Here is a 120,547-nt window from a genome sequence, read left to right on the forward strand (position 1 = left end):
AGAGGAAGGCCTCTTGAAGTTGAGATAAGAGGAAGGCCTCTGTCTCCTGCCTGCCCCTGAAACTGAACGTCTCGGTATAAAACCCGATTGTACATTTGTTCAATTCTGAGACAGGAGAAAAACCGCGCCGAGGCGGGAGGCGAGACATGTTGGCAGCAATGCTGCTTTGTTATTCTTTTCTCCACTGAGATGTTTGGGTGGAAAGAAGCATAAATCTGGCCTGCGTGCACATCCAGGCATAGTACCTTCCCTTGAACTTATTTGTGACTCAGATTCCTTTGCTCACGTTTTCTTGCTGACCTTCTCCTCACTATCAGCCCGCTCTCCTACCGCATTCCTCTTGCTGAGATAGTGAAAATAGTAATCAATAAATACCGAGGGAACTCAGAGACCAGTGCCGGTGCAGGTCCTCCGTATGCTGAGCGCCGGTCTCCTGGGCCCACTGTTCTTTCTCCATACTTTGTCTCGGTGTCTTATTTCTTTTCTCAGTCTCTCGTCCCACCTGATGAGAAATACCCACAGGTGTGGAGGGGCAGGCCACCCCTTCACATGTAGAAACAGGATTGCACAAAATGCTAATAGACTGAATAGAGAAACCCACCAAGACCCATCTGTGTAGATTCTTCTTGGCCTCTCTGTGCAGTGTTCCTTCCTCCAGGGTATGGGGCAAGACCCTCTCAAAGGGGCCTGAGTGGTGGGGGCTGTCTTATGACCTGTCTTGCCTGAGGTCATAGTGCAAAGTGATGAGACTAAAGATGAACAGAGCACAGGCACAGAAGTATCTCAAAGCTTCCCCTCTGGTACCTCCCCAGCCTCTTTGGCCCAAACCCCCTGGCTAGCAACATTCCTGTAGTTCCTCAGTGTCTCTGGTTCGGAAAAAAAACTTTCTTGCCTGGAGGCCTTTGCATCAGGGCGTCCCTTAACCATCACTCAGATCCTTCCCCTCTGCATGGCCAACTCTCATATGTTTGTATTTTTTAAAGTTTTTTGAGACTAACATGCATTACATGCATACCTTATTTATTTTATTTTTATTTTTTTATTTTTTTGAGATGGAGTTTTGCTCTTGTTATCCAGGCTGGAATACAGTAGCCTGATCTTGGCTCACTGCAACCTCCACCTCCCCGGTTCAAGCGATTCTCCTTCCTCAGCCTCCCAAGTAGCTGGGATTACAGGCATGAACCACCACACCTAATTTTGTATTTTTAGTAGAGACGGGGTTTCACCGTGTTGGCCAGGCTAGTCTTGAACTCCTGACCTCGGGTGATCCACCCACCTCGGCCTCCCAAAGTGCTGGGATTACAGGCGTGAGCCACCGCGCCCAGCCAACATACATTACTTTTGCAAACAAAAATAAAACTCTTTTTTTATTCTTCAAAAGAATAAAAAAGCTCCCTGGTGGTCTAGTGGTTAGGATTCCAGGCTCTTACCACAGGGTTCTTTTTTTTTTTTTTTTTGGGGGGGGACACAGTCTCGCTCTTCGCCCAGGCAAAGATTGTGCAGTGGCACAATCTTGGCTCACTGTAAGCTCCGCCTCCCGGGTTCATGCCATTCTCCTGCCTCAGCCTCCCGAGTAGCTGGGACTACAGGCACCTGCCACCATGCCCAGCTAATTTTTTGTATTTTTAGCAGAGACAGGGTTTCACCGTGTTAGCCAGGATGGTACCACAGGGTTCTTAAAAACAAAAAGAGGCCAGGTGCGGTGGCTCATGTCTGTAATCCCAGCACTTTGGGAGGCTGAGGTGGGCGGATCACCTGAGGTCAGTACAAGACTAGCCTGGCCAACACGGCGAAACCCTGTCTCTACTAAAAATACAAAAATTAGTTGGGTGTGGTGGCACACACCTGTAATCCCAGCTACTTGGGAGGCTAAGGCAGGAGAATTGCTTGAACCCAGGAGGTAGAGGTTGCAGTGAGCCGAGATCGCGCCATTACACTCCAGCCTGTGCAACAAGAGTGAAACTCTGTCTCAAAAAAATTAAAAAAAAAACAAAAAGAATAGGCCGGGCGCAGTGACTCAGGCCTGTATCCCAGCACTTTGGGAGGCCGAGGCGGGTGAATCAGTTGAGGTCAGGAGTTTGAGACCACTCTGGCCAACATGGTGAAGCCCCGTCTCTACAAAAAATACAAAAATTAGCTGGGTGTGGTGGCACACGCCTATAATCCCAGCTACTGGGGAGTCTGAGGCAGGAGAATCGCACGAAACTGGGAGGCGGGGGTTGCAGTGGGCTGAGATCGCGCCACTGCACTCCAGCCTGAGCGACAGAGGGAGACTCCGTCTCAAAAAAAAAAAGAGAAAGAATAAAAAAGCAGGTTACTGCAGCGGACTCTACCCTCACCAAGTTATCTTGGATTTAACAAGTTTCCAACTGAAAGCAATTCCCTCCAATACCAACTGGGGACCCTGAGACCAGAGAGGGGCAGGGCCTTGCCCAGGTTCACACAACACTAAGCAAGCCAGGCTGGGTCCCAACTCCCCTCCTCCCAGTCAACCTGGGTACTTCTCGGGGGTATCCCGATCCAAAGGAGGCCAGGAGCCGGGGTTGGGGATGGGGAGCGGAGAGAGCGGTGAGGAGCGGCGGTGTGGCGGGCAGGGGGTGCGCAGACAGGGCGGAGAAGGTGCTGGTAACGGGGGCTGGGGAGCGGAAGGGTGCGGGCTGGGGAACCTCAGAGGGTGCGGGGAGGGAATAAGGGGCGTAGATGGTGCAGGGTAACGGAGGCGCGCAGTGAAGGCGGGTGACAGGGGCGCAGAGAGGTGCACAGTGAGACGGAGGGAGAGGGGACCGCGAGGGCGACGGGAGATGGGGCGGGAGAGGGCGAAGGTGAAGGGGATAAGGGCGGGGACGGGGCGGGGACAGAGGCGGGTCGGGATGGGAGGGAGGGGCGGCCCGCGTGATCCCCGCCCCGCCGCCCGGCGCTTGCGCACCTCCGCCCGAGCTCGCGGGCCTTGCAGCTGCGTTTTCAATCTGCTTCCTTGTGAGTCAGGTGGGTCCTGGGCCCAGGAACCGGCCCGGAGCCGTGGACGCGCTACAGCTGAGAAGGGGACCCAAGGGGTCGGCCGCGGCCAAGGCCCCTAGGACCGCCGCCCCAGCTCACGCTGCCGACGGCAGCTATAGACATTCTGCGTGAGGTCCGGGCTCCTGGACTTCGCCTTTCCCGAGCCCTGGAGGTGGGGAGAAAAGGTGAGCAGTTCGTGCCTGCAGCGCAGAGCCCCAAACCCGCGCTTTTAGAAATCGAAAAAGCCCTGCCGGGCGCGGTGGCTCACGCCTTTACCGTAAAACCAGCACTTTGGGAGGCCGGGGGGCGGGGCGGGGCGGGGTGGGGTGGGGGGCAGGATCACGAGTTCGGGAGTTCGAGACCAGCCTGGCTAACATAGTGAAACCCCGTCTCTACTAAAAATACAAAAATTAGCCAGGTGTGGTGGCGCGCACCTGTAGTCCCAGCTACTCTGGAGGCTGAGGAAGGAGAATCGCTTGAATTCGGGAGGCGGAAGTTGCAGTGAGCCGAGATCGCACCACTGTACACCTGGGTGACAGAGTGAGACTCTGTCTCAAAAAAAAAGAAAAAAAAGAAAAGAAAAAGCCGGCCGGGTATAGTGGCTCACGCCTGTAATCCTAGCACTTTGGGAGGCTGAGGTCGGGAGTTCGAGACCAGCCTGGCCAACATGGAGAAACCCCGTCTCTACTAAAAGTACAAAAAAAAAAGTAGCCGGGGATGGTGGCGCATGCCTGTAATCCCAGCTACTTGGGAGGCTGAGGCAGGAGAATCGCTTGAACCTGGGAGGCGGAGGTTGCAGTGAGCCGAGATCGCACCATTGCACTTCAGCCTGGGCAACAAGAAGGAAACTCTGCCTCAAAAAAAAAAAAAAAAAAAAAAAAAAAAAAAAAAAAAAAAAAGCCGTGGGTCAGGAGCCAGAGCCCTCTGCTCTAGTCTTAGCTCTGCCAATGTGACTCCCTGTGTGATTTGGGGGTAAATTACTGCCCCTCACTGGGTCTCTGTCTACCCACCTGCAAAATGAGAGGATCTTTGGATTAGTCTCCTTAATTCATTTCCTGGACAAACTTCCTCCAAGGCTCCCCCAGATTTACCAGTGACGCCCTTCCCTAAGTATCAACTTAGCCGTACTTTGAACTCTGGCCCCTCAGGTTTCAAGGGGACGGCCTTGTCTGGGATCAGCTCTGTCTGGGGAAAGAAGCTGCACAAGCCTCTGGATAGCAGCCTGAGTCATTTGTTTCTTGTGCCTTGAGTCAGTTCTCTCATCAGCTCTCCTCCTAGGCCAGTGTTATTACCTCCAGTAAAGATGGAAAAGTTGGGGTTCAGAGAGGGCTAGAGACAGACAGCCTGCTGTGTCCTGTCTTTTCTCCTGTGCTGTACAGGTTCACCAATTTTTAAAATCCAAATATATCTCATGGTACAGTGGAAGAACTGGCCAGAGAGTCTGGAAGTTTGGGTTCTGGTCCTGGCTGTGCCACTGACTCACTGTGACCTTAGGTAAGTACCTGCCCCTTTCTGGCTCAGTCTACTCTGCCCAGCAGCCAGGATATTGTTCAGATGCTCTGCAAGGCCCCTTCTGTCTTTGACATCCCTAATAATGATAATAGCAATCATAATAATTGTGTCCTCTGTGCCAGACAGCTGGCCTCTGTCTACTTGCCCTGCCTCAGGGCCTTTGCACTTGCTATTTCCACTGACGGGAGCACTCACCTACCTCTGCTTCTTGCACATTCATTCTTCTGATCTCCATTGAAACTTGACTTGCAGGGCTGGGAGTGATGACTCACGCCTGTAATCCCAGTACTTTGGGTGGCCAAGGCTGGGGGATCACTTGAGTCCAGGGGTTGGAGAGCAGCCTGGGCAACATAGTGAGACCCACCCCACCCCACCACCCCCCATCTCTACGAAAAGTTCAAAAATTAGCCGGGCATGGTGGCACGTGCCTGTAGCCCCAGCTACTAGGGAGGCTAAAGCAGGAGGATTGACTGAGCCTGGGAGATCGAGGCTGCAATGAGCCATGCACTTCAGCCTGGGAGACAGAGAGAGACCCTGTCTCAAAAAAAAATTAAAAACTTTAAATAAAAAGAAACTTCACTTGCTTATGACATTCCCTAACTACACAGACTAGATGCGGTCCCTGGACTTATATCCTTACGGTATCTATTGACTTCATTGTATTTAAGTGTTTGTATAGTTCTTTGCCTAATATCCGTATCCCTGTTCTTCAGGGCCTGTAAATGCCCTAAGGGCTGGAAATCTGTCCCATATGCTAGCAGCTAGCTCAAAAAGGTGCTCAGAAATTTGTTGTGGATTCAGAGTGACTTTCCTAGGGTCACACCATTGGCAGCACCAGAATTTGAACCCAGTCTGTCTGATGTCAGGGCCTGAGCTTCAACCTTACCTGCTATTTTTCATTCTAGGATCTTGTGCTGTGAAGACATTTCCCAAGTGCTTCATGTTAGCCAGCAAATCTGACCCACAAGGCCTGGAAAGAGGTGATTGTTAGGTTGTGCAGAGGTGGTCTTATCCAGCTCAGCTTCCCCTGGGACCCACTGTGGGACCTGAGGCAGAACTGGGGTGGACTTGGTCTCCTCCATGGCACACCGGCTGCAGATACGACTGCTGACATGGGATGTGAAGGACACGCTGCTCAGGCTCCGCCACCCCTTAGGGGAGGAATATGCCACCAAGGCCCGGGCCCATGGGCTGGAGGTGGAGCCCTCAGCCCTGGAACAAGGCTTCAGGCAGGCATACAGGGCTCAGAGCCACAGCTTCCCCAACTACGGCCTGAGCCACGGCCTAACCTCCCGCCAGTGGTGGCTGGATGTGGTCCTGCAGACCTTCCACCTGGCGGGTGTCCAGGATGCTCAGGCTGTAGCCCCCATCGCTGAACAGCTTTATAAAGACTTCAGCCACCCCTGCACCTGGCAGGTGTTGGATGGGGCTGAGGACACCCTGAGGGAGTGCCGCACACGGGGTCTGAGACTGGCAGTGATCTCCAACTTTGACCGACGGCTAGAGGGCATCCTGGGGGGCCTTGGCCTGCGTGAACACTTCGACTTTGTGCTCACCTCCGAGGCTGCTGGCTGGCCCAAGCCGGACCCCCGCATTTTCCAGGAAGCCTTGCGGCTTGCTCATATGGAACCGGTAGTGGCAGCCCATGTTGGGGATAATTACCTCTGCGATTACCAGGGGCCTCGGGCTGTGGGCATGCACAGCTTCCTGGTGGTTGGCCCACAGGCACTGGATCCCGTGGTCAGGGATTCTGTACCTAAAGAACACATCCTCCCTTCTCTGGCCCATCTCCTGCCTGCCCTTGACTGCCTAGAGGGCTCAACTCCAGGGCTTTGAGGCCAGTGAGGGAAGTGGCTGGGCCCTAGGCCATGGAGAAAACCTTAAACAAACCCTGGAGACAGGGAGCCCCTTCTTTCTCCACAGCTCTGGACTTTTCCCCCTCTCCCTGCGGCCTTTGTCACCTACTGTGATAATAAAGCAGTGAGTGCTGAGCTCTCAGCCCTCCCCCACTAACCAGCTCCTAGCCTCTGCCCTCCCTCATTCTCATTCACACCTGTGTCCCTTTTCCACTAGGAGTCGACTTCACATCCAAAGGATTCACAGAGGGCCCCACTAGCTTCAAAACCAGGCACTTTCAAACTTGGTTTTAGCAGCAGGGGCCTTTAGTCATGGGCGATCTGAAACCCCATTATGCAAAACTAAAAACAGACCCTGAAAAACTGCTGGAGTTGAAGCAGAGGTGCTAAGGTCTCTCTTTCAGCTTCTGAAACACGCTCTGGAAGCCTGGGGTCAGTGCTTAGTTTGAAAAGCAGGATGCTAAGCCGTTCTGTAGGGACACTGTCCATTAGCACCACATAGTATGAAGGGGAGAATTTAAACAAGGAACCCCATGACAGTCATGAGAAGAAATCCTGTTGACATATGCCTGCCCCGTGTTAGGTAAGGTGCTGAGTTACTTACATGCACATATAACCCTCAAAGCTACCTTGTTGGGCCTAGGTGGTTTGACCCCCTCCACAACTTTACAAATGAGGAAACTGAAATTCAGAGGTTAAGCAGCCTGCCCGAGGTCACAGCTAGCATGCAAAGACACCAGGATTCCATTTAGGCACATCTGAATCCAAAGCCCATTGGCTTGACCGCTAGGTTGTAAGTAGATGAGGATGCTTGTCATGTGAAACGTGGTACGGTGGAGATTCTGGGAGAATAGGGGAGGTGTCCTAAAGAATATCAATCTCAAAGGGCACCCCAGTCGCAGAGACCAGTGTGGAGGTAGGAAAGTATGGGGAACAAGGACTGCAGTGTAGGGAATAGGTTTGGAGGGAGGGGGAAGAACTGGAGGTTGAAGTAGGTTGGGTTTTTCAATTCCTTTTTTCACTTTAGGAGGCTGAGGCAGGAGGATCACTTGAGCCCAGAGTTCGAGACTAGCCTGGGCAACATGGTGAAACCCCATCTCTTCAAAAAATGTAAAAACTAGCCTGGTGTGCTGGCACGCACATTTAATCCCAGCCACTCGGAAGACTGAGGCAGGAGGATCGCTTGAGCCCACAAGTTCTGTTACAGTAAGCTACGTGCCACTGCACTTCAGCCTGGGCAACAGAGTGAAACCCTGTCTCTAAAAACAAAACAACAAAAAGTTCTCCTGCCTCCCCACCTTCCCACACCTTTCTACTTGGTATTTGCTGGACATCTGTGTTCCTTGCCCAGTGCCAGGGGATACCACACATTAAAAACACAGGCTGGCAGTGTGTTCTGGTGCCAGCAGCTAGGGAGGGCTCTAGAATGGATGCTGAATTCAGTAGTGGCAGTGGGGATGGCTTTAGATGAGCAGGGGGACGAGGAGGACATTGCTGCAGCAGGCCCATGAACTGTGGAATGAAGGCTGCTGTGAGGAGCTGGGTTGGTGGATTGGGAGAAAATGGCATGGGGGCCTTCAGGTGCCAAGAAGAGCCTTGGCTTTGACCCAGATTTTTGAGCAGGGGCTGTGCCCAGGCAAAGGCAGGGAAGATCTCTTTGGGACTTGACCAAACCCCTTTTGGTCTGTTTTCCTAGGGACTGGCACCAAGGCCAGGCAACAGTAATTTTGTTTTTTTTTTGTTTTTTTTTGAGATGGAGTCTCGCTCTGTTGCCCAGGCTAGAGTGCAGTGTTGCGATCTTGGCTCACTGCAACCTCTGCCTCCCAGGTTCAAGCAATTCTCCTGCCTCAGTCTCCCGAGTGGCTGAGATCACAGGTGTGCACCATTATGCCCAGCTAATTTTTTTGTATTTTTAGTAGAGATGGGGTTTCACCACATTGGCCAGGCTGGTCTCAAACTCCTGACCTCAGGTGATCCACCTGCCTCAGCCTCCCTTTGAGACTCTGTCTCAAAAAAAAAATTAATAAACAGTGGTTTTCAAACTGCTCTGCGGCTCCCAAAGAAAGTGGGGAGGGCTCTGCCTTTCATCTTCTTTGGACGCAGGAGCCTAAAGTTGTAGGTAAGATTACTTTGGAAGAGAGTTCCTGGACAAGAGTTTGAAGACCACTGTTCTAGGGTGAACTCCTCATGGAGACAAACATAAGGGACTTGCCTTGGGTCTTGGTAATGTCTCCAGGCTCTTTCCGCTACACTGAGCTGCGACCCACTTATTTCCGAGAATGCAATAAGGGTATGAAGACAGGCCAGCGTACAGTATACACCCAATTATCAACAAAGAACATGGAATAAATCTTCAATGCTTTTAAGACCTTTAATAATGCCCACGTGCCCTAAGGTTGGCCCTCTTAACTCCCTCAGCTCTTTCTGGCTTTAAGCCATCACCCCAGGTGTGCAGTTTATGTCAGAGGGGGCCATCAGGTAGGGAAACTTATCAGCTGCTCTAAGAGAAAAGGCCGTCCCTGCTATTATCAGTGGGCACAGGCTGGAGCTCAGCCAGCAGGGGCTACAGTCGGGTTACCTGGAGACATGATCCCCTGGTCCTCTGAGGGCCTAGGCAGGACATGGGGGAGGACACGGTCCCCCAGGACACAGTCCTCTGGCCAGGAGCAGCCTTTCAGGTTGCTCTTGTGTGCTAGAAAAAAATATTTTCTCTATGTGCCATGTCATGAAAAAGAAGCACTGAATTAATGGGATGTGGAAACTTTAGCCACAGGCTTCTCTGCCTGTGAAGAGAGCATTTCTGCATGTGAAAAGCTGGAGCAGGAGGCTGAATGGCAGTGCTTCTCCAGAGACCACAACATCCACCCAGTCACCTGTCCACCTACATTCACCTATCCATCTACATTCACCTATCCATCTATCCATCCACTCACCTGCCAAATATTTATTGCATGCTTACTATGCACCAGGCACCATGCTAGATGCCAGAGACAAAGTGAAGACACCCTCAGAGGGGCAGATACATGGTGGATTTGGGAGACTAAGGCCCAGGGAGTAGTAGGTTCCCCACAGGTACCCAGCACTCAAAGCAGCAATCTCCAACCCTTTGAATGCAAGGACTTTTTTGCTTATCTGTGGTGGCAGATATCACAAAAATTATACACAGACTTTTTTTTTTTCTTTAGCTCATCAGCTATCATTAGTGTATTTTATGTGGCCCAAGAAAATTCTTCTTCAAATGTGGCCCAGGGAAGCCAAAAGTTTGGACACCTGTGATTTACAGGTTATGCCTAGATCTGAAACAGATCCCCATCCCTCCTAAAGCTGCCCACTGGTTATGGGCCCTGTTTCTCTTAGAAGCACCACACACATCATTTGGGAAAAGCACACTGAGTAGAAACATGGCCTGAAAGGGTGGTGGGCGGTGGACCTGGCTTCCTGTGGCCAGAGGTCAGCGGACGATAGAAATGGTCTGATCGGCCACAGCAAAGACTGGGAAGAGGGGCCCTGGGAAGGACCCATGATGGGCACAGAGCACTGTGCCGGAGGCTGGCTCATAGAAGAGCAGCTCCTGAGCCTGCAAGTCCAGCACTACACCCAGCTGGGCTGGGCCCCGCAGCAGCCCCAGGGGCTCGTGCTGCCCATTGTGTGAGAAACGAAACTCCTGATCATAGCGAGAGAAGACCCAGGAGAAGGCATTGTGGCCCAGACGGCAGTCACTGCCAGAACCCTTGCGGGGCAGATGGCCTGAAGCCACGCCCACCTTATAGGCACAACTGTTCTGGACATTTACCATCCAGGCATGGAGCCCATTCTGGAAGGAGGTGGCAGCCAGGGCATTGGGCCAGTGGTCGAAGCGCTCCGGGCCATCTGCACAGGCCTTTGACTTCTTGGTGCTGAAGGTCAGGGTCTTTCGATCATCTGACAGTTGCAGGAAGGGGCTGACTGTCCTCTCATCGATCCGTATGTCCTCTGTGCCTGCCAGAAAGAATTCTCAGAGTTGCCGAGGGCCCACCCCTGCCCTAACCTGGTCCTGCCAGGTAGCAAAATGTTCCTCACCACTCACTAGCATGGTGACCTCATATAAGCCATTTACTCTCTCTGAGCCTTGTCTGCAAAATGGGGGTCAAAATAGGACTTCTCACTGGGTGATCACGAGAATTAAACAGAATCATACATGTAAAGTGCCCAGCATGTAAGTGCTCTATAAACTGTAGCCTTTATAACAATAGTTACTATCAGTCAAGACCCTCAACTGTAAACTCTGATAGAAATAAGGCCCAGAGAGAAAAAGGGAGTTGCCCAAGTTTACACACTGACTTGGTGGGAGGGGCAAAATGAAGACAAAACATTTTGTTCCTATACCTAGCACTGATTATACTCTTTCTACTTGGTCATATCTGTGGCCTCCAGATTGGACTTGTCCTAGAAACACAGCCTCTGGGAGCTAGGAAGCATGAGATAAGCAATTTCTAGCAAATATCTAAACTGCTGGTAAATCAGGCATCATTTGATACCAGAATCTACAGTAGAGAAGCTACAGCTTGTACCAAAATTGTAAGGATAATACGAGGAGGGAGGATTAAAACTGAAAAAAAAAAATCAGTCTATTAACCTAACTGTTCCACGAATTGTGAAAGACTACCGTTGGGAGAATGGAAGCTTCCATCTAACTTGGAGGAGGCCTGCTCTGGAGAACCTCCGTGCTAAATGGGAATTCCTGGAGGCAGAAGACCATGTCAGTTTACCTCTGTGGCCCCAGCATGCGGCACAGGGTGGGGCCCACAGTTGGCCTGAGTCAGTGTGTGTAAAGTGAATAAGTGAGGCAAATCAGGCAGTTTGATTCTTGGTCCAGATGTTCTTCAGTTGGCCATCAATTATATCTTCTTAAAGAGAAACCCCAGGTTTCCAATAAATAATACTGGGCTGCCCTAGTAGGTCAGGATATAAGGAAGACATGACTTATAGGAATGAGATTTATCTTTGACCCAACCACAGAACATGTTAGTCCGGAAATGGGAAGGACTTGGCCCAGCTGCCCCAGGCCTGTCTGGAACCTTGACCCTACTGACCAGCCTGCATCCAGCATGACTTGTTTAAGCTATCATCTCAGAAGCACGGGTCCCCAGTGTGAACCAGGAGTGAACCCCAGACAGACAGACAGAAGCCCAGTTGTCCTAATGATCCTGGGCTCTACTGCTCCTAACCTGAGAGAGACCCAAGAACCGCCGTTGCCCAGAGTTGGGTCAGTAGTGGGCTCCGAGTGCACTTCTCATTAAAGTTTAACATTTCCGACTCCTGGGGATCCAAAATGCCCTCTGCTTCTTCGGTCCTTATATGGGGAAAAACAGAGACAGAGATTCAGGATGGTTCTGGAAATATATCTGGATCAATATGGGGTGAAGAGAAGAACAGAAGCAAAATCTCCTATCAGGTGATACCAAGATTGGCAGCTAGGGCCAGGTGCAGTGGCTCACCCCTGTGACCCTAGCACTTTGGGAGGCCTGATGTGGGAGAGGATCACTTGAGCCCAGGAGTTTGAGACCAGCATGGGCAACATAATAAGACTCCATCTCTACAAAAAATTTAAAAATTAGCTGGGTGTGGTGGCGTGCACCTGTAGTCCCAGCTACTTGGGAGGCTGAGGTGGGATGATTGCTTAAGCCCAGGAGTTCGAGGCTGCAGTGAGCCAAGATCATGCCACTGCACTCCAGCATGGGTGACAGAGTGAGACCCTGTCTCAAAAAAAAAAAAAAAAAAAAGAGTGGCATCCAGGCCCCACACAGGTGCTTGGGCCAAAAGGGAAGGTGGCCATTTCCCCTGTGCCCCCCAGAAACCTTAATTTTAGCAAAGCTGGTGGACAGTTTATAGGAAGATGTGTTCTTGGTGCCAGTATTAGAAATTGAAGGTGGTGTGCTCTGCAGAGGAAGCAACTTGCCAGAGCCCCTCAGTAAGTTAATGGCAGAGCTGGGGCTAAGACCTCCTGGGCCTCTGGAACCCCTGCACGATAGTCTTTCTACTCCAACATCTTGCCCTTGCCTGGAAAATATCTCACCTCCCTCTCAGACCTGTTGGGGCAGTCATGTTTCCCTGGGTTTTGTCAGAAGGTACAGCCACTCCACTTTAAAAATGCAAACACCTGAGGGGTCCACAGAGGAAAGGGCCATCAGTTATCACCCCAGCCACAAATGAATCATGGCACTGTGTGCTCTCAATAACTCTCTCCTCAGCTCACAATGGGGGCTGGGTTTTGCTGGAGAGGTAATTTGGGACAATATGATGCCTAGGAGTTGAAAACTGCCATGTATCAGCAGCGAGGGCCTGGGTTTGCTGTTTTCTCTACAGAATCACACCTCAACTTTGCTATAACCTGGGAGGTAGTGGTTATCTGATTTAACAGGACAGAACAGATTCAGAGCTAAAAAGGGGAGCTGGATTCAAGTCATGCCTCCATGCAAAAATAGAACAAAACTGGGATGATGCCCAGGCAGCATTCAACATAATTTTTTCTTTGACCTGAAGTGAAATATCAAAGGAATATAGGGCAAAGTAGGGGTTTACCATGGAGCTTTGCAGCCTTTTGACCCAGGTGCTGAGAAAGACCTTTCCTACTGCCTCCAATCCTGAAGATGGCGTTGAGATCAGGCAGTGCTTCCGAGTACACACGCTCTCTCCCCATATCTCATGGCTCTGTGCATAAATGGAGTGGGCACAGGGGTGGGGCATGTGCCCTGATGGCTCTTTGCAAGACTGTCACTGTTCTGTCTTGGGAGGCATAAGGTGAACAGAACCTTAGAAATGCTGGGAGCAAGCTCTAGTAACAAAGGCTCTTTGTGGTCAGGACAACAGAGGGTCTATTGCCATCTTCTCAGAACGCAGGAGCTCCCGCCAACAGGTGGGGAAGAAAGAGGAGCTGATGTCAGCAGTGCTAAGCTGTCATCCCAGGGCAAATGTGAGGCTGAACATAGTGAAGTCTACAGCGAACCACCTGGGCTAGCTGCTCTATGGTACCGAAGACAAAACTCATGGCCCCAAAGGGGTGGAAATGAAAAAGGGCCTGAACACAGCAGGCCCTGGCCAGGATCAGAATGCCCAGATGGTGCAGCAGGATCTGCTGCAGTGTCCAGTCAGAGTTGAGCCCGGCCACAAGCGTGGAAACACCAGAGCCAACAAGGCACTTCTCAGATAAGTGAGTTTCCGGCTAGATGGGGCTTCACAACTTATGAACACTACTTTGAGAGTATATTCCCTCAGCCTGGGGGCATAAAGAACTACAGACAAATCTGGAACTCTATGGATAGGCCTGTCAATAGTAGTATGGGCTTAGCAATGCTCAGACAACTTTGTATGTATTGTAGGACTGAGCAAATACTGATGTTGTTGGGGGCTGGAGTCCTCACTGTAAAATAACAAAAGGTACAAATGTAGAAAGGGAGAGGGCAAAGGAAAAACCTTGAGGTGTTACATTGGAATTAGAATTTGTGATACAGGCTGAGCATGGTGGCTTATGCCTGTAATCCCAGCACTTTGGGAGACTGAGGCGGAAGGATCACTTGAGGTCAGGAGTTCGAGACCAGCCTGGCTAATATGGTGAAACCTTGTCTCCACTAAAATAACAAAAATTAGCTGGGTGTGGTGACACATGCCTGTAATCCCAGCTACTTGGCAGGCTGAGGCAGGAGAATCGCCTGGACCCAGGAGGTGGAAGTTGCAGTGAGGCAAGATTGTGCCACTGCACTCCAGCCTAAGTGACAGAGTAAGACTCCATCTCAAAAAAAAAAAAAAAAAAAAAAAGAAGCTGTGACACAAACTAATGCATCAGACAGCTACACACACACACACACTCTCTCTCTCTCTCTTTCTCTTTCTCTCTTCCTAGTTCCATCTGCTATACACTGAGTGAGCTGAGTGAGGCCTAGAAGCAAGGTCACTGAGTACCCTTAATGCTCAGATCTTGGTTTCTAAATATCATTCTCCACTAAAAACAACCAGGTCCCCTGGAGAAGCAGCTGATTCAGGGGCAGGAAAAGCACAAGTTGAGCTGGGGTTTTCTTCTTGGGTGTCTTGTGCCAGAGAGCAAGAAAGTGCTCAAAGAATGATGGCAACTTTTCAAAAGGACACAGGGTCCAGCTTGAAGGGGCTTCTATGGGCCAAATCTGGGACAGTCTGAATGTCAAAATTAGTAATAACAGTGACAGATTATAATGCACTGAATAAAATAAGAATCCATGAGTCTGTATTAATATTGAATAAGGGAACAAACAAACAAGCAAATAAAAGGAATAATTCAGGCAGGAGTGACCAATGGATGCTAAAACTATTGGGAGAAAGTCTGAAGGGACGCAGGATATATATGCAGAAGGTGTCTCCTCACAGACTGCTTATTAATTATAAAAGGAAAAGCGTAACTTTATAATGAGGAAACCTGGCAGACATCCAAGTGCTCAAAATTGACATCCTTGATAACGGACAAAGGGACATCATGTGCCCCCAGATATGATGAACTGAAGACAGATCACTTATGAAGTATTCCTGCTAAAAATGTATAACTTGAATCTAATCATAAGATAACATCAGATAAACCCAACTGAAGGAGATCCTATAAAACTGGCCTTGACTCTTTAAAAATGTTAAAAAAAAAAAAAAAAAGAAAAAGCTAAGGAATAATTCTAGACTTAAAAAGACAGCTGAATTAGGAAAACAAAATAAAACACTATTAAGAGCTTTTGCACAATTGGCAACAGTTGGATATGGACTGTGTATTAGATTGTAGTATTATATCAATGTTAAATTTCCTTAATTTACACTGGGGTGATGTAAGGGAATGTCTTTGTTTCTAGGAGAAACATGCTGAAGTATCTTGAAAGAAAAGTTCATGTTTTCTGGAATTTACCCTCAAATAGACCATAAAAAAATAAGTTTCTAACATATATACTAGATAGATAAATAGGAAGACAGAGAGAACGAGCGACAATGAATGTGGCAAAATGTCAACAATTGATATTTTCTACATGGAGCTCGTTATACTACCTTTGCAACTTTTTTCTAAGTTTGAAATCATTTGAATAAATGAATCATTTGAATAAAAAATTAAAGATCAATTAAAAAAATCAGATCAGCTTGATATTAAGGACACACTGTATTAAAGGAAGATGACAAAGATAAAGGAGATAGAGAAGATGGGCAGAAGTGTGAAAAGATTGTACAAGGGGAGAAGTGGGAACAAGCCAAGCATGCGTTAGGAGACAGTAAAATAAATATGATCCGTCTACACTGCAATATTTCACAAACTTTCAAAAAAGTGACGTGAATGTAAATGTACTGATGTGGAAAGATGTCCCAGATAGCCTAACAAGTTTCACAACAACAGGTATAAAATGATCCTATCTGTGTTTTGATTTTTTTGTTTTTTTTGAGACAGGGTTTCACTCCCATCACCCAGTCTGGAGTGCAGTGGCAGGCTCTCAGCTCACTATAACCTCCGCCTCCTGGGCTCAAGTGATCCTCTTGCCTCAGCTTCCCCAGTAACTGAGATTACAGGGGTACGCCACCGCACCTAGCTAATTTTTGTATTTTTAATAGGTTTCTTTCGCCATATTGGCCAGGCTGGTTGTGAACTCCTGACCTCAAGCGATCTGCCTGCCTAGGCCTCCCTAAGTGATGGGATTACAGGCGTGAGTCATCATGCCCAGCTTTTTTTTTTTTTTTTTTTTTTTGAGGTGGAGTCTCACTCTGTCGCCCAGGCTGGAGTGCAGTGGCGCATCTCAGCTCACTGCAACCTCCGCCTCCTGGGTTCAAGAGATTCTCCTGCCTCAGCCTCCTGAGTAGCTGGGACTACAGGCACACGCCACCACACCTAATTTTTGTATTTTTAGTAGAGACAGGATTTCACCATCTTGGCCCAGGCTGGTTTTGAACTCCTGACCTCAAGTGATCCACCTTCCTCGGCCTCCCAAAGTGCTGGGATTATAGGCATGAGCCACCGGGCCTAAAAAACATTTTTAAGACAACAACTAAAAAACCGCCACATACCCTCCTATGACTATATATAAGTCCACAAACGCACATCTATTCAAACCCATCGCTGTCAGGGAATGGGATTGGGAAAGGGTAATGCAGACTCATTTTTCTTTTTCCTTTTTCTTTTTCTTTGAGACAGGGTCTTACTCTGTTGCCCAGGCTGAGTGCAGTGGTGTGAGCACAGCTCACTGTAGCCTCAACCACCCAGGTTCAAGTGATCCTCCTGTCTCAGCCTTCTGAGAAGCTGGGACTATAAGCTCTCAGCACGAAGAATGGCTAATTTTTTATTTTTTTATAGATATCAGGTCTTATTGTATTGCCCAGGCTGGTCTCAAACTCCTAGCTTCAAGCTACCCTCCTGCCTTGGCCTCCCAAAGTGCTGGAATTACAGGTGTAAGACACCATGCCCAGCAAGATTCATTTTTCATTTTAAATGGCTTTATATTGGTGGATTTTTTTTCTCTCATGCACATGTATTACTATTGAAACTTAAATATAAATAATTTATACCCATTGAAATACAGAAAAATAAGTAAATAAATAAGAAGAATGGACTGTGTTCCCTAAGTATAGCTCTGAAATTTCACACAGAAGGTTTGTGAATTACTCTGCCTGGCAAATTATGTCCTCTTGGCCACTTCCTCAGGCCCTCAGCTCTTTTAGAACTCAGGCAGGACCTGGTGAAATTCTTTTATTACTGAAGAGCTAAAATGCAAAATCTGAATGGTAATGCAGACTTAAGTTTCAAAGATTCCTCCATCAGGGAAAGGAGAAGTGAGGCAGAGGCAACAGTACCGGGGCAGGTGTTAGATGGGTCCAACCCCTGGTTCCAGGCTTAGGGAGATCCCTTCCCCTTTTCGAATCTCAACATTTTCATCTGCACATGGAGGTGGTAAAACCCTCCAACAGGGTGACTACCTTTTTACAGAGGAAGTTTAAGAAAGCAGTGGCAAGCCTTGGATTACTAAGTATTCCACTGCCTTTCCATGTGTTTTAAAGCAGTTCTCTAAGCCAAGGGCAGAGACATTCCCTGTCCACAGAGCCAGGCTCCAGAAAAGCCACTCAGCTGCACACCCTGTGCATTCTCCCAAGAGCAGCAGGGCTGAAGGCAGTGGAGTGTGAAGAGGCCTAAGGGTCTCCAAGACTACCCAGTCAAATCACGGGGTCTATACTCACCTCTCGAAAATCTCTTGCTCCTTCTGCTGTGAGAAAAGAAAACAAAGTCAAGCTTGGCACCAGATACCCAGCAGGGAGTCAATGCTAAGACAGATTTAACTACCAGAAAGGGCTCCATGTGGACTCTAGAATAAAAACTTCTAGTCTTTAAGACCAGCATAAGCTTTCTAGGCTATTCTACACACACACACACACACACCCATAACACATGCTCAGAATGAATCACTCTACCCCATGTCCCAGGGCATCCTGGATTCCCCTCAACTCCACTCAGGACCATCGCCTGTTCACCCAACAGCATCTCCCATGAAGACTGTCAGCTCCTGGATGGCTGCGACTCTTTCTGAGTCTTCTATTGTGACTGTCCCAGTGTCTGTGAAAGAGCATGCTCTGTCCATGGATGCTGTGACTAAATGAATGCACAGTTTCGAGCAGTCATAGGAACTGCCCTACTTGCAGAGGCAGTGGGACAGCTCAGGTGTTCCACATTCTCTTTCCTCTGCTTGTGACTCAGATGCCACCTTCTCCCCTCAAAACTGCAGGCAGCTGCCTATCTATATAAAATACTTTGAAAGGCTATGTACCAAATATGAATCATGGTGATTTCTGGGTGGTAGGATTAAGGATGAGCTCTGTGTTTTCATATCGAAGACCTTGTCAGCTCCCCGGAGCACAGTGTTCTCTCTACATGCTCCTGAACTCTTTCCACCTCCTCACTTCCTTTGACACAGGTAGTCTTCTTATCTTTCAGGCATCAGCTTCTAAGTCGCTTCATCCGGGAACCTTCCCTGACCCCTCTTTCCCCTAGCCTGGATTGTCCGTCCCTAGCATGGGTGAGTTCCTCTACCATAGCACATATCCTTCCATATCCTAATTGTCAGCCAGTGTATTTGTCTCCTTTGTAAGGCTGGGAGCAGCTGACAGCTGCGTCTCGTTACTCTGCCCCATAGCACAGTGCTTCACATATAATAGGCACTCAGTACACAATGACTCACTATCAAAAGAAAACTATTATCAGTGCCAAAGAAACATAGTTTTATTCCCTTGCCTCATGTCAGAGAAGAAATTATTCAATGATACCTGTTAGAGCACAGTAAGGCAGACTTTATTCAAGACCTCATTGCAATGGGGTCTTGCAATGGCAGAGAGACTGGGTTCAACTCTGAATACAGCGTGGGCAGGTAGGAATTTATAGCTAAGGAGCAGGGTTGGGGGTTAGTGGATGGAAAATTACTAAGAGGAAACATTGGGGGTAAGGGGGATTATGGCTAAACCTACCTAACAGGATTCTTGCTGCAGACAGAACACAGTGATCAGACATCACCTAGGGGATGGTGGTGGATGAGGAACCTGATCAGATATCAAGGATGATCAGATATCAAGGATGGGGGTTTCTGGCTACACTGACTTAGCAGGGTTATTTTGCAAAAACTGGATTTTATAATGAAGTGCACAGATGGGCCTGGGAGAAGGCTCAGAAGCCTGACTAAAGTTTGGCCAAGCAAAGAATCTTTGTCACTCATCCCTGCTCCAAATTCTCATTTCCACCCTCCTCATACCGACAAACATTCTCGATATTTTCAGGCTTTTGGGGAGCCTGGCCAACTGGTCATGCCCTCACCCTTGCCTGACTTACAATCAGCTGGAGGTCATCCAGGTGAGTAAGCATGCCCACCAGGCCAGTGCGGATGGTGTCAAGCTTCTGCAGCGCCTCGGCCCAGTGCACCCGCTGTGTCAGGATGCTCTGGTGGGCCCGCTCCTCTTCGCCATGCACCTGTTCCAGTAATCGCTGCTCCTCGCTCTCGCAAAGACTCCTCACCAGACTCAACCGCTGGATAACCAGTTCCCTCGCTGCACTGGCCATGCTCTAATGAGGGATAAAATGAGGAGTTGGGTGGTCTGTGCAAAGCTCCGGTCAGGATTTAAGAGGGTTTAGGCTCAGTGGAAAGGAGTGTTGAGATTGATTAGCAATGTCTGCCACGGGCTTAGTAATGGAAATAATAGCATGTAAGCCTTTTACTTTGACATCTCTGCCCCAAGACTTCCCAAATATGGTTTAGGGTAAAGAAATTTGAGATGCAGACACATAGGCCATATCTCAGGGAGCCATGATCACATAATGGAAGACCTGGGCAGGACTTAGAGCCCAACTAGAATACTCTGCTTAATCACAGTTGGGAATACAAGGTCAAAGGATCAAGGTCAGAGAATCACAGAATTGCAGAGCAGAGGGCCTAAAAAGTCATTCCCATCAGCAGGATCCATACCAGCAGTGGTACAGTTGATATTTCACCATGTTTGAGGGAAAAAACTGATGACTTCCTAAAGCTGTCCATTTCAACTGGTTATGTGGTAGAATTTTTATCTGCCACAGAAGAGGCCTGAAATCAATTCTCAGACAATTAACAGGTGTCTTCTTGTAATTCTTAGCACAGTGCCTGGCATGCAGTAGGTACTCAAATATTGACTGAATGGGAAATTTTTTTTTTAATTTTTTTTTTAATAGAGATGGAGTTTCACCATGTTGCCCAAGCTGGTCTCAAACTCCTAGGCTCAATAAATAAGCCCAACTCAGCCCCACAAAGCGCTGGGATTATAGGCATGAGCCACTGTGCCCACCCAGGAAATTTTTTCTGACTTAGTAAAGGATCTCTTCATAGTGCTCACATGGCAATTCAGTAGCAAAGCTGAGACTCGAACCCAATTCTCTTGACTCTCAGTCCAGTCCCATTCCCCTACACCAGATGCCACCTGGCAACCAATCCTTCCCAAAGGCACCTGTTGCATAAGGCAGCTGCACTTGTACTCTTGCCAGACAAGTGGGAATAGAACTGCCTCCTTCATGTCAGAAAGTCAGGGACAGCCAGCAGCTTTCCCTATGCCCTGTCCCTTAAGACCTGCTTTGTACAGTGCACAGGGCAATCATTCCTATTTTACAGAAAACACTGAGACCCACAGTTTGCCTTACAGGGAGGAGAGACTAGCTAAGTGAATGGCAAGTGAACCCAGAAGGTAAGACTCCAAGTTTATAGTGTGCTCTTGAGGCAACATAACATAGTGGTCAGGAAATTAAGCTTTAGAGATAGTGTCTAGATTTAAATCTTAACTGCTCCGCTCATTAGCTGTGGAACTTGGAACATATTCCTTATCTTCCCTATGCCTCTATTTTCTAATCTGTAAAATGAGGATAATAATAGTACCTACCTGATAAGGCTATGGTGAGGGTTAAATGTGTTAATATTTATAAAGTAAGTAGAACAAAGCCTGCTACATTATGTGTTCAATAACATTCATTCACTATTGCTCTTCTTTATCTTTTCTTTTCTTTTCTTTTCTTTAAGAGACAGAGTCTTGCTCTGATGCCCAGGCTGAAATGCAGTGGCACAATCATAGCTCACTGCAGCTTTGAACTCCTGGGCTCAAGCGATCCTCCTGCCTCAGTCTTCCAAAGTGCTGGGATTACAGTCATGAGCAACTGCATCCAGCCCACGATTATTCTCCTGTTTATCCCACTTTAATGCCTTACCCACAGGGTGAGCCCCTGAAACCATGGTTGTACTGTGTGATCCTGGATCAAAACAGATCCTCACCCAAGATGAATCAGATTCTGATTCCTGCCTAAAAGACTCTAGTCATTCTCAACAAGTTTGTTGAGCCATTCCCAGAAAAGGAGAGCAAAGAAAAGAAAAACTTCCCTTTCCAAACACATGACAGAGAGTAGACAAACCAAAAACCCTCTCAGAATAAAATAGAGAAATGCTGGAAAAATAGTCCAAGCATCCTTTTAAAAGTGTAGTTGTGGCTGGACACGGTGGCTCATACCTGTAATCTCAGCACTTTGGGAGGCTGAGGCAGGTGGATCACCCGAGGTCAGGAGTTTAAGACCAACCTGGCCAATACGGTGAAACCCCGCCTCTACTAAAATACAAAAATTAGCTGGGCCTGGTGGTGGAAGCCTGTAATCCCAGTTACTCAGGAGGCTGAGGCAGGAGAATTGCTTGAACCTGGGAGGTGGAGGCTGCAGTGAGCTGAGATCGCACCACTGCACTCCAGCCTGGGTGACAGGGCAAGACTCTGTCTCAAAAAAGAAAAAAAAAGAGGTTTTTATTTTTTGTTTTTTGAGACAGGGTCTCGCTCTGTCACCCAGGCTAGAATGCAGTGATGCAATCATAGCTCACTGCAGCCTCAAACTCCTAGGCTCAAGTGATCCTCTCACCTCACCCTCCCAAATAGTTGGGACTATAGGCCCATGCCATCATGTCTGGATAATTTTTTAATTTTTTGTAGAGACAGGGTCTTGCTATATTGCCCAAAACAGTCTCAAACTCCTGGGTTCAAGTGATCCTCCTGGCCTTGGCCTCCCAAAGTGCTGGGATTATAGGCATGAGCTACCATGCTCAGCCCAATGAATAAGCTTAATAGATATATATATAGAACTCTACAGGCCAGGCACAGTACCGGGTCATGCTGGTAATCCAAGCAGTTTGGGAGGCCAAGGCAGCAGGTCACTTGAGCCCAAGAGTTCAAGGCTGCAGTGAGCTATGATTGCGCCACTGCATTTCAGCCTGGGCAATGGAGTGAGACTTTGTCTAAAAAAAGAGAAAGAAATAATAATGAAATTAAGACAAAGATACAAAAGAGTAGACCAAAAATACTAGAAGCTGGTTCTAAAGACTAACAGTCAAACCTGTGGCAACTTTGATCAAAACTAAGAACAACTTAATCTTAAGTTAACCCTTAAGAAAAAAGAGTTCTGTTTCCCAATCCATTGAATAAGGCTCACATAACCTTGATACCAAATCTGATGAGGACTGTACAAGAAATGAAATTCATAGACTAATCTCACTCCTGAGCATACAAGCAAAAATCCTAAAACAAAAATAAAAAATGCTTTACTGAGATTAGCAATCCAAATTCAGAAATTTTGTATTAATAATACAAGGGGATAGGAAAGGGTACATGTGGCTATAAAAGGGTAGCACAAGGAGTCCTAGTGATGGAACTGTTCTGTATTTTAATTGTGGTAGTAATCACATGAATCTATGCCTGTGATAAGATAGTTAAATAAATATACACCATTTGAGAGCAGTGATCTCTCCCACCTCCTTGGAACCCATGCTAGGACACTCTGCTCTCTTAGTTTACTTCCGTTTCATTAGCTGATTTCTTGGTCCCCATTCGCTGGTTCCTTCTGTCTTCTCAATAGGAGGTGAAGTGCCCTAGGGCTCAGTCTTTGGACCGCTGCTCTTTCGTGTCTACACGCATTCACTTAGTGATGTCATCCTCTCCCACGGCTTTCAATACTATTTATACACTGATAAATCCCAAATTTATATCTCCAACCCAGCCCTCTCCCAACTCATATATGCAGCTACCTACTCAGCACCTTCACTTGGATGTCAAATAGGTATTCAAACATAACATGCCCACAACAACTTAGCATGCCTGCTCTCCCCCACTCCCCTCCCTGCCTCCGCCAACCATCACTCCACATGCAGTCCTTCCCCACCCCAGTTCATGGCTGCTCCATCCTGCCAGTTGCTCAAATAAAAAAACTTAAGCATTATCCTGACACCTCCCCTCTTTCTTTCATAGCCTACATCTAGTCCATCAGCAAATCCTGTTGCCTCTTCAAAATATATGCAGAATCTAGCCACTTCTCACTAGTTTTGCCACCATTGCTTGGGTCCAGACCACACTTGTTTCCCACCTGGATTATTACAATGGCTTCCTAACTGGTCTCCCTGCTTTAACCTTTGCCGCCTATAATCACTTCTATACATAGCAGCCAAAGTGTTTCTTTCTTTTTTTTTTTGAGACAGAGTCTCACACTGTTGCCCAGGCTGCAGTGCAGTGCACAGTCTCAGCTCACTGCAACCTCCGCCTCCCGGGTTCAAGTGATTCTCCTGCCTCAGCCTCCCGAGTAGCTGAGAATACAGGCGCCCGCCACCATGCCCTGCTAATTTTTTTGTATTTTTAGTAGAGACGGGGTTTCACCACGTTAGCCAGGATGGTCTCGAACTCCTGACCTCGTGATCCGCCCGCCTCGGCCTCCTAAAGTGCTGGGATTACAGGCATGAGCCACTGCGCCCAGCCTCAACCTTCTTAATGAAGTCAATCCTGAAAGAAGTCATTCCTGGTCACAGCACATGTAATTGCAACCCGTCCTATTCCCCTTTCTGTTTTATATTTCCCCATAGCACATATCACCTTCGGACATAACATAGATTTTGTTACTGTCCCTCTTCTGTGACAAGAATGTAGGCTTCATGAAAATAGGAATTTCTGTTTTATTCACTGGGGAATGCCTAACCCATTGAACAACAGTATCTGGCACATGGTAGATGCTCAATAAAGATTTGTTAAATAAATAACTGGTGAAATATTGGTAGCTTTCCTCTTAAAGTCAGGATTTGTCAGGCCAGGCACAGTGGCTCACGCCTGTAATCCCAGCACTTTGGGAGGCCGAGGTGGGCAGATCACCTAAGGTCAGGAGTTCAAGAACAGCCTGGCCAACATGGTGAAACTCCATCTCTACTAAAAATATAAAAAATTAGCTGGGTGTGGTGGTGGGCACTTGTAATCCCAGCTACACGGGAGGCTGAAGCAGGAGAATCGCTCGAACCCAGGAGACGGAGGTTTCAGTGAGCCGAGATCGCGCCATCGCACTCCAGTCTGAGCAACAAGAGTGAAACTCTGTCTCAAAAAAAAAAAAAAGCCAGGATTTGCCACACTAGCTTCTATTTAACACAGTACTAAGGTCATAACCAGTGCAGTAAGACAAGAAGATAAAAAGGATAAAGAAGAAGAGGGGAAGACGGCAGGGGAGGGAGATGGAGATCATCATGCAAAGCAAAGCATAGATGGGCACCAAGTAGCTGCCTGGACTCCTAGCAGCTTTCTGGTTCCTGGTCTAGCCCCTTTTAGGTCCTAAGAGGACCCCTAGTGTCCTGTCAGGAAACGCCCCATTTTGCTTATACTTGTTCAACTGGGTTCTGTTCCATGCAATTAAAAGAACTCTGACTAATGTGGTACCAAGTCTGTTCCGTGTACTATAGGGAAAGGAGGGAGGGGATATGCAGAAAGAAATTCATAGGCTCTGCCCCTGATAGGCATACTTGAAAGTGATGACACAGCAGTGGTAATGAGTCCATTGAATAAAAAATCTGCAGTGGAGGCCAGGCATGGCGGCTCACACCTGTAATCCTAGTACTTTGGAAGGCCAAGGAGGGAGGATGGCTTAAGCCCAGGAGTTCGAGACCAGCCTGGTCAATATGGTAAAACCCCGTCTCTACTAAAAATTTACAAAGTTAGCCACTCATGGTGGCAGGCATCTGTAATCCCAGCACTTTGGGAGGCTGAGGCAGGAGAATCGCTTGAACCAGGGGTTACTGTGGGCCAAGATCACACCACTGCACTCCAGCCTGGGCAACAGAGTGAGGCCCCATCTCAAAAAGAAAAAAAATTAAAAAAAAGAATCAGCAGTGGGATGTAGCAGAAGGAGCACTAGCCTAGGAGACAGAAGATCCAGGTCACAGAACCGACTGCCAGGAGGCTATGGGGTCCTTGGACAGGTCAGTTAACCTCTTTAACCTCTATAAGGACCCATTTTCCTATTTGTAAATGGGGATGTTACTGCTACCTACTTCATAAGATTGTCACAGAGAATATTCAATGTAAAAGTCCTAGGTTATTTTATAATTCTGCAGCTGGGCAGAAAATGACCAGATGGTAGAAGAATACGACCCTTCTTGATCCCCTATGCCAAGATACCCAAGAAAGTCATTTGCTAGCAGAGTCTTTGCACCAAGTATGGTACAGGAACAAGCCCACCCTGCCCAGATGGTAAAATTGAGTCCCTGAGGGATGAGAAGCTTTGCTAGTAGCACAATGAGTCTGTGAGGTTGGTAAGGGACCCTAGACTTGCCCAAGTCCCTAAGTCTAAGGCCTTATCCTGGGAGGGGGCCGAGTAGAGAGGAAAGAAGAGGAATTACCACTGCTCTTTGATTCTTCCCCGGCAGGACGTCCGCCACATACTTGGTGATGGCAGCACTCTGTAACTGCAGCCTCTCACACTGGTCCACAATCTTGTTCTGCAACACAAACAACGCTTGTGGCATCTTGGTCCATGTACCTGAGCCATTCACTCCATCCCAGTGATTTTCTCCTGTTACCACATGTCAGCCACCCACTCCCATGGTCATAGCCCAGATCTCATCATTATCAAAAACTGCACCACCTCCTAAATCTCCATTTCAAGGATCCACACTCTACCCACCATGCCCTATCCTTCTCACTCCCTAATTCTAGGATACCTATTCCAGCAACAGCTCAGTTGAGGCCACCAACACACTAGTGGGACCACCTTTCACTGTCCAACATCCCCTTCTGTGACCTCACTTCCGTCTTCATCCCAGAACCCCAGCCTATCATTACAATAATTTTAAAACAAATTTTTGCTCTGTGAATATTCTCAGGCTATATTATTTAGAAACATTTAAGATTAGAATCATTATATGCTGCTGGTGAACTGCACATTCTCTAAGTGACTTTATCTTTAGTACTACGTTTGCCTTAAAGTCCATTTTGTCTTGTGTTTATTTTTATTTTTATTTATTTATTTATTTTTTGAGGCAGAGTCTCACTCGGTTGCCCAGGCTGGAGTGCAGTGGTGCGATCTCGGCTCACTGCAACTTCCACCTCCCAGGTTCAAGCGATTCTCCTGCTTCAGCCTCCCAAGTAGCTGGGATTACAGGTGTGTGTCACCACACCCAGCTAATTTTTGTATTTTTAGTAGAGACAGGGTTTCACCATGTTGGCCAGGCTGGTTTTGAACTCCAGACCTCAGGTGATCTGCCCGCCCTGACCTCTCAAAGTGCTGGGATTACAGGTGTGAGCCACCGCACCCAGCCATTTGTTTCTTTTTAAATTTATTTATGTATTTATTTTGAGATAGAGTCTTGCTTGTCGTCCAGGCTGAGTGCAGTGGCATGATCAAGACTCACTGCAGCCTTGACCTTCCAGGCTCAAGTGATCCTCCCATGTCCTTCCTGAGTAGCTAGAACTACAGGCACGTGTCACCACACCTGGCTACTTTTTGCATTATTTGTAGAGATGGACTTTTGCCATGTTGCCTAGGTTGGTCTCCAACTCCTGGGCTCAAGCAATCCTCCCACCTCAGCCCCCCAAAGTGCTGGGATGTTACAGGCGTGAGCCACCACGCTCAGCCCGTTATAACCACTTTCTGGCGCACACACTCTTGGTCCTTCGTCATACTCAGCTGCCTGACTGTCCATACCTTGTGTTCTGTCCAGAACTGCTCTCCCCCAAGTTATCCTCATTCATTAAGCAGCACCATCAATCATTCACCTGTTACCCAGACCAAAAACCCAGGAGTTTGTCTCCAACCCCACATCAATTCCATTAGTGAGTCCTATCAATCCCATCTCCAAAGTCTCTCTCTCTCCTCTGGTCACCTCTACTCCAGTTATTCTATCCAGGTTGCCATGATCTCTCACAGGAACCACTGTTAGAACCTCTTAACTGGGTACCCTGCACCCCCAACCCCCCAGCTAGCCAGAGCCACCTTTTGTAAGGAAATCAGACCAGGTCATGCCCCTACTCAAAACCCTCCAATGGCTTTCAGTACACTCACAATGACATCAGGCTTCTTAGCTTAGCCAACCTAGCCCCACCTGATGTGACTCAGCTTATTTCTCCAACATCACTTTCTACCTCTATCCATGCTGGCCTTCTTTCTGTTCCTTAAATGTACCAAACTTGTCCTGACTTCAGTGCCTTTGCACCTGTAGTTCCGTTTCCACCAGTGTGTGTGTGTGTGTGTGTGTGTGTGTGTGTGTGTGTCTCACTCCCCAACTGCATTCAGATGTCATCTCTTCAGAGAGGTCTTCCCTGACCATCTCCCTCCTCACCCAATCTCTTACTTTGCTTTATTATTCTCCCTTGCACTTACAACTCTCTGACTATATATTATGTGTTTGTTTACCTTTTTGGGTATCTGTCTCCCCCACCACTGGAACAGAAGCACCATAAGTCTGACTTCTCTATGTCCTAGTACCTCAAAGAGAGTTTCTGAACATAGAAGGCCCTGAATAAATATTTGTTGAATGAATGAACACCCACTGCCTTGACCACAAGAGGTTCAGCAGTTCATGGCTCTCAAAGCTATGAGCATCATCCATGAGCTCAGGGGAGTTTTAGAAATGGGAAAGCTGGCCGGGCACGGTGGCTCACACCTGTAATCCCAACAATTTGGGAGGCTGAGGTCGGCGGATCACCTGAGATCAGGAGTTCGAGACCAGCCTGGCCAACGTGGTGAAACCCCATCTCTACCAAAAAATACAAAAATTAGCCAGGCATAGTGGCATGCGCCTGTAGTCCCAGCTACTCGGGAGGCTGAGGTGGAAGAATCTCTTGAATCTAGGAAGCAGAGGTTGCAGTGAGCTGAAATAGCACCACTGCACTCCACACTCCAGCCTGGGTGACAGAGTGAGACTGTCTCAAAAATAAATAAATAAATAAATATAAGTAAATAAATTTTAAAAAAAAAGGAAAGAGAAAGAAACGGGAAAGCTGAGGCCCAAAGAGAAGTGACTTCCCCAGGAAGGTATGGGCCAGGGCCCTGCTTTTGCTCTCCGTTTCTCCAGGTGATACCTAGAGCCTGTCCAAGCAGCAGTCCCTCCACTGTTTCCCCTAAGAGTTCTGCCTCAGTTCCATCTGCCAAAAGGCAACTTAGCTACCTCTTCCAGGAAGCCCTTGTAAATCTTTCCACCCAGAAGTAGAAATTAGTTACATTTCATAGGTCTAAATACAAAGTTACAGAATTGAGTTGACTAGGAGGAAGCTGTGATCACCAGGCACCATGGACTAAGAGCACTGAGAAGGCTTCTGAAAAACCACAGGGCAGGAATCCAGAGGTAGGAGAGCAGTAGAACTGGTGCTGGTTTTGGTAATAATCTTGCCCTAGGGTGAGATTTATTTGCTGACTGGATGGATAGAGGAAGGAATGTGCAAAAGATAGAAATCTACTGTAATTTGGAGGAAGAGAGGGTAAGACCCACCTCCCTTCAGGCAAAGGAGATAAATATGCATAGGGCCTCAGAGGGGTTCAAAGAAGGTTCCCTAGGGTAGTACCGAAACTAGCACCAGGCCTGCCACCTGCCCGAGGCTTCACTCTTTCCACCACTCAAATCCAGTCCTGCTAGCTACTTTTAAGGTTTCCATGACATTCTCACCCCCATTAGCATCATTTCCTCCCTCCAACCGCCGCAGCAAAGCAGCAGTTTCCTCTTGCCTAGTCAATGACTCCCTGGGTCCCACCCCTGAACATTAGGAAGCTTGGAGGAGTTACTGCCTTGTTCCGAGCCTCCAGTGCCTCATCTGTAAAATGTAGGTAGGACCCCTTCAAAGGCGTGGTCAAGACAGAATGAGATGACAGACATTTAAGTACTTTGGAGTTTGCAAATTTTTTTGTCCATTATGCAAGTTGATTACACCGCGTTATCCAGGTTTATTTTTGTCATCATTATTGTTGACAGAGGTAACAGGTAGGACGAACCAGGAGTTTTGGGTGTTGCTGAAAAACTGAACCCCTCCCGAGCCCAGCACCCTATATAAGATGTGTTTATTACAGGTCACTCTGAGTAGGCGAAGTCCCCAGCCAGAGCCCTCAGGCTTCACAGCAGGGGTGAACTGCAGAGTCGGGTTGGGAAAAACAAGCTGTTTAATCAAATTGCAAGGAAATCCCCAGGGGCCACAGAGAAGCCCAAGGTGACTTCGACTCTCTCAATCTCAGCAGCTCAGGAGAATGGTGATGACAAGAAGGTGGCCACCCTGGAGCCGAGCTGGAAGTGGAGGTGGAGAGAAAGCCTGGGTGAAGGGGAATCCCCTGATATTCTCCCTACCCCCACCGTTTATCCAGCTGAAGCCCTTAAACCAGCCTGAAGTACAGTCAAGGCCAATCCTGAAAGCGAAAAAGAGATCACCGCACCAGAAGCCAGAAGGGGTTAGGAGCAGGGGAAGAGGCGAAAGGAGGAGGGGGGCTTTGAGTCCAGGGGTTAAGGGATACGGTCGGGCTGGATTTTATCAGTGTCAGTTTCCACAGGGGCGGGAGCTGGGGCACACCCTGCGCTGAGAACTGGAGCAGCTGAGCCTTTCATGCCAGCCCCAGCTTCCTCAACAAAGCAATGGAAGGGGCCTGGGGAGCCTGGATCCCCTTATCGCTAAGCATTTTACCCACTATCTTATTTATATCTCACAACTCTAATAAATACGCGCTATTATTATTGTTGTTGTCCCCAAACTACAGATGAAGACACTGAGGCTCAGAGTTACGTGACTCACAGGGAGTAGATTCGAACTCAGGCCAGCCTGACTTCAGAGGCCACACCCTTAACCGCCTAGTCCTACAGCCAAAGCCACCGAGGAGCCTAGGCTCCGGGGCCGACTGTCGAGTCCGCCCAGCCCCAGGCTCCCCAGTCCCTGCCGGGTCCCGCCAGGCGCGCCCGGGGTCTCCGGAGCCCTCGCCTTCCGGCGCCCACACCCGCTCACCCGCAGCTCCTCGGCGCGCTCCTCCGCCCGGCGGATGCGGTGCCCCCGGCAGCGACCGCCCAACCCCGCGCAGGCGGCGCACACGGGCCGTCGCTCGGAGCCGCAGAACCAGCTCAGAGCCTGGCCGTGTTCGGGGCAGAGTGGCCCCGGCCCGGGCCCGGACCCGGACCCCGGCCCCGGCTCCGAGCCCTCGGCGGACATGGCCGTGCGCCCGCCCCGTGCGCTCCACCTGTCGCAGGTGGCGGCGGGCGGGGCCTGGCTGACCCCGCCCCCGGCCCTCCCGGTGCGCCAGCGCGCCCCGCAGCTGCGCCTCCTCCCACCCAACCCGCGCTCCCATCCCGCCCGGGGCAGCAGGTCTCTTTAAATTCCTTGTTGAATGAAATCGCGATTGTATGCGTATTTGTTCTACAACAAACATAAAACTCCAAATATCACTGTGACCGTAGGAAACTTTATTGAGCACTTATTAAGTGCCAGGCTTTCGCTGAGAGCTTTGTAAGCGTTCTGTTATGTAATCCCGACCACTGCCCTTTTTGAGAGGCAGCTTTAGATGCCTAGCTTCAAGCAAGGCTCTGCTGACAAACTGCCTGGCTCAAATCCCGTTTGGCTGCTCACTGGGTGGGAACTCCAGCTGTAAAATGGGGTGAGAGTACCTGCCTCCCAGACGTCTGAGGAGTAAATACGCTAAATACGTAAAACAATATCTGGAACATAGCAGCTGCAATCGCTAAGTGTCTACTAACAGTGCGAGGAAAGTACTATTAGGATCCCATTTTTATGGAAGTTAAGCCATTTTATGGCTTGCCAAGGGTCACAGTTACTAATTGGTAGCCATGAGATTGGAACCTAGGCAGTGTGACTTAAAGTTACTATAATTAATAATTTTTTAAATTGAACTTTGAGGCCCAGTGAGAAATATCTGTATTAGGCTGATTTTCCCAAAGTATTTACATCCAAACTTTTTGAATTTGAATATTTGAGTTTTCTTTTTAAACTAGCATTGAAAAAAAGTAATGCCTTTTTATTTTGAAGAAAACAAAATATGCAAATAAGCATGTGGAAGAAAAATCCACCCACCCCCACCCCAGAAAGAAAAACTGCTAACATGTACCTGAGCTGTTTAGGGCTTTCCCCCCCAGGATCTTATATATTAGTCTGAGCCCAGATTGAGCCCTCTGCTGGGGATCCAGTCTAGTCTGTCTGGGCATACAAGGAGAATGCTGCTCTCCAACTCTAAATTCTTCTTCTTCTTTTATTTTTTATTTTTTTTATTTTTTTGAGATAGGGTCTCACTGTGACACCCTGGCTGGAGTGCAGTGGTGTAATCATAGCTCACTGCAGCCTCGACCTCCCCAGCTCAAGTGATCCTCCCACCTCAGCCTCCTGAGTAGCTGGGACTACAGGCACGTGCCACCGTGCCCAGCTAAGTTTTGTATTTTTCGTAGAGACAGGGTTTTGCCATGTTGCCCAGGCTGATCTCAAACTCCTGTGCTCAAGCCATCTTCCCCCTTCAGCCTCCCAAAGTGCTGGGATTACAGGTGTGAGCCACCGCGGCCGGCCACCAACCCCAAATTCTTTCTTAGGAGTCTTGGCAGAAAGCTGGGCACTCTCTCAAAAGGGGAAGGGCCCAGGCCTTCAGGTGTCAGAGAGTACTCTGAGTGCATCAGAACTGAACACAGGCGGGAGCTAAACCGAAAGAGAAACATTACATCCCATAGCTCACAGGGGCTCTAGCACCTCTACTCTGAAGCCTCTCTAAGCAATGTCCACACAAAGGAGATAGAACCCTTTCCTTCTCAGCCACTACTGCTTTAGCACCTGAGGGGTAAGGGCAGCTAACAGCCCCAGAGCTACCCAGAGCGGTACACAGTGGTGTCATCATCCAGTGGGGACACATTGTCACCCCAGATAGACAATATTACACCATATGATTAGAGAGAACACTGAGTGAAATAGAGTCATTGGTTTCATCCCAGCTATGCAGCTTATAGCTATGGGATCTTGGTCAGGTTACTCACAGCTTCTGTGTCTGTTTTCTTATCTCTACAACAGAGGTGATAATAATACTATCATCTACCTTAGAGGGCTACTTCAAGAATGAAATGAGATCTTGTCTACAAAGTGTTTACTTTGGGTGTCTGATATACAGTAGGGGATAATAAAAGGTTTTATTATATGTGTGAGGATCTGTAAATATAGTTGTAGCAGGTTTCAGAATGTAAATTGTGTGAGGTTCTTTGGTGACAGGGGTGCTGCTTTCCTGGCATCTGAAGAAGTTTCCAGTGCATCCCAGTGGGAGGGTGATGGCCTCATAACTGCATCTACACTCCTCTGGGGGTGGGGAGGGAAATAGGCCATGGTAATTAGAGATTGTGGTTAGAATTTTTTCCTTCTAAGGACTGGGGATGGGGAATTATTAAACCCTATGGTGAAAACAAAGAAAACAGGAGGTGCTTTTTGTGTGAAGGCTAAAAAGAAAAGAGGTTGTGTGGCCAGGAGCAGTGGCTCATGCCTGTAATCCCAGCACTTTGGAAGGCTGAGGCAGGCGGATCACTTGAGGAGTTCGAAACCAGTCTGGCCAACATGGTGAAACCCTGTCTCTACTAAAAGCACAAAAATTAGCCGGGCTTGGTGGTGCGCACCTGTAATCCTAGCTACTGGGGAGGCTGAGGCACGAGAATTGCTTGAACCCAGGAGGTGGAGGTTGCAGTGAGCTGAGATCGCGCCACTGCACTCCAGCCTGGACAACAGAGCAACACTCTGTTTCCAAAAAAAAAAAAAAAGAAAGAAAGAAAGAAAAGAGGTTGTGGAGGGCAGGGGGAGGAACAAGGGTTAAAATCCTTAGGGAAAGTTGGGGCGGGGGAGGGGGGCCTTCACTGGGTGTGGCCCTAGAGCAGTCATTGGCCCTACCAGGTCCAGGATCTGGAAAACAGCCCCTAAATCACCAGAGTTATTTTCAGGTAGTGGCATCAGCAAATGCAAAGGGCTAAGGTAGGAGTAGATTTACTTTTATCAAGTCGGGTTCCTCTGTTTCACCACTTATGAGCCAAGTTGGACTGGAACTGGAGAATCGCCCTTTCCCTATCTGTTCATCAAGCCCTGCAGGACACATCTGGGATACTCATAAACTCCCCGGTTATAGCTCTTAAGCTTTATCAGGCTTCGGAATCGTTGGAGGACAGGGGATGGTCAGGAGAGGAAAGAGGAGGAGTTGTAAAACACGCAGACTTTCCGGTAAGATTTTCATCCATTAAGTCTGGGATGAAGCCAAGAAGCTGCATTTGTGGCAGTCACTCCTTGACTAGGATGCAAAGGAGCCCCTTGACTGTTTCTAGAAACACTGCCCTAAGGCAGTGGCAACCCTTTATTAGGTGGCATATCAATAAATTCAAGGGGTGGAGATCAGCATCTTTTATAAAAAGAAAGAAAAGGCTGGGCACAATGGCTCACGCCTGTAATCTCAGCATTTTGGGAGGCTGAGGAGGGTGGATCACCTGAGGTCAGGAGTTCGAGACCAGCTTGGCCAACATGGTGAAACTCCGTCTCTACTAAAAATACAAAAACTAACCAGGCGTGATTGCACGTGCCTGTAGTCCCAGCTACTTGGGAGGCTGAGGCAGAAGAATCACTTGAATCCGGGAGGCAGAGGTTGCAGTGAGCAGAGATTATACCACTGCACTCCAGCCTGGGTGGTGGGTGACAGAGTGAGGCTCTGTCTCCAAAAAGAAAAAAAGAAAAGAATAAAGAACAGAACAGAAAACATGCTCTTAGTAAGGTTTTTGTTGTTTCAATTACATATATATATGTAAACAAAATGAATGGAAGGTCATTGTTTTGGACTGGGCTTCTACACTAGGCCCCACCATACCAAACCAAAACAAAATGGAGTTACTCATGCTAAATTGCCACTTCACCAAACCAAAACTAAGTAGTTTATCTGAACTTCCAAGAAATTGGGAGAGAAAAAGAGAAAGAGAGAGCATATTAAAATCCCCAAACAGTACAGAATTAGCTGGCATGATAAGGAAGCCCTCTCTGTTTTAACCCTAAAAGGAAAGTAACTTTGAAATGAGCAATCCTCTTTTTTTTCCTTATTTCTGGTTTTTTTTTTTTCAGCTCTTTTCTACCTATAAAGCCCATGTCCTCTGTTCAGCTCATTGGAACATTCTGTTTTATAGAATTAGGTGTTGCCTGATTCTAGAAGTGCTAATAAAAGCCAATAAGATCACTCAACTACATTTGTTGTAATTTTGTCTTTGGCCTATATATACGTACATATGCACTGTGGAGAATGAATGTACTTCTTTATGAGGTCAAAAAAATTTGAAAGCTGCTTAGAGCTCTTAGGGGACCTCTGGAGGCTTCATGGGCATAGGCAGGGCTGTACTTGAACTTCAGGCACTCTGAGCTAGGGAGAGAAGAATGGACACCATTGTTACATTTTAGTCATTCAACAGATTTATTGAGCCCCTGCCAATGTGCCAGGCCTTAGACACTGGGGATACAACAGTCAAGAAGAACAAAGTCTACTTTCATGCACAAATAAAATGCAACAAATGGATATGTAATATAATGTCAGTAATGATAAGGGCTATGAAAAAGATTCAAGTATTACAAGAAAAAGAGCATGATGGAGGTGCTGGTGTAGAAAGGATGGCATAGAAGTCCTCTCAGGTAAGTGGCACTGGAAAAAGCAAGGCATGAAAACATCTGGGAAGGAGATTTCCAGACAGAGGACTAACAAGTGCAAGATGTCTTTCTGTACCATGAACTCTGCTCCCCAATCTTCAAAGAACCTCACACGATTTACAATGTGTGAAAAACTGCTACAAATATACTTACAGGTCCTCACACATAGGTTAAAGCATTCATTAGCTCCCACTATATGATACAAGCTGGAACATATTTATTTCACAAAATTGGGATTATGTGTACAACCTGCTCTCTAACCTGCCCTTTCACTTGCTCATTTATAACATTTGGTTTGGATCTTTTTAAAAAAACTTAAAAAAAAATAACTTCTGGTCCAGGTGTGGTGGCTCACACCTGTAATCCCAGCACTTTGGGAGGTTGAGGCGGGTGGATCGCAAGGTCAGGAGATCGAGACCACCCTGGCTAACACAGTGAAACTCCATCTCTACTAAAAATACAAAAAAAGAAAGAAATTAGCTGGGTGTGGTGGCAGATGCCTGTAGTCCCAGCTCGGGAGGCTGAGGCAGGAGAATGGCGTCAACCCAGGAGGCGGAGCTTGCAGTGAGACGAGATTGCACCACTGCACTCCAGCCTGGGCGATAGAGCGAGACTCCGTCTCAAAAAAAATAAAAAATAAAAATAAAACAAAAAAACCTTCTGTAGAGACCTGAGTCTTTTTATGTTGCCCAGACCAGTCTCAAATTCCTGGCCTCAAGTGATCCTCCCACCTTAACCTCCCAAATTGTTGAGATTACAGGTGTGAGCCACCAGGCCTGGCCTAAACTTTTTTATTTTAATGAACATTTTGGAAAGTCTTTTGGAAAGGACTATTCTTCCCTAGCCTTTACTTTCCCTCAAGCCTGCTCCTCGGTGTCAGGCCCAGCATTTTCTGCCTGCCTGGTGGGGCCCTGGCCTGGCCCAGCCCAGCCCCCTTCTGCCTGGGCCTGTGTCCATTCCTCCTTCCTTCTCAGACACTGATCCAATATCTCTGGTGCCAGGGCTGGAAGTCATCTGACTGGGGTTTGCATGGTTTCCAGGAATAGCAATAAGACTACCAACACTGTGGCTTCTTTTCCTCCTGGGGTGTTTTCACAGTACAGCCAGCTTTAACCGTCACTTTTAAGAGGGATTTGGCAGCCTGCCATGCAGACAAATTCAGATCACATGGGTCCTCTATGATGAAGTCCAAGCCTCCCAATGACAGAGTGCTCTCTGCTCAGGCCAGACTAAACTAGATGAGAACAGCTCTCTTCTCCAGAGGGCTCTTCAGACCAGCCCACGTCATAGGAGGGGTGTTATCAGTCTGGGCAAGTCCAGGAGAGAACAACCAACTCAGGCCATAAAGAGCCAAAAACTAGGATTATATTTAAATAAGGCAGAGCCACAGGCTGCTGTGGTTTGAACATGTCCCCCAAAGTTCATGTGCTGGAAACTGAATTCCCCTTGTAACAGTGTTGAGAGATGGGACCTTTAAGAGGTGATTAGATCATGAGGGCTCTGATCTCGTACACGGATTAATGATGTTATTGTGGGAGTGGGTTCGTGATAGAAGGATAGGTTTGTCCCCTTCCCTCACTACTCCTGCATTCTCACCATGTGATGTCTTCCACCATGTCATAATGCAGCAAGAAGGCTCTCACCAGATGCAGCCTCTCGATCTTGGACTTCCCAGTCTCCAGAACCATGAGCCAAATACATTTCTGTTCATAATAAATTACCCAGTCTGTAGTATTCTGTTACAGCAGCACAAAATGGACTAAGACAAAGGCACTGGTAGTGTAAAGTTGAGGGGATGTGAAGTGAGGAGCCAGGAGAGGTCGATATGAAATTATGTTGCTTATACCCATAGCCTTCTATCATGTCCTAACGGTCTGTCATGACTGTCTTTCCCTTGTAATCTTTGTTCAAAAATATTCAATGGCCATCTACTCTGTGCTAGCCCTACACTGTTCAATACCATAGCCACTAGGCCCATGTGGCTATTTAAATTTAAATTAATTAAAATAAATAACATGTAAAATTCAGTTCTTCAGTTGCACTAGCTACATTTCAAGTGCTCAATAGCTAGTAGGGCTAGTGGCTGACGTATTAGACAATGCAGGTATAGAACATTTCCATAATTGTTGAAAGTTCTGTTGCAGTGCTGTGCCAGACCCTGGGTTAGACACCAACAATACAAGTGTAAATGAGACTCAGTCACTGCCTCTGTTGCTTGCAGTTGAGTGAGAGAGAGAAGTAAATGAAAAGTTATACTATGTGGTGTATAGTGTGGGGGCTTTGGAAGCACAGAAGAAGAATAGTTAACCCAGCCTGGAGAAGGGGAGGAATGGTTAGGGAAGACTTGGGGGCAGAAAGGGAGATGGCCTCTAAGCTGAGGATAAAGTCATATGCTGCATAATAACATTTTGATCAATGATGGACTGCATGTACCTGGTGGTCCCATAAGATTATAACACTGAGGCGGGCGCAGTGGCTCACACCTGTAATCCCAGCACTTTGGGAGGCTGAGGCGGGCGGATCATGAGGTCAGGAGTTCAAGACCAGCCTGACCAACATGGTGAAACCCCGTCTCTACTAAAAATACAAGAATCAGCCGGGACGTGGGGGCACGCACCTGTAATCCCAGCTACTTAGGAGGCTGAGGCAGGAGAATCACTTGAACCAAGGAGGCGGAGGTTGCAGTGAGCCGAGATCGCCCCACTGCACTCCAGCATGGGCAACAGTCACTCACATGGCTGGCATTTGGTGCTAGCTATTGGATGGGCCATGTCTCTGAAACAGACTAGCCTGGTCCTCTTCCCATGCTGGCAGTGTGCCAAGAGGATGGGAGCAGAAACTGCAAGGCCTTTTGAAGCTTAAACTCAGAAGTCCCACGATGTCACTCCTGCTGCATTCTATTGGTCAAAACAAGTTACAAAGCCAGCCTTGATGGGAAGAGCTACAAAGAAGTTGTGGTCATTTTTAATCTATCACACCCTGATGTTGGCCTGAATCCAGGTGGTAGGTAGAGAGAAGATTTTTATTTTTATAATGTTTGGGAGGCAGAATTGAGAAGTCTCAGGGATTGTTCTTGAACGAGGAAGCAAGGGTAAAGTTACAAATGACTCCTAGAACCTTGGCTTGGGTGATTGGTGAATGGTAGTGCCCAGCACTTACAGGGAAAAGATGGGGAACAGGTTTGAGGGGAAGATGATGTTTCCAGTATGAGTCATGTCAAGAATGAGGTGTCTTTTAAACTGCCAGTTGCAGATGAGCGGGTGGCAGGTGGATATACAGGTCCAGCTCAGGGAGAGGCCTGGCTACAGGTACCAGTTTGGGAGTCTTTCGTGCCTGAAGCCTAAAGCCTCTCTCTCAGAGGGAAAAACATCCCCAGAGCAGGAACATCTTGGGTGCAGAGATCTAGTAACTCACCTCTGTAGCTGCACTGAGCCTAGCCCAGTGTCCCAGGACAAAGCTGTAAGTCTATCCTGGTTGTGGCTTGCCAGGCTGTTGTGGGGGAAAGGGATTAGTCTGTAAGGAGAGCCATTGGCTCTGAACGAAGATCAGAGTTTCAAGTGGCATACGGGTAGATACTTTCTCCTGCCAGAAGGAAATCTCCCAACAATAGGTCACTAGCTTAGAAAGTAATGAGTCCATCATTACAGAGCGAGCATCAACTAGGGCTACAGATACCTCATCAGGGATGCCATGGAGGGGATCCCTTCCCTGGATTGGAAAACAGACCCAATAGCCAGTATGTGGAGGCAAACTTCTCTCACCATTCCCACCCCCTCAAAGGCACGCAATTTTCAGAAACTCCACAAATCTTCGTTGAACGCTGTTTTGCCAGATCAACACTGCAGAGGCACCTACTAGGGTTCAAAATAAATGTTGGGGCCGGGCGCGGAGGCTCATGCCTGTAATCCCAGCACTTTTGGAGGCTGTGGCAGGTGGATCACCTGAGGTCAGGAGTTCGAGACCAGCCTGGCCAACATGATGAAACCCCATCTCTACTAAAAATACAAGAATTAGCCAGGCATGGAGGCGCGCACTTGTAGTCCCAGCTGCTTGGGAGGCTGAGGCAGGAGAATCGCTTGAACCTGGGAGGCAGAGGTTGCAGTGAGCCGAGATCGCGCGACTGCACTTCAGCCTGGACGACAGAGCAAGACTCCGTCTTAAAAATAAATAAATAAATGTTGGCTAGGATCCCTGCCATTCATTCATTCAACAAACATTCAACAAGCCCCTACTATATACCAAGCCCCATACTGTGCACCAGGAATACGGAGATGAATAGACTCTAGTCTGGTAGCAATGCGACCGCAGCTGTAAAAACTGTGTTTCTACAACTGTCTTCCCATTTGGATCTCAAGAAGGTACTGAGGGGTCTCTTCTTGCTATGGTACTAGGCTGTAATGGTTCAATGAAAAAAAAAAACCGAAAGGAATAGAGGAGTGGGGAGCTGGGGGAGTGTCCAAAGGAGGAATTTCTAGTCGAAATCAGGGAAACTCCAAAGAAATACGGCAACACGTATATCTGAGCGACCAATAATTTAAAAGATGACCTTTATTAAGTGCTTTCTCCATAGCTATTACAAAGGTACCCGTTTTCCTTGGATTGTCTAGATTCTTCTGGCAGCGGAGTCCTGGGCACAAGCGTCCTCTCCTCTGGACCTGATCACGAAGAGAGTAGCGCCGGGCGCTCAGTTCCCGTCCCAGCTTTAGGCGAACGGAACTGCGGTTCGGCGGCCTGCGAGGGTGCCCGGAGGCTTTTCTCCAGCACTCCCGCCCTAGCAACGTGCGCCTGCTGCTAGGGGCGGAGGCGCGGGAGGGCTCGGAGGCTGCTCACACCCCCAGGCTCCGCGTTCCCGCCGGCCCCAGCTCCAGCCCCGCAGCCCACCGGTGGGTACTGAGCCTGAGGTGGGAGAAAGGGGCGTAGCGGCAGACTAGGAGCGGGCAACCCTCGCCCTTTGGTCGAAGCGGAGAGCGGTTATGAGGGCCAACCTTGGGCTGGGTGGCGCTAGGTTCCCATCTTCGGGGACTCTTCTCCCCGCTTTCCACATACACATAAAAAATAAGCTTTAGGCCGGGCGCGGTGGCTCACGCCTGGAATCCTAGCACTGTGGGAGGCCGAGGCGGGTGGATTGCCTGAGCTCAGGAGTTCGAGACCATCCTGGGCAACACAGTGAAACCCTGTCTCTACTAAAATACAAAAAATTAGCCGGGAGTGGTGCCGTGCGCCTGTAGTCCCAGCTACTTGGGAAGCTGAAGCAGGAGAACTGCTAGAACCCGGTAGGCGGAGGTTGCAGTGAGCCGAGATCGCGCCACTGCACTCCAGCCTGGGTGACAGAGCGAGACTCGAGACTCCGTCTCTTGAAAACAAAAACAAAAACAAATTAAGCTTTAGTTGTTCATATAATGGGCAGGGAGAGGAGCATTTGCCATCTGAAGCGACAGAAAGGAAAAACTGCACACAAGTCGTCCCCAAAATTTGAGGCAACCGTGAGAGTGGTGGCCTAGAACTGGCTCCCTGTGTGACTCTAGGCAAGACCCTCTTATTCCCTGGGCCTCGGTTTCCCCTATCTGTACCATTAGAGGGTCGAACCAGACCAGCTTCCAGGTGTTTCTACTCATACTTTTCTTTCTTTGAGCATTGTTTTGGCGACTAAAGATGCCTTGGTCTCCCAGAGTGTAAGACAGAAGTGTGCAGAGGGAGATTTGGGGAGACGGAGGGAGATAAGATATCAGCATTTGCATTAACGGGACCAGGGAAATAAGGTCCAGTCCACCCGGCTCTGCCCCTGTGACCTTCAGCAAGTCACAGCCCTCTGAGTCCCAGTTTGTTCATGGAATAGAACAGTTGGATAGGTACTGGTGTATATCAAGGAATATTGCACTGGAGAGTTAAAAGAGAATTCTCTGCTTTCTGTTTAGGGTGGTTTAGAGTGACTACTGGATATCCCAAGGCCTTTGGAAAGCAGATTGGAATAGAAAGAAGTGATGGGATTCAGACTGAGACCTGGTTCCAACTGGAACCAACAGGGACATCCAGAGCCATAACTGAATCTGTAGATTTTCCCATGTCCTCTCCAGCCTTTCTGGGTCTGGAGCCTGGGATGAAACAGGGTGACTGCTCTCTAAGGGATATGTTCTTGGGCAGGTTAAAAGGGCGCTTATGTTGTTGGGTCCCTAAAAAGTGTACCACTGGGCCGGGCACGGTGGCTCACACCTGTAATCCCAGCATTTTGGGAGGCCAAGCCGGGCGGATCAACTGAGATCGGGAGTTTGAGACCAGCCTGACTAATATGGAGAAATCCTGTCTCTACTAAAAACACAAAATTAGCTGGGCGTGGTGGCAGGCGCCTGTAATCCCAGCTACTCAGGAAGCTGAGGCTGGAGAATTGCTTGAACCTGGGAGGTGGAGGTTGTGGTGAGCTGAGATGGTGCCATTGCACTCCAGCCTGGGCAACAAGAGAGAAACTCCATCTCAGAAAAAAAAAAAAAAAAACAAAAAAAATAGCGTACCACCAAGCCGACTCTTCATCTTAGTATTCCATTCACTCATTCAACAGGTATTTATTTGCCTTGCATTCATTCTCCTAGGCTAAGGTCAAATCATAGATACAAAAATGAACCAGAAATTATACCTCCTCTCAAGTATATTACATGTTCCTAATAAAAATAGTGGAAGATAACTTAGTAGTACTTTTATTTCTTAGTCTACTCATGATAAATTACAACAACGTAGATATAACCCAAATTCATATACTTTGTTCTTGAGACTTTTTAATTGCCTTGCTGTGTAACATAATGAATTCTTGGCTTTATTGGGTCCAATCACTCTGATCAGAGGCCATAATTTGCTTCAGCTTTAATATCCTCTAGATTCATATATCCGTTTGTATGTGTTCTCTGTGTATATTTGTGCATTAATATTTGTGCATTATGAACAGTATTAACAAGGGTGAAAATGCTGCTTCCAGGATGATCACTGTTAATCTTGCAATCATGCTAGTAACCATAATTTATTGTTAACAACTTGCCAGATTGAACCAAAAGCTTTATATGCACCAGCTTTTGTAGAGATGCAGTATAATATGCTGGTCAAGAACAGGGCCTCTGGAGTTGGACTGCCTGGATTCAAGTTTCAGCTCTGCCACTTATTTGCAGTATAAACTTGAGCAAACTATTTGATATCTCTGTGCCTCACTTTTCACATCTGCAAAATGGCCATACAGGTTGAGTATCCCTTATCTGAAATGTTTGGGACCAGAAGTGTTTCAAATTTCAGATTTTAGAATATTTGCATTATATACTTAAGGGTTGAGCATCCCTAATGGAAAACCTGAAATCCAAAATGCTCCAATGTGGCTGGGCACGGTGGCTCATGCCTGTAATCCTAGCACTTTGGGAAGCCTAGGTGGACAGATCACTTGAAGTCAGGAGTTTGAGACCAGCCTGGCCAACATGGTGAAACCCCGTCTCTACTAAAAATACAAAACTTAGCTGGGCATGGTGGCACACACCTGTAATCGCAGCTACTCAGGAGGCTGAGGCAGGAGAATTGCTTGAACCTGGGAGGTGGAGGTTGCAGTGAGCCCAGGTTGCGCCACTGCACTCCACTCTGGGCAATATAGTAAGATTCTGTCTAAAAAAAAAAAAAAAAAAAATCCAAAATGCTCCAATGAATATTTCCTTCGAATGTCATGTCAGTGCTCAAAAAGTTTTAGATTTTGGATCATTTTGGATTTTGGATTTTTGGATTAGATGCTCAACCTGTAGTAACAGTATCTCAGAGGCTTGTGGAATAGATAAAATGAGTTAATAAATATAAAACATAGAGCAGTTCCTGGTACCTTTTAAGTGCTATTTTTAATCTTCACAGAAGTCAATGATAGAGTTATTATCCTATTTTACACATAGGAAAGTGAGACTTAGAGAGGTTCAGCAACTTGCCCAAGGCCACAGTTGAGCTATAATTCACAACTAGTCCTATCTAATGCAGACACTAATGCATTTAATGAAATGTTGTTCTGACTATTCTGTGCTGCCCTTAATTCTCAGAATAAGCTGCACTGTCAATCAATATTTAGAATTTAATTGAATTCTTAAAATTGAGTTATTAAAATGCAATAAAGCTGTTTATTCTTTGTAGACATTTATAATGGAAATTCTGGACTAGAAGTCAAGAGATTTACTTAGTTATAATTTTGAGCAAATAATATTTCTATCCTTATTCTGCAGATCTTTCAATAAATGGTCTTAGTTATAATTTTGAGCAAATAATATTTCTACCCTTACTCCGCAGATCTTGAAATAAATAAATGGTTTATATATGGTGATTTTGAAAAGCTCTCTCATCTCAAATTCTAGGAGAATTATTTAGAACAGGAGAAATTGCCTTTTTCCCAAAAGCAGTAAACTCTGAAATAAGCAGTCAACTCAAGATTTTTGATGAATAGAAGTACTATGTTATGAGCAAAATCAAAATGTTTAACAATGTATTTAAATATATTTTGCATATTTAAAAATAGATATATAATTAACACTATAGTATACTTTCCTGAATTGTGGAAATGTGAGAGAGATAATCTTGGAATTTTGTAAAATATTTCTTTCTTTGTGAGGGAAAACTACACCTAACCATCTCTTTAATAAACAAGGTCTTTATTTACCTTGTAAATCTCTTTTCAGTGCAAACATGCTTAGACAGAGAAGAGATTAACTTCAGTGGCTTCCCACTAATTACAGAGATTAAGAAGTGGCTGCCTGAACTATTTTCCAAAGGATACACATTACAAATTATTGAATAGGGCAGCTAACCAAGAAGATCCTATTGGTTTGGGGGTAAGTAATTCTAAAAGTTATCTTTTCCTTAGAATGTCCCATGAATATGGTTTACTTGGGAAGTATGGCTCTCTGACTATACCAATCAGTTTTGAGCAGAGCTAATCCATTTATAGCATCTGCAATTTCCAGTGACCTAGATCTATGAATGGCATCTGTCATTGGTTTGATGACAATGTTGAAAAATAGGTTAGGCTGGCAGATAAGAAGCCCTGCACCCTCTATCTGTAAACAATACCACATCCCAAACTTTTTGAAAACTATCCTGAATTTTGCCTCTCAGCACATCTTGTGGCCTCTTATAGAAAATCCTGGAATATCTGAAGTGGAAGGGACCTTAGATTTGCCACTTCACAAGTATTTTTGTTGTACAGTACTGTGCAAGCCACTTGGGGTACAAAGATGAATAATGAGAGACCTTCTCTCATTATACACATAGTCTACTAAAAATCATTTCGTATAGTGTCCTAATTTTCTAGCTGGGGAGGCTGAGGCCAGAGTGGGGAATGGAGCTACTCAAGGACACATAATGGGATGAGGCAGGGCTGGGGTAGATCCTAGGCCTCTTGATGCCACTCACATTGTTTCCATTGCATTGTGCTTTTCTGTATTGGTTACCTATTCTCGTCAGGAAGTCAATTCTAGCAATTTCTCAAAATGTAGGCTGAAATTCTTCTGGAAAACTCCGTTTTTTTAATGCTAATGGTATGAATGAGAATATTAAGTTGGTGCGTTTTAGCTGCTGTTCCCTTCTGTAAACAGTTCTTCCTGTAGACAGTTCTTCCTAGAATTAGGTTGGTCATGCCCATAAGAAACTTATTTCCTAGAACTTTTAGGCAGAACCTCAGAAGAAATGGGGACTGGGTGCTCCCACTGCCCCCCATACTTCCCTCAGCTATCTGATATCACAGCCAGTCGCAGGGGACACATGACATGGAGTAGTTGAGACTGGTCCTTCGTTAGGTTCCTTCGGTCCCAGCAAATGTTCATGCTGGTCACATCTTCAGGTTTCTCTTTTTTTCAGTTTTACCAGCAACTGGTATAGGACCTACACAAATAAGGTGCTTAGGAGGTGTTCCCTGAATGAGTGGAGGAGCACCTTTGAATGCATAATTCATTCTCTTTCTTTTCAGTTCTAGCCTCGTTAGTTGAGGGGGATGATACAAGTAAATCTGGAAAATGTTTCATTATTCTTTTAATTCTAATATATAATCCAATATTAACATTATTTAAATTCTAAGTCACTGGCTCTCAAACTTTTTGGTCTCAGAACTTCTTTTCACTCCTCAAAATTAAGAACCCCCAAAGAGGTTTTGTTTATGTAGGTTATAGATTGGGTTCGAATCCTGCTCTGCTACCATCATTTGACATTAAAACTGAGATTGAATGCCACATGCAGGGTTTTTTAAATTTAAAAATAAATAAATGAGGCCAGGTGCGGTGGCTCATGCCTGTAATCCTAGCACTTTGGGAAGTCAAGGTGGGTGGATCACCTGAGGTCAGGGGTTTGAGACTAGCCTTGCCAAAAAATGGTGAAACCCTGTCTCTACTAAAAATACAAAAAAAAAAAAAAAAAAAAAAAAGCCTGATGTAGTGGCGCATGCCTGTAGTCCCAGCTACTCGGGAGGCTGAGACAGGAGAATCGCTTGAACCCAGGAGACGGAGGTTGCAGTGGGCTGAGATCACGCCATTGCACTCCAGCCTGGGTGACAAGAGTGAAACTCTGTCTCAAAAAAATAAAATAAATAAGTAAATTAATTAATTTTAAAAAACAAATTTTAAAGACATTTACTTATTAATTTTGAAATAGCAATAAACCTATTGCATATTAACATAAAACATCATTTTATGAAAAATAAATATACTTTCCAAAACCAAAATATTTAATTAGAAGAAGTGGTATCGCTTTATGTTTTTGCAAATTTCTAATGTTTGCCTTAAAAAGGAGACAATTGGACTCTGATATCTGCTTCTGCATTCAGTCTATTATAAGCTATTGTTTATGTTGAGGTATTAAAAGAAAAGAAGGCCCCACTTTGGGAGGCCAAGGCACGTGGATTGCTTGAGCCCAGGAGTTGGCGAAACCCCATCTCTACAAAAAACACAGAAAAATTAGCTGGGCATGATGGTGCAAGCCTGTAGTCCCAGCTCCCTGGGAGGCTGAAGTGGGAGGATCACCTAAGCCTAGGAGGTTGAGGGTACAGTGAGATCACACCACTGCACTCCAGCCTGGGTGATAGAGTGAGACCCTGTCTCAAAAAAAAAGAAAGGAGAAGGAGAAGGAAAAAGAAAGAAAGAAGAAGGAGAAGGAGGAGAAGGAAGAAGGAAGAAGGAGGAGAGGAAAGGAGAGGAAGGAAGGGAGGGAGGGAGCGAAGGGCCTCACTGAGAGATGTGGTTGGAAAACGGAAGTCCTCCCAAACTCCCTGAAAGGCTCTCAGGAATCCCCCATGTTCCATGGATCACACTTTAAGAACTGCTAGTCTAGGTCATTACCTACATTGTCTCATTTAGTGGCATTATTTCTAGCATCTCAGAACATCTATTTCATGATTCTGGCACACTGAGAGGTGCCATAGTGAAATTATTAAAAAAAAAAATCCAACAACCAAGGAAGGTTATAACCTTTTAGAATAACTGAGGCTTTTCTTTTTCAAGAAGCTTCAGTAGTGTAAATTATTTTTTATTTTTGATTACATCTTCTTAGTATTTATTTTATTGTGGCAGAGTGCACATAACATAAAATTTATGATTAGTGACATTTAGTATATAGAGACATTGTTGTGCAACCATCTTCACTATCTAGTTCTAGAACATTTTCATCACTCCAAAAGGAAACTCTGCCTCTTTGTTTGTTTGTGTTGCTATAAAAAAATAACTGAGGCTAAGTAGTTTATAAAGAAAAGCAGTTTATTTGGCTCACGGTTCTGCAGGCTGTATGAAATGTGTGACACAGGCTTCTGTTTCTGGTGAGGGCTCAGGAAGCTTCCACCGTGGCAGTAGGCAAAGGAGAGCAGGCATCCCTTGGCAAGAGAGGAAGGAACCAGGTGAGGAGGGAGGTGCCAGGCTTTTTTAAAACAATTCGTTCTTGTGGGAACTAATAGAGTGAGAACTCACTAATTACCAGGGAGATGTCACCAAGTATTCATGAGGGGTCTGGTCACATGACTGAAACACCTCCAACTAAGCCCTACCTCCAACATTGGGGATCAAATTTCAACATGAGATTTGGAGGGTACACATATCCAAACTATATCTAGCCTATTAAGATACTCTGTATTACATTCTATCTGTATCTATTAAGTAGTCACTCCCCAGTCTCTTCCTTATTCCAGCTCTTGCCAACCACTAATCTGCTTTTTGTCTCTATAGATTTGCCAACTATGGATATTTCACATACATAGAATATGAACTGTGTAGCCTTTCGTGTCTGGCTTCTTTTGCTTAGCATGATGTTCTCAAGATTCACCCATGTTGTAGTATGTACGAGTACTTCATTCCTTTTAATGGCCGAGTAATATTTCATTGTGTGGATTGACCACATGATGTTTCTCCACTCATCTGTTGATGAATATTTGAGTTGTTTTCACTTTTTGGCTGCTGTGAACAGTGCTGCTGTGAACATTTGTGCACAAATTTTTTTTTTTAATTAATTTATTTTTTTTTTAATTGATCATTCTTGGGTGTTTCTCACAGAGGGGGATTTGGCAGGGTCATAGGACAATAGTGGAGGGAAGGTCAGCAGATAAACAAGTGAACAAAGGTCTCTGGTTTTCCTAGGCAGAGGACCCTGCGGCCTTCCGCAGCTTTTGTGTCCCTGGGTACTTGAGATTAGGGAGTGGTGATGACTCTTAATGAGCATGCTGCCTTCAAGCACATGCTTGAAGCACATGTTTAACAAAGCACATCTTGCACCGCCCTTAATCCGTTTAACCCTGAGTGGACACAGCACATGTTTCAGAGAGCACAGGGTTGGGGGTAAGGTCACAGATCAACAGGATCCCAAGGCAGAAGAATTTTTCTTAGTACAGAACAAAATGAAAAGTCTCCCATGTCTACTTCTTTCTACACAGACACAGCAACCATCCGATTTCTCAATCTTTTCCCCACCTTTCCCCCCTTTCTATTCGACAAAGCCGCCATTGTCATCCTGGCCCGTTCTCAATGAGCTGTTGGGCACACCTCCCAGACGGGGTGGTGGCCGGGCAGAGGGGCTCCTCACTTCCCAGTAGGGGCGGCCGGGCAGAGGTGCCCCTCACCTCCCGGATGGGGCGGCTGGCCGGGCAGGGGGCTGACCCCCCCACCTCCCTCCCGGACGGGGCGGCTGGCCGGGCAGAGGGGCTCCTCACTTCCCAGTAGGGGTGGCCGGGCAGAGGCGCCCCTCACCTCCCGGACGGGGCGGCTGGCCGGGTGGGGGGCTGACCCCCCCACCTCTCTCCCGGACGGGGCGGCTGGCCGGGCGGGGGGCTGACCCCCCCACCTCCCTCCCGGACGGGGCGGCTGGCTGGGCGGGGGGCTGACCCCCCCACCTCCCTCCGGGACGGGGCGGCTGGCCGGGCGGAGGGCTCCTCACTTCCCAGTAGGGGCGGCCGGGCAGAGGCGCCCCTCACCTCCCGGACGGGGCGGCTGGCCGGTTGGGGGGCTGACCCCCCCACCTCCCTCCCGGATGGGGCGGCTGGCCTGGCGGGGGGCTGACCCCCCCCCCCACCTCCCTCCCAGACGGGGTGGCTGCTGGGCGGAGACGCTCCTCACTTCCCAGACGGGGTGGCTGCCGGGCAGAGAGGCTCCTCACTTCTCATATGGGGCGGCTGCCGGGCGGAGGGTCTCCTCACTTCTCAGACGGGGCGGCCGGGCAGAGACGCTCCTCACCTCCCAGACGGGGTGGCGGCCGGGCAGAGGCGCTCCTCACATCCCAGACGGGGCGGCGGGGCAGAGGCGCTCCCCACATCCCAGACGATGGGCAGCCGGGCAGAGACGCTCCTCACTTCCTAGATGTGATGGCGGCCGGGAAGAGGTGCTCCTCACTTCCCAGATGGGATGGTGGCTGGGCAGAGACGCTCCTCACTTTCCAGACTGGGCAGCCAGGCAGAGGGGCTCCTCACATCCCAGACGATGGACGGCCAGGCAGAGAGGCTCCTCACTTCCCAGACGGGGTGGTGGCTGGGCAGAGGCTGCAATCTCAGCACTTTGGGAGGCCAAGGCAGGCGGCTGGGAGGTGGAGGTTGTAGCGAGCCGAGATCACGCCACTGCACTCCAGCCTGGGCGCCATTGAGCACTGAGTGAACCAGACTCCGTCTGCAATCCCGGCACCTCGGGAGGCCGAGGCTGGCAGATCACTCGCGGTTAGGAGCTGGAGACCAGCCCGGCCAACACAGGGAAACCCCATCTCCACCAAAAAAATACGAAAACCAGTCAGGCGTGGCGGCGCGCGCCTGCAATTGCAGGCACTCCGCAGGCTGAGGCAGGAGAATGAGGCAGGGAGGCTGCAGTGAGCCGAGATGGCAGCAGTACAGTCCAGCTTTGGCTCGGCATGAGAGGGAGACCGTGGAAAGAGAGGGAGAGGGAGACCATGGGGAGAGGGAGACCATGGGGCGAGGGAGAGGGAGAGGGAGAGGGAGCAGGAGCACTCGATAGATCTTGTGCACAAATTTTTGTGTGAACATCTGTTTCTGTGTTTTTGGCCTTAAACCCAGGATTAGAATGGCTGGACCGTATGGCAATTCTGTGTTTTACTTATTACAGGACTTCTTAGTCTTTTTTAAAATCAGTTTTGTTTTTGTGTATCTGCAACCTCAGGGCTGTAAGTGTGAAGCAGGGTGAGGAGGAAAAGCAAAAGCATACAATTAATTAGTCTAAAAAAGGATTTATTTTCAACATCATACTATTGTGCCTAACAAAATTAACAACATGTATTCTTCTTTTTATTAAACAGGGAACACAACTTCCAGCAGCCACAAGGGATGCTGCTACTCAGGTGCCAACTGAAACAAGCTCCTCCACAGAAGGTTTCGTTTAGGTTTTGTGTCGTGATGGGGAAACAGCAAAGCAAACTCAAACACAGCACTTATAAATACGGGTACTGCAATCCTCCCCTGGGAGCCCAGGTTTTATCATGCCCCATTAAAACTCTCCACTAAAGAAAGAGAAGGCCCAGGGCGAATATTGATGGCCTTCCCTGAATAGTTGGCCTTCCCTGAATAGTTTAGTGTGTTTTCTTTTGGATAAGAAACAGTCAGGGCTGGGTGTGCTGTCTCACACCTGTAATCCCAGCGCTTTGGGAGCCCAAGGGGGACAGATTGCTTGAGCTCAGTAGTTTGAGACCAGCCTTGGCAACATGGCGAAACCCCATCTCTACAAAAAATACAAAAATTAGCTGGGCATAATGGCATGAGCCTGTAGTCCCAGCTACTTGGGAGGCTGAGGTGGGAGGATTGCTTGAGCCCAGGAAGTCAAGGCTGCAGTGAGCCATGTGCGCCACTGCACTCCAGTCTGGGCAACAGAGTGAGACTCTGTCTCAAAAGAAAGAAACAGTCAAGTTTATTAGCTAGTGTCTGCACCCATACACAGAGGGGCCCTAAATCTTCAGGATTAATTGCTAGTGTGAGCAAAGAAAGACTCCTGGCTTCTTGGCTTCAGGATCTCCCTTTATCAGATTCCAGTCCTTCAGTCATTCTGCACATTTTCAGAGTAAATAATACCATTGCTGACAATGTAAATGGGTCTCCCTTCTCTTCTCCTTTTTAAATATTTCTCCTTAGTCTGGCCTGAATTGCCTTCTTAACCCACATTCTTCTCCTTACCCCACCCCACCCCACCCCCATCCACTCCCATGCCATTGGGTCTCTCATTTTCTATACTCTTTTTAGCAGGCCTGATGAAATTATAGAAGAGAGAATTCAAACTAAAGCTTTTCAAGAGTATAGCCCAGCTCACATGGATACCGTCTCTGTCGTGGCTGCTTTGAACTCAGACCTTTGTGTCTCTGGAGGGAAAGATAAGGTGGGGTTTGCAGTGTTTCCCGGGAAATGAACTTTATTGCAGGGAAAGGAAGATATTTTGAAAGGAAGTCTAGGATTTGCATTTCTGGAGCAGGGTTGACAAGTGTAAAAATATGGGCTTTAGAGTTAGAAAGACTGGATTTAAATCCCTGCTTGGCCACTTCCCATTCGTTTGGACAAGTCTTTAAATTTTTTTGAGTTTCAGTCTTATCTGTTAAGTGGGAATAATAATGCCACCTCACAGGTGGTTATTAAAGATTAAATCAAAGAACGTAGGTGAGATCCTTAACACTATGCCTGACCACCCACATGCTTTCTATAAATGGCAAAGATTATACTTACCACCAATCCCATGTTACACCTACATGGAGACACAGGAGTTAATTGTCAGCAAAAGGAACTGTCTAATCTCTTCTTTTATGCTCTCTACACTGGTATGCATCATGATTCCTCCCTGTGTTTTTGTCCTCCTTCCTCCCATTCTCACATTTCTCTCCTTCATATTAGGATCTATCATAGCCCTCACAGCTGGGATACTGGTAGTACAACTGCTAATTCTTTTTGTAGTGAATAATACTAATAATGGGCCGGGTGTGGTGGCTCACACCTATAATCCCAGCACTTTGGGAGGCCAAGGCAGGCGGATCACTTGAGGACAGGAGCTAAAGACCAGCCTGGACAACATGGCGAAGCCCCATCTCTACTAAAAATACAAAAATTAGCTGGGCATGGTGGCGCTTGCCTGTAATCCCAGCTACTTGGGAGGCTGAGGCTCAAGAATTGCTAGAACCTGGGAAGTGGAGGTTGCAGTAAGCCGAGATCGGGCCACTGTCCTCCAGCCTGGGTGACAGAGTGAGACTCTGTCTCAAAAAATAATAATGTCTCTCATTTTCAATAGCCTTTTAGAATCTTCAAATTCCATTTGCATACTGCATTCCACTGGTTCTAAGATGCATGTTTTCACATTTTATTTTATTTTTATTATATTATTATTATTTGAGACAGAGTTTTGCTCTTGTTGCCCAGGCTGGAGTGCAATGGCGCCATCTCAGCTCACCACAACCTCCACCTCCTGGGTTCAAGGGATTCTCCAGCCTCAGCTTCCCAAGTAGCTGGGATTACAGGCATGTGCCACCACACTCGGCTAATTTTGTATTTTATTTTTTTTAGTAGAGATGGGGTTTCTCCATGTTGGTCAGGCTGCTCTCGAACTCCCGACCTCAGGTGATCTGCCCGCCTCAGCCTCCCAAAGTGCTGGGATTACAGGCGTGCGCCACTGTGCCTGGCCCTGTTTTCACTTTTCACATTTTAACACTTCTGAAATCAGGATGCATCGAAGTATCATAGTTTAATTGGCAGTATTTTGTCTTAAAATCTAGGCCAGGCAGGGTGGCTCACTGCAATCTCCACCTCCCAGGTTCAAGCAATTCTCCTGCCTCAGCCTCCTTAGTAGCTGGGATTACAGGCATGTGCCACCACACCTGGCTTATTTTGTATTTTTAGTAGAGATGGGGTTTCTCCATGTTGGTCAGTCTGGTCTCAAACTCCCGACCTCAGGTGATCTGCCCGCCTTGGCCTCCCAAAATGCTGGGATTACAGGCATGAGCCACCGCGCCCAGCTTGAAATGGTAAATTAAAAAAAAAAAAAACCACAACAAAAAAATACAGTACGATAGGGAAAACAAATCTAACCCTATGTGGAATTCTCCTTCACCATCTACAGTCAGAACCTCCAGGGGAATCAGTTCTCCTTGGGGAATGTTAGCCCAAACCCATCAGTAAGTTTAGAGCAGTGGTCCAGTGTCGGAGGGAGACGGAGAACAACCAGGAGGAAAGAAAAGAAACTCAAAGGAGGGACACGTGAGGAGGGACGGCCACAACAGGGAACCCCTAATGCTTTGAGCAAGTTCCTGAATGGAGAGGGAGTGAGTGAGGAGGGAGAAAGTAAGGTGAGAATGCAGTAGAGGCTAGTGTCACTTTAACAAGAATTGAGTAATGAAACTACAATCTTCACTCTCTTCAGACAGTTGTGGCCTATAATTGGAAAACTGGAAATGTGATGAAAAGGTTCAAAGGACATGAACATGAGATCACCAAGGTAATTTTCAAATGATTATTATGAAGGCAATCTGGAACTGAATAAAGGATAGCTAATAGTTATAGATATTAAGAGTGATTGAATCTTTGGTCTTAAGGAAAAATGCAAAGGTTTGTTTGATGCTGTGAAATCCTACTTCAGGAGAAACAGAGCAAACCATTCACTTAGTTGTTGTTACAGGCATATCGAACACAATTTTTCTTTTGTCATTAAGCCCTTAATAGCACAGGTAGTAAACAGAACACAGCTGATAACAACACTTGACCTATCCTGACTCAACAAGTACAGTACTGAAGGCTTGGGCTTACCCTGTGCTTACCATAGCTAGGAAAGTGACAAAATCCCTGTGCTCAGCAACCTTCTAGTCTAGTTGGGGACATTTAATGAACATTCAATAACAATGAAATAAAAATTAATTTGTTAGATAGCATTACAGACCAGAGTGAGCTTCCAGCAAAAATGATAGAGAATGCCAATTTATATAATTCCCCACTCTGAAGTCCGCCTAAATGAACCAAAAATTAAGATACACACTTCATTTATAATGAAACTAGGCATCAGCCACAATCCCATAGCACAGAATATGATATTTGCTTGCCAGATACATTGTGTTCTGAACTAGACTGATAGAGAACACCATGCTGTAATGCACTTATCCCCAGATATTTGGCAGAGTGCAGATGTCACTAAAAGAGCTGGTCCTGAATGGTCCTTCCAACAGCCCTTTATTTAGAAAGATGAGGACTAAAGATATAGATTGTTTACCAGTAAAACAAGACAATGTAACAAAATTGAGACTGCTGCCAGCTTGCTTCTCCTTCTTCTGGTCACCCTAAAATGCTGAAGGACTGGCCAGGCATGGTGGCTCATACCTGTAATCCCAGTGCTTTGGGAGGCTGAGGCAGGAGGATCATTTGAGGCCAGGAATTTTTTGTTTTGTTTTTTGAGATAGAGTCTCACTCTCCCCGTCGTGTGATCAAAGCTCACTGCAACCTCCATCTCGCAGGTTCAAGCTATTCTGCCTTGGCCGCCGAAGTAAGTGGGATTACAGACATGTGCCACCACACCCGGCTAATTTTTATATTTATAGTAGAGATGGGGTTTTGCTATGTTGGCCAGGCTGGTCTCCAACTCCTGATCTCAAGTGATTCGCCTGAGGCCGGGAGTTTAAAACCAGCCTGGGACATAGCAAGACCCCATCTTGACCAAAAATAAAAAAAATTAGCCAGGCATGGTGGTGCACACCTGTAGTCTCAGCTATTTAGACAAGACATAATCAGCCATCAATATTCAGGATGACAAATCAAGACATAATCAACCATCAATATTCAGCATGACAAGTCAAGTTATAGTAGACCTTGGACTAAAAGGAAAGAAAGTGAGAGAGAATTGACTGTGTGTGAGTGTGTGTGCATGCACTTGTGTGTGTGTGCACATGCATGTGTGTGTGTGTGTCTGCATGTAACACTTGAGCATGTATCAAGCCTTATTGGATTTACTGCCAAAAATTGGACTTATCCTCATTCAAAGATGAAAAGATTAATAAGCAGAAAGGATCCAAAGTGAGGCCTATATGCCTAGATTTTTTTAAATATACATATAACAAGCTAATGTCAGATGAAAATACACTTTGAAGGAAGAACTACTCAAGAAGCAAAGATAAAATTTGATTAATGCTTTTTACTCTCTATAAATTAAGAGAACATGTACTCTATGAAACAAGAAATTGAAAAAATAAGACAAGCCAGGTGCAGTGGCTCATGCCTGTAATGCTGGCACTTTGGCAAGGCAAGGCAGGAGGATTGCTTGAGCCCAAGAATTTGAGACCATCCTGGGCAACATAATGAGACCCCATCTCCACAAAAAATTAAAAAATTAGTTGGATGTAGTTGTGCGCACCTATAGTCCCAGCTACTCAGGAAGCTGATGTGGAAGGATCGCTTGAGTCCATGAGGTTGAAGCCATAGTGAGCTGTGATGATTTCACTGCATCCAGCCTTGGCGACAGAGCAAGATCTTTGTCTCAAAAAAAAAAGTAAGACAATAGAAGAATTATCTGGGAGAGAAAAGATTTGAGGAAAAAATATTATTAAAAAGTAAAAATTGGCCAGGCAGGGTAGCTCATTCCTAAAATCCCAACACTTTGGGAAGCTGAGGTAGGAGGATTGCTTGAGCTCAGGAGTTCAAGACCAGCCTGGGCAACATAGCAAGACCTGTCTCTACTACAAATAAAAATACAAATACATTCGGTGGTCATAGTGGTGCATACCTATAGTCAAAGCTACTTGGGAGGCTAAGGCAAGAGGATCGTTTAAGCCAGGGAGATGGAGGCTGCAGTGAGCTATAGTTGTGCCATTGCACCCCAGCCTGGGTGACATAGCGAGACCCAGTCAGAAAGAAAGAAGGAGGGAGGGAAGAGAGAGAGAGAGAAAGAAGAGAGAAAAAGAAAAAGAAAGAAAGAAGGACGGAAAGAAGGAAAGAAAGAAAGAGAAAGAAAAAGGAAAGGAAAGGAAGAAAGAAAAAGAATCTGTATGTGCGGAGAGTGTTGTTCATGTGTAAAGGCAATGGGAAGACTTTCTTAAATTTGTAAAATCTTGCCATATGCAAAGCATTCCTCAATAATATAGTTGAAGGTATATTATTAAAGAATATGAATGGGCCAGGTGCGGTGGCTCACGCCTGTAATCCCAGCATTTTGGGAGGCCAAGGCGGGCGGATCACCTGAGGTCAGGAGTTCAAGACCAGCCTGACCAACGTGGAGAAACCCGTCTCTACTAAAAATAAAAAATTAGCCAGGTGTGGTGGTGCATGCCTGTAAACCCAGCTACTCAAGAGGCTGAGGCAGGAGAATCACTTGAACCCGGGAGGCAGAGGTTGTGGTGAGCCGAGATCACACCATTGCACTCCAGCCTGGGCAACAAGAGGGAAACTCCATCTCAAAAAATAAAAAATAAAAAATAAAGAATGTGAATGAATGATGAATAATAAAGCCAATGAATATTAAAGAAGTTCCAAACTGAATTCACTGTATGAGCCTTCAATCCAATTAAACACAGAATTATGTCTAAAGAATTGTCAAAACGAGGGCTATGAGAAGAAATGTAATTGTTTTAATTCTTTTAAAAATTTATATGTATAAAATACAAAATATTAATAATATGATAATAGACTAGATAAAAATCCAAGAGAGTACTTACAAAAGTGGGAACGAGCCAGAAGTAATATAATTGTGCTAATTAAAGAAAAAAAAAATTTCCTTACAGGAGATTCTGTTTTCTTTCTGAAATTAATACATTGAGAATATGAGTTTAAAGATATTAATACATATACAGAGGTATCATGAGAAGAACTTAAGTGCCATATTATTTAAATTAAAAATATAAAGGGAAAAATAACTCTAAAAACAAATATACAATTTTATAGAAAAAGAAGACAATGAAAATATGACAAAGTGTTTTTCAAAAACCAACAGAAAAGATGGAAGGAACAAGATCAAACATATATATGATAGCAGTAAATGTAATTGGGATAAATTCACTTATTGAAAGGCAGTACTCTTACTGAGTTAAAAACTAAAGCCACCTGTACATTGTTTAAAAGAGACATATCTAGGCTGGGCATGATGGCTCATGCCTGTAATCCCAGCAGTTTAGGAGGCCAAGGCGGGTGGATCACTTGAGGTCAGGAATTCAAGACCAGCCTGGCCAACATGGCAAAACTCCATGTCTACTAAAAATTAAAAAAAATAAGAATTAGCCAGGCATGGTGGCACACACCTGTAATCCCAGCTATGCAGGAGGCTGAGACAGGAGAATTGCTTGAACCTGGGAGGCAGAGGTTGCAGTGAGCAGAGATCAAACCATTGCACTCCAGCCTGGGTGACAGAGTGAGACTGTGTCTCAATAAATAAAAAAAAAATAAGACATATCTAATGCAAAACAGCTTTAAGATTGAAAGTAAAACAGTAAATATAGAACAGATATTTGTACACACACACACACACGCACACACATATATATATAGCAGCATTGTTTATAATAGCCAAAAGCTGGAAACAACCCAAATGTCCTTTGACAGATTCATGGATAAACAAAATGCGGTAATATACATACAGTGGGCTATTTTTCAGCCTTAAAAAGGAATGAAATAGGCCAAGCACAGTGGCTCATGCTTGTAAACCCAGCATTGTGGGAGGCCCAGGCAGGTAGATCACTTGAGCCCGGGAGTTCGAGGCCAGCCTGAGCAACATGGCAAAACCCTGTCTCTACAGAAAATACAAAAATTAGTCAGGTATGGTGGCACACACTTATAGTCCCAGCTATTCAGGAGGCTGAGGCAAGTGGATTGCTTGAGCCCGGGAAGGGAAGGTTGCAGTGAACCGAGACCAGGTCCCTGCACTGCAGTCTGGGTGACAGAGCAAGACCCTGTCTCAAAAAAAAAAAAAAAAGAATGAAATTCTGATACATGTTACAACATGGCTGAACCCTGAAAACATTATGCTAAGTAAGAGCCGGACACAAAAGGACAAATATGGTATGATTCTGCTTATATGAGGTACCTAGAATAGTCAAGTCCATAGAGACAGAAAGTAGAATAATGGTGGGTGCCAGCGGCTGCGGGGAGAGGAAAATGGAGAGTAATTGTTTAAAGGTTGTAGAGTTTCAGTTTGGGATGATGAAAAAGTTCTAGAGATGATAGTGGTGATGGTTACACAACAATGAATGTACTTGTTGCCACTGAGTTGTACACTTAAAAATGGTTAAAATGGTAAGTTTTATGTATATTTACCACAATTCCAAAAAAAAAGAAACACGATGGAAGAGATCAGAACAGGAAGAGTAGGTCAGCAAGGATATATCAGGCAAATGTAAACAAACAGAGCAGGAGTTGGGATGATAATAATATCAAGCAAAGTTGTATTCAAGGTAAAAAGCATAAAATGGAACAGAGATTCACTTCAAATTCTTCGTAAGTATAACAGAATCACCTGTCATAACAGTACAGCATCCATTTTTGGGGTGTGGTGATGATCAAGTGCAAAAGGAATCCCACAGGAGGAAGTTCTATAGGAAGCCCAAGAGGGGATACATCCTCACCAAGGTGACATGATCTGAGGAGGTGAGATTTTTAACCTTACCCTGAAGGACAGGAGGAAATCTGCTACATAAAGGAAAGGTAGCACAACATTGATAAAGGTGGAAATTCAGACTGGCCCATGCTGTGCATTCATAGATTTCAAGCTTAGGTATTACTCTTTTGAGAAGTGTGTGTGGGGGCCGGGCACGGTGGCTCACGCCTGTAATCCCAGTACTTTGGGAGGCCGAGGTGGGTGGCTCACCTGAGGTCACGAGTTGGAGACCAGCCTGGCCAACATGGTGAAACCCTGTCTCTACTAAAAATGCAAAAATTAGCTGGGCGTGGTGGCTGGCGCCTGTAATCCCAGCCACCGGGGAGGCTGAGGCAGGAGAATCACTTGAACCCGGGAAGTGGAGGTTGCAGTGAGCTGAGATCACGCCACTGCACTCCAGCCTGGGTGACAAAGTGAGACTCCGTCTCAAAAAAAAAAAAAGAGGTGTGTGTGGGGAGGGAGTTATGCAGACTCATCTTTCCCCCAATTAAAGTCCAGTCCAACTAGCATACCAGAGCTATTTCAGTGTTGTTGTTTTTTCCCTGAGCAGGTAGCCTGTATTCCCAAATCCAGCCAGTTCTTCAGTGCCTCTCGTGACAGGATGGTCATGATGTGGGACTTGCACGGTTCCTCACAACCAAGGCAGCAATTGTGTGGCCATGCCATGGTGGTCACCGGATTGGCTGTGAGTCCAGGTAAAACAAAGCGGACCTCTTCCCAATGCCTTTGTGCTTTCTGAAAAGCCCCGTTCAGGTCCCCACTCACAGGCTGTCTTCTCACCATTGTTTCCAAAGACTCATCACAGCTGTGCACTGGCTCTCGGGACAACACCCTGCTTCTGTGGGATGTGGTGACAGGACAGAGTGTGGAAAGAGCGTCTGTCTCCAGGAACGTGGTATGAACTCAAACTTGGTACAGAACAGGGCAGCAGAAAGGAGCATGGGGTGAAGGAAAGACTCGGGAGATAAATCAGGAGGCCCATGAGCAGAAATTAGAGCCTGGGTCCCAACTGCTGTCCCCTAACCTGCTGTGAGACCCTGGCCTCTCAGGGTTATTAGATTAGATGGTCCCTTGAGTCTTCTGCTCCAGACAATGATTTTACTCACTTATATTGGAATTTAAAATGGTGTCTTCATTATTTCTTTCATTATTCTGTTTCTTCTGTGGGCCAGACACTGTGCTAGGAACAGGGTTGGTGACCAAGAACATAGTTCCTGTCTTCCAGGACCTCACAGCTTATGCTTATTGTATGTTCATATGTGTAACATCATGTGGAGAAATAAGCATTACCTTTTGCTTTATGTAGAATTTGCATTGCTTTTGAAGGACCAGTTGTTTTCTAGTAGCAGACTGGTATAAATTGGAGAGCCTTTGGAGTCAGTTATACTCAGGTTAAAATCATGGATCTATTACTTACCAGTTATGTTATCTCAAGGAAGTTACTTAAGCTCTTAGAGTGTCTGTGTCTTCATTTATAAAATGGGGAGAACTCTATCACCTGCTAAGGTTCTTCAGAGGATGAATTCAGATACTAGATGTGAAATACCTGTCATTGTGTCTGACCCATACTAGATGTTCTTTTAGTGGTTGTCAAATTTCAGTCCCAGTCATCTTTTCTAATTTTGAAGATGACTGCCAATGGTCAGATATGCTTGCCCCATGCCCTCTATATTGGTGGAGGTTACTGGAAGAAAAGAAAATCCTGTTATTTTGGGTTATTTTGGAAACTATTTTATGCTTATCCAGCAGGGACCTGCAGGGATAAAGAGAAACATGAATGCTCTTCCTGATCCCCATGAGGTGTTGGGGCTAGAGTTTCAGTGAACCCACCTTACAACAGGGACTGTTCTATCTGCCACACAGGTGGGGTTTCAGGCACTCTTAGGGTGCCTGCATGTATTCTGGTGCTCACAACTGGCCCAGCTGTTATCTTGCTGCTGATAACCTAGGAGATGCAGGTAGAGCATGACTGATAGGTATCTGCAAAACCTAAGATGCCTGTAAATGAATTTGCTAGTTCAGAATCCTTGAGAAGAGGCACAGTGATGCTAGTTAGCACATTTGACAGGAATTACAGCAGAGGAATGACTTGGTGTGGAGAAGTTCTGAACATTTTGCTTTTTCTAGGTCACTCACCTGTGCTGGGTCCCCAGAGAACCATACATACTACAGACCTCTGAAGATAAAACCCTCAGGTGGGCTTACTGAGCAGCTGTGAAAGTGTTTCTTGTGAGGTTTGTGGCTCCCATGCATACATGGCTCCATTCCCACTCTGATTCTCCACATTGCTCTGCCCTTCCCAGAGCCTTCTGTTCCTCTGCCCTTCACTGGTGCTGGGGCCTCTCTGCTCTGGCCCCATGGATCATTAAGGTAGAGGTTGTGTGTCATGAGATCAGGCCAAGTAAAAGCCCCTGTTTTGGATGGTTCCAAAGCATCTGATTCAGCCAGCTCCTGCTGTGTGAACGTGTTCAGATTAACCCCAGAATCAGTCACTTGCTTGTCCCACCCTGTTGGGCTGCCTGGCTCTCCTTGCTACCCCTGCATGGCTCCTGGTGTTCTCAGTCACCCAGCCTTCAGCTGAAGCCCTCCCTGGGGAAGCAGGGTTGAAATCAGCATCAGGGGAGTCAGTAAAGCCAATAGTTCTTAGACCGGAGAGGATAACTAGAAACTTTGGATCTCAGAAGAGATTCTCCTTAGAAAATGGTAGGAATGGGGTAAAGAGGTAAAAATGAAATAAGAAGCAAAACAAAACACTCCCCAGTGGACCCCATAGCCAAGGCTGGCCATGACCTGTATGTAAATCTTTTGTAACTAATTCTGAATGATGACTGATCTCCCATATCATAATAAGTATCTTTTTAAAAATTTAAGTCACAGGCACAGAGATATCCTTTTGTCCACAGAAAGCAGTGTCTCAAAGGACCAAATTAACAAATTAACTTATACAATTAAGATGCTTGGTCTCAATTTCTATTAACTGATCTCAAAATAGAAAGAACTCAGATGTCATTCAATTTGGTTACTTCCTGCCAACTTTAGAGTCTCAGAGATTAATCTGGTTCATGCTGACGTTTTTAGGTAAATCATGCCATTCCAATCTGACTGGCCTACGCAGCAAAGAGCCAAGACTTTTATGGTAGTGGGACAATACGGGTGTATTTCAGCCACATTTACTACAAGCTAATTTCCTGCCCTAATCTCTTTCAGATTATGGGACAGTCGGGGGCTGCAGGTAGCTCATATGTTTCCTGCAAAGCAGCACATTCAGACCTACTGTGAAGTCAGTGTGGATGGACACAAGTGTATCTCCTGCAGCAATGGCTTTGGAGGAGAAGGCTGTGAAGCCACGGTAGGAGACTGTGTGAGGTCCAGGTATCTGGTTGCTGATGAACAGATCACTTACTCTGGCCTCATGCCTGTAGCTGTGCTACACAGGCGGGCTTTGCTAATGGCTCAGGCCTCTTTCAAAAGCATACTGTGAGTGATCCTTTGCATTCCAGTTGCTTCATTTGAGAAACATTCATAGGGGAGGCCAAGGTGGGAGGATTAATTGAGCCCAGGAGTTTGAGACTAGCTTGGGCAACAGAGCAAGACCCTGTCTCTATAAAAAAATAAAAAGTTAGCTGGGCATGGTGGCATGTGCCTGTAGTCCAAGCTATTCAGAGGCTGAGGTGGGAGGATCAACTGAGCCTAGGAGTTTGAGGCCAGCCTGGGCAACAAGGGAGACCCCATCTCAAAAAAATAAAGAAAATAAAAGAAACATTCATCAACTTAGGGCTCTCTGAATTGGTAGTAGGAAAGAGGAATGGGATGAGAGTCAAGATGGGGAGGAGCTAAACACAGAACCAGCCTGCTGATGTCTCTACTCCCAGCAGAGCTTAGAGAGGGGAGGGACTGTTTGAAGAACCAGATTTATTCCCATTATAGGCGTGGCCACAGTAAAAGAAGCTCAAGCTTTTTAGGAAATTTGGAGCTCTAGTGTTGGTCCAGGGCCTACTCCATCCCTTACTCATGTACCTTCCTTACATTTAATTTTGGAATAGATTGCCTAGGCTCCTCCAAAGCACCTTAGATTCATAATTGTAGAATATCCATTAAAAGGGTTATCTAGTATTCAAACAGAACAATTATGCCCCTATTTTATTGAACATTTCTTGTGTGCTGGGCACTGGGATGAGCACATTACATGTAATATCTCATTTAATCCTTAAAAACAACCCCATGAGTTAGGTACTATTATAATTCCCATTTCACAGACAAGGAAATAGAGGCATGGCAAGTTGACATCTCTTGCACAAGACCACATCCCTAGTAAATGGTAGATTGGGGTGTTGCAGCCTTTGAATGTAGCATCTCTTTTCTAAGTGAAACATTTCCAGCTCCTACAGCTATTCCCTGGATAACATGCTGTCCCATAACTTCATTATCTTTTTGGACATAATTCAATTTGCTCTCCTCCCTGAACATTATTCTCCAGCTGTGATCTGATCTGTATCAATGAGAGTGGGACTGGCAGCACTGACTGGCACTTCCCTCTTGTAGACACTAGTCTTCACACATCAAGGTTCAGCATCTAGGCATTAAATCAGAATGTCTGCACCTAGATGTACTTATATCTATGGGGTACTTCTAACTACGGGGTCCCCACAGGGCCCACAGATGCCAAGAGGTTGAAATAAGGCAGCTCTTGAGTTGCCATGAAAGCAAACAACCCCATACTGTTGTTTGGGGCTCCCCATGGGTTCCCCATGATGGAACACCATCATGCTGTAGGACTGGGAGCTTTTACTTCCCTAACCACTAAAAAGGCAAAAACTCATATGACACATTCTTAACCAGGGTTGTTTGAGACATAGTTGAGGCTTAAAATAATCACTGGATGGATGGGTCATTGGGTCTGTGGATGGATGGGTTGTTGGGTCTGTGGATGGATGAAGATAAGGGGTAGCTACGTGAGCAGGTAAGTGGAGGGAATAGGTGCATCATGGGGGTAGGGGGAGATGGATATTCATGGATGAAGCTAGACAAGTGACTATGAGCTGGTCCATGTCATTACTTTGCAGTTGTGGGACCTAAGACAGACTCGAAACAGAATATGTGAGTATAAGGGGCATTTCCAGACTGTCGCATCCTGCGTCTTTCTACCAAGAGCATTGGCCTTGATGCCTTTAATTGCTACCTCATCACATGATTGCAAGGTGAAGATTTGGAACCAAGATACTGGAGGTAAGCAGCCTTCTGTTAGTCCTCCTCAAAAGATACATGAAGTCCTAAAACCTTCTTTAAAACTCCTTCTTCCCATTGCTCAGCATTACAAAGCCACCCATCTTCTGCCACTGTCTAGTCCCATGCTTAAGAGGTGATGTCAAGATGCTATCCCCTGTATCCCCTGGTACCATGTTTTATAGACTCATTCCTGAGAACTCACGTAGATTTGGCTCTTACATTCTTTCTACCTGAAGTTCTTCATCAGATTCTAACTTGTGACACTCAAAATATCTGGAAAAGAGAACAAGAATTGTGACTTTTGAAGTCTTCTTTCAAGGACTAAAATGAAAGCCCCAGCTCTTGGTGAGGGTAAGGGGGAGTAAGGATACTTTCAGAAAGTCTCTGCCCTGTTTTGATTCTGTAGCTGAAGTTTAAGAACACAGTAAGCTCATAACATTTCAAAGCATCAGAGAAAAAAGATGTCTTATGCAACCCAGCTCCCCAGAGTCCTGGATCTGCTGGATGGAGCCAGCCCCTGCTGGCCAATTGTTAAATATTCAGGATTTTTTGTGAACTGGTTTTTAAACCTTTGGTAGCCTGAAATCTCATCATGATGGAGGTATTTACATGATGAAAATTAACAAGTGCTATGAATCGGTGGTGGTGGTGTTTTTTCTTCCAGAAAGCTGGTTTACCAGCACCCCACTGCCTCCATCTATTCTGTCCTGGACACAGGGTTCTGCCACAGACAGAAACAGCATTGCCTTAAAGAACTTTAAACCAAATCTGTCCTACAACAGTCTTCTAGAACTCAGCTCCTCTCCAGGGAGACAGGGTAGTTCCCTCAGAGAATAGAGGCAGGACCTTGTCTTGTGGGCATTCTGCAAACAGCTGTGGCCACAAGCCAAACTTCCATAGTAAGGACAGCCTGCTGTACTGTTACCTGGAGTGGCTTCTCCAGCCACTCAGGTGTAACTGTTGCTTGAGGAAAAAGAGCAGATGTTTTAGACTTAATGATCATAAATCTGACCAGGGAGAACGAGATCTGGAAATGTTGACCTGACCAAGTGGCACAGATTCCCTGCCCACCAGGTATGCGCCTGTAGTTTTTAGAAGAGTGGCCTCTAAGGTGCAGATGGAGGGAGATGGGTCAACTGAAACCCCCAAAGACTGCCTTTCGGGCTCTCCCATTATCCTCCATCTCCAAGGCATCAAGACCCCAGGAAGCCAGCAGCTAAAGATCAGTATCCTTGTGTGTTTTTCCCTGCCTGGGCCCTGCTTTATTCTCTGGGCAGGTGACTGAGGGCACCTTTGTAACATGTCTTTAGCCGGTGAGACCCCGACACTTCTTGGTGATGGTATGCATCCTGTTTGGCCCATGTGCCATTCTCTACCATTGAAGTCATGGAGTTGGCCCAAGTTCTGACCTCCCTGGTATGCTTTCCTCTGAAGAAGTGGGGTCTCTCTCATACGGGTTAGATATGTACAGCAAATGCTTTATTTCCCTGCATTTCTCATGAAGACATCACATTTCATGATGCTACACTCTTGGCCTAATCTGCTGGTCCCCCTTTCCCCCCAGCCTGCCTTTTCACCTTGTCTCTGGATGGATCAGGACCCTTGACTTCTCTGGCTGTTGGTGACGCCATCTCCTTATTGTGTGCAAGTTTTAACAGAGGAATTCACTTACTCAGAATGGACCACAGCCAAGGGCTGGAACTGCAAGAAGTGGCAGCATTCTGAGGCCAAGAGACACTCACTGGACAATATCAAACCATGGCTCCTCCTCAGCATGGCTTTGTGTCTTTCTCAGTTATCTTGAGGGGAGTGGGATGTAGGGCTGGTATTCTTTGCTTAGGTTCATTTACAAGATGTATCAGTGTTGTAAGTCCAATAATTTAAGTCCAGTGATTCAAAATCAGGTATAGAGTCCAGAAACATGGACTACACATAAGGTTCTCTATTTAAGTTAAATACAAATGCAACTTTTTAGTGAGCTTTTAGGACTACTCTTCAAAAAAAGTGTATTGCTCAGAATGATGACCTGTAAATGTAAGAGTGGCAGGCCTCTGTCTGTGAAAGTCAGAACACAGGGCTCGAGCCTCTGGAACTGACCCTTTGCAAGTCTTTACAAAAGAAAAAAGGCAGTGGGGAGAGAGAGTGTTTTGGTTACATCAGAAATAATTGAGATGGGAAAGAATAGTGCAGCTCCATAGAGGAGACAGACTGTAGACAATGAGATTAAGCTTCAATCACTGCTCCTCAGCAATGTGAAGAATCAAAGTCAGGGCAAGAAAGCGAAAGCTTGGACTTCTATTCAAAGTGGCAGCAGAGTGGGAGGGCGGTACCCTTCTAGCCCAATGCTGCTGAGCTTGTGTGAAAATCAGACCTGAGATGGCTTGAAGCAGCCAAGAACCACATGGGCATTGCCCAGAATTACAGGAGTTAGCACACCAGCTCTACAGATAAGAAAACATTGAAATTCAAAGATTAAGGCCAAAAATATCTCACTTGCAATTTTAATATTTTCATTTGGATTTATATAAATGAAACATATATATGTTTTGGAATGGCCAGAGTGAGGCAAAGGGGATCCCTGAAATAACATTAGAACATACAGGAAAAACGAGGCAGGCAGATCACTTTAGGTCAGGAGTTCAAGACCAGCCTGTACGTGCGTGCCTGTAGTCCCAGCTACTCGGGAGGCTGAGATGGGAGAATCACTTGAACCTGGGAGGCAGAGTTTGCAGTGAGCTGAGATTGTGCCACTGCACTCCAGTCTGTGTGACAGAATGAGACCTTGTCTTGAAAAAAAAAAAAAAAAACCACATACAGGAAAAAAGAGAGGGATGGAGTCAACTGTGCCCTAGACATTAAGCCCCCTTCAGTGAGGAGGGGCAAGGTGCTCAGGCCTGCCTGTGTGGCCCCCAGGAGTCAGACCTCAGCCTCATGCTCACATGTCCATTTTCCTCCAGGGAAAATGGAGTTCTTTCTGCCTTCAGAGATGCCCACACATAAGGCACATGAGGCTGTTGGTGACGCCATCACCAACACTGGAGATTCCCTTTCTGACAAGTCCCAGCCAAAGAAAGATTTTGCATTTGTCTTCTCTGGCCTCTGCTTGTCTCTGATACCAGTGGCTGACAGCCACCTTCCTTCTTCCCTCTCTTGGTGTGATCATGCCTAACTGCAGCCTCAATCACCAGGGCTCAATCAATCCTCCCTCCTTAGCCTCCTGAGTAGCTGGGACTGCAGGCATGCACCACCACACCTGGCTAATTTTTTGTGTGTTTGTGTGGTCTGAAACTCCTGGGCTCAAGTGATCCATCTGCCTCGGCCTCCTTAAGTGTTGAGATTACAGGTATGAGCCACCACATCCAGCTGAGAGTCTGTTCTTAAGCTAGTACAAACAGTCAGACCCGACTTTGAATCTCCACTTCTCCATTTAGCTGGATGATCTTGGGCAAGTTATAAAATCTGTTTCCTCTTCACTTTATAACATGGGTTTCATGATCATACCTCGCCACAGGGCTGTTCTGAAGACTGGACATAGCTATTTTAAATGCCAGGAAAGGCCAGGCGCAGTGGCTCAAACCTGTAATCCCAGCACTTTGGGAGGCCGAGGCAGGAGGATCACCTGAGGTCAGGAGTTCGAGACCAGCCTGACCAACATGGAGAAACCCCGTCTCTACTAAAAATACAAAAATTAGCCAGGCGTGGTGGTGCATGCCTGTAATCCCAGCTACCTGGGAGCCTGAGGCGGGAGAATCGCTTGAACCCAGGAGGCGGAGGTTGCGGTGAGCCGAGATTGTGCCATTGCACTCCAGCCTGGGCAACAAGAGCGAAACTCCATCTCAATAAATAAATAAATAAGTAAATGCCAGGAAAGGTGGTGACAAATGGTAGCCATAATTATTTATTGTCCTCTCTGTCCAGACTAAATGTTCCCTTTTCCATATTAAACATTTACCATTCTGCCGGACGCGTTGGCTCATGCCTGTAATCCCAGCACTTTGTGAGGCCTAGGCGGGCAGATCACAAGGTCAAGAGATCGAGACCATCCTGGCCAATATGGTGAAACCCCGTCTCTACTAAAAATACAAAAATTAGCTGGGTGTGGTGGTGCCCGCCTGTAGTCCCAGCTACTCAGGAGGCTGAGGCAGGAGAATCGCTTCAACCGGGGAGGCAGAGGTTGCAGTGAGCTGAGATTGTGCCATTGCACTCCAGCCTAGGCAACAGAGAGAGACTCTATCTCAAAATAAAATAAAATAAAATAAAATAAAATAAAAATAAACGTTTACCATTCCTTGATCCTTTTTTTTTTTTTTTTTTTTTTTTTTTTTTTTTTGAGATGGAATCTCGCTCTGTCGCCCAGGCTGGAGTGCAGTGGTGCAATCTCGGCTCACTGCAAGCTCCGCCTCCCGGGTTGACGCCATTCTCCTGCCTCAGCCTCCCGAATAGCTGGGACTACAGGCGCCCGCCATCACGCCCGGCTAATTTTTTTGTGTTTTTAGTAGAGACGGGATTTCACCGTGTTAGCCAGGATGGTCTCAATCTCCTGACCTCGTGATCCGCCCGCCTAAGTGCTGGGATTACAGGCGTGAGCCACTGCGCCCGGCCTCCTTCATCCATTCTTAGATCTTATCCTCTAACCCTTCAGTCATCGTTTCACTCTCCTTTGATTCCTTGTTATGGGTCTTTCAACTCTGGAAAGACAAAGAGATAGGGGGAGAGGAAGCTCGGTCACTGAGCATCTACAGAGGGCTAAATACATTTATTCTCATTTGTTATTCCCAATATTCTCTGTATTGTGATTTCCATTTCACAGATGAGGAAGCTGAGGGGTAGAAACATGCAGTACTTTGCCCAAAGTCACACACATATTAAGAAGAGCTGAGGTATGAATCTGGGTCTGCCTGACTCAAAGTCCAAACGCTTTCCTTTGCATCGTGTCACAAAGTCATAGACCATGACATTGTTTGTATCTTCAAGACCAGTTATTAACTTTCTGGCTCCAAGGAGATCCCCTGCCCAAGTGCCTAGGGGCAGTAGACAGCTGTCTCAGGGACAGTCGTAGCATGTGCTGGATTATTAGTGCAGCAGCTGACACTTTTTCCCAGAAGGGAGAGAGGCAGCAAGTCAGAAAGTTCACGGGAATGAGTTGGGAGGGGGTCCCAGGGAAGGGGGACAGGCTGCCAGGAGAAGGAAAGTACACGGGAGAAAATAGTGGGGCTCTGATGAGTTAGTAGGGTTGTGTTACCAATAAAATTGTTTCCATAAACTGTACATGTGCTTGATGTCAAATTATCTATGCATTTTAAGTAGAAAATAGATTAGTAAATTCTAGTGTTTGTAGAGGACTTTTTTTAGTCTGATATGCCCTAATCAGATACTCTCAGCAGCTAAGATACAGGTTGCTAAAATTCATTCATTCCTTGAACATTCATTGAACACTTCATTTTAGAGGCTGCCCTCTAAAATCATATCAAGGAATTTTCCAAAGACAATTGACTTTTTTTCCAGGAAGGTGGATAAGCCCTTGGAACCTGGCCAATTGCATATTTAAAATTTAAATAAATGTATACATTTACTTACATATTTATGATTTAAGTATATATACTTGAGGGGAAATGGATACTTATTATTAATGTTCTTCATTTTGGCACAGAAAAGTGTAGAACTCGGGTCACTTGGTGTTTTTATAATCCAACAGTGAGATAAAAACTATTTCCAAATGGCCTTCTGAAAACATAATTATTAAAGAGCAGCTTTATTATTAGTAATGTAGTAGACTGTGGCAGGTGCGGTGGCTCATGCCTGTAATTCCAGCATTTTGGGAGGCCGAAGCGGGCAGATCACTTGAGGCCAGGAGTTTGAGACCAGCCAGACCAACATGGTGAAATCCTATCTCTGCTAAAAGTACAAAAATTAGCCAGATGTGGTGGTACATGCCTGTGATCCCAGCTACTGGGGAAGCTGAGGCAGGAGAATCCCTTGAACCTAGGAGACAGAGGCTGCAGTGAGCCATGATCGCACCACTGCACTCCAGCCTGGGCGACAGAGCAAGACTCCATTAAAAAAAAAAAATGCAGTAGACTGCTAGTTGTTTCCCTGAAATTGGCACATATCCTTGGCACAGGCTGCCCAGCTAAGACTACATTCCCAGCTAGGCAGGCCATGAGAATCAGTGCTTGCCAGTGGATTGTGAGTGGAAGTAATGTGTGTAACTTCCACCTTATTAGCTTGCAAGGAATGTGCTTGTCCAGGGCTACCCCTCTGCATCCTCTCCACTAGCTGGAATGCAGACTGCCAGCAACAGCTTCAACTCTCGATGAGGACAAGATGATAGCATGGCAAGAAAGAAGGAAGCGGGGGTCCTGAGGAACATTGAGGAGATGAGCAGCTCCACCAGCCTGATGGATGGAACTGTAACTGGAAAGGGAAATGAACTGCATTCTTTTAAAACCACTATATAACTTTTAGACTTTCAATTCAAGTATAGTAATCACGTAAAAAGTTTCAGATGTCTTAAGTTAATAGCTTGCTGAATTTCATAAACTGGACATTCTAGTCATCAGTACCTAGATGAAGAAGCAGAACACATCAGGAACCCAGATGGTCTCTCATACTCCTCTCCAGGCCCATTCGTCAAAGAATTTATAACAGCTTCAGTGGATTTTACCTGCTTTTCTACTTTCTATAAATGGAATCACAGGGTATTGTGGTAGATGGACCACAGATTTCTTCCATTCCTGTATGCATGACCCTTTGCAATGTGACTTCTACTCAGGGAGAGGTAGGGTCTATTTTCACACCCTTGAATCTGGGCTGGCCTTTTGACTTATGGGGTGACCAATAGAATGCAGAGAAATGGACACGATGAAGCTCCTGAGGCTGGGCCCTTACAACTCTTGATAGTTACAACCCTTAGTTTTAAAACTTTGCAGCTTCTACTTTCACTCTCTTGAAATGCTGCCCCCAGACTGCCATGTAAGGAAGGTGGTCTAGGCCACCTGGGAAAGAACTGAGCATCACCAGAATGAGGTCACGTGAGGGTACCTCAGACCTTCCCACCCAGCCAAATCTGCATCTGAGTGCAGCCTTATGACTCAACTAAGGTGAAATCAGAAGAGAAATTGCACAGCTATCCCATCTTCTCATGAGAAGTAATCTATCTGTTGTTTTAAGACATTAAGTTTTGGGATCTATACTTGTTATGCAGCGAAACAAGTATGTACTCTTATTTTGGTCAGGCTTCTGTTGCTCAACACGTTTGTAAGATTGTTCCATATTGCTGCATGTAGTTGAATACCATTCACTCTCATTGCTGTATCCTATTCCATTGTATGAAAATATTGTAATTTATCCATTTAATTACTGATGGACATTTGGGGGTAGTTTCTAGTTTGGGACTCTTACAAATAGTTCTGCTATGAACATCTTAATAACATGTCTTCTGGTGAACATCCACAATACCTGTGTTTATTACATAAATAGCAGAGGACTTGCTGGGCCGTACATAGGGGAATTCTCATGATCAGTTTTAGTATATACTGTCAATTTTCCAAAGAGGTTGTACCAATTTACTTCCCAGCAGCTGTGCAGAAGCATTAGTAGAGTTTCAGTTGTTCCACGCCCTTGTCAACGCTTTGTGCCCTTGACCTTTACAACCCTCCATTTTAAAGATGAGTGTGTAGATGTTGAAAAGTGCACAAGGGGAATGTTTGCTCCATGAGCCAATCACAGAAGGAAGCTGGGCCAGCTGGTTTTGGCATCTACCTTCTCCCTGGCAGCTCCGGGGAAGAGGCCAGACTTTAACAATAAAACCTTCTATGTGTAGAGTGCCCTGTATTTTACATACTACTTTCACAGTCATAACCTTATCTGATTCTTCTAACAAAACAACACTCTGAGAAAGGCATCATGGAGATTATTACCTCTGTTCTACAGAGAAGAAAAAGTGACTTTCCCAGGATCACTCAGTGTGTGGTGGAGCCCAAATGGGAGCTCGGGTCTTTGACATGCAGACTGGCTCTGGCCACCAAGGCCCTCTCTGGCATCATCCTCGTGGTAGTGGGCATAAAGGCTGAGGGGAAGGGGGCAGGTAGAGGTGTTTGTACCTATGGAATAAGCGACATGGGTTTAAACACCATGGACAGAAGGAACATCCAGCCCGTTTCCATATGTTATCTCTCCAGGTTCTGGAACATAACATCCTGCCTATTCAAGATCCTACAGACAGCAAATTGAAAATCCCAGCTTTGGGCCGGGCACGGTGGCTCACGCCTGTAATCCCAGCACTTTGGGAGGCCAAGGTGGGAGGATCACTGGAGGTCAGGAATTCGAGACCAGCCTGGCCAACATGGTGAGGCCCTGTCTCTACTAAAAATACAAAAATTAGCCAGGCATGGTGGTGCATGCTTGTAATCCCAGCTACTCAGGAGGCTGAGGCAGGAGAATTGCTTGAACCTGGGAGGCAGAGGTTGCAGTGAGCTGAGATCGCACCACTGCACTCCAGCCTGGGCCACAGAGCAAGACTCTGTCTCAAAAAACAAACAAACAAAAAAAAAACAAAAAGAAAAGAAAAGAAAATCCCAGCTTTGGATCAGGGGGTTGGTGTTACCTGGCACTGCGTATTCAGATGCTGGACTCAGTTCACCTGGATTAATTTTTTGGTAACTGGCTAACTTCATGCAATAACAATGCAGATGTTTAAAATGAGGCTGCATGGAAGCTGTCTGTGATTCACCCTACATGAAAAACACAGGTAACAAAAACCATCGTACAGCATCATCCTATTTTGGTAAAAATATCTCCATACACATGTCTGTACATTCATAGATAAAGACTTGGAAGAAATGTGGCAAAAATACTAACAGTGTTATATCTGGGTATTGAGTTTAAAGATGAATTTATTTTCTTCTTTGTTCCTTTCTATATTGCATGATTTCTTTTGCAGTGAGGATGTACCAGTTTTTTTTAATTTTATTTTTGCAATAGAGAATACATTCACAAAGTAATAATCAAGAGTCTAAAAGATTATACAATAAAAATTCCTTCTCTCGTCCCTGTCTGCCTTCCATCTGGCTCCCTCCAGAGGTAAACAGTGTGACCAGCAACTAGTGTATTCTTTTAGAGACTTTATGCACATATAAGCAAATATATGTTTGTTTTTTCCTATTATCACTTTTACAACCAAAATACAATAAAACTACCTTGATTTTGAAGAAAAGGCTGTAGAAGACTCTTTGATTATATAAAAAGATGAAAAGTGAAAAACAGAGGCTAGAAAACTACATACAGTGTGACATTTTATATGAAATTATATAAAGTAATTATATATATTATTTTAAAATATATAAAATATATATTTAAAATGTAAAGAGAGACAAAAGCTATAATCCAAATGTGTGGGCAATTATCTCTGTGTCTAAAGTTTTAGGTGAGTTTATTTGCTGTCTTTTTTTTTTTTTTTTTTGCAACAGAGCCTCGCCCTGTTGCCCAGGCTGGAGTGCAGTAGCACGATCTCGGCTCACGGCAACCTCCACCTCCCAGATTCAAGCAATTCTCCTGCCTTAGACCCCTGAGTAGCTGGGATTACAGGCACGTGCCACCACGCCTGGCTAATTTTTGTATTTTTAGTAGAGACAGGGTTTCATCATATTGGCCAGGCTGGTTTCGCACTCCCGACCCTGTTATCCACCCGCCTCAGCCTCCCAAAGTGCTGGGATTACAGGTGTGAGCCACCGCACCCAGCCTGAAAACTAAGGTTTTCCATTAAATTTGGTGCCAAAACTTACCTGATCTTGTGATGTTTATTCTTTTCGGTGTCAATATTCATAATAAGCTGCAAGATATTAATGTTTGAATATAGGGTACTGCCCCAGATCCCACTGGGAGAATTGGGAGAGTTGGCAAATGCATCATCTTACCTTCCTAAAATATGAAAAATTCTGAATTCTGAAACACACTTGGAACCAAATGTTTTGAATAAGGGATTGTGACTTGGAAAGCAAATTCAGATGCTGCACACAGCAGAGGCCGGGGGTGCCCATCCCCAGGCTGGGATTCACGTTGCCCTGCCTAAGGTGTCAGGTCCTTGGGAGCCTTTATGAATCTGAAGCTGAATATAATCAGAAGGCATCAAGGAGTACATACTGGAGGTATGTCTCCTAAATCAGTACTCTTCACTTGTAATGTGTCTCTGAATCTCCCAGGGATCTCGTAAAAATGCAAATTCTGCCTCCGTAGGTCTGGAGTGGGTCTGAGATTTTGCATTTCTGTTTTCTTTCTTTCTTTCTTTCTTTCTTTCTTTCTTTCTTTTTTTTTTTTTGAGACGTAGTCTCGCTCTGTTGCCCAGGCTGGAGTGCAATGGCACAATTTTGGCTCACTGCAATCTCCACCTCCCAGGTTCAAGCTATTCTCCTGCTTCAGCCTCCCGAGTAGCTGGGATTACAGGTGTCCATTACCACACCCAGCTGATTTTTGTATTTTTAGTACAGATGGGGTTTCACCATGTTGCCCAGGCTGGTCTCGAACTCCTGACCCCAAGGGATCTGCCTGCCTTGGCTTCCCAAAGAGCCAGGATTACAGGCGTTAGCCACCATGCCCGGCCAGATTTTGCATTTCTAACAATCTCTAAGTGATGCCTATGCTGCCGGAACTGTCCTAAATGCTAGACAAGCCTCAGGCAAGGCTCTGAGTGATGATGACATGGTGGCCCCCTAGGGAGAGTTGCCCTCTGCCCTTGACTGGGGCCTGCTAAACACTGACCATGCCGGATTCTAAACCTGCTGTACTCATCACCTTGTCTCCATCCTTCTGCCCTCTGCCACCTCTTCCTTCCCAGATGAGTTAAAACCACCCCACGCCTCTGCTCCAGACATTGGCTGGGCTCCACCAAGTCTCACGACTCTTCACTCACCCGGGTCTAAGGTACTGCTTAGGTGATGTGCTTTTCCAGATGGCTGATCTTGCCCCCACAAGCATGAACTTTATAAATTAGTTTACCTCTCAAGTTCCTGAGATGCCTCACTATCTCTCCCGGGTATCTCCCTGGAAAACATTTTCACTGTTGGCAAAGCACTCCTTAGCCTGACCACCCACAGACATTATGATAATGCATTGACTCACTAGACAATTAGTGACCTGGAAAAAAGCTATGACTTTTTAAATTTTATTTTATTTTTCTGAGACAGAGTTTCGCTCTTGTCGCCCAGGCTGGAGTGCAATGGCGCGATCTCGGCCCACTGCAACCTCCGCCTCCTAGGTTCAAGTGATTCTCCTGCCTCAGCCTACAGAGTAGCTGGGATTATAGGCACCCACCACCATGCCTGACTAATTTCTGTATTTTTAGTAGAGATGGGGTTTCACCATGTTGGCCAGGCTGGTCTGGAACTCCTGACCTCAAGTGATCTGCCTGCCTTGGCCTCCCAAAGCGCTGGGATTACAGGCCACGCCCGGCTATGACTTATTTTATTTTTATTTCAATGCTTACAATGTCATGACTGATTTCTTACCTGCCCTACCGGCTTATCTTTTTAAGTTCTGGATATCCTGGTTGCAGAAAACTCAGACTTAACTTACTTTCTAAGTGAACTTTCTTACTACAAAAGTAATACATATTTGAGAACTTGGAAAATGTAAGCAAGAAGAAAGCGAAAACATGAGCGGCCATCACCCAGAGATAAAATTGTGACATTTTGCCTCATGGTCTTGCAGTCTTTATACATAAATTATGCTTTACAAAATCTGGCTTATGCTACATTCTTTCTTTCCTTTTCTTTTCCTTCCCCTCCCTCCCTCCCTTCCTTCCTTCCTCCTTCCCTCCCTTCCTTTCTTCCTCCCTCCCTCCCTTCCTTCTTCTTTCCTTCCTTCCTTCTCCCTCTCTTTTCTTCTTTTCTTTCTTTTTTTCTTTTCTATCTTTCACAGGGTCTTTGCTCTGTTGCCCAGGCTAGAGTGCAGTGGTGCAATCTGGGCTCACTGCAGCCTTGACTTTCTGGGCTCAAGTGATCCTCCCACTTCAGCCTTCTGAGTATCTGAGACAACAGGCATATGCCACCATGCCCAGCTAATTTTTTATTTTTTTATTTTTTGTAGCAATGGGGTCGCTAGTCTTGAACTCCTGGGCTCAAGCAATCCTCCAACCTTGGCCTCCCAAAGTGCTGGGATTATAGGTATGTGCCCAGCCAACATGCACCGTTTTTTTGTTTTGTTTTGTTTTGGTTTTGGTTTGTTTGTTTGTGTTTTTTTTGAGACGGAGTCTCTCTCTGTTGCCCGGGCTGGAATGCAGTGGTGCAATCTCGGCTCACTGCAACCTCCGCCTCCCAGGTTCAAGCGATTCTCCTGCCTCCTTAGCCTCCCAAGTAGCTGGGATTACAGGCACCTGCCACCATGCCCAGCTAATTTTTTTTTGTATTTTTTAGTAGAGACGGGGTTTCAATATATTGGCCAGGCTGGTCTCAAACTCCTGACCTTGTGATCCGCCTGCCTTGGCCTCCCAAAGTGCTGGGATTACAGGCGTAAGCCACCGCATCCGGCCAACATGCACCATTTTTAAGCTGCTTTCCCCCTCCATTTACAGTATACTATGACCATTTTTACAAGTCAATGAAAATCTTTCTATATCATTTTAAATGATTATGTAGTTTTTCACCTAATTGATGGGGTTTTGGAGTGTTTTCAATCATTTGTGATTAAAATAAAACTGCAATGAATATCCTCACTCAACCAAAATATATCTTTTTGATACTTCTGGGGAATTACATGATCAGGTCAAAGTAGATGAACTTCTTTATGTTTTCTTATGTTGCCAAGCCAGAAAGCATGACTTCCAGACTCTCAAATACAAACCAGATTCTTTGGACTAAATCAGTGTCTCGAATCCCCAGTAACCTCAGTTAACCAGTAGTGACACCGAAAAGCAGGGAATTCCAAAGCTGAGAGGAACTTTGAGGCCATCAGTGATCATATACCTCGTCTCCAGCTCAGAAAGAGGAGAATTACTTAGACATTTTCTTTAGAGATCTAAAACTTCCCAAAGTCTACAGTTTTATTTTCACACAATTCTAGGCTAATTTAAAATCAGCATTTTTGCATTATTCTTTCATTCAATATTTATATATTTATAATGAGGGGGTTAGATCAATAGGGGATTGGTGAAGTGACTTATGGTACAGCCATTCAATGAAATCTGATACAACCATTAAAAAACCGAAGAAGGTCTTTTTTTTTTTGCTCTGTCGCCCAGGCTGGAGTGCAGTGGTACGATCTCAGCTCACTGCAACCTCCGCCTCCCAGGTTCAAGCGATTCTCCTGCCTCAGCCTCCTGAGTAGCTGGGACTACAGGTGTGCACCACGACGCCAACTAATTTTTGTATTTTTAGTAGAGACAGGGTTTCACCATGTTGGCCAGGCTGGTCTTAAACTCCTGACCTCAAGTGATCCACCCGCCTTGGCCTCCCAAAGTGCTGGGATTACAGGTGTGAGTCACCGCGCTGGGCTGAAAACCGAAGAAGGTCTTTATGTACTAATACAGAATGATATCTCAAATATATCATCAAATGAAAAAAGAAAAATGCAGAACAGTGTACATAATATGCACATTTGTGTAAAAAGGAGGTAAAGGAATACATAGATGTTTTGCCATGGACATGCTGTTTGTGTATGTATAAAACATCTTTGGAAAGATACACAACAAACTGATAGTATAATACTTTGATTTCCAGGGAAACTAGGTGGCTGCGAAGAGACAGTTTTCACTGTGAAATCAAACCATTCACATGCTCAACTATGTAAATATATTACCTATTTAAAAATCAAATGTGGGCGCGGTGGCTCAAGTGTAATCTTAGCACTTTTGGCAGGTGGATTGCTGGAGCCCAGGAGTTTGAGACCAGCCTAGGCAACATGGAGAAACCCCATCTCTACAAGAAATACAAAAATTAGCCAGCCACGGTGGCATGCACCTGTAGTCCTAGGTACTCAGGAGGCGGAGGTGGGAAGACTGCTTGACCCCAGGAGGTTGAGGCTGCAGTGAGCTGTGATCGTGCCACCGCACCCCTGCCTGGATGATAGAGTGAGACTCTGTCTCAAAATAAATCAATACATAAAAATTAATGTAAAAAAACACAAAATGCGGGGACTAGGGCATTTGATTACATCACCAAGCAGATACATTTATTTACTTGTTTATTTCTCAAGTACGGCTGAAAATGTCAGTAAAGAAATAAGGGGCCAGGCGCGGTGGCTCATGCCTGTAATCTCAGCACTTTGGGAGGTCGAGGCGGGTGGATCACCTAAGGTCAGGAGTTTGAGACCAGCCTGGCCAACAAGGCGAAATCCTGTCTCTACCAAGAATGTAAAAATTAGCCGGGCATGGTAGCGCGCACCTGTAGTCCCAGTTACTCGGGAGGCCGAGGCAGGAGAATTGCTGGAACCAGGGAGGTGGGGGTTACAGTGAGCCAGTATCGCCCCACTGCACTCTAGCCTGGGCGACAGAGCAAGACTACGTCTTAAAAAAAAAAAAAAGAGAGAAAGAAAAGAGGACCATAGGTACAAAAAGAATTTGAGCGAGAACAAAAGATGGGCCACGTGAACAGACCGGTCATATAACATTAATAGTTCTGATTAACATTTAGCGAGTTACTGTCTGCCAGGCCCTGTGTTATTACGCGATCTCGACACGTATTACCTCGTTTAATCTACAGATCAAGTAGGTAGGTTATTATGGCCATTTTCAGGTGAGGAAACTGAGGCTGGCAGAAGTTAACTAATTTGCTCAAGTCTCCATCGGTAGTTAAACGGAGTTTGGATTCTCAGTGAGGGCTGAACTCTGACCTAGAAGTGTGCCTTGCTTGAGAACCCTGGCTCTTCAGGCAGAAGCTCAACCGTCTCCCGACTATTTTTCTGCTGTATTAGTGGCCGCTTTTGTCAGTATTTTGCAAGAGCTATTTGTATTTTGGTTGCAGGGGCTCAGCATAGGGAAGGGTCCATCTCGGCAGAAGCCAGGAGACAAGGCAGGTCAGCGCACAGAGGACAGTGGAATCCGAGGGGATGGCAGGAGATCAACCGGACCCAGAACAGAGGCCTGCAAGGATGAGCGCACTTGACCCCCTCAGAGAAAAAGCCAGAGTGACTCACAGGAGAAAGACAAAGCAACCAAAGCTTCCAGGGTGTACAGGAGGTCCAAAGTCACCAGAAGGAAGAAGAAAACCTGAAACAGCGAGAGCTGGCCAAACGCTGCTAAGACCTATGCAAATAAGACCCACCCACGCTACCTGGAAATCGGGCCTGGGAAGTCAGAAAACAAAGCACATGCGTGCAGGGCTGCACTGAACGGAGGCGGAGGAGGCGGCTCCGAGGGAGCAGGTAAGGAGACAGACAGGGTCGCGGAGGGACGGGTCACAGGGCCCCAGAGTCCAGAGAGGCAGCAGCCGTGCAGCGCGCGACAGGTGAACTCTGGCCTGGGAGGGCAGGCTACTGGGTTCATCTTTCAAACTCAGCCACTCTTTAGCTGGGAAGACTTCGGCAAGTCGCCTCACCCTTCTGAGCCTTGGCTTCCCCATCTAGAAAATGGGTCTAAAAATAATCATGCTAACTCTGTATTGAGCGCCTTCTGTATTCTACTGGGCACCTTATAGACTATTCCTTCCCCAGAGCAACCTTGTAGGAGTGGGATGATTAGCCTTTTTTACAGAGGAAAATGAAGTTCAGAGAGGTTAAGCCATTTGTCTAAGACAAATGGTTCCAAATCTGGTTCCAAAGCCGGCACCTTTCTACTCCCCATTCAGCCTCTCTCACAGGGTGGTTTTAGAGTATCAAATGGCTTTCTGCAAACAACAACAAAAAATCCCAAAAGGCAAGTAACCTATCTAGATGGATCACCACACTTAGATCTTAGCAAGGGCCAGGGCCCTTTGTAAACTGTGAAGTGCTATGGAAATGCCAGTTCTTGGTTGAAAACAATGGAGTGATGCTGGAGACAATTGATATTTGGCGATGACTTGTTCATAGACCAAGGAGATGACTTTGGGGCGGTGTTTAGGATTTACTGTAGCTGAGATGTCCTGGCTTGGGGTGGAGGTGATACATGGCCAGAGTCTCTCCCCAGCTGATCCTGAAACAGCAGTGGATCCCTGGGAGAGCAGCACAGATAAAGATCCAGTCAATAATGATGCTTCCTCCTCTTGGACAGCCTTTTACAGTTCTGGCCATGGAACTTCAGAGAAGGTAGGTCTGATCTGGGGGGAAACAGGAGATCTTGACGTGTAGTAATACAAGCTTACTGGAGTAAAGTTAGAATTTTCAGGTAAGAGAATTAAAAAAAAAAAAAACTTATAATCTTGCCCCCAGAGATAACCACTGCTAATATCTGGTTGTTTATCTCTCCAGACATTTTTTCCATTGCGCACACACTTTTGAAAATTGGATTATATGGTAATATGGTTTTGTTGCTGGTTCTTTTTTGCTTAATGACATTATATCCTAGGCATATATCCATATTAATAGTTTTACCACATCATATTAAAGGCTGCATAATATCTCTTCCTATGGATGGAGCAGAATCTACTTAATCAATGTTCTATTACTGGATGATGACGTAGTTCTCCATACGTCACCGTTAAACCAGCGCCTGGATGGGCATCTCTTTACTCACATCTTTGCAGAAGTCCTTGATGGTTTCCGTGGAATCGATTCCCAGTGGGGGAAATGATGAGTCAAGGTTACATACAGCTTAAGGCCTCTGGTAAGTATTAAAGGTCTGCTTCTAACACACTCTGGGATTCAGGGGCTTCTCAAAGCTTGATGCAGAGGACTTTGTCACGGCTTTGAAATCAACCTTGACCCTTCCTTTCTCTCAAATCCATTTGCATTAATAATTTCAACTGCCTCATATATCCATAACAATGTTTTGGTCAACAGTGGATTACATATGTGATGGTGGCCACGTAAGATTATAATACCATATATTTACCTTGCCTTTTCTAAGTTTATGTTGAAATACACACTTAATTATCATTGTGTTACAATTGCCTACAGTATTCAGAACCCATAAGCTGTATGGGTTTGTAGCCTAGGAACAACAGGCTAGACCGCATAGCCTAGGCATGTAGCAGGCTCTACCATCTAGGTTAGTGTAAATACTCTCTGTGCTGTTCATACAACGATGTGTTTCTGAGAACATAGTCCCATTTTTAGGTCATGCATTGCTTTGTGGTCTTTACTGGGTGCTGGGCTCTAACTAAAAGCTTTACTAGTTTTGGCTTCCTTTGCACAAGGAGAAATAGAGGCACAGAGAGGTCAAGCAATTCAACTGGAATCACAGCCCTAAATAGCCATGGATCTGGCATCATGAACCTTGACAGAAACTACAACTGGATCCCTAGAACTCCACTGCTTCTTGGGAAGTGGCTTTGATTCTGTCCCCAAAGATATCACTTATCCCATTCCCTTTTATCTTCTCCGCCACTGCCTAACCTGCACCACCATCACACGCCTGAGCCACACTGCTGCAGCCCGAACAGGTGTTCCCTTCCCGATCTTATCCCTCTCAGCCTGTCCTGTGCTCTGCAGCTAGAATGGTGTTTTAAAAATGGAAATAGGATCAGGTACCTTACCCTACCGCTCACCCCTGGAATAAAATCCAGATGAGCTCCTGAGCTCACAGGTCCCGAGTCCTATCCCCCCCACCTTGCCTACTCCAGTCACCACACCTTGATCACCCTGGGCTCCTTTCACTTTCTCAAATTGGAAGAGCTTTTCTCACCTCGGGGCCACACATGCTGTTCCCTGGGCCTGCAACGCTCTTCCTCCACTGTGCGTGGCTGGATTCTTATATACTTTGGTCTCAGCTCTTCTGTCATCTCTTTGCAGAAACCTTCTCTGGTGGTCTCATTGGGAGCAGCCACCAAGCACCTGAAGCCCATTTTCCTTTTTGCCCTTTATTAACAACCATTAAAATTGTGTATTTAGTTATTGCCCATTATTCATTAAATGTCTCTTTGCCTCACTACACTCTAAATGTCATGAGGTCAAAGACAATGTCCATTTTGTTCACCATAATACCTTGCACAGCACCTGGGCTAGAGTAAGCACTCAATAATGACCGAGTGGATGAATGGACTGCAGAATAAAGCACTGGTGCAGAGCCCTGCTAAACTACCCTAGTTTCGCTTAGGGCTCCATCTCCCTCTGCATATCTTCATTTCCTCCTTCCCGGTTTGGAGCAGTGCCAGAGGTCTAGAAGAAAACCAGGAAGCCACAGGTCAGAGAGTATAAGCAGGTTTTGCTTCAGACATCGGCTCAGTCGGGGTAGATGATGTCATATCAGGGGCTCTAGGGAGACTCCCTTCCCCCAGATTCCCTCTTCCACAGTTCCTGGATTTCTACCATGAGTCTTCTGGCCGTGAAGGATTCCTGATCACATGCAAACACTTATTATCTAGCTAGTAACACGCACTGAGTAGGGGGACAGCATGGATGCAGCCTTCTGTCTTTATGAAAACCATGAGTCTGAAGACATGGGTCCCATGTCACCATTAACTAGCTGGGTGACTTTGGGTGAGTCACTTCTTGTCTCTCATCTGCAAAGTGAGTAGTTCAAATGGAGAATTGGTTTTTAAACTTTTTCTTTTCCCCAGCAGATCAACTCTTCAAATTATTCAAATGACCCATATGAGAAACAGAGAAAAGCCAAGTATTTCTGGTTGAAACGGAGAAGCTGGGCTGGAGTGCGCCTCCCTCCAACTCCCCGCTTTAACTCCCTAAGGTTGGTGGGATGGCCAGCTCTAAGATCTCAGAAGGCTGACCGGCTGTGGGCTAAGAACAAAGCAGAAGGCAGCGAGGTTTGTACACGCTGATTGCAGTTACTTAGGCACATTAAAAGATCAGCGGGTGACTGGACTGAATCTGATAGTCAGAGCTCTTAAGCTTCGAAGTAGGTGACTTTCACAGCAACCAAAGTGCTGAGCAGGCAGCCCCTTTGTGCAAGGAGGAGGTTCCAGCCACTTTCGAAGAGAAATGAGGGCCCCAGAGAGAGGAAGCCCAGAAGACTCAGTTAACCTCTTCGCATCTACAAAGACGAAATTGCCACCCTACCTTTCCAGACCAGGGACTCCAGGTGTTGAAGGGACTGCCCACAATCTCACAGGTGCTTGGCTTCCAGGTTCAATTAGTTGCCATGCCCTGGGGGGAACTCAGGTCCCCCATCTTCCTCCCCACCCCACCCCCCAGGAAGCTCTCTGGCCTTGGCTCCAAGCAGCTGTGCTCAAGAGGCTGCAGACTGGGCCACCTGGCAGCCCCAGGTGCTGCGTGCATGCTGCCATGGAGACAGGCCCCTGGGTTGGTGGCAAGAAGGCAGTCTCCCAAAGCTTTGCTGATTCAGGGGAGGGAGCAACTGGAGCCTCAGGCCCTCCAGAGTAGTCTGCCTGACCACCCTGGAGCCCACAGAAGCCCAGGTGCGTGCCCTGAAGGTTTCCCAGGACAAAGGGAGGGAGGAGGAGCCAGGGTAGGCAGAGGATGGGGAAGAGGCTCTGGAAGGGGAAGAGGCTCTGGAAGGGCTGATCTGGGGACTGGGGCAGGGAAGCTTCTGCAAGGCTTCCAGGTAAGGAGAAAGGCCTTTCCAGGGGCCCCCTTGCCAGGCCAAGGACTGGGTGAGTAGGATGTGGAGGGTTGGCCCTCTAGCTCAAGGGGAGGAGGGAAAGAGGGCTGGCATTTGTCCCCATAGGAGGGACAGACCAGGGAATTCACAAAACCCATCTCTGCGCTAGTCAGGGATTTGAGGTAGCAGGGAAGGAAACATTTGTCCTGTAGCAAAACCCGCAGACTGCAGCTTACCCCCAGCTCCCTGGATTCAGGGCAGCCAAGGGCACAGACACTGACCATAAGGAGCATTTGCGTCCAGCTCCAAAGCCCAGGGCGACATCTGCTCCAATGCCGGTTCTCTTGGGGGCTCTTGGTAGGGGTGGCCCAGGCCTTCACCTTGACAGAGGGAAGGCTGTAGGAGCATTTGACTCAACTCGATGGGTTAGGAACTGGTGATCAAGAACAAAACGCTTTTGAACCTAAGTAAAACGTGGTGATTACACCTTTCAACACCCACAGAACACTTTGCCCCAGGCCAAGCACAAGGATGGGACTTCATGGCTGTTCCTTTGCTCCTTTCCCCCTTCTGCCAGGACGTCTCCTGCGAGGCCTCCCCGTGTGTGGCTGAGGATGGCTGAGCAGCAGGGCCGGGAGCTTGAGGCTGAGTGCCCCGTCTGCTGGAACCCCTTCAACAACACGTTCCATACCCCCAAAATGCTGGATTGCTGCCACTCCTTCTGCGTGGAATGTCTGGCCCACCTCAGCCTGGTGACTCCAGCCCGGCGCTGCCTGCTGTGCCCACTCTGTCGCCAGCCCACAGTGCTGGCCTCAGGGCAGCCTGTCACTGACTTGCCCACGGACACTGCCATGCTCACCCTGCTCCGCCTGGAGCCCCACCATGTCATCCTGGAAGGCCGTCAGCTGTGCCTCAAGGACCAGCCCAAGAGCCGCTACTTCCTGCGCCAGCCTCGAGTCTACACGCTGGACCTTGGCCCCCAGCCTGGGGGCCAGACTGGGCCGCCCCCAGACACGGCCTCTGCCACCGTGTCTACACCCATCCTCATCCCCAGCCACCACTCTTTGAGGGAGTGTTTCCGCAACCCTCAGTTCCGCATCTTTGCCTACCTGATGGCCGTCATCCTCAGTGTCACTCTGTTGCTCATATTCTCCATCTTTTGGACCAAGCAGTTCCTTTGGGGTGTGGGGTGAGTGCTGTTCCCAGACAAGAAACCAAACCTTTTTCGGTTGCTGCTGGGTATGGTGACTACGGAGCCTCATTTGGTATTGTCTTCCTTTGTAGTGTTGTTTATTTTACAATCCAGGGATTGTTCAGGCCATGTGTTTGCTTCTGGGAACAATTTAAAAAAAAAACAAAAAAACGAAAAGCTTGAAGGACTGGGAGATGTGGAGCGACTTCCGGGTGTGAGTGTGGCGTCACGGAAGGGCAGAGAAGCGGTTCTGACCACAGAGCTCCACAGCAAGTTGTGCCAAAGGGCTGCACAGTGGTATCCAGGAACCTGACTAGCCCAAATAGCAAGTTGCATTTCTCACTGGAGCTGCTTCAAAATCAGTGCATATTTTTTTGAGTTGCTCTTTTACTATGGGTTGCTAAAAAAAAAAAAAAAATTGGGAAGTGAGCTTCAATTCTGTGGGTAAATGTGTGTTTGTTTCTCTTTGAATGTCTTGCCACTGGTTGCAGTAAAAGTGTTCTGTATTCATTAATTCATTCACTTATTCATTCCACGACAATTTACTGGGCTGGTGCTGAGTGCCAGAACTGAGGAAGAGAAGAGTAGGATTATCCAGGGGTGGCAGATGGCCCTCACTAGCAGGAAGGGGTGTGCTCATTCAGCTGCTGCTTTTATGAGACCACCTCTTGCCAGCATGTGGTTCATGGAGTGTTAGGTGAAATCTAAAGGTGAACGATGTTAGATCAGTGGACTAGGGGAAGTCTGGGATTTGGAGGAATAGGTCTTTCTTCCTCCCGGCAGATACAGAGGCCCTGATTAGAATGGACATGGGGTAGAGTTCTGATTTCCCTCCCCCAAGCTCCATAATTCCAGCTTCAAGAAGATGGAAACGACTTTGCACCCAAGACTGTGTGGTAGATAGAGCTCCCTCTCCCCTCTCCCCTCTTCCCTCCCCCCTCTCCCCTCTCCCCTCTCCCCTCTCCCCTCTTTCCATGGTCTCCCTCTGATGCCGAGCCGAAGCTGGACGGTACTGCTGCCATCTCAGCTCACTGCAACCTCCCTGCCCGATTCTCCTGCCTCAGCCTGCCGAGTGCCTGCGATTGCAGGCGCGCGCCGCCACGCCTGACTGGTTTTCGTATTTTTTTGGTGGAGACGGGGTTTCGATGTGTCGGCTGGGCTGGTCTCCAGCTCCTAACCGCGAGTGATCCGCCAGCCTCGGCCTCCCGAGGTGCTGGGATTGCAGACGGAGTCTCGTTCACTCAGTGCTCAATGGCGCCCAGGCTGGAGTGCAGTGGCGTGATCTCGGCTCGCTACAACCACCTCCCAGCCGCCTGCCTTGGCCTCCCTAAGTGCCGAGATTGCAGCCTCTGCCTGGCAGCCACCCCGTCTGGGAAGTGAGGAGCGTCTCCGCCTGACCGCCCATCGTCTGGGATGTGAGGAGCCCCTCTGCCTGGCTGCCCAGTCTGGAAAGTGAGGAGCGTCTCTGCCCGGCCGCCATCCCATCTAGGAAGTGAGGAGCGCCTCTTCCCGGCCGCCATCACATCTGGGAAGTGAGGAGAGTCTCTGCCCAGCCGCCCATCGTCTGAGATGTGGGGAGCACCTCTGCCCTGCCGCCCCGTCCGGGATGTGAGGAGTGTCTCTGCCCGGCCGCCCTGTCTGAGAAGTGAGGAGACCCTCTGCCTGGCAACCGCCCCGTCTGAGAAGTGAGGAGCCCCTCCGCCCGGCAGCCACCCCGTCTGAGAAGTGAGGAGCGTCCTCCCTCCTCGTCCGGGAGGGAGGTGGGGGGGTCAGCCCCCCGCCCGGCCAGCCGCCCCGTCCGGGAGGTGAGGGGCGCCTCTGCCCGGCCGCCCCTACCGGGAAGTGAGGAGCCCCTCTGCCCGGCCAGCCGCCTCGTCCGGGAGGGAGGTGGGGGGGGTCAGCCCCCCGCCTGGCCAGCTGCCCCGTCCGGGAGGCGAGGGGTGCCTCTGCCCGGCCGCCCCTACTGGGAAGTGAGGAGCCCCTCTGCCCGGCCAGCCGCTCTGTCTGGGAGGGAGGTGGGGGGGTCAGCCCCCGGCCCGGCCAGCCGCCCCGTCCGGGAGGGAGGTGGGGGGGTTAGCCCCCCACCTGGCCAGCCGCCCCGTCCGGGAGGTGAGGGGCGCCTCTGCCCGGCCGCCCCTTCTGGGAAGTGAGGAGCCCCTCTGCCCGGCCAGCCGCTCTGTCCGGGAGGGAGGTGGGGGGGGGTCAGCCCCCCGCCCGGCTAGCCGCCCCGTCCGGGAGGTGAGGGGCGCTTCTGCCCGGCCGCCCCTACTGGGAAGTGAGGAGCTCCTCTGCCCGGCCACCACCCCATCTGGGAGGTGTACTCAACAGCTCATTGAGAACGGGCCATGAAGACAATGGCGGTTTTGTGGAATAGAAAGGGGGGAAAGGTGGGGAAAAGATTGAGAAATCGGATGGTTGCCGTGTCTGTGTAGAAAGAGGTAGACATGGGAGACTTTTCATTTTGTTCTGTACTAAGAAAAATTCTTCTGCCTTGGGATCCTGTTGATCTGTGACCTTACCCCCAACCCTGTGCTCTCTGAAACATGTGCTGTATCCACTCAGGGTTGAATGGATTAAGGGCGGTGCAAGAAGTGCTTTGTTAAACAGATGCTTGAAGGCAGCATGTTCGTTAAGAGTCATCACCACTCCCTAATCTCAAGTACCCAGGGACACAAACACTGCGGAAGGCCGCAGGGTCCTCTGCCTAGGAAAACCAGAGAACTTTGTTCACTTGTTTATCTGCTGACCTTCCCTCCACTATTGTCCTGTGACCCTGCCAAATCCCCCTCTGCGAGAAACACCCAAGAATGATCAATAAAAAAGAAAAAAAAAAAAAAAAGAAGATGGAAACGCTGGACACAGGCAAAAGTTTAACTCCCATCCCAGGCCATGGGAGGCAGCAGGGGAACCCTAGCTTTCACTTTACATGATAGAATCCAGGAACCAATCAGACAGAATTTGGGGGCTCAGGCTGTTGCTTGGTAAATTGCAACCTTGCAGTGTCTAAAACTCTGATTTCTGTTTCCCCAGTTTTAACCTTGCCTGGTGGCTCAAGGCTCTGAAACAATTTTAAAGTGGTTAAGATACCATCACAGCCTGGGCGCGGTGGCTCACGCCTGTAATCCCCAGCAAAGATTAGCTGGGCGTGGTGACGCGTGCCTGTAATCCCAGCTACTGAGGAGGCTGAGGCAGAAGAATTACTTGAACCCAGGAGACAGAGGTTGCAGTGAGCCAAGACTGCGCCACTGCACTCCAGCCTGGGCAGCAGAGTGAAACTCTGTCTCAGGAAAAAAAAAAAAAAAGGATACCATCACACACAAAAGATACCATCACAAATATGTAAGGATAACATTTTGAGGTTTGGGGGGTTTTTTGATAAGTAGAAAAAGCGTTCAGAGGCCAGAATTTGAGTTGGTTGATTTGCTCCAAATAATGTTAGATTCCCCCCAGGTGTTTTAATGTACAAAATACTCCAAAATATCCAATATGTATATTTCACATTTAGAAAAACCAAACGGTTTAAGCTCCAATATGAAGAAAAAGTCTCCATTACAAAGTTGCAAAACTGCCTACATATTCCTCTAGGGGACTAGCAACTATCTCTCCATTTGTGCCATCAAAGATAATTACACTAAAGCTGGGACTCAACCTTTCCCCATTGACTTCATTTCTTTACACAGCGTTGCTCCTTAAACTTGTGGCAGGTTAAGTTAGGCAATAATCTCACTATGTCCTCTGAGCTAAGCGGACAGGCGAGGGCAGCTCAGGACAGGAGAAACTGAGAAAAGCCCAGGAAGGAACACTGGCCTCTGCACTAGGCCTACTAACCTCAGCAAGCTTAATCCCCAGTTTACAGATGGAACTGAGGCTCCACCTTGTTCAAGGCCACCCAGCTAGTAGGTGGTAGAGTCTTTTCAGTCAAAAAAGAACTTAGATCCTTGGAGTGGTTGATACACCACCCAAATAAGACAAGATGTAAGTTTGAGGGTTTTTCTGATAGGTGAGGATATACAGTCATCCCTTGATATTCAGGGGGAAATGGTCCCAGGACCTCCTGAAGATACCTGAATCCGAGGATGCTCAAGTCCCTGATATAAAATGATGTAGTGTTTGCATATAACCTACACACATCCTCCTCTATACTTTAATTCATCTGTTGAATACTTACAATTCCTAATACAATATAAATGCGATGTGAAGTTGCTACACTGTATTGTGTAGGGGATAATAACAAGAAAAAAATGTCTGCATATGGTCAGTAGTGTATTTTCGACCTATGGTTGATTGAATCCTAGAACCCGCTGATGGAGATGGAGGGCTGCCTGAACAACATGGTGTCTCCTGTTTTCATATTCGGTAGCTGTAGCTTGGGGCAGTCCCATCCTCTTCGAATGTATCTGGAAATGCATGGGAGCATCTTTTGTAGTCAGTGGAGGGGGTGAATTGCGCTGCTGACATTTAGGGCTCAGAGGTCTGGGATACTAACACCTGCTGCAATGCTTATGTTGCCAGTTCCACAGGATGAAAGATCATCTAACCACAAATGCAAATAGCTATCTTGTTGATAACAATAGGCTCCTCATCCGTTCAGGATGTGGGGGAGTTACTTTAACATGGGCATGAGTTCAGAGATGGAAGTGACTTGTCAAAAGTGCAGTATACAAGCTGGGCACGGTGGCCCGTGCCTGTATCTCAGTTACTCAGGAGGCTGAAGCAGGATGATCGTTTGAACCTAGGAGTTCATCTCATCTTTTTTTGAGATGGAGTTTCACTCTTGTCGCCCAGGCTGGAGTGCAACGGCACGATCCTGGCTAAGTGCAACCTCCGCCTCCCGGGTTCAAGCGATTCTCCTGTCTCAGCCTCCTGAGTAGCTAGGATTACAGGTGCCTGCCACTACGCCCAACTAATTTCTGGTATATTTAGTAGAGACGGGGTTTCACCATGTTGGCCAGGCTGGTCTCAAACTCCTGACCAAAGTGCTGGGATTACAGGCGTGAGCCACTGCGCCCGGCCGAGATCCCATCTCTTAAAAAAAAAAAAAAAAAAAAAAAAAAAAAAAGGGTGGGGGGCATTATACAAAGTGGAGAGTCCTTAAAAAGCTCAGACTTCGTACAGGAAACAGGCCATGCTGGCCGTACCGGTCCTTTTGTCTGGCCAGTGTGGGGAACCTGTGAAACCTTCATAAGGTCATCAATGGTCAGATGACAGTTCAAATTCAAGCTCCATCACTTGCTAGCTGGGTAAACTTGAGCAAGTGTTTTTGGAGCCTGTTTTGTCCATAAAAAGGGAATAATAAACTCAAAAGATTGTGGGGATTAAACAAGGTATCTGAATGTGCCTGGTATACCATCTAGGTAGGGACTAAGTGTTTTGTGAAACGGTGGCTGTTTATCTTGCCATTTTCACAAATGCCACGCCTGGCTTTGTGCTTCTTAACCACTTTCTTACAATGATGTTTTAATTCCTGTGAAGAAATAGCCCACAAGGTATTTGTTCTGTCAAAGGCTTGGATGAAATGTTTTCACCCAACTGCTACCTCTTGGACCAACCAAAAAACAAAGAAAAACAAGTCGAAGGGAACTAATAGCAAAATTTAAACCTGAGAAACTAAAAATCTTTGTTAGCACATTATATCCAATTGCATGCTAATTCACCAGTGTTCTTCATTATTTTACACATACTACAAAGAAGAAAAAAAGTTCTTTTCATCATAATCTATGAAATAGAATTCATTAATACCTGAACAATAGTGAAGTGAGCAACAGAGGGTAGTCCTGAGAATTCGGAAGCTGAACAACTACATAGGAAATGCAACTATTTGGTTATAATTGAAATCAGATTAAAAACAGTATGTTTAGGTCACGCACAGTGGCTCATGCCTGTAATCCCAGCATTTTGGGAGGCCAAGGCAGAAGGATTGCATGAGCCCAGAAATTTGAGACCGGCCTGGGCAACAAAGTGAAATCGTGTCTCTACAAAAAAATCAAAAAAATTAGCTAGGCATGGTGGCATCCTCCTGTGATCCCAGTTACACAGGAGGATGAGGGGATGAGGCAGGAGAATCATTTGAGCACAGGAAGTCAAGGCTGTGGTGAGCTGTGTTCGCACTACTGCACTCCAGTCTCGGCGACAAAGCGAGACCCTGTCTCAAAATGAAACAAAACAAACCAGTTGTTTGGCTATATATCACACATTCAGGGTCCACAGAATAGAGCTGACCAAAGCCATTGTCAACCTCTCTGCAACAGCAAATTAAGTTTTTTTGAGATGGAGTCTTGCTCTGTTGCCCAGGCTGTAGTACAACGGTGTGATCTTGGCTCACTGCAACCTCCGCCTCCCAGGTTCAAGCGATTACATACGTGAGCCACCGTGCCAGGCCAAGAAGCCTTTCTTTAATAACTCTCCTCTGTAGACAACCTTTTCTTCTTCCAAATTCCTATATATTTTCTTGAATTTACTGTGTAATTTGAGAGTTCAGAGGCTGTATGGTTGAGGTGAAAAGAGGTGCATGACAGACAAGTAAGAATTGTAATTGAGTCCAGGCCTGGCTTACTGGCAGTCTGGCCCAAAATGCAAACAGCCTTCTATTTTAAAAAAAAATTGTTAACAAGGTGCTAAGGAGACATAAATCAGAGTAATCCATATTTGAGATCATCCATTATATCCCAAACCAAAAAAGAGAGACCTCTATGGACCAATGGCTAGGATTCAGAAAATGCTTAACTATAGAAAATAATTCTTTATAGGGTAGTTTTGTAACAGGATTTTACCGTAGCAAATGTGGAATAAAGAAAAGGTTTAGGTTTAGGAATACCCATTAGGGTTTTTTCGTTACTTCAACATAAAGTACCCTTTAATACACGAAGTACATCCTTTACACAGCCAAGAGAAAGGAGGTTGTACAATAGAGACGTCATGTTTGCTTTCTAAACATTTGTTTGACTCCTGACACGATGGTTTTGCTTTGGGGTAACATGAAGGTTGCCAAACTTCAAAGTAAAAAAAAAGATATTTTCTGACAAAGCAAATGTTCAGTTCAGAGTTGCCTGATGCTGTCAGCATTCCAAGCAAACTCAATAGGAAGAGGTGAAGTCGTCTTCACTGTATAACCATCAGCGTGACTGCAGTCTACTGCTTCACATCCCATTCTCCAGGGAAAGGAAAAGTGCTCGCTATGATGCATTGTTTAACCAATGAGTGGTGAGATGTGCCTCTTTACCTGAGGGCTTCCAGACTATAGTTCAGCCACCTTGCTCTCTGGGTCATATGTAGTCCTGAAGCATGTACCATGTTATGGAAAGCCAAGTTTCAAGAATTAAAAATGCAGTCAGTCACAATCCTGGGTGCTGTGAGGAAGGCTATAAGGCATTCGAACAAATTTTTTTTTTTTTTGAGACAGGGTCTTGCTCTGTCACAGGCTAGAGTGCAATGGTGCAATCTCGGCTCACTGCAACCTCTGCCTCCCAGGCTTAAGCAATCCCTCCCACCTCAGCCTCCCAAGTAGCCGGAATCACAGGCACAAGCCACCGCGACCAGCTAATTTTAGTATTTTTTTGCAGAGACGGCATTTGCCATGTTGCCCAGGCTCGTCTTGAACTCCTGAGCTCAAGCGATCTACCCACCTCGGCCTCCCAAAGTGCTAGGATTACAGGCGTGAGCCACCACACCCGGCCAAACAAAAGATTAATAAAAACAATGTCTACACAGTTCGTGGCAGGGCGTAAAAAGGTAATAAATTTTCAACCATGAGAGGGGTTCCCCATCACCTAGGGATTGGGCTGCCTTCCTGGAGTGGGGGCTGACATGGAAATCCAATTCTACTGAAGGTCTATGCATGGTAATTGGCAGAAAACGTGATAGAACTAAACACTTCAATTCTTCTCGTTTGAGGAAAACAGCTCCTTAGAGAGAGCTTGAGGTTCAAGTCCTTTTCCCATTGTCATCTATTCAGCCATCCACAGCTTGAAGGTCCTGTCATATGAGCAAGTGGCTATGAGCTGCCCATCGGAAGAAATATCTAGGCCCATCACTTTGCCTTCGTGGCCAGCCAGAGTCTTCAGCGGGGACCAGCCTGGGTGCGTCCAGATCTTGGCTGTGTTATCATAGGCACCAGTAAGCAAGAAGTTCCCATGGATAGCTACAGGAGAAGAGAAGAGGAATTGCTTGAGGAATTCAAGTATTCAAAAGAGAAGACAAAAGCACAAAAGTCTGCAAAAACATACTATTTTTAAAAAACATACTATTTTTTAAAAAACTTGTTTCTGCAGACTTAAGGGAACAAATAACAGTAAGGTCTTTTGGCTCATTCCCTGACCGAGAATCTATTCAGAATAATATTAAGGACTCAGTGCTCAGAGCATCCATGGAGGAAAGAATGAAGCAAAGCACTCATGAAAGTCTGCTTTACTTCCTGCAACGAGAAGCATGCTTTCCCACAGATCTAAGGGTATGGCAGGGGGAAGGAAATTATAATTTGCTCCTTTACCAGTAGGTCAAATTCTCTCCTGTTTTACTGCTCAGTTAAGCTAAAGCCTGGCCTGCATTCCACGGGAACACAATACTGTTTGTCTGTGTCATTTAGACGTAAAATAGGAGGAAAGCTTACGCTCAAACTTGACACCAGTCACTAAGTTCTGATGAGCAGGGATGGTGTAGACGCAACGCCGCTGTCGGAGGTCCCACACTTTGCAGGTGTTGTCACCACTGCCAGTTGCAATGTGATAGCTGTGGATCGGATACAGTATTGAAGTTAGAAATAGAGTACTTGCTGACCCAGAACCCTTTTTCGCCCCTCATTCAGTGTGTTTATTTTACCCATTGGGGGAGAAATTTATTCCATAGATTTCTTTCAGGTGGCCTTCTAAGAACATGATACAACGTCCTGTGCGTAGGTCCCAAACTCGACCAAATGCATCCAGTCCCCTGAGAAAATAATTTAGAAATGAACACTTTGAATCCAGTTCTCTGTGGAAGCAGGTATAGGTAAGAGGTGAGAGTACTGAACTGCCCCTGACTACATGGGAGAAGCCTTACCCAGTGCCAGCCAAAGAGCCATCTTGATGGAAGGCAATGTCATACACACCCATGCTGTGGCCTTCCTGATGCAGGATCTCCTCTTGAGCCTCCAAATCCCATAAGCGCCATGAACGGTCATAGCTAAAACCAAATCACACTAACAATCAACCAGCTGATATTTATTCAGTTTCTACAACACATAAAGTATTATAAGTCATTATAGCTTAAGTTATTAATGCTTCTGAAACTATTCATATAACCATATTAACAGGAAGCTCCTTTCTGACATAAACAATGACTCAACAACTAAGCTTATCTGCCTTAGGTGCTAGCTGAAAACCAGGGAATCACTGTAAACCTCTAGGGCTTTTTTTTTTTTTCTTCTTTTGAGACAGAGTCTCACTCTGTTGCCCAGCCTGGAGCACAGTGGCGCAATCTTGGTTCACTGCAACCTCCACCTCCCGGGTTCAAGCCATTCTCCTGCCTCAGCCTTCTGAGTAGCTGGGACTACAGGTGTGCGCCACCATGCCCAGCTAATTTTTGTATTTTTCGTAGAGATGGGGTTTCACTATGTTGGCCAGGCTGGTCTCGAACTCCTGAGCTCAGGTGATCCACCCACCTTGGTCTTCCAAAGTGCTGGGATTATAGGTGTGAGCCACCATGCCCAACCTAGTGGCTATTTTAATAACAGGATTCCCCAAGAATGGCCCAGCAAAGACTCTGTTACCTTCTTTCTTCCTCCACTGTTATATTCTTTCATTCATCAAGCATTTATACATTTACTAGGCCCTAAATTGGATGCTGGGGATACAAAAATCACTCATACACAAATAGATCAATGGAAGAGAATAGGAAGTACAGAAATAACCACACATATATGGTCAGATGATTTTCAACAAGGGTACTGAAACAATTCCAACAGAGAAAGGAAAGTCTCTTCAATACAAGGTGGTATAACTGACTACGCACATGGAAATAAAGACAAAAGAGACAAACACAATTAAAAAAACCAGGCAAAGCATATGACAGAGCACTCAAGAGCAATAATGATCAGGGTAATAAGAATGAAAATCACGGGAGATCACTACACACCTGCTAGATTGGGCAAAATGGTAAGACTGACAACACCAAATGTTAACAGGGATGTGAAGTAACCAGAACTCCGGGAATGTAAAATGGTGTAACCGCTTTGGAAAACTGGTGGGGAGTTTAGAAAAAGTTAAATATACATCTCATACCTCTACCCTATGACCCAGCAATTGTACTCATGTCCACAAAAAGCCTGGTACAAGAATATTTACAGCAGCTTCATTCTGACTGGCCCAGACCTGGAAACAGCCCAAGTGTCCATCAACAGGAGAATGGATAAACTATGGCACAGTCATAAAAATGAATAACCCCCAGCAATAAAAAGGAATTACTGATACACGCAACAACATGAATGACTCTTAACAATGTTATGCTGAGTGAAAGAAGCCTGCCACAAATGAATTCACAGTATGAATAGACATAATTAATTTGTGGTGATAGAAGTCAGATCAGCAGTTGCTTTAGAAGGGGGAGTTGGCTGGAAAAGGGCATGAGGGACCTTTCTGGGGTGATGGACTATTCTCTATATTGACAGAGGTGTCGATCACAGGAATGGTACGCGTTTGTAAAGACTGACAGCATTGTACACTTAAATCCATTCCATTGTATGTAAATTATAACTTAATGGAAAAGTTCTCTAACAGATTCTAGCCTCCCTGAACTTACAGAACCAGGAAGGGAGACTTATATACCTGTAGCATTGGACAAGAGTGAAAATCCTTGTTTTCTGGTAATTTGTAACTCCGAAATTTCAGATTAATTGTAATTTAAAGGCAAATATGGCTGGGCGCGTTACCTGTTATCTATAATCCCAGCACTTTGGGAGGCTGAGGCGGGAAGATCACCTGAGGTCAGGAGTTTAAGACCAGCCTGGCCAACATGGTGAAACCCTGTCTCTACTAAAATTAAAAAAATTAGCTGGGCATGGTGGCACGCGCCTGTAGTCCCAGCTACTCGGGAGGTCGAGGCAGGAGAATTGCTTGAACCCGGGAGACGGAGGTTGCAGTGAGCCGAGATTGCGCCACTGCACTCCAGCCTGGGTGACAGAGTGAGACTCCACCTCAAAAAAAAAAAAAAAGGCAAATATACTTAGCCCTCACTATATTAAACATTCTCCTCTGATTCCAATTCCCTGCAGCCCAAGAATATCCTACCTGAAGATCTCTGCTCTAAAAATTTACCTGGCAGATAGCCATAAAGGCTTAAGAAGATGCTACAGGCCTATATGGATAAAACAATAACAGGATGGCTCACCAGGTGGTGCCCAGGAAACGTCCTGAAGGATGCCACATTACCCGGGCCACACGCACTGTATGGCCTTCAATATCTGCCACTGGTTCATCACTGGAAAGGAACCAAACATATAAACAATTTTATAGACATATAAATAGTCACAAAACTGCTTACCTTTTGTGCAGACATACCCATTCTGTACAACACGAGAGGCTAAATTGTAACTACACTTGTAAACTACTTTGGCCCAATAAGCAAAATAGTCATTCTGCACCAAAGGAGTACCTGCATTCTAGAAAGAAAACATGCTTTGGAAGAGATATAAGGACACAGAAATCACATAGTTTTGGTACAAGTGGATTACAGATAAACCTTTTTCAAATTTAGGCCTGTTCCAAGATCCAAATGAAAAAGGAACTCCTAAATAGAGATGAGGCTTAGTCTCCTTTTGGTGGCCATTAAATTCTGCTACCCAGCAACCACCAAAAGATCTGAACATCAGCAAAAGGAAATAAACATGAACTCTAAGGAGCGCAATTAAAAAGAGAACTTTGTCAATGTGCATACACAGAACAAGCCAAAGCCCAAGGGGAATAAATATTGCTAAGTATTACCAAAGCCAATTAAAACTCACTGCGCTCCTAAGTGAGACCCTGTCTGGTGAGGAGTGAAGACATTAATTAGCTCTCATAAAAATTCTCAAGTAAAAACCTTCATGTGTTTTCCCAAAGAAAGAAAACTAAACAATTAAATTCAGATGCCTTTTGGCCAACAGGGTGCTTCCGAAGTTTTTTTTTTTTTGGAAAACAATCACATAAACACATTTTTAAAAACTGTTGTAGTTGGAAAATACATTCTAGGTAAAGGATGATGCTATTGGGAGGAGACATCTCCGTGGTAATACTGCTAGACAGAACCTCACTTTCCTCTCCCCTGTGGCTGTTTGCTAAGAACCAACGAACTGCCAAGAATATTATATTTAGTTCATTGTTAATTTATCATGTAGGAGGTAGGCTGGATCTTTCTGGAATAAATGGAGCTAGGAAATAGTGGTCACTAGGCTATAGGCAAAAATCAAGATCCAAAGTTAACAGGTAAGAAAAAACGGACATAACTCCTTTAGTAAGAAAAGGCCTAAGAATGAAATCTTCCACTTACTTCATTTTCACACTAGGTTACCTTGACTCTTAAACCATATTGGGGGTTAAATGCCAGATTTTTTTTTTTTTTCCTTTCAAGACGGAGTCTTGCTCTGTCACCCAAGCTGGAGTGCAGTGTGCAATCTTGGCTCACCACAACCTCCATTTCCCGGGTTTAAGCAATTCTCCTGCCTCAGCCTTAAGGTGTGAGCCACTGCGCATGGCCTAAATGCCAGATTTTTACTGAGGTCCTGGGGACCAACCAATCAAACATTTACTTTAGTGATGGCAGTATGGGCCACAGAACAGTGATATTCACCTGTCGAGACTCCAAAGCTTCACAGAGCCATCAGCCGCACAAGAGGCCAGGTTGACATCTTTTGGGTCCAAGGAGACAGTGGATTTGGGATGGAATACAATTGCTCCTACATTTGTGTTATGCCCTAAAGGAGTGTAAGAGATGCAAGTTCAAAGGTTCCTGCCTCTTTATAACCCATGTTATATACTAGGGAACATGTGGACATACAGAGTATTCAAGTGACTATTCAACTATTAAAACATGAACTATTTTAATTTAAGCTAATATTTAAATTACATTTTTAAAAAAGCAAAACACAAAAAAACCCATTTTGGTTTTTGGTTTAGAGATTATAAAATGCCAGAGTGTGACTGGACATGAGAGAAAAGTGGATGTGTAGGAAGTTGTGATAGTCCAGTCTTGCAGCCAGAGAAAACCAAGTCAAATCAAATCAAGGATTAATGCTGTGTGTATGGGGTCTGAGTGTCAAGCAGAGTTTAAGGCTTAACTGAGTTCACACTGGGAAAAAGACTGAGATTTGGATAAGACTCTAACTTACCTCGAAGAGTGTGAAGGAGGTTGCAATCAGGAACAGACCAGAGCTTGCAAAGCCCACTCCTATCAAATACAAAGGAAAGCATCTCAGCCAGGGTTGGTCTGGGAAGGAAAAGGTACCTTGGTAATATTACTAAAGGACAATCTCTTCTCACCCCCAATAAACTTTACAATGGCTGACAGAAAAATAAAAGCCTTATAGTTAGAAGGGTTATAGGAGAAAAAGCTACCTCCAGCCCACACGCAACCAGAGGCTTTTACTGGACTATAATTAACACTACACCAGTAGCCATTCTCCTTAACTTTTGGATCCACTTGTGAGGGAAGGTGGGGCAAATTAAACTATCCAGTAATACTAATATTAATAGTGATACTGTCCTTAAATATGAATAGTATTTTGCTGATTACAAAGTATTTAAATTTTTTTTTTGAGAAACAGTGTCACTCTGTCACCTAGGCTGGAGTGCAGTAGTGTGATCACAGTTGACTGCAGCCTCAACCTCCCAGGCTTAAGCAATTCTATCACCCAGCCTCCTGAGTAGCTGGGACTAACAGGCGCATGCCACCACACCTGGCTAACGTTTTAAAAAATTAAATAAATTTTTAAAAATTTTTTGGGCCGGGCGCTGTGGCTCACACCTGTAATCCCAGCACTTTGGGAGGCCAAGGCGGGCAGATCACAAGGTCAGGAGATCGAGCCCATCCTGGCTAACACGGTGAAACCCTGTCTCTACTAAAAATACAAAAAATTAGCCGGGTGCGGTGGCAGGCGCCTGTAGTCCCAGCTACTTGGGAGGCTGAGGTAGGAGAATGGCGTGAACCCAGGAGGCGGAGCTTGCAGTGAGCCGAGATCGCGCCACTGCACTCCAGTCTGGCCGAAAGTGTGACACTCCGTCTCAAAAAAAAAAAAAAAAAAAAAAAAAATTTGTAGAGACAGGGTCTCACTATTGTTGCCCAGCCTGGTCTCAAACTCCTGGGCTCAAGTGATCCTCCTGCCGTGGCCTTCCAAAGTGCTGGGATTACAAGTGTGAGCCACCATGGCTGGCTGGCCTTCAACTTTTTAGAGACTTCTTATTTTGGAAATTTTTCAACAAATTAGTTTTATATCTATTATCTCGGATGATCTTTCTAACAGACCTGTGAAGCAGGTACGGCAGGAACGATCAAACTTTATAGTGAAGGTGAGGCTTGGAGAGGTGGACTCATTTGTGCAGTCCCTTGGCTTTCTCCTGAACCCGTCCAAAGGTCAGCCTAGTCAAGTAGCTCCTGTGTATTCAATCTAAGTTTCCTTTCTCATTAGATAGCCATGTCCCACAGAAAAACACAACCAAACTCAAACAAAACAACAAAGTTACCACATCCTGAGTTTTCTGCATATGTGGTGATAAGAAAATAAAACAAAGATAAACCAATAATTAACGTTTAACGAGTCCTTACTACATACCAGGCACTGTCAAGGCAAAATGCCTTGCAAACACTACCTCATCCCACTTTACAGGTAAGGACACTGAAGCTTACAGAAATTAAGTATCTTAGCGAGGTCACATAACTGAAAAAGAAAAGCCAGACTGAGTTATGGATACTAGTTGGTCTTTAAACTCACTACAGGACCTGTTCCAAAATACTAGTGTCAAGAATGTGACAGAGTGCTTTGTGTAATGGATCTCTGGGGTCACTGGTGAAGAGCGAGAACGGCTAAACAAAGGCTACATTGTATTATACAACAGGTAGAGCACTGACTGACATCTGTAGTTTGGTGTGATCATGAGAAGCAGAGAAAGAGGACGTAGAAATAGACGTCTAACACAAATGCTAATTTTCTTCCTGAGCCTGTTCCCCATTTAGGAAAAAATGTCATTGTAAAATGGAACTTACCAACAAGCTGTGGCCAGCATCTTGGAATTGGGACTAAAGTGACAGTAGGAGATAGGCCGATCATCCCCAATCTGACTGCAAAAATTATTCAAAGACTTAAAAAGAAAAAAAAAATACACACACGGTGATCATTAATAGGTTAATCTAAGAGCTCCTTTGCTTTTCCACCATAAAAAGAACAACAAAGCAGCTTTTCAGTTTTAACCCATCCCAAGATTCTTCTATGGTTTTGTTGCTGCTGTTAGAAGACACATACATTGATAAATGAAGTTATATGAAACTCCAGCATGCTGTTTTCTATAGTCTTTTTTTTTTTTTTTTTGAGACAGAGTCTTGCTGTGTTGCCCAGGGTGGAGTGTAGTGGCGTGATCTTGGCTCACTGAAACCTCCGCCTCCCGGGTTCAAGCAATCCTCCCGTCTCAGCCTCCCAAGTACCTGGGATTACAGGCACATGCTATCACACCTGGCAAATTTTTGTATTTTTAGTAGAGACAGGGTTTCACCATGTTGACCAGGCTGGTCTCAAACTCCTGAGGCTCAAGTGATCCGCCTGCCTCTGCCTCCCAAAATGCTGGGATTACAGGACTAAGCCACTGTGCCCAGATGTTTTCTACAGTCTTAGTATCACAACTTCTGAGTCAGCTAAATATAAACAGAAAACCCCAGAGAAACTCTGACATATTAACGGGGAGAAATAAAGAATAGAACCATAGGCCTCTGCTGAATACAAAGCACAGTAAGCTCCTGCCACGTTAACTGATGGCTCCTTCCATGTCACAGCAGCTCAACTTAAGCAGGGAGGAATCACTCTAGTTGCCTCTACCTTCCCAGAGGTGAGCCAAAGCAGAAAAATCAAATAAACATGAAGAATCTTTAAGATGTGGGACAATTGCTGGGAGCATCTTACCCGGAGAGACTTGTGCAGCTCTTGCATCTGGGAGGTCCTTGTTGTCTCAGGAATCTCCTTATGGAGTCGGGCCTCTTCCAAGCGTTTCATTGCCCTGCGACACAGAAACACCATCACCAGGAGCAACAGGGTTGTAAACAAGAACCCACATGTATCCCTACTCTACCCCTCAATTTCATTTAACAACCACAGTCATTATCAAGCACTCAGTTCCTGAGAGGAAACACACACAAAAAATATGCTTCTTTCTTCTACTGGAGGCTCTCTTTACCTGGGCAACGAATAATTAGCAATCCATAGTCTTGCCACCTTCAAGCTATTTGGTCCTTCATGATACCAGGTTTGCTGATACTGAAAGGCAAATTAAGAGCAGAAAGGTCAAATCTGAAGCATTCTACTCCTCTTATAACTGTCATTTCTCCATTTTAACTGCCCAGAAGGAAGGTGAATTCGTTCGGTAATAGGATGAAATCAGGCAGAGGACTTTCTACTGAATTTTTTTTCTATGATATGTAACTACATGGTTATACCAGGAATGCCATGATTCTTTCCTGACTGGAAAACTCACTTAGCTCCATTCATACTTACGAAGGAACCAAAACTACTGCCAGCCAACTCTTCTTGAATGGTAGAGCCTTCAAAAACATTTCCCCCAACATCTCAGCAAAACAAACCATTGAAAGCAGAAAACGAGAGACCTATCCCCTCATTTCCTTCATGTTTATACTGTGAAGTTAAAGACATGTTCTACCTCTTCCTTGGACTTCTTAGACTTCTCATCATCCTTTTTGGTCTTTTTCAAGGCATCAGTACCGACAACTGAGAGGATATTTCTTAGCCTGTTAAAAAAAAAAAAAAAAGATCAGAATTTAAACATGGTTGAGATAACACTGTTTTTAAAGTACACTTTAACACAGTTTTAAACACTGTTATTAAAGCTCCCCTAAGATGGGAGCAAGCCTTTACTATTCTCTCACTGTTCAAACCACCTAGCAACCTTTTTTTTTTTCTTTTTAAGAGATGAGGTCTTGTTGCTGCCCAGGGTGGAGTGCAGTGGCATGATCATGGGTCACTGCAGCCTCAACCCCCTGAGCTCAAGCGATCCTCCCACCCCAGCCTCCCAAGTGGCTGGGACTACAGGTACACTGCTACAACTGGCTAATTTTTAAATTTTTCTGTAGAGAGAAGGGCTTGCTATGTTGCCCAGGCAAGTCTTGAACTTCTGGGCTCAAGTGATCCTCCTGCCTCAGCCTCCCAAAGTGCTGGGATTACGGGCATGAGCCACTATGCCCGGCCCTCCAGGAACCTTCTTTAAGAGTCAAGTGGGGATGGCTAAACTCCCAGTGTGGTTTCTCCCACTCAGTCTTCTCTATTTGGAAATTTCCAAAATTCAACTATAAGCAATTACTCTGTACAGTTTAGAGTCAATGAGCCCCTACACTGCTACCACTTGGTCTGTGAAGACTGCCAACTTTCACTCAGTGCCACAATGTACTGGATACTGACTCAGGTGCTAACTATACAGTGATGACTAGGAATCAGTTCTTGATTTCAAGTAGCTTAGTCCTGGGGAAACAACAGAGAGTACTGGCAAACTATAATCCATTATATTACCTATCACTATAGCAGTAAGCACAGAGGGCTAGAAGGGACTTTGTAACGGGCATCTAACTAAGCTTAGAGGATCAGGGAAGGCTTCATTAAAAAAAGGTAATATGTAAATTGAGTCCTCAGTTAATCAGGTCAAGGGGGTCAAGAATGAGAAAATGTCAGGCAGAGGGTTAAACAAATAAGGCCTGGAGGTAAGAAAAACATGTTGAGCTTGCAGTCACAAATAATTCAATATGGCTGGAGCGTGGAACATAGAAGAGGACTGGTGAAGAATAGGGCTGCAAATGCAAGGAGGAGCCAGGTCACAAAGAATTGCTAATGCCACGCTCAGGAGGATTTACAGATGAGAAAGATCCCTGAAACAGTACAAATAATGGATTAAAAGGGAAGAATAATGGCAGGGAAATCAGACAGTACTGTTGTAGTGACGCTCTGAGTCACAACCGTGGACTGAAATTCAGATAGTAGCAGTAATGACTCAAAGGATTCATTTAAGGAACATAATAATGAATAAGATAGACTTTGCTGGTGGAAAAAACAAACTAAACAATAATAAAAAAGTATACCCTTTGAAAAGGCTAATAAAATAACATACTATGACAGAGAACAGAGGGGTTAGGTGTGACGAAAGGCTTCTTTGAATAGGTGGCATCTATGCTGAAACGAAAGAATAAGAAGTTTGACAGGGATCCAGGTTAATAAAAAATGAAGAAGAAAGGCCGGGCGCGGTAGCTCACATCTGTAATCCCAGCACTTTGGGAGGCCCAGGCAGGCGGATCACTTGAGGAGGTGTTGAGAGGATCACTTGAGGAGGTGTTCAACACCTGGCCAACGTGTTGAAACCCCGTCTCTACTAAAAACACAGAAATTAGCCAGGCATGGTGGCACATGCCTGTAGTCCCAGCTACTTGGGAGGCTGAGGCAGGAGAATGGCTTGTATCTAGGAGGTGGAGGTTGCAGTGAGCTGAGATTGCACCACTGCACTCCACCCTGGGTGACAGAGCGAGACTCCGTTTCAAAGAAAAAAAAAGGAAGAAAAAAAGCCTCTAAAAGCCAAGACAGAAGAATAAAAATAGACCAATTATGTGGAAAGACATAAAAAGAACTAGCATATTCTATAAGGACCAATGTGGCTATTCTAGTAAATTGGGGAAGGGTGACATGGGTAAGGCTGAAGACCTTACAGACCATGGTAAGAGTTTTTTACTCCAAGTATGAGAAGACAATCTAGGATTTTAAGCAAGCAATTAACACAACATGTTTGGGGCTATCACAACAGTGCAGATTTGAAAGCAGTAAAGATAGAGCAAAGAAGATAGCTGGAGTTGTATCTCGCAAGTAGAACAGACCAGATTTTGCTAATGGATTATAAAGGAGGCTAGGCAGATTTTCAACTAAGAATTGTATGAGTATAGGAGAGAGGTGGGGAAATATTTCTTCAGATGTCTCAAGTTTGAAGTACCTGTGGGATACCTAAGCTGCAATGAGAGATTTGGGAATCATCAGAACACACAGTGAATGATGCCATGGGAGTAGAGCTGATCACCAAGGGCAAGTAGAGAAAAAGGCAGCCTGTAAAGGGCAGGCAGAGAAAAAGAGGTTTAGAAGGTAAGTGAGAAGAATTAGCTAGTGAGAGAAGAGGAAAATCAATAGGATTTGTTCTTAGGAGAGTGAAAGAAAGGGAGTAGTTCAAGGAGGGAGTATTTCAAGGAGGAGTGGCTGGCAGTATACTAGGGCTACTCTTAGTAAAGGTGGATTGGTGATCTTAACAAAGAGCAATTTTAATGTGGTAGGGGTTGGTCAGTTTGCAGCAGGTTGAAGAGTAAATAAGGGTAAGGACCTCAAGGGAGTAATAGAAAAAACCCTTCCAACAAGCTGGATGATGAAGGGGAGATGAGACAGTGGACAGAGAGACCAGAGGGGCTCCTCATAATTGTGTGTGACTAGACCACAACTAAGACTTCGCAACCTGCAAATAACAAGAGGGCATTATCTGAGGACGGTACCCCTCTTCAATAAAATCCAAAAAACATTTATCATTGTTCTATGTCATTGATATGGAATGCATTTGATGTCTCAATTTTCAAAGCCCAACAACAAATGTTTATCCAATTCAAAACTCGCACTGGGGAGGGGAGGCAAGGGAGCATGTTAGCACCCACTTCCAAGTCTATAAAGAAAAACGGGCCAGGCACGAAGGCTCACGCTTGTAATCCCAGCACTTTGGGAGGCCAAGGTGGGTAAATCATTTGAGGTTAGGAGTTCAAGACCAGCCTGGCCAACATGGTGAAACCCTGTCTCTACTAAAAATACAAAAATATAAAAAATAACTAAAAATACAAAAAAGAAAAATGTGGTGGCAGGTGCCTGTAATCCCAGCCACTTGGGAGGCTGAGGCAGGAAAATCGCTTGAACCCGGGAGGCGGAGGCTGCAGGGAGCCGAGATCACGACACTGCACTCAAGCCTGGGTGACAGAGCAAGACTCTGTCTCAAAACACAAAACAAAACAAAACAAAACAAAAACGAACAAACACAAAAAAGAAAAATTAATAGTGGAGTAAAAATTGGCCTAAGACAGATTATGGGCTAACTCATATAAACACAGTAAGATATTGTTAACATGATTTGAGACATTCTATTAAAGTTCAACTAAATGATCAACCAAAATTTGGAGTAGAACCCTGTGGTTATAATAAAGAAAAAAAGTAAATATTTAGAAAGGCAACCTTTCTCTTCTTTCAGCAGGACCCTCTCCAAAAAGTGTGATGGGTTCCCCCAAGGCTCTAAGGCAAGCTTTGACCTCTGAGTCATCTGTGGAAACATTGATCTGCCGGGCTCGCTTCCTTCTCTCAAACTCAGCCAATACTTCTGCCTGTCGCTCGCTGATATGCTCTTCAATTTCAAACACTTCTCCTATTAAAAAGAAAACAGGCAACATCAGCAGATCTTCTTCAAATAGAGAGAAATAATTTCTAGTAATTGCAGTCTGTGTATGCCCTGAGGGAAAAGTAACTGTCTATTACACATTTTATAGTTTACTGTTTTTCAGTTTATTAAATTATGCCAAACACATAAACCTAAATGACACAGCTTCAAAAGGCAAGAAAATGGTTCAAGCCACCTCTTGTTTCATTGATTAACTTTACACCTATATAAACACACACTTTGGCTGAGACCAGCAAGTAAGAGTACAGAACATCTTTTGCAAATGAGTTAACTAGGCTGTCTATCCAGAAGATGTAACAGAAACATTATTGTAACAACGGCCAAAGCTATTTATTCTCTAAAGGAGACCCAGTATAGGGATACTTAACAAATCATTAACTACTAAACTGCAAATAATTACCAGGAAAATGAGAGTTCCACAACTATAAGGATTTCTGGATAATCTGGCAATAGTTTTGAAACCCACACCAAAATACAAGTGTGATAAAAAATGAGAGGTACAGTGGTGACGTTATGTTTAAAAACAGTATTAAAAGTTTAAAAAGTCACTAGGCTACAGTGCATGTGTTTAGAAAATGTGTGGGAGGCTCAGTGAGAAACCTGACAGATGTCCCTACTGCAGAGGAGTCTTCATTTTATGCCCTTTGGCATTGTCTGAATTTCTTGGGACAAATATGCATACTTTTATTTTAAAAATATAGTAGACCTCTCATTACTGACATGGAAAGATATCCTCAATGGTATATAAATGAAAAATGGGGGTTATACAACAATTTACATATCATGTTTTCATTTATGGAAAAAATTACATATTTTTATAGCTGTATTAAAATTCTCAGAAAGATATACAATCAATTAATTTTAAAAATACAGGATTTTCTACTTCACACATTTATACATTGATCTTTTAAAAGAAAAATAACTTTTTTTTTTGAGACAGGGTCTTGCTCTGTTGTTCAGGCTGGAGTGCAGTGGCACAGTCATGACTCACTGCAGCCTTGAATCCCCACCTCAGAACCCCAATTAGCTGGGAATACAGGCACGTGTCACCATGCCCGGCTAATTTTCTACTTTTTGTAGAGATGGGGTATCACTATTTGCCCAGGCTGGTCTTGGATTCCTGGGCTCAAGCCAGACTCCCGCTTCTCAGCCTCCCAAAGTGCTGGGATTACAGGTGTGAGCCACCAGGCTTGGCCACTATTACTTTTATAATAAAAAAAGATAGCTCAGTCAGGTGCAGTGGCTCACGCCTGTAATCCCAGCACTTTGGGAGGCCGAGGTGGGCGGATCATTTGAGGTCAGGAGTTGGAGACCAGCCTGGGCAACATGGTGAAACCCAGTCTCTACTAAAAATACAAAAATTAGCTGGGTGTGGTGGCGGGCACCTGTAATCTCAGCTAATCGGGAGGCTGAGGCAGGAGAATCACTTGAACACAAAAGGCAGAGGTTGCAGTGAGCCAAGGTTATGCCACTGCATTCCAGCCTGGGCAAGAGAGTGAGACCCTGTCACAAAAAAAAAAAAAAAAAAAAAAAAAAAAGATTTCACTTTGGGTAAAAAATAATTGCAAAACTTCAAAAGGGAGAATATCATGAACAACTCTAGCTGCAAACCAATGCCAGAACTATGTTAGATCTCCAGAAGACAAATGGAATCAATCTGAATCCAAATGTACACTGAATTTTTGATAAGACTGCTCACTCATAGAAGAAAAACTATATAACAGATTGTAAGAAAAAGGCTCTCAGCCTTATAGCTGCAAGTTTAAGAATTGAAACTCTGCCGGGCACAGTGGCTCACACCTGTAATCCCAGCACTTTAGGAGGACGAGGCGGGCGGATCACAAGGTCAGGAGTTTGAGACCACCAGACCAACATGGTGAAACCCCATATCTACTAAATATACAAAAATTAGCCGGGCGTGGTGGTGTGCGCCTGTAATCCCAGCTACTCGGGAGGCTGAAGCAGGAGAACTGCTTGAACCCGGGAGGCGGAGGTTGCAGTGAGCCAAGATCGCGCCACTGCACTCCAGCCTGGCGACAGAGCGAGACTCTGTCTTAAAAAAAAAAAAAAAATTGTAATTTTTTGACATTATAAAACTGGTGGTATTTAAGTTTAGAAAGGTATTCATTACACAAAGAGGTAAAGATGGGCTCACAATTTGCATCTTACCAGAGGTTATATTAATATTTCCAGCTTCGATCCCTGCTTTAAGTCCGTCTTTCCCCAAAATCCCAGACTCTCCTTTGGCCAGACGCTCCCTCTCCTTCTCTTCCAAACTTCCATAATAGATGTGTGGTTTCTTCACGACCGGAGCAACTAAGTCGTCGGGTGCTTTAGTTTTGGTTGCCTGCTAAATCAAAGATCTGGATTAAACTAAGGTTTAATCTTGGCAATTTACCGGAATTCACCAGAGGATGAAGCTCACCCTGAGTTTCACAGTCCTATTTCCTCCGTAATTGAAAGGACAAATTGGACACTACTTAAGACGTTCTTCATTGATTTGAGGAGGTGAGGGTAGGGTGAGGGTGTTTCAGTCCCTCACTTTGGTTGACGGGATTAATAAAACTAGTGAGGTTCTCTCGGGTATTTTCCTATGAAAGGTTTGCTCTGGAATCTGTTTACTTCATTCCGTTGGAAGTGTTCAATCTCGTGTTTTATGCTTCCCGGATTACTGCTTATCACTGGGGAAATACTAAGGATAGATGAAATAACCAACGCGGTGCTAAAGGATAACAAGTTACAACATTACAAGTGTATACATTTCAAACGTTCCTAGACGTGAGGTAGTAGGAGTTAGTAGGTCTCATTAAAATTCTGAGATCTGCCAAAGGCATAAACCTTGGCCAAGACACTTCCCTATTTCAGAGCACCGTTACTGGATGAGTCGGAAGAGATGCTTGCCCTTTGGGGCTGTAGTGGGAGAGGTGCAAATAAGCTACAGTCCACGAAAGCGCTTAGGGATCAGGAAAACGGTGGTCCGCTGTGTAGGACACCACTGAGTCCCGCAGCCTTCCTCCTCAGCCCTCCACCGCCTTCTCCCGCTCCTTAACGGCCCCTTCCCGCAGAGATCCCCTTCCCCCTTAGCGCTCCCTGCCAGAGTGAGCTGGGATCCCGGGCTCTGTACCGTGGAGGAGGCTCGGGAGGAAGCCATGCTGGGCTCTGGAGCCGCGAGGCCCCAGCGAAATCCGAACACTCCCTTTCAGACCGTCCACCGCGCGCCCAGCAGAGGGGAAGTGCGTCACTGACAGGAAGTGCGTCACTGACAGGACGTGGGCCAAGAGGGGTCACCGCCCCCGGAGCGGCGCGGAGCATGATGGAAGTCGTAGTAGGAAATGGCGTCGTGGCATTGAGGGGCATCCCGCCTAGAACCTCCAGGAAAAGCTCGCGGAAGACGAGGTTCTGCGGAGAGAGAGGCTCCAAGCAGTCTGGGAAGTGTAGTCCAGTTGGCTTAGCAGTAGTTTCGTGGGGGGGAGCCGAGGTTCCGGGAAGGGGCTAGGCCGGCTTGAAAAGAGGTAGGTGAGTCGACTCGCGCGGCTCGGGGCTGAACTCTGGAGCGAGTCAAGGGCTTCCGGGGTCCGCTGTGCCCCCAGGGCGTACGGGGGCGTTTACGTCTTCTTGGAGCCGAGGACCATGTTACCATAGAAACCCTTGCCTGGGCTCCGAGGTACAGGCCTGGAGCTAGGGGACGAGGACTGTTCTCCTCCATGGTCCGGAAGTCTTCCCAGGCTCCCCCTCTGAGCTTGATGGCTCGGCGGTGGATTTGGGCTGCGGCGAGAGATTAAGCTAGAAGAGCCCGCTAGTGCCAAAGTCAAATAAAGACCCGGCGGAGGAGCTTCGGCCTGATTTTGTTGATTTGTCTTCAGCCTGGTCTTTGTATCAGATTGAGAGTAAGATGATGGATAGGAAGGTGTCAGGTAACTCTGTACGTCTCTCTGCCCTGCTGGATGCTGGGGCATTAGAGACGAACAGGATAAGGTTTTTATCCCCACATGGGCGGTGGGAGATCCTCAAAATATTGACGTTTCCCTAGCTGGCCAGATCCTCATGCAACCCCCTAGAACAATTACAGCAATAATAGATGTTATTTATTGAACATTTATTAAATGCCAAATAATATTCCAAGAGCTTACTGTGTATTACGTTATTGACTTCCTACAACAGCAGAGTAGGATACAGATGAGGGAACTAAGGTCTAGTGAGAAATGAAACGAATTGTTCAGGATCGGTGGTGTAGTGGGATTAAAACCTGTGCCCTTTAACCTCTACAGCCAGCACTTTTAACTGTTAATCTATACTGCTCCCTAGTGGCCAGTTTTTTGCAGTTTGCAGAAAAGGTAAAATGTATAGATTTTTTTTTCCCCCCTTTTAGGTATCCCTATCCCTCTCTTTCCCTCTTTGGAACTTTGGCTTTCTCTACCATTTGTCTGCATTGGAATCTGGTAGAAGATAATGCCTGATTTAGTACAAAGGAATTTGAAATGTAATGTGCCAGTGTTTTGTGTTGATAATATCACCTGTAGTATCCTAAGCTTCATGGGAGAAGGAACTATTTCTTCCTTTGTATACTTCACAGTCCTTAGTTTCATCCTAGATACGTGTAATAATTTGTATCTGTACATACTTTCAAGGAGTTTTCACTTCCATCATTTTCACTTAATGCTTATCATGTTGGCCTTTATAATTTTTATAGGAGGCTAAAATTATTAACCAAACTGAACAGCTTGCTTCGATGACTTCTTTATGTGTGAAATAGGAATCATTTTGTCAACTTCACAGGGTTTTTGTGTTAAAATAAGAATGTAAAGAATGGGAATGGAAAAACAGCACGGTGCTCAAGAATGATCTCACCTTTTAGTCAACAAACATTTACTGACTGTTTTTATAGATACACTCTAGGGGATGCTGTGGAGAATATACAAATGATGCCATCAACAGATATTAAACTCAGTTGGGGGGGTTGTGTTTTCTCAAAAACAAAACAAAACAAAATGGTTTTTGTTAACATAGTATTACCTTGGGATTTCAGGCTGTGGAATGCTCTCTTGAGCCTCTTTTTTTTTTTTTTTTTTTTTTTGAGTTGGGGTCTCATGGTAAGGTCATGTCTCACGGTGGCAACCTGAAACTCCTGGGCTCAAGTGATCCTTCCACCTCAGCCTCCTGAGTAGCTAGGACTACAGGTACACACTACCAGCCCAGCTATTTTTTTTACTTTTTTGTAGACACAGGGTCTGGCTACGTTACCAAAGCTGTACTTGAGCCTCCTTGTGCACTCTGCTCTCTGCTTGCCCTTCAGAAGTCAACTAAGACATCATTTTCTCCAGAAAGGCTTGCCTGACATCCTTGTCCACCCCACACTCAGCCCAGACTGGATTAGGTGCCTGTGTGATGCCAGTGCCAGTATCTTCATCAGGGTTCTCATTACACGATATCACAGTTTTCTCTTTGTTTTCCCCACAGATTATGACTGTACCTTTTAACTCTGTAGCTGGAACACAAGAAGTGTTTGTTTAATGAATGACGTACACATTTAAGATCTGTTTGGACGCTGAGGATAATCCTGTGAATTGGTGAGTTGGAGTTTTCCTGAGATTTAGCAAACTGATTTTAGCATTCAAGAGTGATCACAAATCTCTGACAATTCTCATGTAGGGTAGATTAAATTCACTGGTTTGTCCACTTTTTCCTCTAACTATACTAAGTTGTGATAGTTTATTCTTTTAGCTAGAGTAGTTCTTTGAATGTGACTGGAACATGAGATTAAAGTGATGGTTGCCTAGAATTTCTCTCTTATAGGTAGTTTGCTATTTTAAATTCTTACAGAAAGAGTTTTTGATTTTATAGAGCTGTAGATCTCCATAATGTAACAAAAATGTAATAATCACATACCTAAAGACTTTAGAAGTTGGCTGGGTACAGTAGCTCTTGCCTATAATGCCAGCACTTTGGGAAAATGAGGAGGGAGGAACACTTGAGCCCAAGAGTTTGAGACCAGCCTGGGCATCAGAGAGAGATCCCATTTCTACAAAAAACACAAAAATTAGCCAGGTATGGCGGTGTACGCCTGTAGTCCCAGCTACTCTGGAGGCTGAGGCAGTAAGATTGCTTGAGTCCAGGAAGTTGAGGCAGTAGTGAGCTAAGGTCATGCCACTGCACTCCAGCCTGGGCAAAGAGCAAGATCCTATCTCTTAAAAAAAAAAAAAAAAAAAGACTTTAGAAGTCTATGTGTAAATTCAAATAAATTTTTAATATTTCCATTCACTTTAGTATACATGCTTGCAAATTGATTTTATGTTTTGTATCTGAGACTTTATCACCTTCATATTTTCCTCCTCTCTTTCATTTTTAACAGCTAATAGTTCACTGGGTTTGGCCCTTAGTGTTGACTTCAGTATGCTGAGACGGAAACCAACACGCCTAGAGCTAAAGCTTGATGACATTGAAGAGTTTGAGAACATTCGAAAGGACCTGGAGGTATGAATACAACTTTGTGTTTTTTTGAGATGGAGTCTCGCTCTGTCACACAGGCTGGAGTACAGTGGCATGATCTTGGCTCACTGCAACCTCTGCCTCCTCTGCCTCAGCCTCCCGCGTGCTGGGACCACCGGTTCATGCCAGCACGCCCGGCTCATTTTTTTATTTTTAGTAGAGACGGGGTTTTGCCATGTTGGGGCCAGGCTAGTCTCAACTCCTGACCTCAAGTGATCCATCCACCTCAGCCTCCCAAAGTGCTGGGATTACACGCGTGAGCCACTGCACCCAGCCATGAATACAACTTTCAAAGCTTAAGGAATATTTAAGATAATAATTCTTGTGTGGGCACAGTGGCTTACATCTGTAATGCCAGCATTTTCTGGCCAGGAGTTTGAGACCAGCCTGGGCAACATAGTGAGACCTTGTCTCTTTGTTGGGCAGGGTGGCGCATGCCTGAGCTACTCAGGAGGCGGAGGCGGGAGGATTGCTTGAGCCCAGGAGTTTGAGGTTACAGTGTGCTATGATGGCTCCACTGTACTCCACACTGGGCAATAGTGAGACTCTCTGTCATACATAAATATGTGTATACACACACATACATACACAATAACTTTAACTTCTGAACTGCAGACTCTTAAACCAACAGCTTATTTGAAATCTCTGTTTGGATGCTTTACAGGCATCTCAAACTTCATGTATGTCTCCTGTGGCTGCTGTAACAAAGTACAACAAACTTCATGGCTTAAGACAACAGAAATTTATTATTTCACAGTTTTATAGGCCAAAAATTAGTATTGCTGGGCTGAAATTGAGGTGTCAGGAGGGCCACATTCCCTATGGAGGATCTAGGGAAGAATCCATTCCTTGGCTCTTCTAGCTTCTGGTGGCTGCTGGCATTCCTTGACTCATGACTGTGTCACTCCAGTCTCTGCCTCCAGAGTCATATTGTCTTCTGTCTGTGAAAACTTCCTCTGCCTCCTTCTTATGATATGTGTGATTGTGTTTAGGGCCCACCTGACTAACCCAGGATAATCCCCCCATCTCAAGATCCTTAATTTAGTCACCTGCAAAGGCCCTTTTCCCATATAAGGCATTTATAGGTTCCAGGATTAGGACCTGCTAGCTTTGGGGGCCATTTTTCAGCCTACTACACTTAACATGTTAAAAAAAGAAGAGAGAAAAACTCTTGATTTCTCCCTTGAACCAGTCGTCCCTTCCATTCTTCCCCAGTGTTTCCCATCTCAGTATTGATTCAGTTCCTCAGGCCAGAAACCTAGCAGTCATTCCTGAGTCCTCCCTTTCTCTTACGCTTTATATTCGATCTGTCTGTAAACCCTTTGATTCTACCTTCAGAATATGTCTGGAATCCACCCATACCTTTTCATCTCCACTGTTACAGTCCTGTGCTAAATAACCGTCTTTCCCTGTATAATTGTAGTGGCATCCTAACTGGTCTTCTACTTCCATTTTTGTCTCTTTCAGTGCATTCTGCATCCAGTATCAAGAATGATCTTCAAAAATTTTCAAATCCTGTCATTCCCGTTTAAAACTCCTCAGTAGTTTCCTGCACTTATAACAAAATCTGAATTCTTCACCATGGCCTACAAGATTTTGTATGTTCTAGTGCCTCTCCAGATTCATTTTGTGCCATTCTTTGCCTTGCTCTCTATACCCTAGCCACATTGGCTCTCTTTCATTTCCTTGAACATGCCAATCTATTTATCAATTCCATGGACTTTCCACATATTATTTCCCCCTGCCTGGAGTGCTCCCTTTCTTCCAGTCTTCATTTAAATGTCAACTCTTCAATTTAAGAGGCCACTTTTGACCATATCCAAGTTACATGTGTCATTCCCGTCCATGCTGCCTCCATCTCTGTAGGCTCTCACAAAGCACCATATTTTTTTCATAGCATTTATTATAATTTACAATTTTTTTATTGTAAAATCATTTACATTAGGAACGTTGATTGCAGAAATCATGTCTGTTTGCTTCACCATTGAGTTCTTACCATCTAGTTCATAGTAGGGGCCCCATATGTATTTTTAACTGTGGCCTTGCTACATGGTATTAGATGTCCATTAATAAGACTTAAATTCTTCAGTGGTCTACAGAATAAATTCCAAATTCCCTAGCATGGCATATGAGCTCCTTTGTGAGCTGGTCCTTGCTTATCTCTCCACTTTCACTGCTGGGTTATCTTTAATCTCAGTGCCTATACACAGTGTTCCCTTTGCCAGAAAAGCCCTTTCTTTTTCTTTGCCAGGCTAACTCTTACTCCTTCCAGCCCCCAGCTGGGTTAGGCTCAACCTTATATCCTCCTGTGCTAACCTCTCTCATAGGCACGGTCACTCTCTGTTGTAATTGTCTGTTTGCTTTTGTTTTCCCTCACTGGGCCATAAGCTCCTTGAAGTCAGGGATTAGTATATTTCTCTCTGCATCTGTTCCCTGCAATACCAGGTCCAAAGGAGGGCTCAATGCAAGTCTATTTTCATTTGCTGTCCTAGCAGGTATCTTATACTATATGGCAGAGGACAGTACGTTTTGCATATATTCACCAACAGCTTTATTATGTATTGTATATGCTTCATATTAAGACTAATAACTTAGATTTCTTTCCCCCTGCTTCATCCCAAGAGACTTTAGTGTTCTCTAAGTATCGTAATTTTTGCTTTCTAAAAACTCTTATATTATTAAGGATGAGCTTTAAAGTATGGCTTAAACTTCAGTTGTAACGAATCTCATAAAATGCTAGCATGCTGAACTTTGACTCTACAGTCAGCTCACTATTGAGTTAGTCTTTCCACTAAAGACAGTTATCTAGTGGGTTTTACCTTGTTTTAGAGTAACTTAGGAAGCAGGGACAGTCATGCCCTAAACTAAAGTGAAACCAGTAGAAAACTGGCCTGTTTCATTTATTACCAACATGAGTTTGATTATACTACTGTGACTCTAGCTTCTGAAACAGCAGTTGCTCAAAGTGGGAAGCCTTTTAAGTGATTTCATTCCATTTGGATATTCACAGAATGATAGAGTTGTTTGCCTTTTCGAACTTGTTTTCACAAAGGTATTTAGGTAGAACTTTCTAACATCACTTACTAGTAATCAGGAAGGTCATTTGCCACATAAAAGGCAATACCTTATTTTATTCCCTGTAATACTTTGTGAGTGTTGGCATTTATTTTTTTTTTATTTTTATTTTTGAGACAGGGTCTTGCTCTGTCGCCCTGGCTGGAGTACAGTGGCATGATCACAGCTCACTGCAGCCTTGACCTGCCAGGCTCAGGTGATCCTACCACATCAGGCCCCCTGAATAACTGGGAATACAGGCATGCGCCACCATGCCTGGCTAATTTTTAAATTTTTTTGTGGGCCGGGTGCGGTGGCTCATGCCTGTAAACCCCAGCACCTTGAGAGGCCGAGGCAGGCGGATCACGAGGTCAAGAGATTGAGACCATCCTAGCTAACATGTTGAAACCCTGTCTCTACTAAAAGTGCAAAAATTAGCCAGGTGTGCTGGCATGCGCCTGTAGTCCCAACTACTTGAGAGGCTGAGGCAGGAGAATCGCTTGAACCCAGGAGGCGGAGGTGGCAGTGAGCCAAGATGGCGCCACTACACTCCAGCCTGGCAACAGACAGAGACTCAGTCTAAAGAAAAAAAAAACATTGTGGAGACAGATGGAGTGTCACTATGTTGCCCAGGCTAGTGTCACACTCCTGGGCTCAAGCAGTCCTCCTGCCTTGGCCTCCCAAAGCACTGGGATTTACAGGCATGAGCCACTGCGGTCAGCCTGATGCTTGGCATTTAAATGCCCACAGTTCAGCAGCAAGTGGTGAAGAATGGTGGTAATTCCAGTGATTTGAGTAGCTGAGCCATTCTTCTATTAGGTAACTTTGGATAAAACATCATTTCACTCTCTTAGAGAAAGTTATCATCTGTTATCCTTACAGTCAGGTAGTGGCTGTTATGGGATAAGTGTCTCTTTTTGAAAATGATCAAACTAAGACATACTTTCTGGATTCTGCAGTCACATGTGACTTAGGAGCCAAACCTTTTATCTGAAAACAAAATGAAGCCACAAAACCCAGACCTTTTGATAAGATAGCATAAAACCTTCTTGAGTTACTTTTAATCTCATGGGATCAGTCAGGCTATAGATTTTTGGTGGTTATTTCTTTACCCAATTTATTTTTCTGTCTATTCTCTAGAATAATAAATTTGTTGAAATGCCCTTTGCTCTCACTTGTCTGCTCTTACAGCTTTCCAATTGTAGCTTCCTGTTGTACCACCACACCCCAACTCCTTACCTCTTGTCTCTTTGGCAGTGTAGACTTCTCTCTGTCATAGGTCATAGCCCTGATCACCCTATAATCGTCTGTTTGCCTGTTTCCCTATTAGACTGTGACATCCTGGAGGGTAGGGGTTACATCTTTTGTTTGTTTTTTTTTAAGACAGAGTCTCGCTGTGTCGCCAGGCTGGAGTGCAGTGGCACCATCTCGGCTCTCTGCAACCTCCGACTTCCTGGTTCAAGCGATTCTCCTGCCTCAGCCTCCCAAGTAGCTGGGATTACAGGCATGCGCCACCATGCCCAGCTAATTTTTGTATTTTTAGTAGAGATGGAGTTTCACCATGTTGGCTAGGATGGTCTCGATCTCCTGACCTCGTGATCCGCTCGCCTCAGCCTCCCAAAGGGCTGGGATTACAGATGTGAGCCACCATGCCCCGCCAAATTTTTGTATTTTTAGTAGAGATAGGGTTTCACCATGTTTGCCAGGCTAGTCTCGAACTCCTGACCTCAAGTGATCAGGGGTTACAACTTTTAACACCATATCCTCATTGTGCCCCTAAGTACTCCAAACCTAGGATTTCAGTTTATTGTTCTTTACACCCTAACTCTATCATTTAGCCCATGCCTAGTACATGGTAGGTGTTCTAAATAAACATTTGCTAATTGAAAGAATGTTGCCTTAATCCTAAAACTTTTATACTTTCAGACCCGTAAGAAACAGAAGGAAGATGTGGAAGTTGTAGGAGGCAGTGATGGAGAAGGAGCCATTGGGCTTAGCAGTGATCCCAAGAGCCGGGAACAAATGATCAATGATCGGATTGGTTATAAACCCCAACCCAAGCCCAATAATCGTTCATCTCAATTTGGAAGTCTTGAATTTTAGAGATGGATTATCTTGCATGCCAGAGCGCTGGAATGGAATAAAATGATGGCAGAAGTACAAACCAGATTTAGAGAATTGAGTGCTTGCAGTCAAGCAGAATGTACCTCCTGCAGAGACAAATCTTCTGCATGAGATTACTGATGCTTCACTTGCACTCTAAGCTGGAATCCAAACTCTGGTTTGTCTCTTGAAAATTTGACTCTATAAAACTGATCTGATTTTCTGTTTTTAAAAATAAATATATTTTTGGAAAAATGTGAGGCATCCTTAATGAAGTATAACAGTACTGTTAATTCCCAGACTTTAAAAGATAATTGCTACAAGATTAACATCATTCTTTCCATCTTTATTAAAAGACCCTAAGCACAGGACACTCTAGTTGATCCCTGCCACTTTGACTTAACCCATCTATTCAACAAGTTATTTATTGAGTGTCTACCATGTGCCACTCAACAAAGATCCCTGCCCTTGTAGAAATTAAATTCTAGTGGATATTGTGTAAATCTGAAGAAATTGTAGGTACCCGATCTCTTTACAGAATGGCTTTGTAACTAGTTTGGGTATAATGTTGGGAGGACAGGCAATGGAGGAAAGTAAGAGGAATGCTTCTAACAGTTTTGCCATTATTCCAACTTTCCTTCCTTTCTCAACTTGCCTAAGTGTTTTTCCCAGAAAGAACCAGAGAGGCAGCTCAGAGGATAATTTTGAATCATGCCCTATTGTTTTGGGCATTAAAAAAAATTTTTTTTAAAAAATTTTTATTGTTTTATGTAGAGACAGGCATCTGTGTTGCCCAAGCTGGGCTCGAGCTCCTGACATTAAGCAGTCCTCTCAAAGTGCTGGGATTACTGTGCCTGGCCTGTTTTCACTAATTCAACACAGGGAATCACCAGCTGTGATCATAAGAGCCTCTTGAATCATCAGTTCTACGGAGACTCAGCAGGACTTTAGCCTTTTGGGGGTAGTTTAAGTCTGAGTAATACGAGTGGGAGAGGGACAGGTGTGGTGGCTCATGCCTGTAATCCCAGCACTTCGGGAGGCTGAGGCAGGAGGATTGCTTGAGTCCAGGAGTTAGACCAGCCTGGGCAACACAGAGAAACCCTGACTCTATAAAATTAAAAAAAAAAAAAAAAGAAGAGCCGGGCATGGTGGCTCATGCCTGTAATCCCAGCACTTTGGGAGGCCGAGGTGGGCAGATAACCTGAGGTCCAGAGTTTGAGACCAGCCTGACCAACATGGAGAAACCCTGTCTCTACTAAAAATACAAAATTAGCCGGGCGTGGTGGCGCATGCCTGCAATCCTAGCTACTCGGGAGGCTGAGGTGGAGGTGCTTGAACCCAGGAGGCAGAGGTTGCAGTGAGCTGAGATTGCACCATTGCACTCGAGTCTGGGCAACAAGGGCAAAACTCCGTCTCAAAAACAAAAACAACAACAAAAAAAGAAAAATACTAACCTATTAACCTTATCAAGAAGAGTGTTACTTTTCATTCTCCTGAAAGCTGGAGTAACAACAATTGTAGATAATAAAAAAATATACTAAGGCTCGAATGCCTATTTTGTGCTAGGTGCCTAATTCAAACAGGTATTATGGCCGGGCACAGTGGCTCACACCTTTCCCAATCCCAGCACTTTGGGAGGCCGAGGCGGGCGGATCACTTGAGCTCAGGAGTTCAAGACTAGCCTGGCCAACATGGCAAAAACTCGTCTCTACTAAAAATACAAAAATTAGCCAGACACGATGGTGTGTGCCTGTAGCCCCAGCTACTTGGGAGGCTGAGGCAGGAGAATCACTTGAACCCAGGAGATGGAGGTGGCAGTGAGCCGAGACTGTACCACTGCACTCCAGCCTAGGTGACGGAGTGAGACTCCATCTCTAAATAAGAAAACTAAGGCTTAGGGATCATTAGACTAACTTCCTAAGGTCATACTGCTAGTAGGTGATGGAACCAGAATCCAAACTCATTGACTCCTCTAAGTCCATGTTCATGACACTACACTAAGGAAGAGACTAGGAATGGTGGTGATGGCAAGATACCCACTGGGGGCCAGTGGGAAGAGCAAGTAACGTCAGCATTTTGGCATTACCAAAGGGACTGGCAGGGTCACTGTGCATCTCAAGGTTTGGCGGTGAACTTCCTATAGGCCCAGCTCAGAGCCTCTTGCCTAACAGCAGAAACAGGGAAGGGATTATGATGTGACAAAAGCTGGCTTTTAAACTGAGGAATCCTCAGTATACTGAAATACTTGTGGCTTCATGAAGACCCTGTCTCCTGTGCAGAAGATCACATGGATCTTCTGGCATGTACTAGGCATGTCATTTTAAGTCGAGTAGCAGGAGAGTGAGATGAAAACCTAAAAGGATCGTACCACCTAAAATACGGACATCTTTTTTTTTTTTGAGACGGAGTCTCGCTGTGTTGCCCAGGTGCAATCTTGGCTCACTGCAACCTCCGACTTCCGGGTTCACAACACCATTCTCCTGCCTCAGCCTCCCAAGTAGCTGGGACTACAGGTGCCCACCACCAGGCCCGGCTAATTTTTTAGTATTTTTTTTAGTAGAGACGGGTTTCACCGTGTTAGCCAGGATGGTCTCGATCTCCTGACCTCATGATCCACCCGCCTCAGCCTCCCAAAGTGCTGGGATTACAGGCGTGAGCCACCACGCCCGGCCACAATACGGACATCTTAAAAACTGATGGTAATGGCCAGACTCTATGCAGACTATGAAGAGACTAGCTTATTGCATTATCACTCTGGGCAGAAAGACTTGCATAGAATCACAAAATCAAAATATTTATTTTGTTCTTTTTCATATGACACTGTTAAAACATTCCTACTACAGCAATACTGCTTTCCAGGAGCTTACAATCTAAAACAGTCAACATTAATTGTAGACCCAGTAATTAAGGCATTATATCAAATGCAGACTTTGTATCTTTTTTTTTTTTTTGAGACGGAGTTTTGCTCTTGTCGCCCAGGCTGGAGTGCAATGGCGCCATCTTGGCTCACTGCAACCTCCGCCTCCTGGGTTCAAGCGATTCTCCTGCCTCAGCCTCCCGAGTAGCTGGGATTACAGGCATGCGCCACCACGCCCAGCTAATTTTTGTATTTTTAGTAGAGATGGGGTTTCACCACATTGGCCAGGCTGGTCTCAAACTCCTGACCTCAGGTGATCCGCGCCCCCACTTGGCATCCCAAAGTGTGTGAGCCACTGTGCCCAGCCCAGAGTTTGTATCTTTTGATGTATCTTTTGAAGGAGCAGCTGGAGAGGGCAGGATCAAAATTAAAGGACATGAAACTGTACTCCCCTCCGCCTGCTCCTTATAAGGAACCCCTTATGACTAGAACCCAAGACCAGTACCCACAGCCTGAAAGGGAATTTCAGACAACCCTACCATAGAAGTAGTGAAGAAACCTTAATTTCTAATCTCCTAGTGGATACAGTGAGGATTCCATTTGTGGGCAATGGGGATGCTGGGAGTTCCTCCCTCACAGACTAGAGACAGCACCTAAGATTCTGTAACTCTGGGAAGGGTACCAGCCTTATAGAAATTCCAGTGGGTCAACTGCCTCTTGAAGCATGCTTAAAGTCTCTTAACAGGTTTATAAATGCCAATTTCTGGTTGGTATTATATCCACAGCATAGCACTGTCTACTGCATCAGGAGGGCTATGGAGACTTAATATACTAGACATGCGATAAAAAAAACTGAAAGAAAAGGGAAAGGACAACAGAGTAAGGGGGCCAAAGAAATGGTGATGCAGTCTTCTAATAGATGTGAATGGGGAAGGAAGAAAAGAGAAGTTTAGATCCAAAATGAACAAAGAAGTCAAGCATTAAATTCCAAATGAACAGGTATACAGAAATGAAAAGTTAATGAAATCATTGTATTATCACAATCCAAGAGCTCAAGATGGAATTTAAGCTTTTTCTCCTTCACTAGCTTCATCCTTTGGCAGCCAGTCTAAGAATCTCTGAAATTCAGGTTTTTCAGGAGATTATCTCTATCCTGAATACCTGAAGACCTAATCTAAACTGTTATTTCTTTCTGTGAATTTCAAAGTCATAGCATTTTGTCTTAACTGGCCTTGAATTTTCTTTTCTTTTTTTTTTTTTTTTCTGAGACAGGGTCTCGCTTTGTCACCCGGGCTGAGTGCAGTGGCGCAATCATGGCTTACTGCAGCCTCGACCTCCAGGGCTAAAGCAATCCTCCTGCCTCAGCCTCCCAAATAGCCAGGACTATAGGTATGCACCACCATGCCTGGCTAATTTTTGATTTTTTATAGAGATAGGATCTCACTATGTTGTCCAGGCTGGTCTCGAACTTCTGGACACAAGCCATCCTCCCACCTTGGCCTCCCAAAGT

At 45.8% G+C, this 120,547-nt stretch overlaps 6 protein-coding genes across 32 annotated transcripts; 4 read left to right on the forward strand and 2 right to left on the reverse strand.

Annotated features, from left to right (window-relative positions):
- Positions 1-2,903: 2,903 nt before the first annotated feature.
- Positions 2,904-6,527, forward strand: HDHD3 (haloacid dehalogenase like hydrolase domain containing 3). 3 transcript variants are annotated; one of them, XM_520201.6, is made up of 3 exons: positions 2,904-3,182; positions 4,377-4,491; positions 5,415-6,527. In XM_520201.6, the coding sequence occupies exon 3, from the start codon at positions 5,590-5,592 to the stop codon at positions 6,343-6,345; it is 756 nt and encodes a 251-aa protein (XP_520201.2). In that variant the 5' UTR covers positions 2,904-3,182; positions 4,377-4,491; positions 5,415-5,589; the 3' UTR covers positions 6,346-6,527. The 3 variants fall into 3 exon arrangements, with proteins under 3 accessions (XP_520201.2, XP_001153687.1, XP_016816960.1); XM_001153687.5 differs by having other exon boundaries at positions 2,907-3,182; positions 4,418-4,491; XM_016961471.4 differs by lacking the exon at positions 2,904-3,182 and having other exon boundaries at positions 3,321-4,491.
- A 2,195-nt stretch (positions 6,528-8,722) lies between these two features.
- Positions 8,723-30,386, reverse strand: BSPRY (B-box and SPRY domain containing). Of its 3 annotated transcripts, none has more exons than XM_528397.7 (6): positions 30,132-30,386; positions 25,556-25,654; positions 19,198-19,428; positions 17,562-17,587; positions 11,573-11,697; positions 8,723-10,343 (listed from the first exon to the last, which is right to left on the reverse strand). In XM_528397.7, the coding sequence occupies exons 1-6, from the start codon at positions 30,330-30,332 to the stop codon at positions 9,817-9,819; spliced, it is 1,209 nt and encodes a 402-aa protein (XP_528397.2). In that variant the 5' UTR covers positions 30,333-30,386; the 3' UTR covers positions 8,723-9,816. The 3 variants fall into 3 exon arrangements, 2 of the variants coding, with proteins under 2 accessions (XP_528397.2, XP_009455392.1); XM_009457117.4 differs by having other exon boundaries at positions 17,562-17,584; positions 30,132-30,382; XR_008537311.2 differs by lacking the exon at positions 8,723-10,343 and adding an exon at positions 12,927-13,130 and having other exon boundaries at positions 11,583-11,697; positions 30,132-30,382.
- A 9,041-nt stretch (positions 30,387-39,427) lies between these two features.
- On the forward strand, positions 39,428-68,362 carry WDR31 (WD repeat domain 31). Of its 6 annotated transcripts, none has more exons than XM_009457116.5 (11): positions 39,428-39,703; positions 43,496-43,648; positions 49,578-49,721; positions 50,515-50,644; positions 52,667-52,741; positions 58,419-58,563; positions 58,663-58,763; positions 59,996-60,063; positions 61,076-61,217; positions 62,932-63,094; positions 64,659-64,866. In XM_009457116.5, exons 3-11 carry the CDS (start codon positions 49,606-49,608, stop codon positions 64,817-64,819), a joined length of 1,101 nt encoding a protein of 366 aa, XP_009455391.1. In that variant the 5' UTR covers positions 39,428-39,703; positions 43,496-43,648; positions 49,578-49,605; the 3' UTR covers positions 64,820-64,866. The 6 variants fall into 6 exon arrangements, with proteins under 6 accessions (XP_009455391.1, XP_063643660.1, XP_009455389.1 ...); XM_009457114.5 differs by having other exon boundaries at positions 39,569-39,703; positions 50,512-50,644; positions 64,659-68,362; XM_063787590.1 differs by lacking the exon at positions 50,515-50,644 and having other exon boundaries at positions 39,567-39,703; positions 64,659-68,362.
- A 6,813-nt stretch (positions 68,363-75,175) lies between these two features.
- RNF183 (ring finger protein 183) lies at positions 75,176-84,382 on the forward strand. Of its 13 annotated transcripts, none has more exons than XM_063787594.1 (6): positions 75,176-75,252; positions 78,046-78,445; positions 79,188-79,306; positions 79,607-79,823; positions 81,718-82,533; positions 83,254-84,382. In XM_063787594.1, the coding sequence occupies exon 6, from the start codon at positions 83,291-83,293 to the stop codon at positions 83,867-83,869; it is 579 nt and encodes a 192-aa protein (XP_063643664.1). In that variant the 5' UTR covers positions 75,176-75,252; positions 78,046-78,445; positions 79,188-79,306; positions 79,607-79,823; positions 81,718-82,533; positions 83,254-83,290; the 3' UTR covers positions 83,870-84,382. The 13 variants fall into 13 exon arrangements, with proteins under 13 accessions (XP_063643664.1, XP_054514947.1, XP_054514948.1 ...); XM_054658972.1 differs by having other exon boundaries at positions 79,744-79,823; positions 81,721-81,921; XM_054658973.1 differs by lacking the exon at positions 79,188-79,306.
- Positions 84,383-90,691: 6,309 nt separating this feature from the next.
- On the reverse strand, positions 90,692-107,846 carry PRPF4 (pre-mRNA splicing tri-snRNP complex factor PRPF4). 3 transcript variants are annotated; one of them, XM_009457111.5, is made up of 14 exons: positions 107,662-107,846; positions 106,707-106,887; positions 104,318-104,504; positions 100,731-100,818; positions 100,251-100,330; positions 99,980-100,073; positions 99,073-99,167; positions 97,202-97,260; positions 96,664-96,787; positions 95,227-95,316; positions 92,902-93,024; positions 92,683-92,790; positions 92,474-92,592; positions 90,692-92,005 (listed from the first exon to the last, which is right to left on the reverse strand). In XM_009457111.5, the coding sequence occupies exons 1-14, from the start codon at positions 107,686-107,688 to the stop codon at positions 91,812-91,814; spliced, it is 1,569 nt and encodes a 522-aa protein (XP_009455386.1). In that variant the 5' UTR covers positions 107,689-107,846; the 3' UTR covers positions 90,692-91,811. The 3 variants fall into 3 exon arrangements, with proteins under 3 accessions (XP_009455386.1, XP_520198.3, XP_016816950.1); XM_520198.8 differs by having other exon boundaries at positions 106,707-106,884; positions 107,662-107,801; XM_016961461.4 differs by lacking the exons at positions 99,980-100,073; positions 100,251-100,330; positions 100,731-100,818; ... (1 more) ...; positions 106,707-106,887; positions 107,662-107,846 and having other exon boundaries at positions 97,202-97,299; positions 99,073-99,168.
- Positions 107,847-107,910: 64 nt separating this feature from the next.
- CDC26 (cell division cycle 26) lies at positions 107,911-116,435 on the forward strand. 4 transcript variants are annotated; one of them, XM_003312239.5, is made up of 4 exons: positions 107,911-108,049; positions 109,995-110,104; positions 110,887-111,008; positions 116,004-116,435. In XM_003312239.5, the coding sequence occupies exons 3-4, from the start codon at positions 110,928-110,930 to the stop codon at positions 116,178-116,180; spliced, it is 258 nt and encodes an 85-aa protein (XP_003312287.1). In that variant the 5' UTR covers positions 107,911-108,049; positions 109,995-110,104; positions 110,887-110,927; the 3' UTR covers positions 116,181-116,435. The 4 variants fall into 4 exon arrangements, with proteins under 4 accessions (XP_003312287.1, XP_063644475.1, XP_063644476.1 ...); XM_063788405.1 differs by having other exon boundaries at positions 107,928-108,053; XM_063788406.1 differs by having other exon boundaries at positions 108,048-108,871.
- The last annotated feature ends 4,112 nt before the right edge of the window (positions 116,436-120,547 follow it).

This window comes from Pan troglodytes, chromosome 11, assembly GCF_028858775.2.
Source record: "Pan troglodytes isolate AG18354 chromosome 11, NHGRI_mPanTro3-v2.0_pri, whole genome shotgun sequence".
In the NCBI taxonomy this organism is placed as follows: Eukaryota; Metazoa; Chordata; class Mammalia; order Primates; family Hominidae; genus Pan; species Pan troglodytes.

Bases quoted from the DNA above. Each gene is read 5' to 3' on its own strand.
- WDR31 (XM_009457114.5), top strand. From the start codon at position 49,606: ATGCTGCTACTCAGGTGCCAACTGAAACAAGCTCCTCCACAGAAGGTT. The intron at 58,564-58,662 runs GTAAAACAAAGC...TTGTTTCCAAAG, and splicing joins CGGATTGGCTGTGAGTCCAG to ACTCATCACAGCTGTGCACT. The intron at 60,064-61,075 runs GTGGGCTTACTG...AATCTCTTTCAG, and splicing joins TCTGAAGATAAAACCCTCAG to ATTATGGGACAGTCGGGGGC.
- BSPRY (XM_528397.7), bottom strand. From the start codon at position 30,332: ATGTCCGCCGAGGGCTCGGAGCCGGGGCCGGGGTCCGGGTCCGGGCCC. The intron at 25,655-30,131 runs GTGAGCGGGTGT...TTTGTGTTGCAG, and splicing joins AGCGCGCCGAGGAGCTGCGG to AACAAGATTGTGGACCAGTG. The intron at 19,429-25,555 runs GTAATTCCTCTT...ATCCCTCATTAG, and splicing joins GGAAGAATCAAAGAGCAGTG to AGCATGGCCAGTGCAGCGAG.
- CDC26 (XM_003312239.5), top strand. From the start codon at position 110,928: ATGCTGAGACGGAAACCAACACGCCTAGAGCTAAAGCTTGATGACATT. The intron at 111,009-116,003 runs GTATGAATACAA...TTATACTTTCAG, and splicing joins ACATTCGAAAGGACCTGGAG to ACCCGTAAGAAACAGAAGGA.
- PRPF4 (XM_009457111.5), bottom strand. From the start codon at position 107,688: ATGGCTTCCTCCCGAGCCTCCTCCACG. The intron at 106,888-107,661 runs GTACAGAGCCCG...TCTTTGATTTAG, and splicing joins CCTCCCGAGCCTCCTCCACG to CAGGCAACCAAAACTAAAGC. The intron at 95,317-96,663 runs GTGAATATCACT...GTTCCTTTCCAG, and splicing joins AAGCTTTGGAGTCTCGACAG to TGATGAACCAGTGGCAGATA.
- RNF183 (XM_063787594.1), top strand. From the start codon at position 83,291: ATGGCTGAGCAGCAGGGCCGGGAGCTTGAGGCTGAGTGCCCCGTCTGC.
- HDHD3 (XM_520201.6), top strand. From the start codon at position 5,590: ATGGCACACCGGCTGCAGATACGACTGCTGACATGGGATGTGAAGGAC.